The 144,179-nt window shown below is 46.1% G+C and overlaps 6 protein-coding genes and 4 long non-coding RNA genes across 18 annotated transcripts; 3 read left to right on the top strand and 7 right to left on the bottom strand.

Moving 5' to 3' along the window:
- Window positions 1–3,839: 3,839 nt before the first annotated feature.
- cnbpb (CCHC-type zinc finger, nucleic acid binding protein b) lies at window positions 3,840–45,672 on the bottom strand. Its single transcript, XM_052501349.1, has 8 exons — window positions 42,937–45,672; window positions 42,792–42,899; window positions 42,358–42,720; window positions 21,965–22,030; window positions 21,814–21,884; window positions 8,577–8,704; window positions 6,172–8,181; window positions 3,840–6,051 (listed from the first exon to the last, which is right to left on the bottom strand). Exons 3-7 carry the CDS (start codon window positions 42,482–42,484, stop codon window positions 8,064–8,066), a joined length of 510 nt encoding a protein of 169 aa, XP_052357309.1. The 5' UTR covers window positions 42,485–42,720; window positions 42,792–42,899; window positions 42,937–45,672; the 3' UTR covers window positions 3,840–6,051; window positions 6,172–8,063.
- On the bottom strand, window positions 12,132–16,896 carry LOC127918102 (uncharacterized). Of its 3 annotated transcripts, XR_008098791.1 has the most exons (5): window positions 16,718–16,896; window positions 15,938–16,342; window positions 13,020–13,270; window positions 12,916–12,981; window positions 12,132–12,613 (listed from the first exon to the last, which is right to left on the bottom strand). It is a non-coding gene; the product is annotated as an uncharacterized LOC127918102 (long non-coding RNA). The 3 variants fall into 3 exon arrangements; XR_008098789.1 differs by having other exon boundaries at window positions 12,132–12,981; XR_008098790.1 differs by lacking the exon at window positions 12,916–12,981 and having other exon boundaries at window positions 12,132–12,915; window positions 13,147–13,270.
- Window positions 27,367–42,286, bottom strand: LOC127918103 (uncharacterized). Its single transcript, XR_008098792.1, has 8 exons — window positions 42,195–42,286; window positions 42,061–42,103; window positions 41,879–41,926; window positions 41,224–41,787; window positions 38,472–38,969; window positions 35,992–36,039; window positions 29,924–29,966; window positions 27,367–27,544 (listed from the first exon to the last, which is right to left on the bottom strand). It is a non-coding gene; the product is annotated as an uncharacterized LOC127918103 (long non-coding RNA).
- On the bottom strand, window positions 39,709–40,866 carry LOC127918104 (uncharacterized). The gene is made up of 3 exons (XR_008098793.1): window positions 40,809–40,866; window positions 39,992–40,168; window positions 39,709–39,718 (listed from the first exon to the last, which is right to left on the bottom strand). It is a non-coding gene; the product is annotated as an uncharacterized LOC127918104 (long non-coding RNA).
- Window positions 45,673–62,033: 16,361 nt separating the features above from the next.
- Window positions 62,034–85,611, bottom strand: mkrn2 (makorin, ring finger protein, 2). Its single transcript, XM_035764089.2, has 8 exons — window positions 85,462–85,611; window positions 84,645–84,773; window positions 83,958–84,151; window positions 79,574–79,911; window positions 79,083–79,297; window positions 77,996–78,106; window positions 63,122–63,266; window positions 62,034–63,035 (listed from the first exon to the last, which is right to left on the bottom strand). The coding sequence occupies exons 1-8, from the start codon at window positions 85,485–85,487 to the stop codon at window positions 62,880–62,882; spliced, it is 1,314 nt and encodes a 437-aa protein (XP_035619982.1). The 5' UTR covers window positions 85,488–85,611; the 3' UTR covers window positions 62,034–62,879.
- mkrn2os.1 (MKRN2 opposite strand, tandem duplicate 1) lies at window positions 85,539–88,097 on the top strand. The gene is made up of 5 exons (XM_035764090.2): window positions 85,539–85,653; window positions 85,793–86,047; window positions 86,192–86,238; window positions 86,336–86,507; window positions 87,609–88,097. The coding sequence occupies exons 2-5, from the start codon at window positions 85,821–85,823 to the stop codon at window positions 87,814–87,816; spliced, it is 654 nt and encodes a 217-aa protein (XP_035619983.1). The 5' UTR covers window positions 85,539–85,653; window positions 85,793–85,820; the 3' UTR covers window positions 87,817–88,097.
- A 139-nt stretch (window positions 88,098–88,236) lies between these two features.
- Window positions 88,237–94,241, top strand: mkrn2os.2 (MKRN2 opposite strand, tandem duplicate 2). The gene is made up of 4 exons (XM_035764091.2): window positions 88,237–89,557; window positions 89,704–89,753; window positions 89,909–90,077; window positions 90,682–94,241. The coding sequence occupies exons 1-4, from the start codon at window positions 89,352–89,354 to the stop codon at window positions 90,920–90,922; spliced, it is 666 nt and encodes a 221-aa protein (XP_035619984.1). The 5' UTR covers window positions 88,237–89,351; the 3' UTR covers window positions 90,923–94,241.
- A 2,629-nt stretch (window positions 94,242–96,870) lies between these two features.
- tsen2 (TSEN2 tRNA splicing endonuclease subunit) lies at window positions 96,871–141,389 on the bottom strand. 4 transcript variants are annotated; one of them, XM_052501282.1, is made up of 11 exons: window positions 141,024–141,383; window positions 140,730–140,796; window positions 140,585–140,624; window positions 136,924–137,491; window positions 136,018–136,110; window positions 115,248–115,298; window positions 115,000–115,138; window positions 109,732–109,768; window positions 109,522–109,633; window positions 98,527–98,616; window positions 96,871–98,423 (listed from the first exon to the last, which is right to left on the bottom strand). In XM_052501282.1, the coding sequence occupies exons 1-11, from the start codon at window positions 141,210–141,212 to the stop codon at window positions 98,364–98,366; spliced, it is 1,446 nt and encodes a 481-aa protein (XP_052357242.1). In that variant the 5' UTR covers window positions 141,213–141,383; the 3' UTR covers window positions 96,871–98,363. The 4 variants fall into 4 exon arrangements, with proteins under 4 accessions (XP_052357242.1, XP_052357243.1, XP_052357244.1 ...); XM_052501283.1 differs by having other exon boundaries at window positions 136,018–136,107; window positions 141,024–141,382; XM_052501284.1 differs by lacking the exons at window positions 96,871–98,423; window positions 98,527–98,616; window positions 109,522–109,633; ... (1 more) ...; window positions 115,000–115,138; window positions 115,248–115,298 and adding an exon at window positions 116,515–116,971 and having other exon boundaries at window positions 141,024–141,389.
- On the top strand, window positions 99,624–104,758 carry LOC127918100 (uncharacterized). Of its 4 annotated transcripts, none has more exons than XM_052501287.1 (2): window positions 99,624–102,095; window positions 102,162–104,758. In XM_052501287.1, the coding sequence occupies exon 2, from the start codon at window positions 102,557–102,559 to the stop codon at window positions 103,613–103,615; it is 1,059 nt and encodes a 352-aa protein (XP_052357247.1). In that variant the 5' UTR covers window positions 99,624–102,095; window positions 102,162–102,556; the 3' UTR covers window positions 103,616–104,758. The 4 variants fall into 4 exon arrangements, with proteins under 4 accessions (XP_052357247.1, XP_052357250.1, XP_052357248.1 ...); XM_052501290.1 differs by having other exon boundaries at window positions 99,624–102,293; window positions 102,566–104,758; XM_052501288.1 differs by having other exon boundaries at window positions 99,624–102,326; window positions 102,566–104,758.
- On the bottom strand, window positions 127,336–129,452 carry LOC127918101 (uncharacterized). The gene is made up of 3 exons (XR_008098788.1): window positions 129,304–129,452; window positions 128,233–128,308; window positions 127,336–127,383 (listed from the first exon to the last, which is right to left on the bottom strand). It is a non-coding gene; the product is annotated as an uncharacterized LOC127918101 (long non-coding RNA).
- Window positions 141,390–144,179: the final 2,790 nt, after the last annotated feature.

Genomic DNA, 144,179 nt, shown 5'->3' with positions numbered 1-144,179 from the left:
TTGAAGAAGTTCCCGCATACGCTAAGCATTTGTTGGCTGCTTTTCCTTAAATTTGATATCTTCACTGTTATTCTACAATGTAGAAAATAGTCAAAATAAAGAAAAACCCTGGAATGAGTAGGTGTGTCCAAACTGGAATGAGGAGGTGTGTCCAAACTGGAATGAGGAGGTGTGTCCAAACTGGAATGAGTAGGTGTGTCCAAACTGGAATGAGTAGGTGTGTCCAAACTGAAATGAGGAGGTGTGTCCAAACTGGAATGAGTAGGTGTGTCCAAACTTTTATTTTTTACTTTATTTTCTTAAAACTGCATTGTTGGTTAAAGGCTTGTAAGTAAGCATTTCACGGTAAGGTCTACACCTGTATTTGGCGCATTTGATTTGAAGACGTGTATTTTCCATTGAAGATCTCCTTGGGGGAACACACTAATGTAGTACGTAGAAACAACAACACTTTGTTTCTGATCTGCTGTTTTTGAAGTTGACTCGTTTCTGCATCACAGCTTGGATGTACTCAATCAACCACCAATCTGTGATGGGCCTTGCTGGTCATCTCCTAAACACATACGACACGTCCCTCTGTTACATAATATCCAGAAAGACTTCGTCCAGTAGAATCTGGCAGCCCCCTTTGGCCACGTTGTTCAGAGTATAATATGGCAGCACCATTCTGAGAGGGCTCTGTGGATTTAGAGAACCTTCCTTTTTAGACTGTTGATAGACTCCCTATGAGTGGATGTGTGTTTATACATCTGCCACATTTGGTTAGAGAATGTATGAGTTAACATATTAATATTTACAGTGAATATACCAGTGGGACTCCAATTGAAAGTCTGGCAGTCATGTACTGGACATAGCACTGAGGGAGCTACCCGGGCTCTCGTGGTTTTCCTTTTAGGTGATCGGCTCTTCTCTGTACTTTAACATCCCACATTTTACAGTTCTAGATGAGAGGTACAGTACATAGAATTCCCTGAGATACTTTTACTACCCTCAGTGGTCCTGTAGCTCAGTTGGTAGAGCATGGCGCTTGTAACGCCAGGGTAGTGGGTTCGATTCCCGGGACCACCCATACATAGAATGTATGCACACATGACTGTAAGTCGCTTTGGATAAAAGCGTCTGCTAAATGGCATATATTATTATTTATTTATTATTAGGACCAAAAACATTACACAATTATTAGCACCAACTTTTCTAAGCGTTCTTACTTGATGAGGAATGAGTTAATCTGTTCTAAACAGAGATTCAGGATCTGGGCACCCACAAAGGATCTGGGCACCCACAAACATCTGATGTGAGGAGAGAGGGGAAAAAATGTCAGGTGATCACTGCTGACAATATTAACAATGGATGTATAGTACAAACTAGAGCCCTTGCTGTGCTATTTATTTAGACAATTGGTTATGAGGTCTCGTCAAATAGACATGTACGGTAAAGTAACCAGGGAAACCTGGAGTGGGGACAGACAATTGTAAAGGGTTTAGATAGGGTCTTACATGAATCAAAGGGCACTACAGATTCACAGAATGCACCCAGTGTAAAAACGAAACAAATAATTTTCTACCTTCGGTCATGTTTCTGCTAAAACTTCAGATCTAACTGGGTGATCAACAAATCATGAGATTTATATCAGTGGTTTTAGTAGGTGAATTATTCGTTTTCTAATGAGTAGCTAATGTTAGCTAACTAGAGTATAAAAACAGATTGGAAAATATCTTTAATCGATTTCGGGAGATAGCATCAGACTACAACGTTAGTTACTCATGTAGAAAACTCTTAATAGCTCCCAAAAACGTATTACAAATAAGAGAAAAGCTTGTTACCTAGTCAGACAATACGTTTTTACTTCTTCTGTATAATGGTGTTCGCAACAATTTGATTTGCATTCCGCCACCTACTGTGCAGGTAGATAAAAATGTGGGTAAAAATAAAAATATCATACGAAATATCAAAAAATAAATTAACTAAACAAAATCAACCTGCTTTTCTGTAAAAAAAAATTGAATTCTAATCAGACACGGAAGACTCCTGTGAGAGCGGGACATTTCCTTGCAGTGCTTCTGCCGTGATGTCTTGTGCTGTACAATTATTCACTGTGGCTTTAAATGCCATAAAATCCACCTTCACAATGAGTGTATCCAGATCACTCGAATGACTTAAAACACTATCAACTGGTTGCAATGCATCCACTGCCATACTTTCAACACTGTTGTCTCTTCACTACATTCCCGAAGCAAATAACGTACTTTCTACATTTTCCCTGACACCCAAAGGTACTAGTTACATTTTAAATTCTTAGGACAGGAAAATGGTCCCATTCACACACCTATCAGGAGAACATCCCTGGTCATCCCTACTGCCTCTGATATGGCAGACTAACTGAATAATGTGCCCCTGGCTATCTGAAAACTATATCTAAGTGTTGGAGTGTGCCCCTGGCTATCTGTAAATGACGTCAGTGTAGAAGTGTGTCCCTGGCTATAAGTAAATGAGTGTTGGAGTGTGTCCCTGGCTATAAGTAAATGAGTGTAGAAGTGTGTCCCTGGCTATAAGTAAATGAGTGTAGAAGTGTGTCCCTGGCTATAAGAAAATGAGTGTAGAAGTGTGTCCCTGGCTATAAGAAAATGAGTGTAGAAGTGTGTCCCTGGCTATAAGTAAATGAGTGTAGAAGTGTGTCCCTGGCTATAAGTAAATGAGTGTAGAAGTGTGTCCCTGGCTATAAGTAAATGAGTGTAGAAGTGTGTCCCTGGCTATAAGAAAATGAGTGTAGAAGTGTGTCCCTGGCTATAAGTAAATGAGTGTAGAAGTGTGTCCCTGGCTATAAGTAAATGAGTGTAGAAGTGTGTCCCTGGCTATCACTGTTGTGTCGTCGGCAAACTTAATGATGGCGTTGGAGTCGTGCTTGGCCACACAGTCGTGGGTGAACAGGGAGTGCAGGAGGAGACTGAGCACGCACCCCTGAAGCAGGTGACTGATGTAATGATCAGCGTAGCAGATGTGTTGTTGCCTACCCTCACCACCTGGGGGCAGCCCATCAGGAAGTCCAGGATCCAGTTACAGAGGGAGGTGTTGTTACCTACCCTTACCACCTGGGGGCAGCCCATCAGGAAGTCCAGGATCCAGTTACAGAGGGAGGTGTTGTTACCTACCCTCACCACCTGGGAGCAGCCCATCAGGAAGTCCAGGATCCAGTTGCAGAGGGAGGTGTTTACTCCTGGGGTCCTTAGCTTAGTGATGAGCTTTAAGGACACTATGGTGTTGAACGCTGGCTGAGCTGTAGTCAATGAACAGCATTCTCACATAGGTGTTCCTTTTGTCCAGGTGGGAAAGGACAGTGTGGAGTGCAATAGAGATTGCATCATCTGTGGATCTGTTGGGGCAATATGCGGTTTGGAGTGGGTCTAGGGTTTCTGGGATGATGTCCAATAAGAAACGCACTATTGGACCGGTCCTTGTCTTCTACTACAACTTTTGCTCATTTTGTTCCATTCTTTGATTTCACTATTTTCCATTCATTATCACACACTTCCCTTGCCGTACTCAAGCAGTCGATATTTCCTTAGTGTCCAACTGCACAACGTTTTAACTTAACCGCCACATTGACAGATGAGCTTTTCTGTTGGACGTGCGCAATCAGGACATCCGCAAGGAGATTGCGCACATCGTGTTTCGCTTAACAGGTTGTGCCAGGAAAGTCGGCCGGTTATACCTCATATTACCACGGGACAGTAGAGGGTGATGAGCTGGTAATAGCCATCTACGGCCAAACAAGAACGTGACGACACACCGAAACAAGGAAGACGTGGGAGAATATAAGTGTACACAGTGAGAAACTGGTCTGAGTTCAAGTATTTATTGTGCTTCACTTTTTCCACATTTTGCTACATTACATTTAAAATGGATTAAATCGTTTCTCATCAATCTACACACAATGCCAAAAACAGGTTTTTTAGATTTTTTGCTAAAAATAAAATATCACATTTACATAAGTATTCAGACCCTTTACTTAGTACTTTGTCGAAGCACCTTTGAGACTTGTGCAGAAACCATTCCTGCATGCTTAGGGTCATTGCCCTGTTTGAAAGTGAACCTTCACCCCAGTCTGAGATCCTGAACACCCTGGAGCATGTTTTCATCAAGGATCTCCCTGTACTTTGCTCAGTTTATCTTTCCCTCGATCTTGACTAGTCTCCCAGTCCCTGCCGCTGAAAAACATCCCCACAGCATGATGCTGTCACCAACATGCTTCGCCTGGTTAGGGGAGGGTTTGGCCCAGCGTCGTCCGGGTTAGGGGAGGGATTGGCCCAGCGTCGTCCGGGTTAGGGGAGGGATTGGCCCAGCGTCGTCCGGGTTTAGGGGAGGGTTTGGCGGCAGGGATGTTCTTGTCGCTAGTGACTCCTGTGATGCCGGGTGCAACGCACGCTGACAAGGTCGCCAGGTGTTTCCTCCGACACAATGGTGCGGCTGGCTTCCAGGTTAAGCGGGCTTTGTGTCAAGCAGCAGTACGGCTTGGCTGGGTTGTGTTTCGGAAGACTCACAGCCCTCGAACTTCGTCTCTCCCGAGTCCATACGGGAGTTGCGGCGATGGGACAAGACTAACTACCAATTGGAAACCACGAAATTGGGGAGAAAAAGAGTTGTAAAAAAATACAAATAAATACCCTGCACTTAAAAGGACTCTGACCACGAGAAACAAGATAATCTGGTCTGATGAAACCAAGATTGAACTCTTTGGCTTGAATGCCAAGTGTCACGTCTGGAGGAAACAAGGCACTGCTCATCACCTGGCCAATACCAGCCCTACAGTGAAGAATGGTGGTTGCAGCATCATGCTGTGGGGATGTTTTTCAGCGGCAGGGACTGAGACTAGTCAAGATTTACATTTACATTTAAGTCATTTAGCAGACGCTCTTATCCAGAGCGACTTACAAATTGGATCAAGGGAAAGATGAACGGAGCAAAATACAGAGATCCTTGACAATCTGCTCAGGATCTCATACTGGGGCGAAGGTTCATCTTCCAACAGGACAAAGACCCTAAGCAAACTGCCAAGACACAGGATTGGATTTCGGGAGAAGTTTTTGAATGTCCTTGGGTGGCCCAGCCAGAGCCCAGACTTGAACCCAATCAAACATTTCTGACCTGAAAATAGCTTTACGGTGACGCTCCACATCCAACCTGACAGAGCTTGAGAGGATCTACAAAGAATAGGAGAAACTCCCAAAATACAGGTGTGCCAAGTTTGTAGCATCATAGCCTCGCGTCCCATGGGTATCATTGCAGCCAAAGGCACTTTAACAAAGTACTGAGTAAAGGGTTTGAATACTTATGTAAATGTGTTTTCCATTTTTTTTTTTATACATTTGCAAAGAATTCAATTTTTTTTCTTCCTTTGTCATTATGGGATACTGTGTACATAGATGAGAATAAGGCTGTGACGTAACAACATTTGGAAAAAGTTGTGGGTTCTGAATACTTTCCGAATGCACTGTGTATTTACACTAACGTCACCTAGAGGTACTCTCTCTGGTGCTGCTGAAACTGATATAACTGGCTTTACACTAACGTCACCGAGAGGTACTCTCTCTGGTGCTGCTGAAACTGATATAGCTGGCTTTACACTAACGTCACCTAGAGGTACTCTCTCTGGTGCTGCTGAAACTGATATAACTGGCTTTACACTAACGTCACCGAGAGGTACTCTCTCTGGTGCTGCTGAAACTGATATAGCTGGCTTTACACTAACGTCACCTAGAGGTACTCTCTCTGGTGCTGCTGAAACTGATATAGCTGGCTTTACACTAACGTCACCTAGAGGTACTCTCTCTGGTGCTGCTGAAACTGATATAGCTGGCTTTACACTAACGTCACCTAGAGGTACTCTCTCTGGTGCTGCTGAAACTGATATAACTGGCTTTACACTAACGTCACCTAGAGGTACTCTCTCTGGTGCTGCTGAAACTGATATAACTGGCTTTACACTAACGTCACCGAGAGGTACTCTCTCTGGTGCTGCTGAAACTGATATAACTGGCTTTACACTAACGTCACCTAGAGGTACTCTCTCTGGTGCTGCTGAAACTGATACAGCTGGCTTTACACTAACGTCACCTAGAGGTACTCTCTCTGGTGCTGCTGAAACTGATATAGCTGGCTTTACACTAACGTCACCGAGAGGTACTCTCTCTGGTGCTGCTGAAACTGATATAGCTGGCTTTACACTAACGTCACCTAGAGGTACTCTCTCTGGTGCTGCTGAAACTGATATAGCTGGCTTTACACTAACGTCACCGAGAGGTACTCTCTCTGGTGCTGCTGAAACTGATATAGCTGGCTTTACACTAACGTCACCTAGAGGTACTCTCTCTGGTGCTGCTGAAACTGATATAGCTAGGCTTTACACTAACGTCACCGAGAGGTACATGTTGAATACTGGATACGCTTGTAGTTTGTCAATGTGAATAAAAACAATACATTACAATGATGGAATCTGATCAATTCAACTCAGAAAAGATTTCAGTCTAACTTCCCTTCTTGCGCTTTATTGTGATTAAAATTACATTATGTTGGAGGATTTCAGTTGAATTACCTTTCCACTTAAACTGAGTACAAGCAAATTATATATTTTTACAGTTGTCCAAGTCAGTGGTTCCTAAACTGTCGGGTGTGCGAGGGTCGGCGTGGAGCGTCCCACCACCCCCAAAATAATTATGGAAGGGGGCCCGATTGAAAAAGGTTGTTCTAAGTTGTTCTAAGTGTTATTTTGTAGAAAAATAACATTTAGATTTGTGAAAACATTCTCTTAGCCTTTTTTTTTCTGATCCGTTTCCATGGTTATATAACACACATTAACTTACTACTGGATCAAGACTGATTCTGACACTCAGCAGCTAACTGTACAAAAACAAATATTTTTATTTTCTTGTGAATTAGCTAAGACCGTCTGTATTCATACACCATGTTGTGACGGGTTTGGTCCTGGTCTGTCTGCATGCTGCTGTCGGACGGACCGAACCCATACCGACCACTGGGTGGTGCTGCTGTCGAACGGACCGAACCCATAACGACCACTGGGTGGCGCTGCTGTCGGACGGACCGAACCCATAACGACCACCGGGTGGCGCTGCTGTCGGACGGACCGAACCCATAACGACCACCGGGTGGCGCTGCTGTCGGACGGACCGAACCCATAACGACCACTGGGTGGCGCTGCTGTCGGACGGACCGAACCCATAACGACCACTGGGTGGCGCTGCTGTCGGACGGACCGAACCCATAACGACCACTGGGTGGCGCTGCTGTCGGACGGACCGAACCCATAACGACCACTGGGTGGCGCTGCTGTCGGACGGACCGAACCCATAACGACCACTGGGTGGCGCTGCTGTCGGACGGACCGAACCCATAACGACCACTGGGTGGCGCTGCTGTCGGACGGACCGAACCCATAACGACCACTGGGTGGCGCTGCTGTCGGACGGACCGAACCCATAACGACCACTGGGTGGCGCTGCTGTCGGACGGACCGAACCCATAACGACCACTGGGTGGCGCTGCTGTCGGACGGACCGAACCCATAACGACCACTGGGTGGTGCTGCTGTCGGACGGACCGAACCCATAACGACCACTGGGTGGCGCTGCTGTCGGACGGACCGAACCCATAACGACCACTGGATGGCGCTGCTGTCGGACGGACCGAACCCATAACGACCACTGGGTGGTGCTGCTGTCTCAGGTCAAGTCCGTTATGTTCTAAAAAACTAAAAAGTTCCGACAAACTTTCATTCTGACTCGAGGGCTGGTTTCCCCGGACCTGGTAGGGAGGATCCACTCAGAACTCATCCCTTGTCACCAGTGGCATGGAAAATGGCTTCTTTAGCAAACCATTGTACATTAACCTCTACCAAAGTAAACATTTTGGATTAAATACAGAAAGTGTATTATTCCGCACTTTACAGCAGACTGGTCTGGGAGCAACCTCCGTAGCCAGAGGGCAGGTTTCAGACAAAATAATACAATCATCCATGTGAAAAAGGAGGGGCGTAGGAAGGCAGCAGAGTGCTAGGCCGTGGCCTCGATGGTGCATTCTTTAGCCAGGTGACCAGACTTTCCGCAGTTGTAGCAGTTGACTTCGCTGGCCTTGCTGCACTGGACGGCAACATGGCCGATCTCACCACACCTGATGGGAGACGGAGGAGAGAGACGAGGTTGAGCTAAGACAAGGGAGTGTTTTCAAGATGGAAGCACAGTAATGAGTCTGTGTCAGTCTTCAGAAAGCACAGTCCTGCATCTGTGCATGTTTAACATGTGGCTTTTAACAAGTCTAGGAGAAAATGACAGGTCAGAGATAGCACATCCAGGACTCACCAGTAACACTTCACTACCTTGTTTTGTTCTGAAAAATGTTCTTTTTACTTGCATATTTTCCTTTGTAGGGGATAGAGACCGTGAGAAAGAGGATAGATTGGAGAGAATTTTGTACCAGAATGGGAGTGGGCCGGTCCTGAACCCACACAGTACCTGTGTGTTAACTCACCTAACAGTCCTTCTGGATGTGTATATGCGATAACTCACCTGTAACATTTGACCTTCTCACAGCCCTTCTGGATGTGTCCAAAACCTCTACAGGAGTAGCACTTCTGCTCGTTGGCATGGTCACAGTCTCGGGCCACGTGGCCAGCCTTGCCACAGTTATAACAGACCTGCATTATAACAAAAGTCTCCAGTCACATGGCCAACCCAGCCATAGTTATAATTAGGTTATAACACACAGGCCTCGCCCTAGTTCTAACACAACACCACACAGACCTCATCCTAGTTCTAACACTACAACACACAGACCTAGCCCTAGTTCTAACACTACAACACACAGACCTAGCCCTAGTTCTAACACTACAACACACAGACCTAGCCCTAGTTCTAACACTACAACACACAGACCTAGCCCTAGTTCTAACACTACAACACACCGGCCTTGCCCTAGTTCTGACACTACAACACACAGACCTAGCCCTAGTTCTAACACTACAACACACAGACCTAGCCCTAGTTCTAACACTACAACACACCGGCCTTGCCCTAGTTCTGACACTACAACACACAGACCTAGCCCTAGTTCTAACACTACAACACACAGACCTAGCCCTAGTTCTAACACTACAACACACCGGCCTTGCCCTAGTTCTGACACTACAACACACAGACCTCATCCTAGTTCTAACACTACAACACACAGACCTAGCCCTAGTTCTAACACGACAACACACAGACCTAGCCCTAGTTCTAACACTACAACACACCGGCCTTGCCCTAGTTCTGACACTACAACACACAGACCTAGCCCTAGTTCTAACACTACAACACACAGACCTCGCCCTAGTTCTAACACTACAACACACAGACCTCGCCCTAGTTCTAACACTACAACACACAGACCTCGCCCTAGTTCTAACACTACAACACACCGGCCTAGCCCTAGTTCTAACACGACAACACACAGACCTAGCCCTAGTTCTAACACTACAACACACCGGCCTTGCCCTAGTTCTGACACTACAACACACAGACCTAGCCCTAGTTCTAACACTACAACACACAGACCTAGCCCTAGTTCTAACACTACAACACACAGACCTAGCCCTAGTTCTAACACTACAACACACATACCTCGCCCTAGTTCTAACACTACAACACACAGACCTCGCCCTAGTTCTAACACGACAACACACAGACCTAGCCCTAGTTCTAACACAACAACACACAGACCTAGCCCTAGTTCTAACACTACAACACACAGACCTAGCCCTAGTTCTAACACTACAACACACAGACCTAGCCCTAGTTCTAACACTACAACACACAGACCTCGCCCTAGTTCTAACACGACAACACACAGACCTAGCCCTAGTTCTAACACTACAACACACAGACCTAGCCCTAGTTCTAACACTACAACACACAGACCTAGCCCTAGTTCCAACACACCGGCCTCGCCCTAGTTCTAACACTACAACACACCGGCCTCGCCCTAGTTCTAACACTACAACACACCGGCCTAGCCCTAGTTCTAACACTACAACACACCGGCCTAGCCCTACTTCTAACACTACAACACACCGGCCTAGCCCTAGTTCTAACACTACACCGGCCTCGCCCTAGTTCTAATACTACACTACAAGGGCATCGGCCGAGTTCAAACACAACAACACACAGCCCTAGTTCTAATACTACAACACACTGGCCTCGCCCTAGTTCTAACACTATAACACACTGGCCTCGCCCTAGTTCTAACACTACAACACACCTGCCTCGCCCTAGTTCTAACACTACAACACACTGGCCTAGCCCTAGTTCTAACACTACAACACACTGGCCTCGCCCTAGTTCTAACACTACAACACACCTGCCTCGCCCTAGTTCTAATACTACACTACAACACACTGGCCTCGCCCTAGTTCTAACACTACAACACACCTGCCTCGCCCTAGTTCTAATACTACACTACAACACACTGGCCTCGCCCTAGTTCTAACACTACACTACACCAGCCTCGCCCTAGTTCTAATACTACACTACAACGGCCTCGGCCGAGTTCAAACACTACAACACACTGGCTTCGCCCTAGTTCAAACACTACAACACACCGGCCTCGCCCGAGTTCTAACGCTACAACACACCGGCCTCGCCCTAGTTCTAACACACCGGCCTCGCCCTAGTTCTAACACTACACTACAAACACACTGGCCTCGCCCTAGTTCTAACACTACAACACACCGGCCTCTCCCTAGTTCTAACACTACAACACACTGGTCTCGCCCTAGTTCTAACACTACAACACACCGGCCTCTCCCTAGTTCTAACACTACAACACACTGGCCTCGCCCTAGTTCTAACACTACACTACACCAGCCTCGCCCTAGTTCTAATACTACACTACAACGGCCTCGGCCGAGTTCAAACACTACAACACACTGGCTTCGCCCTAGTTCAAACACTACAACACACCGGCCTCGCCCGAGTTCTAACGCTACAACACATTGGCCTCGTTCTAAGACTACAACACACTGGCCTCGCCCTAGTTCTAACACTACAACACACCTGCCTCGCCCTAGTTCTAATACTACAACACACCGGCCTCGCCCTAGTTCTAACACTACAACACACTGGCCTCGCCCTAGTTCTAACACTACAACACACCGGCCTCGCCCTAGTTCTAACACTACAACACACCGGTCTCGCCCTAGTTCTAACACTACAACACACAGACCTAGCCCTAGTTCTAACACTACAACACACAGACCTCGCCCTAGTTCTAACACGACAACACACAGACCTAGCCCTAGTTCTAACACTACAACACACAGACCTAGCCCTAGTTCTAACACTACAACACACAGACCTAGCCCTAGTTCTAACACTACAACACACAGACCTAGCCCTAGTTCCAACACACCGGCCTCGCCCTAGTTCTAACACTACAACACACCGGCCTAGCCCTAGTTCTAACACTACAACACACCGGCCTAGCCCTAGTTCTAACACTACAACACACCAGCCTCGCCCTAGTTCTAACACTACACACTGGCCTCGCCCTAGTTCTAACACTACAACACACCTGCCTCGCCCTAGTTCTAATACTACACTACAACACACTGGCCTCGCCCTAGTTCTAACACTACAACACACCTGCCTCGCCCTAGTTCTAATACTACACTACAACACACTGGCCTCGCCCTAGTTCTAACACTACACTACACCAGCCTCGCCCTAGTTCTAATACTACACTACAACGGCCTCGGCCGAGTTCAAACACTACAACACACTCGCTTCGCCCTAGTTCAAACACTACAACACACCGGCCTCGCCCGAGTTCTAACACACCGGCCTCGCCCTAGTTCTAACACACCGGCCTCGCCCTAGTTCTAACACTACACTACAAACACACTGGCCTCGCCCTAGTTCTAACACTACAACACACCGGCCTCTCCCTAGTTCTAACACTACAACACACTGGTCTCGCCCTAGTTCTAACACTACAACACATTGGCCTCGCCCTCGTTCTAAGACTACAACACACCGGCCTCGCCCTAGTTCTAACACTAAAACACAATGGCCTCGCCCTAGTTCTAACACTACAAACACACTGGCCTCGCCCTAGTTCCAACACACCGGCCTCGCCCTAGTTCCAACACACCGGCCTCGCCCTAGTTCCAACACACCGGCCTCGCCCTAGTTCCAACACACCGGCCTCGCCCTAGTTCCAACACACCGGCCTCGCCCTAGTTCCAACACACCGGCCTCGCCCTAGTTCCAACACTACAACACACCGGCCTCGCCCTAGTTCTAATACTACAACACACCGGCCTAGCCCTAGTTCTAACACTACAACACACCGGCCTAGCCCTAGTTCTAACACTACAACACACCGGCCTAGCCCTAGTTCTAACACTACAACACACCGGCCTAGCCCCAGTTCTAACACTACAACACACCGGCCTAGCCCTAGTTCTAACACTACAACACACCGGCCTCGCCCTAGTTCTAACACTACACTGGCCTTGCCCTACACTACAACACACTGGCCTCGCCCTAGTTCTAACACTACAACACACCTGCCTCGCCCTAGTTCTAATACTACACTACAACACACCGGCCTCGCCCTAGTTCTAACACTACAACACACCGGCCTCGCCCTAGTTCTAACACTACAACACACTGGCCTCGCCCTAGTTCTAACACTACACTACACCGGCCTCGCCCTAGTTCTAACACTACACCGGCCTCGCCCTAGTTCTAATACTACACTACAACGGCCTCGGCCGAGTTCAAACACTACAACACACCGGCCTCGCCCTAGTTCTAACACTACAACACACCTGCCTCGCCCTAGTTCTAATACTACACTACAACACACCTGCCTCGCCCTAGTTCTAACACTACAACACACTGGCCTCGCCCTAGTTCTAACACTACAACACACCTGCCTCGCCCTAGTTCTAATACTACACTACAACACACCGGCCTCGCCCTAGTTCTAACACTACAACACACCGGCCTCGCCCTAGTTCTAACACTACAACACACCGGCCTCGCCCTAGTTCTAACACTACACTACACCGGCCTCGCCCTAGTTCTAACACTACACCGGCCTCGCCCTAGTTCTAATACTACACTACAACGGCCTCGGCCGAGTTCAAACACTACAACACACCGGCCTCGCCCTAGTTCTAACACACTGGCCTCGCCCTAGTTCTAACACTACAACACACCTGCCTCGCCTAGTTCTAATACTACACTACAACACACCGGCCTCGCCCTAGTTCTAACACTACAACACACCGGCCTCGCCCTAGTTCTAACACTACAACACACCGGCCTCGCCCTAGTTCTAACACTACAACACACCGGTCTCGCCCTAGTTCTAACACTACAACACACAGACCTCGCCCTAGTTCTAACACTACAACACACAGACCTCGCCCTAGTTCTAACACGACAACACACAGACCTAGCCCTAGTTCTAACACAACAACACACAGACCTAGCCCTAGTTCTAACACTACAACACACAGACCTAGCCCTAGTTCTAACACTACAACACACAGACCTAGCCCTAGTTCTAACACTACAACACACAGACCTCGCCCTAGTTCTAACACTACAACACACAGACCTAGCCCTAGTTCCAACACACCGGCCTCGCCCTAGTTCTAACACTACAACACACCGGCCTAGCCCTAGTTCTAACACTACAACACACCGGCCTAGCCCTAGTTCTAACACTACAACACACCAGCCTCGCCCTAGTTCTAACACTACACTACACCGGCCTCGCCCTAGTTCTAACACTACACCGGCCTCGCCCTAGTTCTAATACTACACTACAACGGCCTCGCCGAGTTCAAACACTACAACACACCGGCCTCGCCCTAGTTCTAACACACTGGCCTCGCCCTAGTTCTAACACTACAACACACCGGCCTCGCCCTAGTTCTAACACTACAACACACCGGCCTCGCCCTAGTTCTAACACTACAACACACAGACCTCGCCCTAGTTCTAACACTACAACACACAGACCTAGCCCTAGTTCTAACACGACAACACACAGACCTCGCCCTAGTTCTAACACTACAACACACAGACCTCGCCCTAGTTCTAACACGACAACACACAGACCTCGCCCTAGTTCTAACACTACAACACACCGGCCTCGCCCTAGTTCTAACACTACAACACACAGACCTCGCCCTAGTTCTAACACTACAACACACAGACCTAGCCCTAGTTCTAACACGACAACACACAGACCTCGCCCTAGTTCTAACACTACAACACACAGACCTCGCCCTAGTTCTAACACGACAACACACAGACCTCGCCCTAGTTCTAACACGACAACACACAGACCTCGCCCTAGTTCTAACACTACAACACACCGGCCTCGCCCTAGTTCCAACACACCGGCCTCGCCCTGGTTCCAACACACCGGCCTCGCCCTAGTTCCAACACACCGGCCTCGCCCTAGTTCCAACACACCGGCCTCGCCCTGTTCCAACACACCGGCCTCGCCCTAGTTCCAACACACCGGCCTCGCCCTAGTTCCAACACACCCGGCCTCGCCCTGGTTCAACACACCGGCCTCGCCCTGGTTCCAACACACCGGCCTCGCCCTGGTTCCAACACACCGGCCTCGCCCTAGTTCCAACACACCGGCCTCGCCCTAGTTCCAACACACCGGCCTCGCCCTAGTTCCAACACACCGGCCTCGCCCTAGTTCCAACACACCGGCCTCGCCCTAGTTCCAACACACCGGCCTCGCCCTAGTTCCAACACACCGGCCTCGCCCTAGTTCCAACACACCGGCCTCGCCCTAGTTCCAACACACCGGCCTCGCCCTAGTTCCAACACACCGGCCTCGCCCTAGTTCCAACACACCGGCCTCGCCCTAGTTCCAACACACCGGCCTCGCCCTAGTTCCAACACTACAACACACTGGCCTCGCCCTAGTTCTAACACTACAACACACCGGCCTCGCCCTAGTTCTAACACTACAACACACCGGCCTAGCCCTAGTTCTAACACTACAACACACCGGCCTAGCCCTAGTTCTAACACTACAACACACCGGCCTAGCCCCAGTTCTAACACTACAACACACCGGCCTAGCCCTAGTTCTAACACTACAACACACCGGCCTCGCCCTAGTTCTAACACTACACTGGCCTTGCCCTACACTACAACACACTGGCCTCGCCCTAGTTCTAACACTACAACACACCTGCCTCGCCCTAGTTCTAATACTACACTACAACACACCGGCCTCGCCCTAGTTCTAACACTACAACACACCGGCCTCGCCCTAGTTCTAACACTACAACACACTGGCCTCGCCCTAGTTCTAACACTACACTACACCGGCCTCGCCCTAGTTCTAACACTACACCGGCCTCGCCTAGTTCTAATACTACACTACAACGGCCTCGGCCGAGTTCAAACACTACAACACACCGGCCTCGCCCTAGTTCTAACACTACAACACACCTGCCTCGCCCTAGTTCTAATACTACACTACAACACACCTGCCTCGCCCTAGTTCTAACACTACAACACACTGGCCTCGCCCTAGTTCTAACACTACAACACACCTGCCTCGCCCTAGTTCTAATACTACACTACAACACACCGGCCTCGCCCTAGTTCTAACACTACAACACACCGGCCTCGCCCTAGTTCTAACACTACAACACACTGGCCTCGCCCTAGTTCTAACACTACACTACACCGGCCTCGCCCTAGTTCTAACACTACACCGGCCTCGCCTAGTTCTAATACTACACTACAACGGCCTCGGCCGAGTTCAAACACTACAACACACCGGCCTCGCCCTAGTTCTAACACACTGGCCTCGCCCTAGTTCTAATACTACAACACACCTGCCTCGCCCTAGTTCTAATACTACACTACAACACACCGGCCTCGCCCTAGTTCTAACACTACAACACACCGGCCTCGCCCTAGTTCTAACACTACAACACACCGGCCTCGCCCTAGTTCTAACACTACAACACACCGGTCTCGCCCTAGTTCTAACACTACAACACACAGACCTCGCCCTAGTTCTAACACTACAACACACAGACCTCGCCCTAGTTCTAACACGACAACACACAGACCTAGCCCTAGTTCTAACACAACAACACACAGACCTAGCCCTAGTTCTAACACTACAACACACAGACCTAGCCCTAGTTCTAACACTACAACACACAGACCTAGCCCTAGTTCTAACACTACAACACACAGACCTCGCCCTAGTTCTAACACTACAACACACAGACCTAGCCCTAGTTCCAACACACCGGCCTCGCCCTAGTTCTAACACTACAACACACCGGCCTAGCCCTAGTTCTAACACTACAACACACCGGCCTAGCCCTAGTTCTAACACTACAACACACCAGCCTCGCCCTAGTTCTAACACTACACTACACCGGCCTCGCCCTAGTTCTAACACTACACCGGCCTCGCCCTAGTTCTAATACTACACTACAACGGCCTCGGCCGAGTTCAAACACTACAACACACCGGCCTCGCCCTAGTTCTAACACACTGGCCTCGCCCTAGTTCTAACACTACAACACACCGGCCTCGCCCTAGTTCTAACACTACAACACACCGGCCTCGCCCTAGTTCTAACACTACAACACACAGACCTCGCCCTAGTTCTAACACTACAACACACAGACCTAGCCCTAGTTCTAACACGACAACACACAGACCTCGCCCTAGTTCTAACACTACAACACACAGACCTCGCCCTAGTTCTAACACGACAACACACAGACCTCGCCCTAGTTCTAACACTACAACACACCGGCCTCGCCCTAGTTCTAACACTACAACACACAGACCTCGCCCTAGTTCTAACACGACAACACACAGACCTCGCCCTAGTTCTAACACTACAACACACATGCCTCGCCCTAGTTCTAACACTACAACACACCTGCCTCGCCCTAGTTCTAATACTACACTACAACACACCTGCCTCGCCCTAGTTCTAATACTACACTACAACACACCGGCCTCGCCCTAGTTCCAACACACCGGCCTCGCCCTAGTTCCAACACACCGGCCTCGCCCTAGTTCCAACACACCGGCCTCGCCCTAGTTCCAACACACCGGCCTCGCCCTAGTTCCAACACACCGGCCTCGCCCTAGTTCCAACACACCGGCCTCGCCCTAGTTCCAACACACCGGCCTCGCCCTGGTTCCAGCCTTCGCCCTAGTTCAACACCGGCCTCGCCCTAGTTCCAACACACCGGCCTCGCCCTAGTTCCAACACACCGGCCTCGCCCTAGTTCCAACACACCGGCCTCGCCCTGGTTCCAACACACCGGCCTCGCCCTGGTTCCAACACACCGGCCTCGCCCTAGTTCCAACACACCGGCCTCGCCCTAGTTCCAACACACCGGCCTCGCCCTAGTTCAACACACCGGCCTCGCCCTGGTTCCAACACACCGGCCTCGCCCTAGTTCCAACACACCGGCCTCGCCCTAGTTCCAACACACCGGCCTCGCCCTAGTTCCAACACACCTCGCCCTCCAACCACCGGCCTCGCCCTAGTTCCAGCACACCGGCCTCGCCCTAGTTCCAACACACCGGCCTCGCCCTAGTTCCAACACACCGGCCTCGCCCTGGTTCCAACACACCGGCCTCGCCCTAGTTCCAACACACCGGCCTCGCCCTAGTTCCAACACACCGGCCTCGCCCTGGTTCCAACACACCGGCCTCGCCCTAGTTCCAACACACCGGCCTCGCCCTAGTTCCAACACTACAACACACCGGCCTCGCCCTAGTTCTAATACTACAACACACCGGCCTAGCCCTAGTTCTAATACTACAACACACCGGCCTAGCCCTAGTTCTAACACTACAACACACCGGCCTAGCCCTAGTTCTAACACTACAACACACCGGCCTAGCCCCAGTTCTAACACTACAACACACCGGCCTAGCCCTAGTTCTAACACTACAACACACCGGCCTCGCCCTAGTTCTAACACTACACTGGCCTTGCCCTACACTACAACACACTGGCCTCGCCCTAGTTCTAACACTACAACACACCTGCCTCGCCCTAGTTCTAATACTACACTACAACACACCGGCCTCGCCCTAGTTCTAACACTACAACACACCTGCCTCGCCCTAGTTCTAATACTACACTACAACACACTGGCCTCGCCCTAGTTCTAACACTACACTACACCGGCCTCGCCCTAGTTCTAACACTACACCGGCCTCGCCCTAGTTCTAATACTACACTACAACGGCCTCGGCCGAGTTCAAACACTACAACACACCGGCCTCGCCCTAGTTCTAACACTACAACACACCTGCCTCGCCCTAGTTCTAATACTACACTACAACACACCTGCCTCGCCCCTAGTTCTAACACTACAACACACTGGCCTCGCCCTAGTTCTAACACTACAACACACCTGCCTCGCCCTAGTTCTAATACTACACTACAACACACCGGCCTCGCCCTAGTTCTAACACTACAACACACCGGCCTCGCCCTAGTTCTAACACTACAACACACTGGCCTCGCCCTAGTTCTAACACTACACTACACCGGCCTCGCCCTAGTTCTAACACTACACCGGCCTCGCCCTAGTTCTAATACTACACTACAACGGCCTCGGCCGGTTCAAACACTACAACACACCGGCCTCGCCCTAGTTCTAACACACTGGCCTCGCCCTAGTTCTAACACTACAACACACCTGCCTCGCCCTAGTTCTAATACTACACTACAACACACCGGCCTCGCCCTAGTTCTAACACTACAACACACCGGCCTCGCCCTAGTTCTAACACTACAACACACCGGCCTCGCCTAGTTCTAACACTACAACACACCGGTCTCGCCCTAGTTCTAACACTACAACACACAGACCTCGCCCTAGTTCTAACACTACAACACACAGACCTCGCCCTAGTTCTAACACTACAACACACAGACCTAGCCCTAGTTCTAACACGACAACACACAGACCTAGCCCTAGTTCTAACACTACAACACACAGACCTAGCCCTAGTTCTAACACTACAACACACAGACCTAGCCCTAGTTCTAACACTACAACACACAGACCTAGCCCTAGTTCTAACACTACAACACACAGACCTAGCCCTAGTTCCAACACACCGGCCTCGCCCTAGTTCTAACACTACAACACACCGGCCTAGCCCTAGTTCTAACACTACAACACACCAGCCTCGCCCTAGTTCTAACACTACACTACACCGGCCTCGCCCTAGTTCTAACACTACACCGGCCTCGCCCTAGTTCTAATACTACACTACAACGGCCTCGGCCGAGTTCAAACACTACAACACACAGACCTCGCCCTAGTTCTAACACTACAACACACCGGCCTCGCCCTAGTTCCAACACACACCACAGACCTCGCCCTAGTTCCAACACTACAACACACCGGCCTCGCCCTAGTTCTAACACTACAACACACAGACCTCGCCCTAGTTCTAACAACACACACAGACCTCGCCCTAGTTCTAACGCAACACACAGACCTCGCCCTAGTTCTAACACTACAACACACGGCCTCGCCCTAGTTCCAACACACCGGCCTCGCCTAGTTCCAACACACCGGCCTCGCCCTAGTTCAACACACCGGCCTCGCCCTAGTTCCAACACACCGGCCTCGCCCTAGTTCCAACACACCGGCCTCGCCCTAGTTCCAACACACCGGCCTCGCCCCCTAGTTCCAACACACCGGCCTCGCCCTAGTTCCAACACACCGGCCTCGCCCTGGTTCAACACACCGGCCTCGCCCTAGTTCCAACACACCGGTTCCTCGCCCTAGTTCCAACACACCGGCCTCGCCCTAGTTCCAACACACCGGCCTCGCCCTAGTTCCAACACACCGGCCTCGCCCTAGTTCCAACACACCGGCCTCGCCCTAGTTCCAACACACCGGCCTCGCCCTAGTTCCAACACACCGGCCTCGCCCTAGTTCCAACACACCGGCCTCGCCCTAGTTCCAACACACCGGCCTCGCCCTGTTCCAACACACCGGCCTCGCCCTAGTTCCAACACCGGCCTCGCCCTAGCCTCACACCGGCCTCGCCCTAGTTCCAACACACCGGCCTCGCCCTAGTTCCAGTTCACCGGCCTCGCCCCTGGTTCCAACACACCGGCCTCGCCCTAGTTCCAACACACCGGCCTCGCCCTGGTTCCAACACACCGGCCTCGCCCTAGTTCCAACACACCGGCCTCGCCCTGGTTCCAACACACCGGCCTCGCCCTGGTTCCAACACACCGGCCTCGCCCTAGTTCCAACACACCCGGCCTCGCCCTAGTTCCAACACACCGGCCTCGCCCTAGTTCCAACACACCGGCCTCGCCCCTAGTTCCAACACACCGGCCTCGCCCTAGTTCCAACACACCGGCCTCGCCCTAGTTCCAACACACCGGCCTCGCCCTGGTTCCAACACACCGGCCTCGCCCTAGTTTCCAACACACCGGCCTCGCCCCTAGTTCCAACACACCGGCCTCGCCCTAGTTCCAACACACCGGCCTCGCCCTAGTTCCAACACACCGGCCTCGCCTAGTTCCAACCACCGGCCTCGCCCTAGTTCCAACACACCGGCCTCGCCCTGGTTCCAACACACCACCGGGCCTCGCCTGGTTCCAACACACCGGCCTCGCCCTAGTTCCAACACACCGGCCTCGCCCCAACACACCGGCCTCGCCCTGTTCAACACACCGGCCTCGCCCTGGTTCCAACACACCGGCCTCGCCCTAGTTCCAACACACCGGCCTCGCCCTCGCCCTTTCCAACACACCGGCCTCGCCCTAGTTCCAACACACCGGCCTCGCCCTAGTTCCAACACACCGGCCTCGCCCTGTTCCAACACACCGGCCTCGCCCTAGTTCCAACACACCGGCCTCGCCCTGGTTCCAACACACCGGCCTCGCCCTAGTTCCAACAACCTCGCCCCCTGGTTCACCGGCCTCGCCCTGGTTCCAACACACCGGCCTCGCCCTAGTTCCAACACACCGGCCTCGCCCTAGTTCCAACACACCCTCGCCCTAGCCTCGCCCTAGTTCCAACACACCGGCCTCGCCCTAGTTCCAACACACCGGCCTCGCCCTAGTTCCAACACACCGGCCTCGCCCTAGTTCCAACACACCGGCCTCGCCCTAGTTCCAACACACCGGCCTCGCCCTAGTTCCAACACACCGGCCTCGCCCTAGTTCCAACACACCGGCCTCGCCCTAGTTCCAACACACCGGCCTCGCCCTAGTTCCAACACACCGGCCTCGCCCTAGTTCCAACACACCGGCCTCGCCCTGGTTCCAACACACCGGCCTCGCCCTAGTTCCAACACACCCGGCCTCGCCCTAGTTCCAACACACCGGCCTCGCCCTAGTTCCAACACACCGGCCTCGCCCTAGTTCCAACACACCGGCCTCGCCCTAGTTCCAACACACCGGCCTCGCCCTAGTTCCAACACACCGGCCTCGCCCTAGTTCCAACACACCGGCCTCGCCCTAGTTCCAACACTACAACACACTGGCCTCGCCCTAGTTCTAACACTACAACACACTGGCCTCGCCCTAGTTCTAACACTACAACACACTGGCCTCGCCCTAGTTCTAACACTACAACACACTGGCCTCGCCCAAGTTCTAACATAATAACATTATATAATATATAATATATATATATATATAATATAATATTACACTGGCCTTGCCATAGTTCTAACACACCTGTTCCCTCTCCTTCTTGGGCTCCTTACAGTCTCTGGAAATGTGTCCTCCACGACCACAGTTGTAGCACGCTGGGATGGAAGAATCACCAGAGGAACATGTTACTTATGACAAAGCAATAGACCAGTAAAGCAGGTGTTGAAATGCTTACCATCCTCAGTCCTCTCACAGTCCCTGGCGACATGCCCAGGCTCTCCACAGCGATAGCAGAACAGATCTGAGGAAAAGGAATAAAATTATTAAATCAACATTGCTTTGCCAGGAATCGATTTAGAAGTCAGCACACGACCACAGTTGTGAGCACACTCAGAGCTAGCCAGGGCCATGCTGAGGAAGACCAAACAGGAGAGAAAGCTTGAAACTGAGTTATATGGGAAGGTAGAAAACTACAAGACATCACGTTCAGTTTCAAAGTGAGCCGTAATGAACACAGCGCGGGTATGTAATGTAGTCAGTACCTTTCCCCATCTATTGATCACTACCCTGTAATGTAGTCAGTACCTTTCCCCGTCTATTGATCACTACCCTGTAATGTAGTCAGTACCTTTCCCCGTCTATTGATCACTAACCTGTAATGTAGTCAGTACCTTTCCCCATCTATTGATCACTACCCTGTAATGTAGTCAGTACCTTTCCCCATCTATTGATCACTACCCTGTAATGTAGTCAGTACCTTTCCCCATCTATTGATCACTACCCTGTAATGTAGTCAGTACCTTTCCCCATCTATTGATCACTACCCTGTAATGTAGTCAGTACCTTACCTTTCCCCGTCTATTGATCACTACCCTGTAATGTAGTCAGTACCTTTCCCCGTCTATTGATCACTACCCTGTAATGTAGTCAGTACCTTACCTTTCCCCGTCTATTGATCACTACCCTGTAATGTAGTCAGTACCTTTCCCCATCTATTGATCACTACCCTGTAATGTAGTCAGTACCTTACCTCTCCCCGTCTATTGATCACTACCCTGTAATGTAGTCAGCACCTTACCTTTCCCCATCTATTGATCACTACCCTGTAATGTAGTCAGTACATTTCCCCGTCTACTGATCACTACCCTGTAATGTAGTCAGTACTTTTCCCCATCTATTGATCACTACCCTGTAATGTAGTCAGTACCTTTCCCCATCTATTGATAATCACTACCCTGTAATGTAGTCAGTACCTTACCTTTCCCCATCTATTGATCACCACCCTGTAATGTAGTCAGTGCCTTTCCCTGTCTATTGATCACTACCCTGTAATGTAGTCAGTACCTTTCCCCATCTATTGATCACTACCCTGTAATGTAGTCAGTACCATACCTTTCCCCATCTATTGATCACTACCCTGTAATGTAGTCAGTACCTTTCCCCATCTATTGATCACTACCCTGTAATGTAGTCAGTACCTTTCCCCATCTATTGATCACCACCCTGTAATGTAGTCAGTGCCTTTCCCTGTCTATTGATCACTACCCTGTAATGTAGTCAGTACCTTTCCCCATCTATTGACCACTACCCTGTAATGTAGTCAGTACCTTACCTTTCCCCATCTACTGATCACTACCCTGTAATGTAGTCAGTACCTTTCCCTGTCTATTGATCACTACCCTGTAATGTTGTCAGTACCTTTCCCCATCTATTGACCACTACCCTGTAATGTAGTCAGTACCATACCTTTCCCCATCTATTGACCACTACCCTGTAATGTAGTCAGTGCCTTTCCCCATCTATTGATCACTACCCTGTAATGTAGTCAGTACCATACCTTTCCCCATCTATTGATCACTACCCTGTAATGTAGTCAGTACCATACCTTTCCCCATCTATTGATCACTACCCTGTAATGTAGTCAGTACCTTTCCCCATCTCTTGATCACTACCCTGTAATGTTGTCAGTACCTTTCCCCATCTATTGACCACTACCCTGTAATGTAGTCAGTACCATACCTTTCCCCATCTATTGATCACTACCCTGTAATGTAGTCAGTACCTTACCTTTCCCCGTCTATTGATCACTACCCTGTAATGTAGTCAGTACCTTTCCCCATCTATTGATCACTACCCTGTAATGTAGTCAGTACCTTTCCCCATCTCTTGATCACTACCCTGTAATGTAGTCAGTACCTTTCCCCATCTATTGATCACTACCCTGTAATGTAGTCAGTGCCTTTCCCCATCTATTGATCACTACCCTGTAATGTAGTCAGTACCTTACCTTTCCCCATCTATTGATCACTACCCTGTAATGTAGTCAGTACCTTTCCCCATCTATTGATCACTACCCTGTAATGTAGTCAGTACCTTTCCCCATCTATTGATCACTACCCTGTAATGTAGTCAGTACCATACCTTTCCCCGTCTATTGATCACTACCCTGTAATGTAGTCAGTACCTTACCTTTCCCCGTCTATTGATCACTACCCTGTAATGTAGTCAGTACCTTTCCCCATCTATTGATCACTACCCTGTAATGTAGTCAGTACCTTACCTCTCCCCGTCTATTGATCACTACCCTGTAATGTAGTCAGCACCTTACCTTTCCCCATCTATTGATCACTACCCTGTAATGTAGTCAGTGCCTTTCCCTGTCTACTGATCACTACCCTGTAATGTAGTCAGTACCTTTCCCCGTCTACTGATCACTACCCTGTAATGTAGTCAGTACCTTACCTTTCCCCATCTACTGATCACTACCCTGTAATGTAGTCAGTACCTTTCCTGTCTATTGATCACTACCCTGTAATGTTGTCAGTACCTTTCCCCATCTATTGACCACTACCCTGTAATGTAGTCAGTACCATACCTTTCCCCATCTATTGACCACTACCCTGTAATGTAGTCAGTGCCTTTCCCCATCTATTGATCACTACCCTGTAATGTAGTCAGTACCATACCTTTCCCCCATCTATTGATCACTACCCTGTAATGTAGTCAGTACCATACCTTTCCCCATCTATTGATCACTACCCTGTAATGTAGTCAGTACCTTTCCCCATCTATTGATCACTACCCTGTAATGTAGTCAGTACCTTTCCCCATCTATTGACCACTACCCTGTAATGTAGTCAGTACCATACCTTTCCCCATCTATTGATCACTACCCTGTAATGTAGTCAGTACCTTACCTTTCCCCGTCTATTGATCACTACCCTGTAATGTAGTCAGTACCTTTCCCCATCTATTGATCACTACCCTGTAATGTAGTCAGTACCTTTCCCCATCTCTTGATCACTACCCTGTAATGTAGTCAGTACCTTACCTTTCCCCATCTATTGATCACTACCCTGTAATGTAGTCAGTACCTTTCCCCATCTATTGATCACTACCCTGTAATGTAGTCAGTACCTTACCTTTCCCCATCTATTGATCACTACCCTGTAATGTAGTCAGTACCTTTCCCCATCTATTGATCACTACCCTGTAATGTAGTCAGTACCTTTCCCCATCTATTGATCACTACCCTGTAATGTAGTCAGTACCATACCTTTCCCCATCTATTGATCACTACCCTGTAATGTAGTCAGTACCTTTCCCTGTCTATTGATCACTACCCTGTAATGTTGTCAGTACCTTTCCCCATCTATTGACCACTACCCTGTAATGTAGTCAGTACCTTTCCCTGTCTACTGATCACTACCCTGTAATGTAGTCAGTACCTTACCTTTCCCCATCTATTGATCACCACCCTGTAATGTAGTCAGTGCCTTTCCCTGTCTACTGATCACTACCCTGTAATGTAGTCAGTACCTTTCCCTGTCTATTGATCACTACCCTGTAATGTTGTCAGTACCTTTCCCCATCTATTGACCACTACCCTGTAATGTAGTCAGTACCATACCTTTCCCCATCTATTGACCACTACCCTGTAATGTAGTCAGTGCCTTTCCCCATCTATTGATCACTACCCTGTAATGTAGTCAGTACCATACCTTTCCCCATCTATTGATCACTACCCTGTAATGTAGTCAGTACCTTTCCCTGTCTATTGATCACTACCCTGTAATGTTGTCAGTACCTTTCCCCATCTATTGACCACTACCCTGTAATGTAGTCAGTACCATACCTTTCCCCATCTATTGATCACTACCCTGTAATGTAGTCAGTGCCTTTCCCCATCTATTGACCACTACCCTGTAATGTAGTCAGTACCATACCTTTCCCCATCTATTGACCACTACCCTGTAATGTAGTCAGTGCCTTTCCCCATCTATTGATCACTACCCTGTAATGTAGTCAGTACCATACCTTTCCCCATCTATTGATCACTACCCTGTAATGTAGTCAGTACCATACCTTTCCCCATCTATTGATCACTACCCTGTAATGTAGTCAGTACCATACCTTTCCCCATCTATTGATCACTACCCTGTAATGTTGTCAGTACCTTTCCCATCTATTGACCACTACCCTGTAATGTAGTCAGTACCATACCTTTCCCCATCTATTGATCACTACCCTGTAATGTAGTCAGTACCTTACCTTTCCCCGTCTATTGATCACTACCCTGTAATGTAGTCAGTACCTTTCCCCATCTATTGATCACTACCCTGTAATGTAGTCAGTACCTTTCCCCATCTATTGATCACTACCCTGTAATGTAGTCAGTACCTTACCTTTCCCCATCTATTGATCACCACCCTGTAATGTAGTCAGTGCCTTTCCCCATCTATTGATCACTACCCTGTAATGTAGTCAGTACCTTTCCCCATCTATTGATCACTACCCTGTAATGTAGTCAGTACCTTTCCCCATCTATTGATCACTACCCTGTAATGTAGTCAGTACCATACCTTTCCCCATCTATTGATCACTACCCTGTAATGTAGTCAGTACCTTACCTTTCCCCGTCTATTGATCACTACCCTGTAATGTAGTCAGTACCTTTCCCCATCTATTGATCACTACCCTGTAATGTAGTCAGTACCTTACCTCTCCCCGTCTATTGATCACTACCCTGTAATGTAGTCAGCACCTTACCTTTCCCCATCTATTGATCACTACCCTGTAATGTAGTCAGTGCCTTTCCCTGTCTACTGATCACTACCCTGTAATGTAGTCAGTACCTTTCCCCGTCTACTGATCACTACCCTGTAATGTAGTCAGTACTTTTCCCCATCTATTGATCACTACCCTGTAATGTAGTCAGTACCTTTCCCCATCTATTGATCACTACCCTGTAATGTAGTCAGTACCATACCTTTCCCCATCTATTGATCACTACCCTGTAATGTAGTCAGTACCATACCTTTCCCCATCTATTGATCACTACCCTGTAATGTAGTCAGTACCTTTCCCCATCTATTGATCACTACCCTGTAATGTAGTCAGTACCATACCTTTCCCCATCTATTGATCACTACCCTGTAATGTAGTCAGTACCTTACCTTTCCCCATCTATTGATCACCACCCTGTAATGTAGTCAGTGCCTTTCCCCATCTATTGATCACTACCCTGTAATGTAGTCAGTACCTTTCCCCATCTATTGATCACTACCCTGTAATGTAGTCAGTACCATACCTTTCCCCATCTATTGATCACTACCCTGTAATGTAGTCAGTACCTTACCTTTCCCCATCTATTGATCACCACCCTGTAATGTAGTCAGTGCCTTTCCCCATCTATTGATCACTACCCTGTAATGTAGTCAGTACCTTTCCCCATCTATTGATCACTACCCTGTAATGTAGTCAGTACCTTACCTTTCCCCATCTATTGATCACTACCCTGTAATGTAGTCAGTACCTTTCACTGTCTATTGATCACTACCCTGTAATGTAGTCAGTACCTTTCCCCGTCTACTGATCACTACCCTGTAATGTAGTCAGTACTTTTCCCCATCTATTGACCACTACCCTGTAATGTAGTCAGCACCTTACCTTTCCCCATCTATTGATCACCACCCTGTAATGTAGTCAGTGCCTTTCCCCATCTATTGATCACTACCCTGTAATGTAGTCAGTACCTTTCCCCATCTATTGATCACTACCCTGTAATGTAGTCAGTACCTTTCCCCATCTATTGATCACTACCCTGTAATGTAGTCAGTACCTTTCCCCATCTATTGATCACTACCCTGTAATGTAGTCAGTACCTTTCCCCATCTATTGATCACCACCCTGTAATGTAGTCAGTGCCTTTCCCTGTCTATTGATCACTACCCTGTAATGTAGTCAGTACCTTTCCCCATCTATTGATCACTACCCTGTAATGTAGTCAGTACCATACCTTTCCCCATCTATTGATCACTACCCTGTAATGTAGTCAGTACCATACCTTTCCCCATCTATTGATCACTACCCTGTAATGTAGTCAGTACCATACCTTTCCCCATCTATTGATCACTACCCTGTAATGTAGTCAGTACCTTACCTTTCCCCATCTATTGATCACTACCCTGTAATGTAGTCAGTACCTTTCCCTGTCTATTGATCACCACCCTGTAATGTAGTCAGTACCTTACCTTTCCCCGTCTATTGATCACTACCCTGTAATGTAGTCAGTACCTTTCCCCGTCTATTGATCACTACCCTGTAATGTAGTCAGTACCTTTCCCCGTCTATTGATCACTACCCTGTAATGTAGTCAGTACCTTTCCCCGTCTATTGATCACTACCCTGTAATGTAGTCAGCACCTTACCTTTCCCCATCTATTGATCACTACCCTGTAATGTAGTCAGTACCATACCTTTCCCCATCTATTGATCACCACCCTGTAATGTAGTCAGTACCTTACCTTTCCCCGTCTATTGATCACTACCCTGTAATGTAGTCAGTACCTTTCCCCATCTATTGATCACTACCCTGTAATGTAGTCAGTACCTTACCTTTCCCCGTCTATTGATCACCACCCTGTAATGTAGTCAGTACCTTTCCCCGTCTATTGATCACCACCCTGTAATGTAGTCAGTACCTTTCCCCATCTATTGATCACTACCCTGTAATGTAGTCAGTACCTTACCTTTCCCCATCTATTGATCACTACCCTGTAATGTAGTCAGTACCTTACCTTTCCCCATCTATTGATCACCACCCTGTAATGTAGTCAGTGCCTTTCCCTGTCTACTGATCACTACCCTGTAATGTAGTCAGCACCTTACCTTTCCCTGTCTATTGATCACCACCCTGTAATGTAGTCAGTACCTTTCCCCGTCTATTGATCACTACCCTGTAATGTAGTCAGTACCTTACCTTTCCCCATCTATTGATCACTACCCTGTAATGTAGTCAGTACCTTACCTTTCCCCATCTATTGATCACTACCCTGTAATGTAGTCAGTACCTTTCCCTGTCTATTGATCACTACCCTGTAATGTAGTCAGTACCTTTCCCCATCTATTGATCACTACCCTGTAATGTAGTCAGTACCTTACCTTTCCCCATCTATTGATCACCACCCTGTAATGTAGTCAGTACCTTTCCCTGTCTATTGATCACTACCCTGTAATGTAGTCAGTACCTTTCCCCATCTATTGATCACCACCCTGTAATGTAGTCAGTGCCTTTCCCTGTCTACTGATCACTACCCTGTAATGTAGTCAGTACCTTTCCCCATCTATTGATCACTACCCTGTAATGTAGTCAGTACCTTTCCCTGTCTATTGATCACTACCCTGTAATGTTGTCAGTACCTTTCCCCATCTATTGATCACTACCCTGTAATGTAGTCAGTACCTTACCTTTCCCCATCTATTGATCACTACCCTGTAATGTAGTCAGTACCTTTCCCCATCTATTGATCACTACCCTGTAATGTAGTCAGTACCTTACCTTTCCCCATCTATTGATCACTACCCTGTAATGTAGTCAGTACCTTTCCCTGTCTATTGATCACTACCCTGTAATGTAGTCAGTACCTTTCCCCATCTATTGATCACTACCCTGTAATGTAGTCAGTACCTTTCCCTGTCTATTGATCACTACCCTGTAATGTAGTCAGTACCTTTCCCCATCTATTGATCACTACCCTGTAATGTAGTCAGTACCTTTCCCCATCTATTGATCACCACCCTGTAATGTAGTCAGTACCTTTCCCCATCTATTGATCACTACCCTGTAATGTAGTCAGTACCTTACCTTTCCCCGTCTATTGATCACTACCCTGTAATGTAGTCAGTACCTTACCTTTCACCGTCTATTGATCACTACCCTGTAATGTAGTCAGTACCTTTCCTTTCCCCATCTATTGATCACTACACTGTAATGTAGTCAGTACCATACCTTTCCCCATCTATTGATCACTACCCTGTAATGTAGTCAGTACCTTTCCCTGTCTATTGATCACTACCCTGTAATGTAGTCAGCACCTTACCTTTCCCCATCTATTGATCACTACCCTGTAATGTAGTCAGTACTTTTCCCGATCTATTGATCACTACCCTGTAATGTAGTCAGTACCTTTCCCCATCTATTGATCACTACCCTGTAATGTAGTCAGTACCTTTCCCCATCTATTGATCACCACCCTGTAATGTAGTCAGTACCTTTCCTTTCCCCGTCTATTGATCACTACCCTGTAATGTAGTCAGTACCTTTCCCCGTCTATTGATCACTACCCTGTAATGTAGTCAGCACCTTACCTTTCCCCATCTATTGATCACTACCCTGTAATGTAGTCAGTACCTTTCCCCGTCTACTGATCACTACCCTGTAATGTAGTCAGTACTTTTCCCCATCTATTGATCACTACCCTGTAATGTAGTCAGTACCTTTCCCCATCTATTGATCACTACCCTGTAATGTAGTCAGTACCATACCTTTCCCCATCTATTGATCACTACCCTGTAATGTAGTCAGTACCATACCTTTCCCCATCTATTGATCACTACCCTGTAATGTAGTCAGTACCATACCTTTCCCCATCTATTGATCACTACCCTGTAATGTAGTCAGTACCATACCTTTCCCCATCTATTGATCACTACCCTGTAATGTAGTCAGTACCTTTCCCCATCTATTGATCACTACCCTGTAATGTAGTCAGTACCTTTCCCCATCTATTGATCACTACCCTGTAATGTAGTCAGTACCTTTCCCCATCTATTGATCACTACCCTGTAATGTAGTCAGTACCTTACCTCTCCCCGTCTATTGATCACTACCCTGTAATGTAGTCAGCACCTTACCTTTCCCCATCTATTGATCACTACCCTGTAATGTAGTCAGTACCTTTCCCCGTCTACTGATCACTACCCTGTAATGTAGTCAGTACTTTTCCCCATCTATTGATCACTACCCTGTAATGTAGTCAGTACCTTTCCCCATCTATTGATCACTACCCTGTAATGTAGTCAGTACCTTACCTTTCCCCATCTATTGATCACCACCCTGTAATGTAGTCAGTACCATACCTTTCCCCATCTATTGATCACTACCCTGTAATGTCGTCAGTACCTTTCCCCATCTATTGATCACTACCCTGTAATGTAGTCAGTACCATACCTTTCCCCATCTATTGATCACTACCCTGTAATGTAGTCAGTACCTTTCCCCGTCTATTGATCACCACCCTGTAATGTAGTCAGTACCTTTCCCCATCTATTGATCACTACCCTGTAATGTAGTCAGTACCTTTCCCCATCTATTGATCACTACCCTGTAATGTAGTCAGTACCTTACCTTCCCCATCTATTGATCACTACCCTGTAATGTAGTCAGCACCTTACCTTTCCCCATCTATTGATCACTACCCTGTAATGTAGTCAGTACCTTTCCCCCGTCTACTGATCACTACCCTGTAATGTAGTCAGTACTTTTCCCCATCTATTGATCACTACCCTGTAATGTAGTCAGTACCTTTCCCCATCTATTGATAATCACTACCCTGTAATGTAGTCAGTACCTTACCTTTCCCCATCTATTGATCACCACCCTGTAATGTAGTCAGTACCTTACCTTTCCCCATCTATTGATAATCACTACCCTGTAATGTAGTCAGTACCTTTCCCCATCTATTGATAATCACTACCCTGTAATGTAGTCAGTACCATACCTTTCCCCATCTATTGATCACTACCCTGTAATGTAGTCAGTACCTTTCCCCATCTATTGATCACTACCCTGTAATGTAGTCAGTACCTTACCTTTCCCCATCTATTGATCACTACCCTGTAATGTAGTCAGTACCATACCTTTCCCCATCTATTGATCACTACCCTGTAATGTAGTCAGTACCTTTCCCCATCTATTGATCACTACCCTGTAATGTAGTCAGTACCTTACCTTTCCCCATCTATTGATCACTACCCTGTAATGTAGTCAGTACCTTTCCCCATCTATTGATCACTACCCTGTAATGTAGTCAGTACCTTACCTTTCCCCGTCTATTGATCACTACCCTGTAATGTAGTCAGTACCTTTCCCCATCTATTGATCACTACCCTGTAATGTAGTCAGTACCTTTCCCCATCTATTGATCACTACCCTGTAATGTAGTCAGTACCTTTCCCCGTCTATTGATCACTACCCTGTAATGTAGTCAGTACCTTTCCCCATCTATTGATCACTACCCTGTAATGTAGTCAGTACCTTTCCCCATCTATTGATCACTACCCTGTAATGTAGTCAGTACCTTTCCCCATCTATTGATCACTACCCTGTAATGTAGTCAGTACCTTTCCCCGTCTACCTTCACTACCCTGTAATGTAGTCAGTACTTTTGCCCGGCTATTGATCACTACCCTGTAATGTAGTCAGTACCATACCTTTCCCCATCTATTGATCACTACCCTGTAATGTAGTCAGTACCTTTCCCCATCTATTGATCACTACCCTGTAATGTAGTCAGTACCTTACCTTTCCCCATCTATTGATCACCACCCTGTAATGTAGTCAGTACCTTTCCCTGTCTATTGATCACTACCCTGTAATGTAGTCAGTACCTTTCCCCATCTATTGATCACTACCCTGTAATGTAGTCAGTACCATACCTTTCCCCATCTATTGATCACTACCCTGTAATGTAGTCAGTACCTTACCTTTCCCCATCTATTGATCACCACCCTGTAATGTAGTCAGTGCCTTTCCCCATCTATTGATCACTACCCTGTAATGTAGTCAGTACCTTTCCCCATCTATTGATCACTACCCTGTAATGTAGTCAGTACCTTACCTTTCCCCATCTATTGATCACTACCCTGTAATGTAGTCAGTACCTTTCACTGTCTATTGATCACTACCCTGTAATGTAGTCAGTACCTTTCCCCGATGATCACTACCCTGTAATGTAGTCAGTACCTTTCCCCATCTATTGATCACTACCCTGTAATGTAGTCAGTACCTTACCTTTCCCCATCTATTGATCACCACCCTGTAATGTAGTCAGTGCCTTTCCCCATCTTTTGATCACTACCCTGTAATGTAGTCAGTACCATACCTTTCCCCATCTATTGATCACCACCCTGTAATGTAGTCAGTACCTTTCCCCATCTATTGATCACTACCCTGTAATGTAGTCAGTACCTTTCCCCATCTTTGATCACTACCCTGTAATGTAGTCAGTACCATACCTTTCCCCATCTATTGATCACCACCCTGTAATGTAGTCAGTGCCTTTCCCTGTCTATTGATCACTACCCTGTAATGTAGTCAGTACCTTTCCCCATCTATTGATCACTACCCTGTAATGTAGTCAGTACCATACCTTTCCCCATCTATTGATCACTACCCTGTAATGTAGTCAGTACCATACCTTTCCCCATCTATTGATCACTACCCTGTAATGTAGTCAGTACCTTACCTTTCCCCATCTATTGATCACTACCCTGTAATGTAGTCAGTACCTTACCTTTCCCCATCTATTGATCACTACCCTGTAATGTAGTCAGTACCTTTCCCCGTCTATTGATCACTACCCTGTAATGTAGTCAGTACCTTTCCCCATCTATTGATCACCACCCTGTAATGTAGTCAGTACCATACCTTTCCCCGTCTATTGATCACTACCCTGTAATGTAGTCAGTACTATTCCCCATCTATTGATCACTACCCTGTAATGTAGTCAGTACCTTTCCCCATCTATTGATCACTACCCTGTAATGTAGTCAGCACCTTTCCTTTCCCCATCTATTGATCACTACCCTGTAATGTAGTCAGTACCATACCTTTCCCCATCTATTGATCACCACCCTGTAATGTAGTCAGTACCTTTCCTTTCCCCATCTATTGATCACTACACTGTAATGTAGTCAGTACCATACCTTTCCCCATCTATTGATCACTACCCTGTAATGTAGTCAGTACCTTTCCCTGTCTATTGATCACTACCCTGTAATGTAGTCAGCACCTTACCTTTCCCCATCTATTGATCACTACCCTGTAATGTAGTCAGTACCTTTCCCCGTCTACTGATCACTACCCTGTAATGTAGTCAGTACTTTTCCCCATCTATTGATCACTACCCTGTAATGTAGTCAGTACCTTTCCCCATCTATTGATCACTACCCTGTAATGTAGTCAGTACCATACCTTTCCCCATCTATTGATCACTACCCTGTAATGTAGTCAGTACCTTTCCTGTCTATTGATCACTACCCTGTAATGTAGTCAGTACCTTTCCCCATCTATTGATCACCACCCTGTAATGTAGTCAGTGCCTTTCCCCATCTATTGATCACTACCCTGTAATGTAGTCAGTACATTTCCCCATCTATTGATCACTACCCTGTAATGTAGTCAGTACCTTTCCCCATCTTTTGATCACTACCCTGTAATGTAGTCAGTACCATACCTTTCCCCATCTATTGATCACTACCCTGTAATGTAGTCAGTACCATACCTTTCCCCATCTATTGATCACTACCCTGTAATGTAGTCAGTACCATACCTTTCCCCATCTATTGATCACTACCCTGTAATGTAGTCAGTACCTTACCTTTCCCCATCTATTGATCACTACCCTGTAATGTAGTCAGTACCTTTCCCCGTCTACTGATCACTACCCTGTAATGTAGTCAGTACTTTTCCCCATCTATTGATCACTACCCTGTAATGTAGTCAGTGCCTTTCCCCATCTATTGATCACTACCCTGTAATGTAGTCAGTACCTTACCTCTCCCCGTCTATTGATCACTACCCTGTAATGTAGTCAGCACCTTACCTTTCCCCATCTATTGATCACTACCCTGTAATGTAGTCAGTACCTTTCCCCGTCTACTGATCACTACCCTGTAATGTAGTCAGTACTTTTCCCCATCTATTGATCACTACCCTGTAATGTAGTCAGTACCTTTCCCCATCTATTGATCACTACCCTGTAATGTAGTCAGTACCTTACCTCTCCCCATCTATTGATCACTACCCTGTAATGTAGTCAGTACCATACCTTTCCCCATCTATTGATCACTACCCTGTAATGTAGTCAGTACCTTACCTTTCCCCATCTATTGATCACTACCCTGTAATGTAGTCAGTACCTTACCTTTCCCCATCTATTGATCACTACCCTGTAATGTAGTCAGTACCTTTCCCCATCTATTGATCACCACCCTGTAATGTAGTCAGTACCTTTCCCCATCTATTGATCACTACCCTGTAATGTAGTCAGTACCTTTCCCCATCTATTGATCACTACCCTGTAATGTAGTCAGTACCTTACCTTTCCCCATCTATTGATCACTACCCTGTAATGTAGTCAGCACCTTACCTTTCCCCATCTATTGATCACTACCCTGTAATGTAGTCAGTACCTTTCCCCGTCTACTGATCACTACCCTGTAATGTAGCCAGTACTTTTCCCCATCTATTGATCACTACCCTGTAATGTAGTCAGTACCTTTCCCCATCTATTGATAATCACTACCCTGTAATGTAGTCAGTACCTTACCTTTCCCCATCTATTGATCACCACCCTGTAATGTAGTCAGTACCTTACCTTTCCCCATCTATTGATAATCACTACCCTGTAATGTAGTCAGTACCTTTCCCCATCTATTGATAATCACTACCCTGTAATGTAGTCAGTACCATACCTTTCCCCGTCTATTGATCACTACCCTGTAATGTAGTCAGTACCTTTCCCCATCTATTGATCACTACCCTGTAATGTAGTCAGTACCTTACCTTTCCCCATCTATTGATCACTACCCTGTAATGTAGTCAGTACCATACCTTTCCCCATCTATTGCTCACTACCCTGTAATGTAGTCAGTACCTTTCCCCATCTATTGATCACTACCCTGTAATGTAGTCAGTACCTTACCTTTCCCCATCTATTGATCACTACCCTGTAATGTAGTCAGTACCTTTCCCCATCTATTGATCACTACCCTGTAATGTCGTCAGTACCTTACCTTTCCCCGTCTATTGATCACTACCCTGTAATGTAGTCAGTACCTTTCCCCATCTATTGATCACTACCCTGTAATGTAGTCAGTACCTTTCCCCATCTATTGATCACTACCCTGTAATGTAGTCAGTACCTTTCCCCGTCTATTGATCACTACCCTGTAATGTAGTCAGTACCTTTCCCCATCTATTGATCACTACCCTGTAATGTAGTCAGTACCTTTCCCCATCTATTGATCACTACCCTGTAATGTAGTCAGTACCTTTCCCCATCTATTGATCACTACCCTGTAATGTAGTCAGTACCTTTCCCTGTCTATTGATCACTACCCTGTAATGTAGTCAGTACCTTTCCCCATCTATTGATCACTACCCTGTAATGTAGTCAGTACCATACCTTTCCCCATCTATTGATCACTACCCTGTAATGTAGTCAGTACCTTTCCCCATCTATTGATCACTACCCTGTAATGTAGTCAGTACCTTTCCCCATCTATTGATCACCACCCTGTAATGTAGTCAGTGCCTTTCCCTGTCTATTGATCACTACCCTGTAATGTAGTCAGTACCTTTCCCCATCTATTGATCACTACCCTGTAATGTAGTCAGTACCTTACCTTTCCCCATCTATTGATCACCACCCTGTAATGTAGTCAGTACCATACCTTTCCCCATCTATTGATCACCACCCTGTAATGTAGTCAGTGCCTTTCCCCATCTATTGATCACTACCCTGTAATGTAGTCAGTACCTTTCCCCATCTATTGATCACTACCCTGTAATGTAGTCAGTACCTTACCTTTCCCCATCTATTGATCACTACCCTGTAATGTAGTCAGTACCTTTCACTGTCTATTGATCACTACCCTGTAATGTAGTCAGTACCTTTCCCCGTCTACTGATCACTACCCTGTAATGTAGTCAGTACTTTTCCCCATCTATTGATCACTACCCTGTAATGTAGTCAGTACCTTACCTTTCCCCATCTATTGATCACCACCCTGTAATGTAGTCAGTGCCTTTCCCCATCTATTGATCACTACCCTGTAATGTAGTCAGTACCTTTCCCCATCTATTGATCACTACCCTGTAATGTAGTCAGTACCTTTCCCCATCTATTGATCACTACCCTGTAATGTAGTCAGTACCTTTCCCCATCTTTTGATCACTACCCTGTAATGTAGTCAGTACCATACCTTTCCCCATCTATTGATCACCACCCTGTAATGTAGTCAGTGCCTTTCCCTGTCTATTGATCACTACCCTGTAATGTAGTCAGTACCTTTCCCCATCTTTTGATCACTACCCTGTAATGTAGTCAGTACCATACCTTTCCCCATCTATTGATCACTACCCTGTAATGTAGTCAGTACCATACCTTTCCCCATCTATTGATCACTACCCTGTAATGTAGTCAGTACCATACCTTTCCCCATCTATTGATCACTACCCTGTAATGTAGTCAGTACCTTACCTTTCCCCATCTATTGATCACTACCCTGTAATGTAGTCAGTACCTTTCCCCGTCTATTGATCACTACCCTGTAATGTAGTCAGTACCTTACCTTTCCCCGTCTATTGATCACTACCCTGTAATGTAGTCAGTACCATACCTTTCCCCGTCTATTGATCACTACCCTGTAATGTAGTCAGTACCTTTCCCCGTCTATTGATCACTACCCTGTAATGTAGTCAGTACCTTTCCCCGTCTATTGATCACTACCCTGTAATGTAGTCAGCACCTTACCTTTCCCCATCTATTGATCACTACCCTGTAATGTAGTCAGTACCTTACCTTTCCCCATCTATTGATCACCACCCTGTAATGTAGTCAGTACCTTACCTTTCCCCGTCTATTGATCACTACCCTGTAATGTAGTCAGTACCTTTCCCCATCTATTGATCACTACCCTGTAATGTAGTCAGTACCTTACCTTTCCCCGTCTATTGATCACTACCCTGTAATGTAGTCAGTACCTTTCCCCATCTATTGATCACTACCCTGTAATGTAGTCAGTACCTTTCCCCATCTATTGATCACTACCCTGTAATGTAGTCAGTACCTTACCTTTCCCCATCTATTGATCACTACCCTGTAATGTAGTCAGTACCTTACCTTTCCCCATCTATTGATCACCACCCTGTAATGTAGTCAGTGCCTTTCCCTGTCTACTGATCACTACCCTGTAATGTAGTCAGCACCTTACCTTTCCCTGTCTATTGATCACCACCCTGTAATGTAGTCAGTACCTTTCCCCGTCTATTGATCACTACCCTGTAATGTAGTCAGTACCTTACCTTTCCCCATCTATTGATCACTACCCTGTAATGTAGTCAGTACCTTACCTTTCCCCATCTATTGATCACCACCCTGTAATGTAGTCAGTACCTTTCCCCGTCTATTGATCACTACCCTGTAATGTAGTCAGTACCTTTCCCCGTCTATTGATCACTACCCTGTAATGTAGTCAGTACCTTACCTTTCCCCGTCTATTGATCACTACCCTGTAATGTAGTCAGTACCTTTCCCCATCTATTGATCACTACCCTGTAATGTAGTCAGTACCTTACCTCTCCCCATCTATTGATCACCACCCTGTAATGTAGTCAGTGCCTTTCCCTGTCTACTGATCACTACCCTGTAATGTAGTCAGTACCTTTCCCCATCTATTGATCACTACCCTGTAATGTAGTCAGTACCTTTCCCCATCTATTGATCACTACCCTGTAATGTAGTCAGTACCTTACCTTTCCCCATCTATTGATCACTACCCTGTAATGTAGTCAGTACCTTACCTTTCCCCATCTATTGATCACCACCCTGTAATGTAGTCAGTACCTTTCCCCATCTATTGATCACTACCCTGTAATGTAGTCAGTACCTTACCTTTCCCCATCTATTGATCACTACCCTGTAATGTAGTCAGTACCTTTCCCCATCTATTGATCACTACCCTGTAATGTAGTCAGTACCTTTCCCCATCTATTGATCACTACCCTGTAATGTAGTCAGTACCTTTCCCTGTCTATTGATCACTACCCTGTAATGTAGTCAGTACCTTTCCCCATCTATTGATCACTACCCTGTAATGTAGTCAGTACCTTTCCCCATCTATTGATCACCACCCTGTAATGTAGTCAGTACCTTTCCCCATCTATTGATCACTACCCTGTAATGTAGTCAGTACCTTTCCTTTCCCCGTCTATTGATCACTACCCTGTAATGTAGTCAGTACCTTTCCCCATCTATTGATCACTACCCTGTAATGTAGTCAGTACCTTTCCTTTCCCCATCTATTGATCACTACCCTGTAATGTAGTCAGTACCTTACCTTTCCCCATCTATTGATCACCACCCTGTAATGTAGTCAGTACCTTTCCCCGTCTACTGATCACTACCCTGTAATGTAGTCAGTACCTTTCCCCATCTATTGATCACTACCCTGTAATGTAGTCAGTACCTTTCCCAGTCTACTGATCACTACCCTGTAATGTAGTCAGTACTTTTCCCCATCTATTGATCACTACCCTGTAATGTAGTCAGTACCTTTCCCCATCTATTGATAATCACTACCCTGTAATGTAGTCAGTACCTTTCCCTGTCTATTGATCACTACCCTGTAATGTAGTCAGTACCTTTCCCCATCTATTGACCACTACCCTGTAATGTAGTCAGTACCTTACCTTTCCCCATCTATTGATCACTACCCTGTAATGTAGTCAGTACCTTACCTTTCCCCATCTATTGATCACTACCCTGTAATGTAGTCAGTACCTTACCCCATCTATTGATCACTACCCTGTAATGTAGTCAGTACCTTTCCCCATCTATTGATCACTACCCTGTAATGTAGTCAGTACCTTTCCCCATCTATTGATCACTACCCTGTAATGTAGTCAGTACCTTACCTTTCCCCGTCTATTGATCACTACCCTGTAATGTAGTCAGCACCTTACCTTTCCCCATCTATTGATCACTACCCTGTAATGTAGTCAGTACCTTTCCCCGTCTACTGATCACTACCCTGTAATGTAGTCAGTACTTTTCCCCATCTATTGATCACTACCCTGTAATGTAGTCAGTACCTTTCCCCATCTATTGATCACTACCCTGTAATGTAGTCAGTACCATACCTTTCCCCATCTATTGATCACTACCCTGTAATGTAGTCAGTACCATACCTTTCCCCATCTATTGATCACTACCCTGTAATGTAGTCAGTACCATACCTTTCCCCATCTATTGATCACTACCCTGTAATGTAGTCAGTACCATACCTTTCCCCATCTATTGATCACTACCCTGTAATGTAGTCAGTACCTTTCCCCATCTATTGATCACCACCCTGTAATGTAGTCAGTACCTTTCCCCATCTATTGATCACTACCCTGTAATGTAGTCAGTACCTTTCCCCATCTATTGATCACTACCCTGTAATGTAGTCAGTACCTTACCTCTCCCCGTCTATTGATCACTACCCTGTAATGTAGTCAGCACCTTACCTTTCCCCATCTATTGATCACTACCCTGTAATGTAGTCAGTACCTTTCCCCGTCTACTGATCACTACCCTGTAATGTAGTCAGTACTTTTCCCCATCTATTGATCACTACCCTGTAATGTAGTCAGTACCTTTCCCCATCTATTGATAATCACTACCCTGTAATGTAGTCAGTACCTTACCTTTCCCCATCTATTGATCACCACCCTGTAATGTAGTCAGTACCTTTCCCCATCTATTGATAATCACTACCCTGTAATGTAGTCAGTACCTTACCTTTCCCCATCTATTGATCACCACCCTGTAATGTAGTCAGTACCTTTCCCCGTCTACTGATCACTACCCTGTAATGTAGTCAGTACCTTTCCCCATCTATTGATCACTACCCTGTAATGTAGTCAGTACCTTACCTTTCCCCATCTATTGATCACTACCCTGTAATGTAGTCAGTACCATACCTTTCCCCATCTATTGCTCACTACCCTGTAATGTAGTCAGTACCTTTCCCCATCTATTGATCACTACCCTGTAATGTAGTCAGTACCTTACCTTTCCCCATCTATTGATCACTACCCTGTAATGTAGTCAGTACCTTTCCCCATCTATTGATCACTACCCTGTAATGTCGTCAGTACCTTACCTTTCCCCGTCTATTGATCACTACCCTGTAATGTAGTCAGTACCTTTCCCCATCTATTGATCACTACCCTGTAATGTAGTCAGTACCTTTCCCCATCTATTGATCACTACCCTGTAATGTAGTCAGTACCTTTCCCCGTCTATTGATCACTACCCTGTAATGTAGTCAGTACCTTTCCCCATCTATTGATCACTACCCTGTAATGTAGTCAGTACCTTTCCCCATCTATTGATCACTACCCTGTAATGTAGTCAGTACCTTTCCCCATCTATTGATCACTACCCTGTAATGTAGTCAGTACCTTTCCCCGTCTACTGATCACTACCCTGTAATGTAGTCAGTACTTTTGCCCGTCTATTGATCACTACCCTGTAATGTAGTCAGTACCTTTCCCCGTCTACTGATCACTACCCTGTAATGTAGTCAGTACTTTTCCCCATCTATTGATCACTACCCTGTAATGTAGTCAGTACCTTTCCCCGTCTATTGATCACTACCCTGTAATGTAGTCAGTACCTTACCTTTCCCCGTCTATTGATCACTACCCTGTAATGTAGTCAGTACCTTACCTTTCCCCATCTATTGATCACTACCCTGTAATGTAGTCAGTACCTATCCCAGTCTATTGATCACTACCCTGTAATGTAGTCAGTACCTTTCCCCGTCTATTGATCACTACACTGTAATGTAGTCAGTACCTTACCTTTCCCCGTCTATTAATCACTACCCTGTAATGTAGTCAGTACCTTTCCCCATCTATTGATCACTACCCTGTAATGTAGTCAGTACCTTTCCCCGTCTATTGATCACCACCCTGTAATGTAGTCAGTACCTTACCTTTCCCCGTCTATTGATCACTACCCTGTAATGTAGTCAGTACCTTACCTTTCCCCATCTATTGATCACTACCCTGTAATGTAGTCAGTACCTATCCCAGTCTATTGATCACTACCCTGTAATGTAGTCAGTACCTTTCCCCGTCTATTGATCACTACACTGTAATGTAGTCAGTACCTTACCTTTCCCCGTCTATTAATCACTACCCTGTAATGTAGTCAGTACCTTTCCCCATCTATTGATCACTACCCTGTAATGTAGTCAGTACCTTACCTTTCCCCATCTATTGATCACCACCCTGTAATGTAGTCAGTACCATACCTTTCCCCCTCCCGCGGCCCTTGCCTCGTCCCCGCCCGGCATTCGGACAGTTCTTGATCCAGTGGCCGTTACGTCCGCATCCAAAACAGTCATTACTACTCATCTCCACTAGTTCCTACAACCTGGGGAGAGAGACAGACAGATCACTAACCCTACAACCTGAGAGAGAGACAGTCAGATCACTAACGCAACAACCTGAGAGAGAGACAGACAGATCACTAACCCTACAACCTGAGAGAGAGACAGTCAGATCACTAACCCTACAACCTGAGAGAGAGACAGTCAGATCACTAACCCTACAACCTGAGAGAGAGACAGTCAGATCACTAACCCTACAACCTGGGGAGAGACAGTCAGATCACTAACCCTACAACCTGAGAGACAGACAGTCAGATCACTAACCCTACAACCTGAGAGAGAGACAGTCAGATCACTAACCCTACAACCTGAGAGAGAGACAGTCAGATCACTAACCCTACAACCTGAGAGAGAGACAGTCAGATCACTAACCCTACAACCTGGGGAGAGAGACAGTCAGATCACTAACCCTACAACCTGAGAGAGAGACAGTCAGATCACTAACCCTACAACCTGAGAGAGAGACAGTCAGATCACTAACCCTACAACCTGAGAGAGAGACAGTCAGATCACTAACGCAACAACCTGAGAGAGAGACAGTCAGATCACTAACCCAACCCTGAGAGAGACACAGATAGCCCTAGAGTATGTGAGCGGGGCTGGAGCAGAGCGAGGAGCAGGATTCCCAAAGGATGGAGCATCGGCTTTCTCACCTGCTCCAATTTCGCTCCAGTAGCACTCACTTCAGGACCTCACGACATGCCCGGCCCAGCATGCATCGGTAGTCTATTTGTGTGCTGCTATAGCCCCTTGCTTTAGCTACTGTCATGGAGTTCACTAAATATTTTCCTAACGAGAAACACGTGCTAAATCAAGATGATTAACAAAGATGAGGACCATGAGCAAGAGGGAGTACGGTGATGTAGTATTCATGACTAAAGAATTATTGTGGAATCTGAAAAGACACGTATCCCAAAAGAAAGGAATGAGGTGGGTAGATAAGTGTCATTGTAGCAAAGTATTTAAACAAAAAATCTGATCACTAAAAACATTTCATTTTCATTCTATACAATAGGACACAATTGATTTTGGTGCAATATGCCTGGCATATTCCCGCGTTCAATGAGATTTCCGTTTTGATTGGATTATTTTTCCTAAAAACCTTTAGGCCTACATATAGAATACATTTTTTTTTTTAAAACAACTCTGCATCTTTGCTCTGAAGGGTGTTGAGCATCCACCCAGTGGCTCTGAAGGGTGTTGAGCATCCACCCAGTGGCTCTGAAGGGTGTTGAGCATCCACCCAGTGGCTCTGAAGGGTGTTGAGCATCCACCCAGTGGATCTGAAGGGTGTTGAGCATCCCCCCAGTGGGTCTGAAGGATGTTGAGCATCCAACCAGTGGATCTGAAGGGTGTTGAGCATCCCCCCAGTGGGTCTGAAGGGTGTTGAGCATCCCCCCAGTGGGTCTGAAGGGTGTTGAGCATCCCCCCAGTGGGTCTGAAGGGTGTTGAGCATCCAACCAGTGGCTCTGAAGGGTGTTGAGCATCCCACCAGTGGATCTGAAGGGTGTTGAGCATCCCCCCAGTGGGTCTGAAGGGTGTTGAGCATCCCCCCAGTGGGTCTGAAGGGTGTTGAGCATCCCCCCAGTGGGTCTGAAGGGTGTTGAGCATCCAACCAGTGGCTCTGAAGGGTGTTGAGCATCCAACCAGTGGATCTGAAGGGTGTTGAGCATCCACCCAGTGGCTCTGAAGGGTGTTGAGCATCCCCCCAGTGGGTCTGAAGGGTGTTGAGCATCCCCCCAGTGGGTCTGAAGGGTGTTGAGCATCCCCCTAATGGGTCTGAAGGGTGTTGAGCATCCCCCCAGTGGGTCTGAAGGGTGTTGAGCATCCCCCCTTGCACCACCCACTACTGCGACCTGTATGCTCTAGTTGGCTGGCCCTCGCTACATATTCGTCGCAAGACCCACTGGCTCCAGGTCATCTACAAGTCTATGCTAGGTAAAGCTCCACCTTATCTCAGTTCACTGGTCACGATGGCAACACCCACCAGTAGCACGCACTCCAGCAGGTGTCTCACTGATCAACCCTAAAGCCAACACCTCATTTGGCCGCCTTTCCTTCCAGTTCCCTGCTGCCTGTGACTGGAACGAATTGCAAAAATCATTGAAGTTGGAGACTTTTATCTCCCTCACAAACTTTAAACATCTGCTATCTGAGCAGCTAACCGATCGCTGCAGCTGTAAATAGCCCACCCAATTTACCTACCGCATCCCCATACTGTTTATATTTATTTACTTTTCTGCTCTTTTGCACACCAATATCTCTACCTGCACATGACCATCTGATCATTTATCACTCCAGTGTTAATCTATTAAATTGTAATTATTCACCTACCTCCTCATGCCTTTTGCACACAATGTATATAGACTCTATTTGTTTATTTCTACTGTGTTATTGACTTGTTTATTGTTTACTCCATGTGTAACTGTGTTGCTGTCTGTTCACACTGCTATGCTTAATCTTGGCCAGGTCGCAGTTGTAAATGAGAGCTTGTTCAACTAGCCTACCTGGTTAAATAAAGGTGAAATAAAAAAATCTATAAAAAAAAAAAAAATAGGCTTGAAAGAATATAGCTTAAATAATTCCTTTAGTTCCTTCTCAGGCTCCCTTGTCTGAATGAAATTGTTATTCTCTTACATTCTCCTTTATGTTTATTAAAATACTTTTCATTCAAATCCATATGGTTTTGTTTCAATACTTGATTAAAAAACATGAGCTGGCGCACAGAATAAACTATACAAATACTCCAAAATATACACACTCCATGTATAAACTCCCTGCAATTTAATTTACCAATATTTTGGCATCACTGCCTTCCTAATTAATTAATTAACTGAACTGCCTGTTCAGGGGCAGAACGACATATTTGTACCTTGTCAGCTCGGGGATTCGATCTTGCAACCTTTCGCTCTAACCTTGAAGGCTACGCTGCCACCCCATGAGAAAGTCCTGAGGGTGTTTTACGGTCATCAGACATCCTTTAACTGAAATAAGGTCAAAAGTTTTCCTCTGTTTCTGTCACTGATGTTTTCAGATGCTAGGTTTCCATCCAATTAGCGACAGATATTCATGTGAATATGCCAAAATCTACACGAAAAAAAAAAAAACATTAATGCCCACGATTTTGAAATGAGATGTTCGACGAGCAGGCGTTCACATACTTTTGGTCATGTGATTATATATATTATAAAATGTGTGTGTGTGAAGACCCCTTCAAGTTAGTGGATTATTCTATTTCAGCCACACCCGTTGCTGACAGGTGTATAAAATCAAGAACACAGACATGCAATCTCCATAAACAAACATTGGCAGTAGAATGGCCCGCACTCAAGAGCTCAGTGACAACGTTTCTGCCCTGCTAGAGCTGCCCCGGTACACTGTATTGTGAAGTTGAAACGTCTAGGAGCAAGAAGTAGTAGGCCACACAAGCTCACAGACCGCCAAGTGCTGAAGCGGGTAGCACGTAAAAATAGTCAGTCCTCAGCTGCAACACTCACTACCGAGTTCCAAACTACCTCTGGAAGCAACATCAGCACAAGAACAAGGGGCGGCAGGTAGCCTAGTGGTTAGAGCATTGGACTAGTAACCAAAAGGTTTCAAGATCGAATCCCCGAGCTGACAACGTAAAAATCTGTTATGCCCGTGAACAAGGCAGTTAACCCACTGTTCCTTGGCCCTCATTGAAAATAAGAATTTCTTAACCGACTTGCCTAGTTAAATACAGATTTTTTTTTTTTAATTAAATGGGTTTCCATGGCCCGAGCAGCTGCACACAAGCCTAAGATCGCAAAAACACTGAAACGATTCTTCAAAGTAGCAACCCTTTGCCTTGATGACAGCTTTGCTGTCACTCTTGGCATTCTCTCAACCAGCTTCAGTCGGAATGCTTTTGCAACAGTCTTGAATTCATGAACACTTGTTGGCTGCTTTTCCTTCACTGAGCGGTCCAACTCATACCAAACCATCTCAAATTGGGTTGATGTCAGGTGACTGGAGGCCAGGTCACCTATTTCTGAGGCTGGTAACTAATGAACTTATCCTCTGCAGCAGAGGTAACTCTGGGTCTTCCTTTCCTGTGGTGGTCCTCATGAGACCCCGTTTCATCATAGCGCTTGATGGTTTTTGCGACTGCACTTAAAGAAAGTTTCAAAGTTCTTGAAATGTTCCAGATTGACTGACCATGTTTTAAATTACTGATGATGTCATTTGTCTTTGCTTATTTGAGCTGTTCTTGCCATAATATATTCTGTGTACCACACCTACCTTGTCACAGCACAACTGATTGGCTCAAACGCAATAAGGAAAGAAAGAAATGTACTTTTAACAAGGCACACCTGTTAATTCAAATGTATTCCAGGTGACTACCTCATGAAGCTGGTTGAGAGAATGCCAAGAGTGTGCAAAGCTGTCAAGGCAAAGGGTGGCTACTTTGAAGAATCTCAAATATAAAATATATTTTGATTTGTTTAACACTTTTTTAGGTTACTACATGATTCCATGTGTGTTATTTCATAGTGTTGATGTCTTCACTATTATTCTACAATTTAGAAAATAAACGAAAACCCCAATTCCATTATTTTACTTATAGATGTGTATATTGTTTCCTAGTTAAATAAAAGGTCATATCTAACAATTCACCGTTTTATTTAACCTACACTGCTGGAGCTAGGAACAACCATTTTGGCTACACCCGCAATAACAACTGCTAAATATGTGTATGCGACCAATAAAATGATATGACAATGTTTTAGCAATTCATTATCTTTCACAGCCAACTTCCAACATAAAGTGTGTTTACAAAACAAGCTAATGTAGCTTGCTGCTAACTCGCAATGGTAAACAAACAAACACACACAACCAAACCCCCTCAGCAGATGTGCAGGATGTCGTGAATTGGGAAGCTATTTCCCACATGGTCCCGGACCACGTCGCCCAGGTGCCCGCGGTGTTGCGCATTACATTAGGAACGTTTAAACAGGACCGCGCACCACGCCGTGGACTCGACCATAACATACCACTGAATATAGATAACTAACAGGCTAATTGGGAAGCTACACCAAAACAAAGAGGAGATCAATTTTACAACATCACCTAAAAATGTGCGGGCAATATATTTCCAGATTTCTTTCGAGACTAAGTCTGGACTGGCAAATCAATAATTAAATCCTGTGTCTTTCCCGCGTGCAGCCTGACGCATTAGGCCAAAGTGCGCTGTCAGACAATATGTTTAGTTAGTTAGTCACGGAACCACAAAAAACAGCTCGCCTTGCATTTACATTGTGTTCGTACTTCAGACAGACTGCGACTCTGTACGACACATGTTACGTTTTTTTAAACATATCTTCCACCGTGTAATTGTTGAGATTTCTGTCCTTTAATGCAGCCACTCACCTCAGCAACGTGACTGTTCCTGTTTGTTATCGGTCCCTCCCTCCTTTCTGCGTCACACGCGGTTTGCACACGGCCCTTCTTCTTCGATGAGGTTGAACGGCGGTTGGCATCCAATAAATGTTGCATTACCGCCACCTACTAGACTGGACTATAACTCCCTTAGCCGTAGCTTTTTTTTCTTCGTCAAAGAATAAAATAAATTACAACAAATACCCTACCATCTTATAATAAATACCCTACCATCTTATAATAAATACCCTACCATCTTATAATAAATACCCTACTCCGCTATTTACATTTATTTACATCCACTCAGGCTCCCGAATGGCGCAGCGGTCTAAGGAACTGCATCTCAGTGCAAGAGCCATTGCCACAGTCCCTGGTTTGAATCGAGGCTGTATCACAACCTGCCGGGATTGGGAGTCCCACATGACAGCCACATTTGGCCCAGCGTCGTCCGGGTTTGGCCAGGGTAGGCAGTCACTGTAATTGAGAATTTGTTCTTAACTGACTTGCCCAGTTAAATAAAGGTTAAAAAGTTTGTTTTTTTTAATCATCAAGCTTCACATGGTTTTCATTTGTGACACTATCCTTGATATGATCCTTCTGTTGTCAAGTGCTACACATTCTCATGTGTGTGCACATGCATATATCTATCCAATGTTATCATGATTTGTTATAAGAGATATTATACTTTAGTAATCCACAATGACCTGGTAATGTAAAAGTCTAATAAAGACATTATCTTCCATATTCCTACAGATACCTTGTAACTGGATATTCCTTCAAAATGATTCCCTACAGTTACCATGTAGGGCACTGCACAGTTCGGTGACCAGGGCCACCTGGGACTGCCTCCTGGAGGAATTCAGGTTGTGAAGGCTATCTGTGTCCTACAGAACTTCATGAGGCTGGACAGGAGGAGACCTGCAGCTCGCTGCCGTGTGCCAGAGGAGAGGTCTGCTGTTCTGCAGGATGTTGTACAGATGGGGGCCAACAACGGACCAGGTCAAAGACCACTGGGTGAAAGGTTTTAATCCAACGCCACAGTCCACATTTGAAGAGCACAACAGTATAGTATTTGTATGATTTTGCCTAGTTGACATACAATATTTTTTCATAAACGTGTAATATTACGTATGCTTTGAACCTCATCTTTACTTGCCAAGGTAGAGTACATGATCCAGTGGAGGCTGCTGAGTGGAGGATGGCTCATAATAATGGAGAGGCTAGCACTGGAGTAATATGAGCAAATTTTTTGGTTCTAGTCAGGATTCTAGCAGCCGTATTTAGCACCAACTGAAGTTTATTTAGTGCTTTATCCGGGTAGCCGGAAAGTAGAGCATTGCAGTAGTCTAACCTAGAAGTGACAAAAGCATGGATTAATTTTTCTGCATCATTTTTGGACAGAAAGTTTCTGATTTTTGCAATGTTACGTAAATGGAAAAAAGCTGTCCTTGAAATGGTCTTGATATGTTCTTCAAAAGAGAGATCAGGGTCCAGAGTAACGCCGAGGTCCTTCACAGTTTTATTTGAGACAACTGTACAACCATTAAGATTAATTGTCAGATTCAACAGAAGATCTCTTTGTTTCTTGGGACCTAGAACAAGCATCTCTGTTTTGTCTGAGTTTAAAAGTAGAAAGTTTGCAGCCATCCACTTCCTTATGTCTGAAACACATGCTTCTAGCGAGGGCAATTTTGGGGCTTCACCATGTTTCATTGAAATGTACAGCTGTGTGTCATCCGCATAGCAGTGAAAGTTAACATTATGTTTTTGAATAACATCCCCAAGAGGTAAAATATATATAGTGAAAACAATAGTGGTCCTAAAACGGAACCTTGAGGAACACCGAAATTTACAGTTGATTTGTCAGAGGACAAACCATTCACAGAGACAAACTGATATCTTTCCGACAGATAAGATCTAAACCAGACTACTCACTTTTGTGGTCAGCGGTTTAGACATTAAGTGTGTTGAGTTATTTTGAGGGGACAGCAAATGTACACTGTTATACAAGCTGTACACTCACTACTTTACATTGTAGCAAAGTGTCATTTCTTCAGTGTTGTCACATGAAAAGATATACTCAAATATTTACAAAAATGTGAGGGGGTGTACTCACTTTTGTGATATACTGTATATACCGTATTCTATTCTACTGTAGTCAATATTACTCCAACATTGCTCGTCCTAATATTTATATGTTTCTTAATTCCATTATTTGACTTTTAGATTTGTGTGTATTGTGCATATTGTTGTGAAGTGTTAGATATTACGGCACTGTTGAAGTTATAAACTGTCACACCCTGATCTGTTTCACCGGTCTTTGTTCTTAGCTCCACCCCCCTCCAGGTGTCGCCCATCTTCCACATTATCCCCAGTGTATTTATACCTGTGTTCTCTGTTTGTCTGCTGCCAGTTAGTTTTGTCAAGCCTACCAATGTTTTTCCCCTGCTCCTGTCTTTCTCTAGTTCCTGTTTTCTAGTTTTCCTGGTTTTGACCATTCTGCCTGCCCTGAGCCTGCCTGCCATTCTCTACCTTGTAACACCACCCTGCATTACTGACCTCTGCCTGCCCTGACCCTGAGCCTGCCTGCCGTTCTGTACCTTTCGGACTCTACTCTGGATTACTGACCTCTGCCTGACCTTGACCTGTCATTTGCCTGCCCCCCTGTTTTTGTCATACACTTTTGTTACTTTGAAACTGTATGCATCTGGGTCTTCTCCTGAGTCTTGACAGTACGAACTGGCCATGACAGACCCAGTAGACTCGGACCAGCTATGCAACGCAGTCTCCTCTCAAGGAGCCACCATTGGAAGGCACGAAGAGTTGCTTCATGGTCTTATGGAAAGGTTCCAGACCTTGGCCGAACACCATGACCGCACTGCTGGAGCAATTCTATGTGTTGTCTGTCAGAAAGCCTACTACGATGGTAACCTCCCAGCCCCTCAGTAACCCAGTTGTTAACAGCGCGGCCTCCCTGCCACCCTGGTTTCCCAAGAACCACCCTTACCTCCCCCGGAATGCTTCACTGGAGAGTCGGGAACCTGTCGGGCATTTCTCATGCAGAGTTCTCTCACCTTCGAGCTGCAGCTCTCCTCCTTCCCCTCGGTCCGCTCAAAGATAGCGTACCTCATCACGCTGGGCTACTGCCATATGCTTCAGTTTGGAGGAGTTTGTGGCAGAGGTGAAGAAGGTTTTTCGATTTTCCATTGTCTGTGAGAGAGGCTGCACAGAAGTTAATCCAGTTTTGGCAAGACTCCCGCAGTGTGGCAGACAATGCAGTGGATTTCCCCACGTTGGCAGCTGAGAGTGCCTGGAACTCGGAATCGCTGTTCAACATGTTCCTGCACGGATTATCGGAGGAAGTAAAGGATGAGCTAGCAGCCTGGGAACTACCGACGGATCTCGTCTTGCTCATTGCCTTGATCATCTGGATCGATGTGTGGTTACAAGAACGTAGGAAGGAGAGGAGATCCAATTCCACCTTGCCTCCCGGAAGTCCCTGATGTCTCAGTGGCCAAGAGGACCTGAGGCTACCCGAGTTCCCCCGAGTCTCCGAAGTCTTCTGATTCACCTCTACACGACCCGATGCAACTAGGCAGAGCCAGGCTGTCCACAGCCGAATATCTACACCAGCTTCACAAGAAGAGTTGTCTGTATTGCGGGACTACTGGTCATTTCCTGTCCTCCTGTCGACTAAAAGACCAGGCTCACCGGTAGGGGCGAGTGCTCTGGCGGAACATATGGAGAACTTTTCCTCTTCCCTTACTCACACCCCTTTCCATACCATCCTGCTGTGAGGGAACCAGTCAAAATCTCTCCAGGTACTCATCGACTCTGGGGCTGATGACAGTTTTATGGATGCTACCCTGGCGTCCAAGCTGGGCATCCCCACTCAGCCCCTCTCCATTCCCATGGATATTAGAGCATTCTATATTCCGGGTCATCCACAATACCACTCCCATCAACCTTACGAGTGTCAGGGAACCACAGCGAGGCAACCGAATTCATGCTAAATAAGTCTCCTCAGGTTCCTGTGGTATTGGTATTCTCTTGGCTCCAGCTACACAGTTCCCTCATAGACTGGACTGCTGTTGCCATCATGGGCTGGAGCCCGTTCTGCCATGCCCATTGCCTGAAGTCAGCACAGACTGCCCCGGGACGTCTTCCTGTGGGCAAGTTGCCCCAGACCTCTCCGCCATTTCCGTGGAGTACCAGGACCTCCGGGAGGTTTTCAGTAAGGCCTGGACCACTTCACTTCCTCCGCACCAACCCTATGACTAAGGGATCGACCTTCTCCCAGGCAGCACGCTGCCCCGGGGACAACTGTACTCTCTGTCAGGTCTGGAGACCAAGGCTATGGAGATCTACATCAAGGACTCCCTAGCTGCAGGGTGTATCCGTCCTTCTGCCTCCCCCTCCGGTGCAAGGTTATTCTTTGTGGAGAAGAAGGACAAGACCTGTGCATCGACTACCGGGGCCTCAATGACATCACAGTGAAGTACCGCTACTCGCTACCACTCAATGCCTCGGCCTTTGAGACACCGTTTTCTCCCAGTTGGACTTGAGGAACGCCTACCACCTGGTACAGATATGGGAAGGGGATGAATGGAAGACTGCTTTCTATTATGGGCAGAACCGAAAAAGCGTATGCGAGCTTGGAGGCCTACAAACCTGACTCAGTTACTTTTATTTTATTTTATTTTTATTTCACCTTTATTTAACCAGGTAGGCTAGTTGAGAACAAGTTCTCATTTGCAACTGCGACCTGGCCAATATAAAGCATAGCAGTGTGAACAGACAACACAGAGTTACACATGGGGTAAACAATTAACAAGTCAATAACACAGTCGGAAAAAAAGGGGAGTCTATATACATTGTGTGCAAAAGGCATGAGGAGGTAGACAAATAATTACAATTTTGCAGATTAACACTGGAGTGATAAATGATCAGATGGTCATGTACAGGTAGAGATATTGGTGTGCAAAAGAGCAGAAAAGTAAATAAATAAAAACAGTTTGGGGATGAGGTAGGTAAAAAATGGGTGGGCTATTTACCGATAGACTATGTACAGCTGCAGCGATCGGTTAGCTGCTCAGATAGCAGATGTTTGAAGTTGGTGAGGGAGATAAAAGAGGTGGATCAGGGAATCGCCCGCAGCAAGAGCAACATCATTGATATATACAGAGAAAAGAGTCGGCCCGAGAATTGAACCCTGTGGCACCCCCATAGAGACTGCCAGAGGACCGGACAGCATGCCCTCCGATTTGACACACTGAACTCTGTCTGCAAAGTAATTGGTGAACCAGGCAAGGCAGTCATCCGAAAACCGAGGCTACTGAGTCTGCCGATAAGAATATGGTGATTGACAGAGTCGAAAGCCTTGGCAAGGTCGATGAAGACGGCTGCACAGAACTGTCTTTTATCGATGGCGGTTATGATATCGTTTAGTACCTTGAGCGTGGCTGAGGTGCACCCGTGACCGGCTCGGAAACCAGATTGCACAGCGGAGAAGGTACGGTGGGATTCGAGACGGTCAGTGACCTGTTTGTTGACTTGGCTTTCGAAGACCTTAGATAGGCAGGGCAGGATGGATATAGGTCTGTAACAGTTTGGGTCCAGGGTGTCTCCCCCTTTGAAGAGAGGGATGACTGCGGCAGCTTTCCAATCCTTAGGGATCTCAGACGATATGAAAGAGAGGTTGAACAGGCTGGTAATAGGGGTTGCGACAATGGCGGCGGATAGTTTCAGAAATAGAGGGTCCAGATTGTCAAGCCCAGCTGATTTGTACGGGTCCAGGTTTTGCAGCTCTTTCAGAACATCTGCTATCTGGATTTGGGTAAAGGAGAACCTGGAGAGGCTTGGGCGAGTAGCTGCGCGGGGGGCGGAGCTGTTGGCCGAGGTTGGAGTAGCCAGGCGGAAGGCATGGCCAGCCGTTGAGAAATGCTTGTTGAAGTTTTCGATAATCATGGATTTATCGGTGGTGACCGTGTTACCTAGCCTCAGTGCAGTGGGCAGCTGGGAGGAGGTGCTCTTGATCTCCATGGACTTCACAGTGTCCCAGAACTTTTTGGAGTTGGAGCTACAGGATGCAAACTTCTGCCTGAAGAAGCTGGCCTTAGCTTTCCTGACTGACTGCGTGTACTGGTTCCTGACTTCCCTGAACAGTTGCATATCGCGGGGACTATTCTATGCTATTGCAGTCCGCCACAGGATGTTTTTGTGCTGGTCGAGGGCAGTCAGGTCTGGAGTGAACCATGGGCTATATCTGTTCTTAGTTCTGCATTTTTTGAACGGAGCATGCTTATCTAAAATGGTGAGGAAGTTACTTTTAAAGAATGACCAGGCATCCTCAACTGACGGGATGAGGTCAATGTCCTTCCAGGATACCCGGGCTAGGTCGATTAGAAAGGCCTGCTCACAGAAGTGTTTTAGGGAGCGTTTGACAGTGATGAGGGGTGGTCGTTTGACTGCGGCTCCGTAGCGGATACAGGCAATGAGGCAGTGATCGCTGAGATCCTGGTTGAAGACAGCGGAGGTGTATTTGGAGGGCCAGTTGGTCAGGATGACGTCTATGAGGGTGCCCTTGTTTACAGATTTAGGATTGTACCTGGTGGGTTCCTTGATGATTTGTGTGAGATTGAGGGCATCTAGCTTAGATTGTAGGACTGCCGGGGTGTTAAGCATATCCCAGTTTAGGTCACCTAACAGAACAAACCCTGAAGCTAGATTGGGGGCGATCAATTCACAAATGGTGTCCAGGGCACAGCTGGGAGCTGAGGGGGGTCGGTAAGCAGGCGACAATAGTGAGAGACTTATTTCTGGAGAGAGTAATTTTCAAAATTAGTAGTTCGAACAGTTTGGGTATGGACCTGGAAAGTATGACATTACTTTGCAGGCTGTCTCTGCAGTAGACTGCAACTCCTCCCCCTTTGGCAGTTCTATCTTGACGGAAGATGTTATAGTTGGGTATGGAAATCTCAGAATTTTTGGTGTCCTTCCTGAGCCAGGATTCAGACACGGTTTACACCAGCTCTATCAGGAGGAATGGGCCAAAATTCACCCAACTTATTGTGGGAAGCTTGTGAAAGGCTACCTGAAACGTGTGGTCCTTCTGTAGCTCAGTTGGTAGAGCATGGCGCTTGTAACGCCAGGGTAGTGGGTTCGATCCCCGGGACCACCCATACGTAGAATGTATGCACACATGACTGTAAGTCGCTTTGGATAAAAGCGTCTGCTAAATGGCATATATTATTATATTGTTATTATATTAAACGTTTGACCCAAGTGAAACAATTTAAAGGCAATGTTACCAAATACTAATTGAGTGCATGTAAACTTCGGACCCACTGGGAATGTGATGAAATAAATAAAAGCTGAAATAAATAATTCTCTATTATTCTGACATTTCATATTCTTAAAATAAAGTGGTGATCCTAACTGACCTAAGACAGGGAATTTTTACTAGGATTAAATGTCAGGAATTGTGAAAAACAGAGTTGAAATGTATTTGGCTAAGGTGTATGTAGACTTCAACTGTATGACATGCCTCCTAAAACTGTCTATGGCACCAGTTCTGTTGATGACATTAAGATTCTAAAAAGGAGAGTGGTGCTGGGACTGAGGCGTGGGGCATTACTTTATAAATGGCACAGTAGGGCCTCCCGAGTGGTGCAGCATCGTTGTGCTTGAGGCGTCACTACGGCCCTGGGTTAGATCCCAGGCTGTGTTACAGCCGGCTGTGACCGGGAGACCCATGAGGCGGCCCAGCGTCGCCCGGGTTAGGGGAGGGTTTGGCTGGCCGGGATTTCCTTGACCCATTGTGCTCTACCGACTCCTTGTGGCGGCCCGGGCACCTGCAGGCTGACTTTGGTCGCCAGTTAGACGGCATTTCCTCTGACACATTGGTGTGGCTAGCTTTCAGGTTAAGCAAGCAGTGCGGCTTGGCAGGGTCTTGTTTGAGGACGCATAGCTCTCGACCTTCGCCGCTATCGACCTTCGCCTCTCCCGAGTCCATAGGGGAGTTGCAGTGATGGGACCAGACTGTAACTACCAATTTGGATATCACAAAAATGTAGGAAATGGGTAAAAAAATTAATAAAAATGGCAGAGTAATTTTAATTAATTGAGCCATCCAAATGACTGATTTAGCGGTTCTATAGTGGGTTTTATAGTAACATGTATTTTAACTCAAAATGAATTAGCCTAACTTTTGAATGTGACAGGAACACAACCAGTCATGATGTTTTCATCTTATTGTAAAATAAATACATTCAAAAACTTATTAGCATCCAATCGACTGAAACAGAATGTAGCCCAGGTATCTGATGGGGTCTGGCAAGAAAGAGAATGTCGTCGGTTGCTGTACTACACATACATGGGAATGTTGTTGTAGTCAGTCAGTTGAATGAATGTGTCGTAGTCAGTGACCAGACTGTTGAATGAATGTTGTCGTAGTCAGTGACCAGAGACTGTTGAATGAATGCATGTTGTCGTAGTCAGTGACCAGACTGTTGAATGAATGTTGTCGTAGTCAGTGACCAGACTGTTGAATGAATGTTGTCGTAGTCAGTGACCAGAGACTGTTGAATGAATGAATGTTGTCGTAGTCAGTGACCAGACTGTTGAATGAATGTTGTCGTAGTCAGTGACCAGAGACTGTTGAATTAATGAATGTTGTCGTAGTCAGTGACCAGAGACTGTTGAATGAATGAATGTTGTCGTAGTCAGTGACCAGAGACTGTTGAATGAATGAATGTTGTCGTAGTCAGTGACCAGAGACTGTTGAATGAATGTTGTCGTAGTCAGTGACCAGAGACTGTTGAATGAATGAATGTTGTCATAGTCAGTGACCAGAGACTGTTGAATGAATGAATGTTGTCGTAGTCAGTGACCAGAGACTGTTGAATGAATGTTGTCGTAGTCAGTGACCAGAGACTGTTGAATGAATGAATGTTGTCGTAGTCAGTGACCAGAGACTGTTGAATGAATGAATGTGTCGTAGTCAGTGACCAGACTGTTGAATGAATGTTGTCGTAGTCAGTGACCAGAGACTGTTGAATGAATGAATGTTGTCGTAGTCAGTGACCAGAGACTGTTGAATGAATGTTGTCGTAGTCAGTGACCAGAGACTGTTGAATGAATGAATGTTGTCATAGTCAGTGACCAGAGACTGTTGAATGAATGAATGTTGTCGTAGTCAGTGACCAGAGACTGTTGAATGAATGAATGTTGTCGTAGTCAGTGACCAGAGACTGTTGAATGAATGTTGTCGTAGTCAGTGACCAGAGACTGTTGAATGAATGAATGTTGTCGTAGTCAGTGACCAGAGACTGTTGAATGAATGAATGTTGTCGTAGTCAGTGACCAGAGACTGTTGAATGAATGTTGTCGTAGTCAGTGACCAGACTGTTGAATGAATGAATGTTGTCGTAGTCAGTGACCAGAGACTGTTGAATGAATGTTGTCGTAGTCAGTGACCAGAGACTGTTGAATGAATGAATGTTGTCGTAGTCAGTGACCAGAGACTGTTGAATGAATGTTGTCGTAGTCAGTGACCAGAGACTGTTGAATGAATGTTGTCGTAGTCAGTGACCAGAGACTGTTGAATGAATGAATGTTGTCGTAGTCAGTGACCAGAGACTGTTGAATGAATGAATGTTGTCGTAGTCAGTGACCAGAGACTGTTGAATGAATGTTGTCGTAGTCAGTGACCAGAGACTGTTGAATGAATGAATGTTGTCGTAGTCAGTGACCAGAGACTGTTGAATGAATGTTGTCGTAGTCAGTGACCAGAGACTGTTGAATGAATGTTGTCGTAGTCAGTGACCAGAGACTGTTGAATGAATGAATGTTGTTGTAGTCAGTGACCAGAGACTGTTGAATGAATGTTGTCGTAGTCAGTGACCAGAGACTGTTGAATGAATGAATGTTGTCGTAGTCAGTGACCAGAGACTGTTGAATGAATGTTGTCGTAGTCAGTGACCAGACTGTTGAATGAATGAATGTTGTCGTAGTCAGTGACCAGAGACTGTTGAATGAATGTTGTCGTAGTCAGTGACCAGAGACTGTTGAATGAATGAATGTTGTCGTAGTCAGTGACCAGAGACTGTTGAATGAATGAATGTTGTCGTAGTCAGTGACCAGAGACTGTTGAATGAATGAATGTTGTCGTAGTCAGTGACCAGAGACTGTTGAATGAATGAATGTTGTCGTAGTCAGTGACCAGAGACTGTTGAATGAATGTTGTCGTAGTCAGTGACCAGAGACTGTTGAATGAATGTTGTCGTAGTCAGTGACCAGAGACTGTTGAATGAATGTTGTCATAGTCAGTGACCAGAGACTGTTGAATGAATGAATGTTGTCGTAGTCAGTGACCAGAGACTGTTGAATGAATGTTGTCGTAGTCAGTGACCAGAGACTGTTGAATGAATGAATGTTGTCGTAGTCAGTGACCAGAGACTGTTGAATGAATGTTGTCGTAGTCAGTGACCAGAGACTGTTGAATGAATGTTGTCGTAGTCAGTGACCAGAGACTGTTGAATGAATGTTGTCGTAGTCAGTGACCAGAGACTGTTGAATGAATGAATGTTGTCGTAGTCAGTGACCAGAGACTGTTGAATGAATGTTGTCGTAGTCAGTGACCAGAGACTGTTGAATGAATGTTGTCGTAGTCAGTGACCAGAGACTGTTGAATGAATGTTGTCGTAGTCAGTGACCAGAGACTGTTGAATGAATGTTGTCGTAGTCAGTAACCAGACTGTTGAATGAATGAATGTTGTCATAGTCAGTGACCAGAGACTGTTGAATGAATGAATGTTGTCGTAGTCAGTGACCAGAGACTGTTGAATGAATGTTGTCGTAGTCAGTGACCAGAGACTGTTGAATGAATGAATGTTGTCGTAGTCAGTAACCAGACTGTTGAATGAATGAATGTTGTCATAGTCAGTGACCAGAGACTGTTGAATGAATGAATGTTGTCGTAGTCAGTGACCAGAGACTGTTGAATGAATGTTGTCGTAGTCAGTGACCAGAGACTGTTGAATGAATGTTGTCGTAGTCAGTGACCAGAGACTGTTGAATTAATGTTGTCGTAGTCAGTGACCAGAGACTGTTGAATGAATGTTGTCGTAGTCAGTGACCAGAGACTGTTGAATGAATGTTGTCGTAGTCAGTGACCAGAGACTGTTGAATGAATGTTGTCGTAGTCAGTGATCAGAGACTGTTGAATGAATGTTGTCGTAGTCAGTGACCAGAGACTGTTGAATGAATGTTGTCGTAGTCAGTGACCAGAGACTGTTGAATGAATGAATGTTGTCGTAGTCAGTCAGTGACCAGAGACTGTTGAATGAATGTTGTCGTAGTCAGTGACCAGAGACTGTTGAATTAATGAATGTTGTCGTAGTCAGTGACCAGAGACTGTTGAATTAATGAATGTTGTCGTAGTCAGTGACCAGAGACTGTTGAATGAATGTTGTCGTAGTCAGTGACCAGAGACTGTTGAATGAATGTTGTCGTAGTCAGTGACCAGAGACTGTTGAATGAATGAATGTTGTCGTAGTCAGTGACCAGAGACTGTTGAATTAATGTTGTCGTAGTCAGTGACCAGAGACTGTTGAATGAATGAATGTTGTCGTAGTCAGTGACCAGACTGTTGAATGAATGAATGTTGTCGTAGTCAGTGACCAGAGACTGTTGAATGAATGTTGTCGTAGTCAGTGACCAGAGACTGTTGAATGAATGAATGTTGTCGTAGTCAGTGACCAGACTGTTGAATGAATGAATGTTGTCGTAGTCAGTGACCAGAGACTGTTGAATGAATGAATGTTGTCGTAGTCAGTGACCAGACTGTTGAATGAATGTTGTCGTAGTCAGTGACCAGACTGTTGAATGAATGTTGTCGTAGTCAGTGACCAGACAGTTGAATGAATGAATGTTGTCGTAGTCAGTGACCAGACTGTTGAATGAATGTTGTCGTAGTCAGTGACCAGACTGTTGAATGAATGTTGTCGTAGTCAGTGACCAGACTGTTGAATGAATGTTGTCGTAGTCAGTGACCAGACTGTTGAATGAATGTTGTCGTAGTCAGTGACCAGACTGTTGAATGAATGTTGTCGTAGTCAGTGACCAGACTGTTGAATGAATGTTGTCGTAGTCAGTGACCAGAGACGGTTGAATGAATGAATGTTGTCGTAGTCAGTGACCAGACTGTTGAATGAATGAATGTTGTCATAGTCAGTGACCAGAGACTGTTGAATTAATGAATGTTGTCATAGTCAGTGACCAGAGACTGTTGAATTAATGAATGTTGTCGTAGTCAGTGACCAGAGACTGTTGAATGAATGAATGTTGTCGTAGTCAGTGACCAGAGACTGTTGAATTTATGAATGTTGTCGTAGTCAGTCAGTGACCAGAGACGGTTGAATGAATGAATGTTGTCGTAGTCAGTCAGTGACCAGAGACTGTTGAATGAATGTTGTCGTAGTCAGTGACCAGAGACGGTTGAATGAATGTTGTCGTAGTCAGTGACCAGAGACTGTTGAATGAATGTTGTCGTAGTCAGTGATCAGAGACTGTCGAATGAATGTTGTCGTAGTCAGTGATCAGAGACTGTTGAATGAATGTTGTCATAGTCAGTGACCAGAGACGGTTGAATGAATGTTGTCGTAGTCAGTGATCAGAGACTGTTGAATGAATGTTGTCGTAGTCAGTGATCAGAGACTGTTGAATTAATGTTGTCGTAGTCAGTGACCAGAGACTGTTGAATGAATGTTGTCGTAGTCAGTGACCAGACTGTTGAATGAATGTTGTCGTAGTCAATGACCAGAGACTGTTGAATTAATGTTGTCGTAGTCAGTGACCAGAGACGGTTGAATGAATGTTGTTGTAGTCAGTGACCAGAGACGGTTGAATGAATGAATGTTGTCGTAGTCAGTGATCAGAGACTGTTGAATGAATGTTGTCGTAGTCAGTGACCAGACTGTTGAATGAATGTTGTCGTAGTCAGTGACCAGAGACGGTTGAATGAATGAATGTTGTCGTAGTCAGTGACCAGAGACTGTTGAATGAATGTTGTCGTAGTCAGTGACCAGAGACTGTTGAATGAATGTTGTCGTAGTCAGTGACCAGAGACTGTTGAATGAATGTTGTCGTAGTCAGTGACCAGAGACTGTTGAATTAATGATTGTTGTGATCAGAGACTGTTGAATGAATGCTGACAATAATGGCACCTCCGAGCCATCGCTACACAGAGCAACACACACTGAGGACATTAACATCTGCCCTTTGACCTACACACGCCAACCTGCTCCCGTCTTCAACAAATTTTACATGCCAACCTACTGCTGTCTACTAGACCCACACCAACCTGCCTTTGGCTTCATCACAAATGGCACTGTTTTCTACATTTTGCACTACACTTTCACCAGTCTCAGTGCTGTCTTGTAGGGCTCTGGACAATAGAAGTGCACAAGGTGCCATTTTAGACTGTCTGTAAGGTCGTCTCCCACCCTGCCTCTAGCACTGGGGGGGGGGGTTTCTAGCCTCAACCCAGCCTGCCTCCAGCACTGGAGGGGTCTCAGTCCAGACTGAACATGCTACCAGGCATGCTTAGGGAGCAGAGTAGCTATACTTTTCCTGAGATAATTTATACTAATTTATTGAACAGGAAAAGTGTCCCCACTTCCCAATCAGTTACATGTTAAAGCACATTCTGTCCCAGTGCTGAGTGTTCTACAACAATCTACTCACAAGATCAGCATAATTGAATCAAAGTGTAAAGAAATGTTTTATTGCAATTGATGCTATTTCTCTCACTGACGTGAGGGTGTTTCTGAACATAATGTCCGCTAATATGGCAAATCATTTTGCCAGCGTCAACATGGCTGTCTGCGTGGACATGCAGAGCTGATGTGTTTTAACTGTTTCCTACACACATCCATGACAACCGTCGGACTGTCCTACAGGGTATATAGATGAAGAGCTGCTATCGTAACTGTCAATCAAAGGCTCTTCAATCATGAAAGGATTATGAAGTTGTTTTAAAATTAAAGGATTTTCATATGATCTGGTTATCTATTAGTTTGCCTTCTAGGATAAATATTGTACTTGAACAAGCATTATAAACCTGAAAGATTATTTTATTAAAATACAATGAATAAACAAAGCCAAATATATAGACTGAATGAACTGAAACAGAACACACACCATGGTTGTGAAGTTCTATGTCAGGCCTTATCCAAGTTATTCCATCATTAACCCATTGGTTATAAAACACTACAGCGCTGTCAAACATTTGATTTATTCAATGAATGGACTCCTATTGGATAAATACATTAGAAGCCAACATAGTAATGAATGATTTACCATAGAATATACATGAAGCACTGTAGCATAATATCTAGACACCAGACAGACTCCCTGCTATAGGTTCGTCACCCCAGGCAGTTTCAACAGTAGATGTCTGCTTTATTGTCTTACTACAGATGTGGGATAAAGTCACCATTATTATTTTATACCGATAAAGTTGCTAAACCTCTGTGAGAATCCATCAACACTAAACAGTTCTTCTAGGAGGAACTAGCTACCTGGACAACAGAAATGTAACGGTCTAAATTAACACGCCAAAATTTCATGAAATTGAGTCAAACAGACTTGTGTGCATTAATTAGATGTTTCTCATGTAACCTCCCTGTAACACCACTATCATGTCGCCTGGCTGAAAGGCTGATCTATATGACCATCTAAAGCATATCAGAACCATTACAGCTCTATGTACAGATTTACTACTTAACACACACATGTACCATGATTAAAAAATATAATTTAAAAAAAGCCTCAAACCATCAACATGAAAGGCTTACTAGTGAGTACACGTTATTCTCCAGTGTTGAATGTTTGCAGTTTGAGCCGTTGGTCAGAGTGCTAGACTGGGTAACGGGTAGTTTGGGCCCCATGTTGAGCGCTCAGGGCTGGGCAGACACCCCGCTGCTCTCCTCCCTTCCTGGACCAGACATCTGCATGAAGAGTTCTCTCAGTTCGCTGACCTCGTCTTGCGGTTGGGCAACGCTGCGCTGCTCGCGTTCCTCAATGAAGTCCCACAGACGCACAGAGTTCAGGAACTACAACCCAACAACACACAGAAGATCTGTTACCATGATGCTAGTTAAGTATTATATTGTAGCAGGTATTGGCAGTAGCACCGTACCCTCACGTTCCCCTCAGAGCCCAGCTGCTTGCGGGGTTTGTCCGGCTCGGCCCGCGTTCCGTCAGGGTAAGCATGCATGTAGAAACACTTTCCTCCAAATGGACAGGTTCCCCGGCCCTGGTCAAAGTATTTACACGGCTTCTTACTGCAAGAGAAAACAGAACAGGTGTTGGAACTAGGACACTTGGCAGGGTTAGGGACATGGGGCCTAATTTATAAAACTTTAGACCATGCATACACACAGTTTCTTGTGGTTGAAATATTGCATTGCAAGGTTGAAGGCAAAAGTAGTAGCCAGTAGTAGCAGTAGACTGTAGTAGTTAGTATCCTAGAGTAGTAGTAGCAGCCTGCAGTAGTAGCCAGTAGTAGCAGTAGCAGCCTGCAGTAGTAGCCAGTGGTAGCAGTAGCAGCCTGCAGTAGTAGCCAGTAGTAGCAGTAGACTGTAGTAGTTAGTATCCTAGAGTAGTAGTAGCCTGCAGTAGCAGCCTGGAGATGCCTGTAGTAGTAATATAATGTAGTAAGTGTCCTAGAGTAGTAGTATCCTGTAGTAGTAGTAGACTGTAGTAGTTAGTATCCTATAATAGTAGTAGACTGTAGTAGTTAGTATCCTAGAGTAGTAGTATCCTGTAGTAGTAGTAGACTGTAGTATTTAGTATCCTGTAGTAATAGCCTGTACTAGTAGCAGCCTAGAGAAGTAGTAGTATGCTCAGCCTGTAGCAGCCAAGAGTAGTAGTAGCCTGTAGTAGCAGCAGCAGCCTGTAGTAGTAGTAGTAGCAGCCTAGAGAAGTAGTAGTAGCCTGTACTCGTAGCAGCCTAGAGTAGTAGTTGCCTGTAGTAGCATTAGCAGCCTGAAGTAGTAGCCTGTACTAGTAGCAGCCTAGAGTAGTAGTAGCCTGTAGTAGCATTAGCAGCCTGTAGTAGTAGCCTGTACTAGTAGCAGCCTAGAGTAGTAGTAGCCTGTAGTAGCATTAGCAGCCTGAAGTAGTAGCCTGTACTAGTAGCAGCCTAGAGTAGTAGTTGCCAGTAGTAGCATTAGCAGCCTGTAGTAGTAGCCTGTAGCATTAGCAGCCTGTAGTAGTAGCCTGTACTAGTAGCAGCCTAGAGTAGTAGTTGCCAGTAGTAGCCTGTAGCAGCAGCCTGTACTAGTAGCAGCAGCAGCCTGTAGTAGTAGCCTGTAGTAGCAGCAGCAGCCTGTAGTAGTAGCAGCCTAGAGTAGTAGTTGCCAGTAGTAGCCTGTAGCAGCAGCAGCCTGTAGTAGTAGCCTGTACTAGTAGCAGCCTAGAGTAGTAGTAGCCTGTAGTAGCATTAGCAGCCTGTAGTAGTAGCCTGTACTAGTAGCAGCCTAGAGTAGTAGTAGCCTGTAGTAGCATTAGCAGCCTGTAGTAGTAGCCTGTACTAGTAGCAGCCTAGAGTAGTAGTAGCCTGTAGTAGCATTAGCAGCCTGTAGTAGTAGCCTGTACTAGTAGCAGCCTAGAGTAGTAGTAGCCTGTAGTAGCATTAGCAGCCTGTAGTAGTAGCCTGTAGCATTAGCAGCCTGTAGTAGTAGCCTGTAGCAGCCTGTAGTAGAAGTAGCCTGTAGTAGCAGCAGCAGCCTGTAGTAGTAGCAGCAGCAGCCTGTAGTAGTAGCCTGTAGTAGCAGCAGCAGCCTGTAGTAGTAGCAGCAGCAGCCTGTAGTAGTAGCCTGTAGTAGCAGCAGCAGCCTGTAGTAGTAGCCTGTAGTAGCAGCAGCAGCCTGTAGTAGTAGCCTGTAGTAGCAGCAGCAGCCTGTAGTAGTAGCCTGTAGCAGCAGCAGCCTGTAGTAGTAGCCTGTAGCAGCAGCAGCCTGTAGTAGTAGCCTGTAGCAGCAGCCTGTAGTAGTAGCCTGTAGTAGCAGCAGCAGCCTGTAGTAGTAGCAGCAGCAGCCTGTAGTAGTAGCCTGTAGCAGCAGCCTGTAGTAGTAGCCTGTACTAGTAGCAGCCTGTAGTAGTAGCCTGTAGCAGCAGCAGCCTGTAGTAGTAGCAGCCTGTAGTAGTAGCCTGTACTAGTAGCAGCCTGTAGTAGCAGCCTGTAGTAGCAGCCTGTAGCAGCAGCAGCCTGTAGTAGTAGCCTGTACTAGTAGCAGCCTGTAGTAGTAGTAGTACACAACTTGCAGACATGTTTACGTGTTGCTGTGCGTTTTGTTGCCAACCTATTTTGCTACCTGACAACTTTACGGTTTTTACTTTTTAATTACCGTTTATATTTTTGATTTTTCCCTCAACCTTTTCACTCCGGACGCTTTATCTGGACACCGTTCGTCAGGACCTCCAACAGCCGAAGCTAAGCAGTAACATTAACATGATGCTTTATCTGGACACCGTTCGTCAGGACCTCCAACACCCAAGCTAAGTAGTAACATTAACATGATGCTTTATCTGGACATGGTTCTACAGGACCTCCACCGCCAACCAGTAGTAACATTAACATGATGCTTTATCTGGACATGGTTCGTCAGGACCTCCAACAGCCGAAGCTAAGCAGTAACATTAACATGATGCTTTATCTGGACACCGTTCGTCAGGACCTCCAACACCCAAGCTAAGTAGTAACATTAACATGATGCCTTCTAATTGCAGTCGCTGTACTCATAATATACAGGAGAACGATCGCCTTACGGCGAGGATAGCTGTGCTACCATCTGAAGATGGTGCTGAAGATGGTCTGAAGCTAAAACTGCTGAGTGTAGAGAGTATAGAGATATTGTTATCCACGTCGGCACCAACGATGTTAGGATGAAACAGTCAGAGATCACCAAGCGTAACATAGCTTCTGCGTGTAAATCAGCTAGAAAGATGTCGGCATTGAGTAATTGTCTCTGGCCCCCTTAGGGGGAGTGATGAGCTCTACAGCAGTCTCACAACTCAATCGCTGGTTGAAAACTGTTTTCTGCCCCTCCCAAAAGATAGAATTTGTAGATAATTGGCCCTCTTTCTGGGACTCACCCACAAACAGGACCAAGCCTGACCTGCTGAGGAGTGACGGACTCCATCCTAGCTGGAGGGGTGCTCTCATCTTATCTACCAACATAGACAGGGCTCTAACTCCTCTAGCTCCACAATGAAATAGGGTGCAGGCCAGGCAGCAGGCTGTTAGCCAGCCTGCCAGCATAGTGGAGTCTGCCACTAGCACAGTCAGTGTAGTCAGCTCAGCTATCACCATTGAGACCGTGTCTGTGCCTCGACCTAGGTTGGGCAAAACTTAAACATGGTGGTGTTCGCCTTAGCAATCTCACTAGGATAAAGACCTCCTCCATTCCTGTCATTATTGAAAGAGATCATGATACCTCACATCTCAAAATAGGGCTACTTAATGTTCGATCCCTTACTTCAAAGGCAATTATAGTCAATGAACTAATCACTGATCATAATCTTGATGTGATTGGCCTGACTGAAACATGGCTTAAGCCTGATGAATTCACTGTGTTAAATGAGGCCTCACCTCCTGGCTACACTAGTGACCATATCCCCCGTGCATCCCGCAAAGGCAGAGATGTTGCTAACATTTACGATAGCAAAATTCAATTTACAAAAAAAAAAAAGATGTTTTTGTCTTTTGAGCTTCTACTCATGAAATCTATGCAGCCTACTCAATCACTTTTTATAGCTACTGTTTACAGGCCTCCTGGGCCATATACAGCGTTCCTCATTGAGTTCCCTGAATTCCTATCGGACCTTGTAGTCATATCAGATAATATTCTAATCTTTGGTGACTTTAATATTCACATGGAAAAGTCCACAGACCCACTCCAAAAGGCTTTCGGAGCCATCATCGACTCAGTGGGTTTTGTCCAACATGTCTCTGGACCCACTCACTGTCATACTCTGGACCTAGTTTTGTCCCATGGAATAAATGTTGTGGATCTTAATGTTTTTCCTCATAATCCTGCACTTTCGGACCACCATTTTATTACGTTTGCAATAGCAACAAATAAACTGCTCAGACCCCAACCAAGGAACATCAAAAGTCATGCTATAAATTCACAGACAACACAAAGATTCCTTGATGTCCTTCCAGATTCCCTCTGTCTACCCAAGGACGCCAGAGGACAAAAATCAGTTAACCACCTAACTGAGGAACTCAATTTAACCTTGCGCAATACCCTAGATGCAGTTGCACCCTAAAAACTAAAAACATTTCTCATAAGAATCTGGATCCCTGGTACACAGAAAATACCTGAGCTCTGAAGCAAGCTTCCAGAAAATTGGAACGGAAATGGTGCCACACCAAACTGGAAGTCTTCCGACTAGCTTGGAAAGACAGTACCGAAGAGCCCTTACTGCTGCTCGATCATCCTATTTTTCTAACTTAATTGAGGAAAATAAGAACAATCCGAAATTCCTTTTTGATACTGTCGCAAAGCTAACTAAAAAGCAGTATTCCCCAAGAGAGGATGGCTTTCACTTTAGCAGTGATAAATTCATGAACTTCTTTGAGGAAAAGATTATGATTATTAGAAAGCAAATGATGGACTTCTTTAAATCTGCGTATTCCTTCAAAGCTCAGTTGTCCCGAGTCTGCACAACTCTGCTAGGACCTAGGATCAAGAGAGACGCTCAAGTATTTTAGTACTATATCTCTTGACACAATGATGAAAATAATCATGACCTCTAAACCTTCAAGCTGCATACTGGACCCTATTCCAACTAAACTACAGAAAGAGCTGCTTCCTGTGCTTGGCCCTCCTATGTTGAACATAATAAACGTCTCTCTATCCACCGGATGTGTACCAAACTCACTAAAAGTGGCAGTAATAAAGCCTCTCTTGAAAAAGCCAAACCTTGACCCAGAAAATATAAAAAACTAATCGGCCTATATCAAATCTTCCATTCCTCTCAAAAATGTTAGAAAAGGCTGTTGCGCAGCAACTCACTGCCTTCCTGAAGACAAACAATGTATACGAAATTCTTCAGTCTGGTTTTAGACCCCATCATAGCACTGAGACTGCACTTGTGAAGGTGGAAAATTACCTTTTAATGGCATCAGACCGAGGCTCTGCATCTGTCCTCGTGCTCCTAGACCTTAGTGCTGCTTTTGATACCATCGATCACCACATTCTTTTGGAGAGATTGGAAACCCAAATTGGTCTACACGGACAAGTTCTGGCCTGGTTTTCTGTCGGAAAGATATCAATTTGTCTCTGTGAATGGTTTGTCATCTGACAAATCAACTGTACATTTCGGTGTTCCTCAAGGTTCCGTTTTAGGACCACTATTGTTTTCACTATATATTTTACCTCTTGGGGATGTCATTCGAAAACATAATGTTAACTTTCACTGCTATGCGGATGACACCCAGCTGTACATTTCAATGAAACATGGTGAAGCCCCAAAATTGCCCTCGCTAGAAGCATGTGTTTCAGACATAAGGAAGTGGATGGCTGCAAACGTTCTACTATTAAACTCGGACAAAACAGAGATGCTTGTTCTAGGTCCCAAGAAACAAGGAGATCATCGGTTGAATCTGACAATTAATCTTAATGGTTGTACAGTCGTCTCAAATAAAACTGTGAAGGACCTCGGCGTTACTCTGGACCCTGATCTCTCTTTTGAAGAACATATCAAGACCATTTCAAGGACAGCTTTTTTTCCCATCTACGTAACATTGCAAAAATCAGAAACTTTCTGTCCAAAAATGATGCAGAAAAATTAATCCATGCTTTTGTCACTTCTAGGTTAGACTACTGCAATGCTCTACTTTCCGGCTACCCGGATAAAGCACTAAATAAACTTCAGTTAGTGCTAAATACGGCTGCTAGAATCCTGACTAGAACCCAAAAATTTGATCATATTACTGCAGTGCTAGCCTCCCTACACTGGCTTCCTGTCAAAGCAAGGGTTGATTTAAAGGTTTTACTGCTAACCTACAAAGCATTACATGGGCTTGCTCCTACCTATCTCTCTGATTTGGTCCTGCCGTACATACCTACACGTACGCTACGGTCACAAGACACAGGCCTCCTAAATGTCCCTAGAATTTCTAAGCAAACAGCTGGAGGCAGGGCTTTCTCCTATAGAGCTCCATTTTTATGGAACGGTCTGCCTACCCATGTCAGAGACGCAAACTCGGTCTCAACCTTTAAGTCCTTACTGAAGACTCATCTCTTCAGTGGGTCATATGATTGAGTGTAGGAGTGGGAAGGTGAACGGAAAGGCTCTGGAGCAACGAACCGCCCTTGCTGTCTCTGCCTGGCCGGTTCCCCTCTTTCCACTGGGATTCTCTTATTTTCCTGACACCACACTCCGAGGGCCCTCACCTCCTCCCTGTAGGCCGTCTCGTCGTTGTTGGTAATCAAGCCTACCACTGTTGTGTCGTCCGCAAACTTGATGATTGAGTTGGAGGCGTGCGTGGCCACGCAGTCGTGGGTGAACAGGGAGTACAGGAGAGGGCTCAGAACGCACCCTTGTGGGGCCCCAGTGTTGAGGATCAGCGGGGAGGAGATGTTGTTGCCTACCCTCACCACCTGGGGGCGGCCCGTCAGGAAGTCCAGTACCCAGTTGCACAGGGCGGGGTCGAGACCCAGGGTCTCGAGCTTGATGACGAGCTTGAGGGTACTATGGTGTTGAATGCCGAGCTGTAGTCAATGAACAGCATTCACACATAGGTATTCCTCTTGTCCAGATGGGTTAGGGCAGTGTGCAGTGTGGTTGAGATTGCATCGTCTGTGGACCTATTTGGGCGGTAAGCAAATTGGAGTGGGTCTAGGGTGTCAGGTAGGGTGGAGGTGATATGGTCCTTGACTAGTCTCTCAAAGCACTTCATGATGACGGAAGTGAGTGCTACGGGGCGGTAGTCGTTTAGCTCAGTTACCTTAGCTTTCTTGGGAACAGGAACAATGGTGGCCCTCTTGAAGCATGTGGGAACAGCAGACTGGTATAGGGATTGATTGAATATGTCCGTAAACACACCGGCCAGCTGGTCTGCGCATGCTCTGAGGGCGCGGCTGGGGATGCCGTCTGGGCCTGCAGCCTTGCGAGGGTTAACACGTTTAAATGTCTGATTGTGGACTTCAGGAAACAGCAGAGGGAGCAGGAAGCTTGGCCCCAGTGATGTACTGGGCCGTACGCACTACCCTCTGTAGTGCCTTACCGTAAGATGCCGAGCAGTTGCCATACCAGGCGGTGATGCAACCGGTCAGGATGCTCTCGATGGTGCAGCTGTAGAACTTTTGAGGATCTGGGGACCTGAGTGGGAATGGGTTTTGTCGTGCCCTCTTTAAGACGGTCTTGGTGTTTGGACCATGATAGATCATTGGAGATGTGGACACCAAGGAACTTAACTCTCAACCCGCTCCACTATCGCCCCGTTGATGTTATTGGGCCTGTTCGGTCCACCTTTTCCTGTAATCCACGATCAGCTCCTTTGTCTTGGTCAGGTTGAGGGAGAGGTTGTTGTCCTGGCACCATGCTGCCAGTTCTCTGACCACCTCCCTATAGGCTGTTTCATTGTTGTCGGTGAACAGGCCTACCACTTGTTGTACCACTGTTGTCGTCAGCAAACTTGATGGTGTTGGAGTCCTGAGGGGCCCCAGTGTTGAGGATGAGCGTGGCAGGCGTGTTGTGTTGTTGCCTACCCTTACCACCTGGGGGCAGCCAGTCAGGATAGTCCAGGATCCAGTTCTAGAGCGAGGTGTTTAGTCCCAGGGTCCTTAGCTTAGTGATGAGCTTTGTGGGCACTATGGTGTTGAACGCTGAGCTGTAGTCAATGAACAGCATCCTCACATAGGGGTTGCTTTTGTCCAGGTGGGAATGGGCAGTGTGGAGTTTGATTGGATCTGTTGGGGCGGTATGCGAATTGGAGTGGGTGTAGGGTATCAGGGTTTATACTGTTGATGTGAGACATGACCAGCCTTTCAAACCACTTCATTACCGATGTGAATGCTACGGGGTGGTAATTATTTAGGCAGGTTACCTTTGCTTCCTTGGGCACAGGGACTATAGTGGTCTGCTTGAAACACATAGGTATTACAGACTCGGTCAGGAAGAGGTTGAAAATGTCAGTGAAGACACTTGCCAGTTGGTCTGCACATGCTTTGAGTACACATCCTGGTAATCAGTCTTCCCCCGCGGATTTGTGAATGTTGCCCTGTTTAAAGATATTGCTCACATCGGCTACCAATAGTGTTATCACACACTCGTCCGGAACTAGCTGGTGCTCTCATGCATGCTTTAGTGTTGCTTGCTTAGAAGCGAGCATAAAAGGCATTTAGCTCGTCTGGTAGGCTTGCGTCACTGTGCAGCTGGCGGCTGTGTTTCCCTTTGTAGTCTGATAGTTTTCAAGCCCTGCCACATCCGACGACCGTCAGAGTAGGATTCAATCTTGGTCCTGTATTGACGCTTTGCCTGTTTGATGGTTCGTCTGAGGGCATAGCATGATCTCTTATTAGCGTCCGAATTAGTGTCCCGCTCCTTGAAAGTGGCAGCTCTAGCTTTTAGCTTGATGCAGATGTTGCCTGTAATCCATAGCTTCTGGTTAGGATATGTACGTATGGTCACTTTGGGGACGACGTCATTGATGCACTTGATGAAGCCGATGACTGATGTGGTATTCTCCTCAATGCCATTGGATGAATCCCGGAACATATTCCAGTCTGTGCTAGCAAAACAGTCCTGTAGCTTAGCATCCGCTTCATCTGACCACTTCTGTATTGAGCGAGTCACTGGTACTTCCTGCTTTAGGTTTTTGCTTGTAAGCAGGAATCAGAATTATGGTCAAATTTGCCAAATGGAGAGCTTTGTATGTATCTCTGTGTGTGGAGTAAAGGTGGTCTAGAGTTGTTTCCCTCTGGTTGCACATGTGACATGCTGGTAGAAATGTGGTAAAACGGATTTAAGTTGTCAAGTTGGCTGGATGTCCTTTGGGTGGTGGACTATTGTTGAGTGTGAAAAACACAGCAGCGTTGCAGTTCTTGGCCAATTACATGGCCAAGAGTATATGGACACCTGCTCATCAAACATCTCATTCCAAAATCATGGGCATTAATATGGAGTTGTTTTCCCCCTTTGCTGCTATAACAACCTCCACTCCTCTGGGAAGGCTTTCCAATAGATGTTGGAACATTGCTGCTATAACAGCCTCCACTCTTCTGGGAAGGCTTTCCACTAGATGTTGGAACATTGCTGCAGGGACTTGCTTCCATTCAGCCACAAGAGCATTAGTGAGGTCAGGCACTGATGTTTGGCGATTAGGCCTGGCTCGCAGTCAGGGTTCCAATTCATCCCTAGGTGTTCGATGGAGTTGAGGTCAGGGCTCTGTGCAGGCCAGTCAAGTTCTTCCACACTGATCGATAAACCATTTCCGTATGGATCATGCTTTGTGCACGAGGGCATTATCATGCTGAAACAGGAAAGAGCTTCCCCAAAGTTGGTAGTGAGTCTTGTCTCATTGCTGCAACTCCAGTATGGGCTTGGGAGAGGCGAAGGTCGAGAACCATGCGGAACACGACCCATACCAAGCTGCACAGCTTCTTGACACGATGCCTCTCAGCGTTGCCGCTTGCTATAAACCACCCTCTGCTCCCAGCTGTGCCCTGGACACCATATGTGAACTGATCGCCCCCCATCTATCTTCAAAGCTCGTGCTGCTAGGTGACCTAAACTGGACCATGCTTAACACCCCGGCCATCCTACAATCTAAGCTTGATGCTCTCAATCTCACACAAATTATCAATGAACCCACCAAATCTGTAAACATGGGCACACTCATAGATATCTTAATCAACTGGCCCTCCAAATACACCTCTGCTGTCTTCAACCAAGATATCAGCGATCATTGCCTGCATCCATAATGGGTCCGCTGTCAAACGACCACCCCTCATCACTGTCAAACGCTCCCTAAAACACTTCAGCGAGCAGGCCTTTCTAATAGACCTGGCCCGGGTATCCTGGAAGGATATGACCTGGTCATTCTTTAAAAATGCCTTCCTCACCATCTTAAATAAACATGCCCTTTTCAAAAAATGTAGATCCAGGAACAGATATAGCCCTTGGTTCTCTCCAGACCTGCCTGCCATTGACGAGCACAAAAATATCCTGTGGCATTCTGCATTAGCATCGAATAGCCCCTGTGACATGCAACTTTTCAGGGAAGTTAGGAAAGCTAAGACTAGCTTTCTAGTCTGCAGAAATTTGCATCCTGTAGCACAATCTCAAAAAAGTTCTGGGACACTAAAGTCCATGGAGAATAAGAGCACCTCCTCCCAGAGGATAGGAAACACTGTCACCACCGAGAAATTCAATAAGCATTTTTCTACGGCTGGCCATGCTTTTCATCTGGCTACCCCAGTCAACAACCCTGCACTCCCCACAGCAACTTGCCCAAGCCTTCCCCATTTCTCCTTCACCCAAATCTAGATAGATGTTCTGAAAGAGCTGCAAATTCTGGACCACTACAAATCAGCCGGGCGAGACAATCTGGACCCTCTCTTCTAGAATTATCTGCTGAAATTGTTGCAACCCCTATCACTAGCCTGTTCAACCTCTCTTTCGTATCGTCTGAGATTCCCAAAGATTGGAAAGCTGCTGCGGTCATCCCCATCTTCAAAGGGGGAGACGTTTCTCGACCTATATCTATCCTACCTGCCTTTCTAAGGTCTTCGAAAGCCAAGTTAAACAGATTACCGACAGTTTCGAATCCCACAGTACCATCTCCGCGATGCAGTCTGGTTTGAGAGCTGGTCATGGGTGCACCTCAGCCACGCTCAAGGTCCTAAATGATATCCTAACCGCCATCGATAAGAGACATTACTTTACTGTGCACCCATATTAAATCGACCTGGCCAAGGCTTTCGACTCTGTCAATCACCAGATTCTTATTGGCAAACTCAACAGCATTGGTTTCTCAAATGATTGCCTTGCCTGGTTCACCAACTTTATTTTTATTTATTTATCTGTTACTTTACCAGGTCAGTTGACTGAGAACGCATTCTCATTTGCAGCAACGGCCTGTTTACAGGGGAGAAGAGGGGGATGTATGAGCCAATTGTAAAACTACCTGGTAACGACTTCTCTGATAGAGTTCAGTGTGTCGAATCGAAGGGCCTGTTTGACCGGACCTCTGGCAGTCTCTATGGGGGTGTCACAGGGTTCAATTCTCAGGCTGACTCTCTTCTCTGTATACATCAATGATGTCGCTCTTGCTGCTGGTGATTCTCTGATCCACCTCTACGCAGACAACACCATTCTGTGTACTTCTGGCCCTTCTTTGGACACTGTGTTAACTAACCTCCAGACGAGCTTCAATGCCATACAACTCTCCTTCCATGGCCTCCAACTGCTCTTAAATGCAAGTAAAACTAAATGCATGCTCTTCAACCGATCAGTGCCTGCACCTGCCCGCCGGTCCAGCATCACTACTCTGGACGGCCACGACTTAGAATACGTGGATAACTACAAATACCTAGGTGTCTGGTTAGACTGTAGACTCACATTAAGCATCTCCAATCCAAAATTAAATCTAGAATCGGCTTCCTATTTCGCATCCTTCACTCATGCTGCCAAACTTACCCTCGTAAAACTGATCATCTTACCGATCCTCGACTTCGGCGATGTAATTTATAAAACAGCCTCCAACACTCTACTCAACTAATTGGATGCAGTCGATCATAGTGCCATCCGTTTTGTCACCAAAGCCCCATATACTACCTACCACTGCGACCTGTACGCCCTCGTTGGCTGGCCCTCCCTTCATACTCGTCGCCAAACCCACCGGCTCCAGGTCATCTACAAGTCTCTGCAAGGTAAAGCCCCACCTTATCTTAGCTCACTGGTCACCATAGCCGCACCCACTCGTAGCACGCGCCCCAGCAGGTATATCTCACTGGTCACCCCCAAAGCCAATTCCTCCTTTGGCCGCCTCTCATTCCAGTTCTCTGCTGCCAATGACTGGAACGAACTGCAAAAATCACTGAAGCTGGAGACTCATATCTCCCCCACTAGCTTTAAGCATCAGCTGTCAGAGCAGCTCACAGATCACTGCACCCGTACATAGCCCATCTGTAAACAGCCCATCCAACTACCTCATCCCCATATTGTATTTATTTATCTTGCTCCTTTGCACCCCAGTATCTCTACTTGCACATTCACCATTCCAGGGTTTAATTGCAATATTGTAATTACTTCGCCACCATGGCCTATTTATTGCCTTAACACCCTTATCTTACCTCATTTGCACTCACTGTATATAGACACTTTTCTTTTTTCTACTGTATTATTGACTGAATGTTTATTCAAATCAAATGTATTTATATAGCCCTTCTTACATCAGCTGATATATCAAAGTGCTATACAGAAACCAAGCCTAAAACGCCAAACAGCAAGCAATTCAGGTGTAACTCTGTTGTTTTTGTCGCACTGCTTTGCTTTATCTTCTGTAGCTCAGTTGGTAGAGCATGGCGCTTGTAACGCCAGGGTAGTGGGTTCGATTCCCGGGACCACCCATACGTAGAATGTATGCACACATGACTGTAAGTCGCTTTGGATAAAAGCGTCTGCTAAATGGCATATTATTATTATTTTTATTATTATCTTGGCCAGGTCGCAGTTGCAAATGAGAACTTGTTCTCAACTGGCCTTCGTGGTTAAATAAAGGTGTTCTCAACTGGCCTACCTGGTTAAATAAAGGTGTTCTCAACTGGCCTACCTGGTTAAATAAAGGTGTTCTCAACTGGCCTACCTGGTTAAATAAAGGTGTTCTCAACTGGCCTACCTGGTTAAATAAAGGTGTTCTCAACTAGCCTACCTGGTTAAATAAAGGTGTTCTCAACTAGCCTACCTGGTTAAATAAAGGTGTTCTCAACTAGCCTACCTGGTTAAATAAAGGTGTTCTCAACTAGCCTACCTGGTTAAATAAAGGTGTTCTCAACTAGCCTACCTGGTTAAATAAAGGTGTTCTCAACTGGCCTACCTGGTTAAATAAAGGTGTTCTCAACTGGCCTACCTGGTTAAATAAATTATCAAATGTTCCATACGCTCAAGACATTTTTCTCTAACGTGCACAAATGTGTTTATATCCCTGTTAGTGAGCATTTCTCTTTTGCCAATATAATCCATCTACCTGACAGGTGTAGCATATCAAGAAGCTGATTCAGGTGCACCTTGTGCTGGGGACAACAAATGGCCACTAAAATGTGCCGTTTTGTCACAACAATGCCACAGATGTTTTGAGGGAGCGTGCAATTGGCATGCTGACTGCAGGAATGTCCAACAGAGCATTGAATGTTAATTTCTCTACCATAAGCTACCTCCAACGTTGTTTTAGAGAATTTGTCAGTACGCCTCGCTTCTTCACATGCGGGATGGTTTGAGGAGAGCCACCCAGACAGCTGATGAAACTGTTAGAAACCGTCTCAAGGAAGCTCATCTGAGTGCTCGTCGTCCTCACCAGGGTCTTGACCTGACTGCAGTTCGGCGTAGTAACCCGTTCCAGTGGGCAAAAGCTCACCGTTGATGGTGGAGAAGTGTGTTCTTTACAAATGAATCCCGGTTTGTCTGTACCGGGCAGATGGCGTCATGTGGAATTGCGGTTTACTGATGTGAACAGAGTGCCCCATGGTGGGGGGGTTATGGTATGGACAGGAATAAGCTATGGACAACGAACAAAATGGCATTTTATCAATGGCAATTTGAATGCACAGAGATACCGTGAGGAGATTCTGAGGCCGATTGTCTCGCCTCCATCACCTCATGTTTCAGCATAATAATGTACAATCCATGTCGCAAGGATCTGTACACAATTCCTGGAAGATACATTCTTCCACGGCCTGCATACTCACCAGAGATGTCATTGAGGATGGATTGACATGTACGACAGCTTATCCCAGTTTCCACCAATAGCCAGACCCCCCAAAGCTCTACTTCCCAATAGCCAGAAACTATATATACAATAGTAAGACCCCCCAAAGCTCTACTTCCCAATAGCCAGAAACTATATATACAATAGTAAGACCCCCCAAAGCTCTACTTCCCAATAGCCAGAAACTTCGCACAGCCATTGAAGAGGAGTGGGACAACATTCCACAATCAACAGCCAGATCAACTCTGAGAAGATGTCGCGCTGCATGAGGCAAATGGTCCCACCAGATACTGACTGGTTTTCTGATACATGCCCCTACCTTTTTTGTTGATGTAAGGTATCTGACCAACAGATGCATATCTATATTCCCAGTCATGTGAAATACATAGATTAGGGCATAATGAATTCATTACAATTGACCGATTTCCTTATATGAACTGTAACTCAGTAAAGTCTTTGAAATTGTTGCATGTTGTGAATATACATACATACACAGCACCAGTCAAATGTTTTTGAACACCTACTCATTCAAAGGTTTATTTATATTTTCTACATTGTAGAATAATAGTGAAGACATCAAAACACTTATGGATAATGTAATAACCAAAAAAGTGTAAAACAAATATTTGAGATTCTTCAAAGTAGGCACCCTTGATGACAGCTTTGCATTCTCTCAGCGAGTTGCATGACATTTTCCATATTGACGGACTGTCGTTTCTCTTTGCTTATTCGAGCTGTTCTTGCCATAATATGGACTTGGTCTTTTACCAAATAGGGCCATCTTCTGTATACCACCCCTACCTTGTCACAACACAACTGATTGGCCGAAACGCATTAAGGGAAGAAATTCTACAAATTAAGACACACCTGTTAATTGAAATGCATTCCAGGTGACTACCTCATGAAGCTGGTTGAGGCAATGCTGTCATAAAAGCATGAATATTTTGATTTGTTTAACACTTTTTTTGGTTACTACATGATGCCATGTGTTTTACAATATAGTAAAAATAAAACCCTGGAATGAGTAGGTGTGTCCAAACATTTAACTCGTACTGTGTATATACATACCTGACTCCAGACTTGAAGTCCTCTATCAGTCTGTTCTTCTCATCCTGGTCCTCCACCCAGTACACACTGGGGATGACAAACTCAGACACCACTCTGCACTCTGGACATGACCTGGAGAGAGGCACACGGTTAGCCGCATCACTGTATATTATGGCCAGTCATTCTGCTTCACATCACAGTGGCATCATGTTGCTCAACTAGCTGCTACTCCCTCAAGTTGTCAGTATCACCTGATCATCTGAGTTTCTAAACACAGTAATAACAGTGGAGGCTACACATGTGCTTATAGAAGCACCCTGATAGCCATGGTAACAGATGAAACAAGATCAGGGCACATATCCATTTAAAAAATCTCAAGAGTAGGAGTGCTGATCTAAGATCATAATATTACATGGACTTGATCCTAAATCAGAACTACTCAGTACCGCATATGAATTTGGGTCTAGTTACAGAAACGTAGACGATGTACTTTACTTGATGATCTTGTTTTCAAATTGCTTGGCAGAGTATAGTATATTATTGATGATCGTGTTTTCATACTGCTTGGTGTGTATACTATATCAGTTATTTATGGGATGTTTATGAATAATGACTAAATGATGTATACATTTAGCTTAGAATTATAACTAAACAGAATACTACTCTGTTACTGTATGAATCTTATTTGAAATCATAATACTGAATATAAGGTGTGTAGTTTTAGTCAAGAATTAGAACAAGGACTTTCTGTTCCTTGTTAGAAACGAATGGAGCTATCGTCAGACCGGCTGGAATACTGTGTTCCTTACAGAACATTCTGTCTCTACCCAAGGAGGGGAGAGACCTTGGGCTTGTAGTAGATTGTTTAACAGGTGGCAGACAATGTGAGAAGGCTTGAACTATATTGCCGTTGTATCTGAGAGGAGGGACATTTATGATGAAATGTGAGGTATATAAACCAACTGCTTGGTGTGTATAGCTGGTATCAACTCACTAGATGATCTTGTTTTCAAACTGCTTCGGGAGTATAGAATAGTAGATATCAATTTACTAGATGATCTTGTTTTAAAACTGCTTCGGGAGTATAGAATAGTAGATATCAACTCACTTGATGATCTTGTTCTCAAACTGCTTGGCGCAGCGCCACTGGCGGATGCAGGAGAGGCAGTATGTGTGGCAGCAGGAAGAGAGGATCCCGAAGCGTCTCTCTGAGGCAGCAGCTTTCTCATAAACCACCTCCATACAGATAGAACACACCTTGTCCTGGCTGTGCTGCGCTGCAAACGCCTTCTCCATGTCCGCCTCAAACACCAACATACACATCTGAGGGACAGCCATCACATGGAATGAATCCAGACTTGATCCATATCCATGCTATTTCATTTATAAATCACCATCACCACATTGAATTATGTAATCGTATGTTTTCGATCTTCTGTTGATCACTTGATATCCAAAATGACCTATTCTTGTTGTTTGTATGACACAGTTTCACTCCAACCAGTGTAGTTAGTGTTAGTGGGTACAGAGTAAATTGGCTTCCTGAACTCTCCTCTGCTCAGGGTCATGTGGGGGTTAGGGTTAAAGTATGGGTCCTACCTTCTCGTGAGCTCTCCTCTGCTCAGGGTCGTGTGGGTGGAGCACCTGCAGCCTGCAAATGTCACACAGGTCACCATGGAGATAGGGACAGGTGTTTCCATAGTGACACTGTCCTGCAGCAGCAGAGGGACAGAGCTGTTGCTGGGGGCAGGGGACAGAGACAGGGAGTGGGTAGGGGCTGGCCGTGGCAGAACACTCCAGACTGGTCCTGATGGCGTCCAGGTAGGAATGAGGTTTGGCATGGGCGCCGTTTTCCTGGTATTCCGCCCAACACTCCGCCTCGGTTACCTCTGGGCCATCTCCACCATAAGGCATCATTCTGCTGTCACAGCCCTGGGCTGGAACACACACACACAGGATACAGTTGAAGGGAACAGACCTCTGGATTATACTGCTGGCTGCATTACATTGACCTCCTAGTGGCAAACTAAACTACATACCGTAGCTTTATCTCTCAGCACCAGGGTGTTGTATTTATTATGGATCCCCATTAGCTGCTGCCAAGGCATCAGTTAATTTTGCCAGACCCCAGGAAGAGTAAAGCAGTTATGAATGCATTGTAATGTTTTTAAAACTGTATAACAGATTTCACAGCACTAAGTGCGTGCCCTCAGGCCCCTACTCCACTACCACATATCTAAAAAGACAAAATCCATGTGTACATGTGTGTATGCATGTGTCTGTTTGTTGCTTCACAGTTCCATAATCTGTTTTATAATTCTAATTTTACTGATTGCATCAGTTACTTGATGTGGAATAGAGTTTCCATGTAGTCATGGCTCTATGTAGTACTGTGGAATAGAGTTTCCATGTAGTCATGGCTCTATGTAGTACTGTGCACCTCCCATAGTCTGTTCTGGACTTAGGGACTGTGATGACATGTCTTGTGGGGTATGCATGGGTGTCTGAGCTGTGTGCTAGTCATTTAAAACAGACAGCTCGGTGCTTTCAACATTTCAAAACCTTTCATAAATACAAGTAGTGATGACGGTCAATCTCTCCTCCACTTTGAGCCAGGAGAGATTGACATGCATATTATTCATGTTAGCTCTCTGTGTACATCCAAGTGCCAGCCGTGCTGCCCTGTTCTGAGACAATTGCAATTTTCTTAAGATCCTCTTTGTGGCACCTGACCACAAAACTGAACAGTAGTCAAGGTGGGACAAAACTAGTGCCTGTACGACCTGCCTTATTGATAGTGCTGTTAAGGTAGAGCTGGGATTTATTATAGACAGACTTCTCCCCATCTTAGCTACTGTTGTATCAATATGTTTTGACCATGACAGTTTACAATCCAGAGTTACTCCAAGCAGTTTAGTCACCTCAACTTGCTAAATTTCCTCATTATTTACAACAAAATTTAGTTGAGGTTTATGATTTAGTGAAGGATTTGTCCCAAATACAATGCTTTTGGTTTGATGTAGGACTCACTCTGAAACTGCTGCTGTTTTTTAACAGCTTTTTTCCATCTACGTAACATTGCAAAAATCAGAAACTTTCTGTCCAAAAATGATTTATCCATGCTTTTGTCACTTCTAGGTTAGACTACTGCAATGCTCTACTTTCCGGCTACCCGGATAAAGCACTAAATAAACTTCAGTTGGTGCTAAATACGGCTGCTAGAATCCTGACTAGAACCAAAAAATTTGCTCATATTACTCCAGTGCTAGCCTCTCTACACTGGCTTCCTGTCAAAGCGAGGGCTTTGATTTCAAGGTTTTACTGCTAACCTACAAAGCATTACATGGGCTTGCTCCTACCTATCTCTCTGATTTGGTCCTGCCGTACATACCTACACGTACGCTACGGTCACAAGACGCAGGCCTCCTAATTGTCCCTAGAATTTCTAAGCAAACAGCTGGAGTCAGGGCTTTCTCCTATAGAGCTCCATTTTTTATGGAACGGTCTGCCTACCCATGTCAGAGACGCAAACTCGGTCTCAACCTTTAAGTCTTTACTGAAGACTCATCTCTTCAGTGGGTCATATGATTGAGTGTAGTCTGGCCCAGGAGTGGGAAGGTGAACGGAAAGGCTCTGGAGCAACGAACCGCCCTTGCTGTCTCTGCCTGGCCGGTTCCCCTCTTTCCACTTGGATTCTCTGCCTCTAACCCTATTACAGGGGCTGAGTCACTGGCTTACTGGGGCTCTCTCATGCCGTCCCTGGAAGGGGTGCGTCACCTGAGTGGGTTGATTCACTGATGTGGTTATCCTGTATGGGTTGCCGCCCCCCCCTTGGGTTGTGCCATGGCGGAGATCTTTGTGGGCTATACTCAGCCTTGTCTCAGGATGGTAAGTTGGTGGTTGAAGATATCCCTCTAGTGGTGTGGGGGCTGTACTTTGGCAAAGTGGGTGGGGTTATATCCTTCCTGTTTGGCCCTGTCCGGGGGTGTCCTCGGATGGGGCCACAGTGTCTCCTGACCCCTCCTGTCTCAGCCTCCAGTATTTATGCTGCAGTAGTTTATGTGTCGGGGGGCTAGGGTCAGTTTGTTATATCTGGAGTATTTCTCCTGTCCTATTCGGTGTCCTGTGTGAATCTAAGTGTGCGTTCTCTAATTCTCTCTCTTTCTCTCTCTCGGAGGACCTGAGCCCTAGGACCATGCCCCAGGACTACCTGACACGATGACTCCTTGCTGTCCCCAGTCCACTTGGCCGTGCTGCTGCTCCAGTTTCAACTGTTCTGCCTTATTATTATTCGACCATGCTGGTCATTTATGAACATCTTGGCCATGATCTGTTATAATCTCCACCCGGCACAGCCAGAAGAGGACTGGCCACCCCACATAGCCTGGTTCCTCTCTAGGTTTCTTCCTAGGTTTTGGCCTTTCTAGGGAGTTTTTCCTAGCCACTGTGCTTCTACACCTGCATTGCTTGCTGTTTAGGGTTTTAGGCTGGGTTTCTGTACAGCACTTTGAGATATCAGCTGATGTACGAAGGGCTATATAAATACATTTGATTTGATTTAAGTGTTGCAGTCATTTCAGTCGCTGTAGTAGCTGATATGTATAGTGTTGAGTCATCCGCACACAGACACATAGGCCTTAAATCAAAGCCAGTGGCTTGTCATTAGTAAAGACTGAAAAAAGTGGGGGGCCTAGACAGCTGCCTTGGGAGATGTCTGATTCTACCTGGATTATGTTGGAGAGGCTTCCATTCAAAAACACCTGTGGTTTGTTAGACAGGTAACTCTATCCACAATAAAGCCATAACACATACAGTTCCAGTCAAAAGTTGACACACCTACTCATTCAAGGGTTTTTCTTTATTTTTACTATTTTATACATTGTAGAATAATAGTAAAGACCTCTAAACTATGAAATAAAACTTAAGGAATCATGTAGTAAAGTAGCCACCCTTTGCCTTGATGACAGCTTGGCACTGTCCTGGCATTCTCTCAACCAGCTTCATGAGGTAGTCACCTGGAAAGCATTTCAATTAACAGGTGTGCCTTGTTAATTTGTGGAATATCTTTCCTTCTTAATGCGTTTGAGCCAATCAGTTGTGTTGTGACAAGGTAGGGGTGGAATACAGAAGATAGCCCTATTTGGTAAAAGACCAAGTCCATATTATGGCAAGAACAGCTCAAATAAGCAAAGAGAAACGACAGTCCATCATTACTTAAAAACATGAAGGTCTGTCAAGAACTTTGAAAGTTTCTTCAAGTGCAGTGCCTTGCGAGAGGCCGCTGTATTCGGCTTCCACGGCTCGTGACATGCGACCGCCATGTTCCTCTGGCTGTGCTCCTTTGACTCCACTATCAGATGTGGGAACTCCGGGCAACACTTGCTTATTCCTTCCTGATTTCTGGAATCCTCCAAACAGGATTTGGGGAAAACCATGTAATTTATTTTAAGTTCCTGGAATTTTGCAACCCCAGCGGAGACGCATCCAACAAGCGCAAACGCTGTCCAGTCACCGGCATAGAAAAGGTAAACATTTCACTCTGCGTTTTCCCCTGTTTCTTACGTAAGCTGGCGACCTGCGTGATTAAGGAAGCCACCTCAAGCCTATAATTCTCGGCAAGCAAACAATTGTCGTATTGGACCTCTGAGTGAACCAGTTTGTCCCAAACCAGATCGTAGTAAATACAGCTCCTACAGCGCTGGAACCGTTAATTTACTTCTCCAGACCAAAGAGGGCTTCATTGGAAAACTCATCTGGGGATAACTTCGTTAGCTTGATGGCTAACGTTAAGAGCTTAGCGGCTCTTTCAAGCAGAATTTAACTTCAGTTAAGCGGGATTCCGGGACAATATCGGTTCTAGATGTTAAAAGCTAACAGCGTTGCAGAATCCATGCAAAAACAAGTTTGGTATTTGTTTAACAAAGATGTTTTAGTTAAAATAACAAACCCGAGCGTGTCCAGCATAAGGTGTTCAGTACTGTACCTCTATCTCTCAGCACCAGGGGTTTCTTCCCTCCATTGTGCCTGGGTGGGGGTGCAGAGTTGCCTGGATGTCCCGGGACAGCAACACCAGGGGGAATGAAGGCCCCAGCAGTGATGGGGTTTCTGTTAGGGAGGTCCATGGGCACACCTCTCCCCCCTCCACCACCACCACCAGCCGGCTTGATGTGGTCATACCTACACAGAGAGAGTCACACTCCATCATAATATCAGATATTGAACACAATGGTTGGGCTATGTGCATAAAATGCAAACAGTGACTGTAGATTGGGGATTATGTTGTATATTGGTATTGTACTGTTTGTTACTTACTGCACTGTAAGCATCATGAGCATTTCACTGCACTGCACACATATGATCATCTGTGTACACGACCAATGAACACCTACGCTTCTGCTACTGTTTATTATCTAGCTGTTGCCTAGTCATTTTATTCCTAATTATATGTACATATCTACCTCAATTACCTCGTACCCCGTGTATATAGCCACGTTTTCTATGGGAATTTATTACGTGTTATTACTTTTCTATTGGCTTTTTCTGCGTTGTTGGGAAGGGCCTGTAAGTAATAATGTCACAGTTGGCCTATTTTATAAACCATTTGACAATTCAACTGTGATTTGTAGCCTACATTCCAGGCCATCGGTGTGGTCAGTAAGTTGGGTCTCACCTGCAGCGGTCTCCGTAGGCACACACACCTCTCTGGTAGAACTTACAGATGGTTGAAGGTTTACTGGTGGTCAGGTCATGAGAGAACATGCACCTATTCCCCTCTCGGCAGACACCATGGAGAAAATACCTGCATAGCAACACAACAAACCGATACAATTTGCTTTTGGTGAGCTATGATCATGAGGTTAGCTATGATATAATAATAATAATATATGCCATTTAGCAGACGCTTTTATCCAAAGCGACTTACAGTCATGTGTGCATACATTCTACATATGGGTGGTCCCGGGAATCGAACCCACTACCCTGGCGTTACAAGCGCCATGCTCTACCAACTGAGCTACAGAAGGACCAAGCACCAGCTATGATATCTACTGCTAGCTACGTATTGAGGCCTGGTGTTCGGGGATAGATTCTGATTAGGTTCTTACATTGGAGTGATTGGAGGCTACTGGTTAGCAACAGAAACGGTCTGGCATCATCAGCATCTTGCTGGTAGGTGTAATTCATACACGCTAGCCTGGCTAACTAGCAGCTAACATAGCTAACTACCGGTAGCTGCACTTTATAATGCTAACTAGCAAGCAAAAGCACCAATCGCGTGATTCGTGGAAATGTTCACTTTGCACAACACACTGCAGCATGTTTTCACAAATATTTCGTACCAGAATCGTTAGCGGCATCCCAGCTAACTTTAGCTAGCTAAGAAGCTAACATTTGCCAAATCAAAGAACTGAAACAGCTCGAAGCAAGACACACACTCAAGAAACACACTCAAGACACAATAAAAACAGTAAACACGGGACAAGTTCTACCTGCAGGTGACTTGCTTCGTGTTCATTTTTTATGCTCAATAACATTGGTGCAGCGGTATTGATGTTCCCGTTGTCACGTTTGAGCGCAAAGCAAAAAGTCCCGCCGATAAAACCCCCAGATTCACTGAACGAAAGGTTCCGAGGGGAAGGTTCACGACAGGTCAGCAGCCAGGTATGAGTCTCATACGACAGGTATGTTGAAAAACGATTATCTTTAAGAATAAATAAAGGTATTCTTAAAAATTATTTTTTTTAACGCGTTGTAATTGTTTCCTTTTTCTTTTTAGCAACGTTTGTAACGCTTAAAACACCCGTGTTTTTAATCCCCTAGTTCATGCATTTCCCGGTTGAACCTTCCAATGGACTGCACTGTCTTGAAGTTTAACCATTGTGGAAGAAAAATCTATAGTTTTGACAAAAATAGGCTCCAAATAGAGAACACAGGGCGAAAATGCCCAATCTGTCAGGAGCAGATGAGATTCAGCCTCCTCGAGGCACCTGTTATAGTTCCATGTCCATTTAGTAATGGACACAAGGTCCGGTGTGCCTTCCTCATTGGATCCTCACTGGGACCTGCTTTTCTTAGGTAAAACCACATCTTTACTGTATTCCCATTTTGTCAACAAATGTTTTTTTGCAACATTGAATGTTAAAAGGTAAATCATTTTAAATTTGTATTTTCAACTTTCATGTGTCTTCCTGACCGGACCTGTCATGGTGTTTGTCACAGTGAATGGCAGGACTCGGAGCTGCATGTTGGAGTTACGAACTCACAAGGTGCCTTCAGAATAGTTTACTTGCAGTTTGAATATCAAAACAGCCAGTTTGGGTGCTAGACTGGACTAGGTAACTAGAGCTGATGTCTGTGTTCAAGGTGTGGTGTACAGCTACACCTCCTCAGGAGTCCAGAGAGAGGAACAGGGCTGGGAGCAGTGCCTCAGTGTGCCGCTGGTGGCCCCCGGGAATAGCAGGGGCAGCCTAGCTGGGACGCTGTGGGACAGTGAGCTGGAACAGTTCTCCCTCCTCCCCACCTGGTCACGACACAGGTGAATATTACAGATGGAAATAGTTCATTCTTAAAACCTAAAAGATAAGATGGTGCTTCCACTTTATAAACCCCACATAAAGAATACCTTTAATATAAAGGGGTTCTATAGTTTATAATAACAAACTTCAACATGATTATTTTTTTTGACAGACTAATCTCCAAAAGTATTGGTACTGTGACAATTCTTTTGTTTGTTTTGGCTCTGTACTCCAGCACTTTGGATTTGAACCGATACAAATAATTTGAGGGTATTTATCCATATCGGGTGAACTGTTTAGAAATCCCCTCCCCTCCCTGAACCGTTTAGAAATTGCAGGTTTGTGTACATAGTGTACCCCCCCATTTTAGGGAACAAAAAGTATTGGGACACTTGTGTATTAAAGTAGTGAAGGGTTAAGTATTTGGTCCCCTATTCATAGCACAGTGACGACATGAAGCCTGCGACTCTACACATTAGTTGGATGCATTTGCTGTTTGTTTGGGTTGTGTTTCAGATTATTGTGCCCAAAATAAATTAATGCTAAATAATGTATTGTCATTTTGGAGTCACTAATTGTAAATAAGAATTGACTGTTTCTAAACACTTCTACATGTGAATGCTACCATGATTACAGACAATCAATCGTGAATAATGATAAGTTCGACGCACAAATATTATACCCCCAAGACATACTAACCTCTCACCATTACAATCACAGGGGAGGTTAGCATTTTATATCATACCCCCAAGACATGCTAACCTCTCACCATTCCAATAACAGAGGTGGTTAGCATTTTGGGGGGGGTATAATATGTCTAACTTTCTCACTCATTATAATTCACAATTAATTCAGGATTAATCATAATTTAGAACCAAATAGTAAATGTTTTTAATACACAAGTGAATTTGTCCCAATGCATTTTGGCCCCTACAATGGGGGCACTACTGTATGTACAAAAGGGCTGTAATTTTGAAACGGTTCATCCAATACAGATGAAAATACCCTCAAATTAAAGCTGACAGTCTGCCCTTTAACGTCAGTCATTGTATAATTTCAAATCCAAAGTGGAGTACAGAGCCAAAACAACAACACATCACTGGTCACTGTATTTGCTCCAGGTTTGAAGAGGAGAGGGAGTTTGGCTCGTGTTGCTATGGCTTTGCCCTGTCCTTCCTGAACCAGCTGAGGAGAGCAGAGGGCAGAGAGTCAGTCACTAGGGATGACTTCACACAGCAACATGTCCTGCCCCATGTTAAGACTGCCTCCAAATACATCACAGTCTACCAAGAGATCCATCAACATGGTTTCTACGTAGCTGATTTATAAGATGCTTGTATTAGTGTAATTTTCAGAGGGGTTGGGATAAAGCTGAAGGACCTTCTGTTGGATTTTGTATACAATTGGACAATAAAGTTGAACTTCAATGATATTATTAATGCTTAGTTGTTGGTTAGCACAGATAAATCCTGATGCTTTTAATAAAACATTTAAAAAGCTGATGCCATTATGTTAGAAAATTGAGAATATGTGTGTAGCAAATCTGAATAGGTTGATGTGTATGATATAGTGAGTCTGTATAAGAGTAAAATAAATAATAACTGCCAATTTGCATGTTTGAGTGTCTACAGCCTTAATATTCATAAATGTAATCCATATCGTATCACCATCATATTCTTCCACTGCAAATCTACCATTCTACCAGTGTTTTACTTGCTAGGATTTAGTACAGCCACAGTGTTATGGAGCTGTCTCGGAATAGCTGTCCATCTATAAATCAAATGTTTTTATATAGCCCTTCTTACATCAGCTGATATCTCAAAGTGCTGTACAGAAACCCAGCCTAAAACCCCAAACAGCAAGCAATGCAGGTGTAGAAGCACGGTGGCTAGGAAAAACTCCCTAGAAAGGCCGAAACCTAGGAAGAAACCAGGCTATGAGGGGTGGCCAGTCCTCTTCTGCCTGTGCCGGGTGGAGATTATAACAGAACATGGCCAAGATGTTCATAAATGACCACCATGGACAAATAATAATCACAGTAGTTGTCAAGGTTAGCAGGTTAGCACCTAGGGAGGAAATGTCAGTTTGCTTTTCATAGCCGATCATTCCTAGACAGTATAGGACTGACCCTTTACAGTGAGCTACCTAGACAGTATAGGACTGACCTTTTACAGTGAGCTACCTAGACAGTATAGGACTGACCCTTTACAGTGAACTACCTAGACAGTATAGGACTGACCCTAACCCTTTACAGTGAACTACCCCTAACCCTTTACAGTGAACTACCTAGACAGTATAGGACTGACCCTTTACAGTGAACTACCTAGACAGTATAGGACTGACCCTTTACAGTGAACTACCTAGACAGTATAGGACTGACCCTAACCCTTTACAGTGAACTACCTAGACAGCATAGGACTGACCCTTTACAGTGAACTACCTAGACAGTATAGGACTGATCCTTTACAGTGAACTACCTAGACAGTATAGGACTGACTATAAGCCTTTACAGTGAACTACCTAGACAGTATAGGACTGACCCTTTACAGTGAACTACCTAGACAGTATAGGACTGACCCTTTACAGTGAACTACCTAGACAGTATAGGACTGACTATAAGCCTTTACAGTGAACTAAGGAATGAGCAAAAAACAGGACTGCTGAACAGAAGAGCATGGGGACAGTATAGTTGCAACCTGATAGGCCCCAGACAGTTAGTGACAAATGAGAAGGTTGTGTGAGCGTCACAGACCAGATAGGTTAAATTACCCTGCTGTCCTGCTAGGGTGTTAGTGTGTAGCCTTATGACTGGGTAGGGAACTTAGTTAGCAAACTGGTAGGGAAGTTCTATTCCATCTGTTTCCATGGAGGAAAAGAGTGTGATTAAGTTCAGCCACTGTCAGAAGGACATCTTCTGTTTCTTCATTCCAGAGAAATGTCCAGAGTGTGGAGTGAGCTTCAGCAGTGGCAGGCTGGAGGAGGCTCCTATCCGTATCCCCAACCCTTTTTCTAATGGACACAAGACCCCATGCTGCTTCCTGGTCGCACCTGCTGAGGAAAACAACCTCAGGTAACCAATGACTACTGTGTTGGTGTAAAAGGCAACAAGCTGTTCTTAGCAGATGTTCTGTTCGCCACACATTGAATGAACACAAACTCAATGCACGGACAGCTGTTACACACATAGATTGATTGAATGTAGATTGCTGTGTTTAGGGAGTTTGATGGCGGCTCAGACCTACACACTGGGATCACAGACACTAATGGTAGGTTCCATTTTTTCACCCATACTGTAACGGTACATGCTTCAACTTCACTTCACAATTTACTCAATGGAAAGTTAACATTACTGACATCAAAATGTCATTAGGACTAAAACTGGATAAGCCTAATACTGACAGTCAATGTGTTTGTTCTATAGGAGTGGTGTTCAACTACACTAAGCCAGGGGTCCGGCAGGACCAACGAGGCTGGGAGATGTGTATCAGTATCCCCCTGATCCAACCAGACATGTTTAACCTTCTCAACCAGTGGGACCAATACCTCAACAAGTTCTCAGATGCCAAGATGTGGGACCCAGCATACAAAAGGTGCACCTTAGTATTGAACTTTAAGAACCTATTACTGTATTACTGACAGAGGAACAGTTGTTAAAGTCTCTATTACTGTATTACTGACAGAGGAACAGTTGTTAAAGTCTCTATTACTCTATTACTGACAGAGGAACAGTTGTTAAAGTATATTACTTTATTACTGACAGAGGAACAGTTGTTAAAGTCTATATTACTGTATTGCTGACAGAGGAACAGTTGTTAAAGTCTATATTACTGTATTGCTGACAGAGGAACAGTTGTTAAAGTCTCTATTACTGTATTACTGACAGGGGAACAGTTGTTAAAGTCTCTATTACTGACAGAGGAACAGTTTTTAAAGTCTCTATTACTCTATTACTGACAGAGGAACAGTTGTTAAAGTCTCTATTACTCTATTACTGACAGAGGAACAGTTGTTAAAGTCTCTATTACTCTATTACTGACAGAGGAACAGTTGTTAAAGTCTCTATTACTCTATTACTGACAGAGGAACAGTTGTTAAAGTCTCTATTACTCTATTACTGACAGAGGAACAGTTGTTTTAGCATTGAGATTGAGGTAAAGGTACTGTGATAAACATGTTTATCTTCTGGTCTTGTAGGTTTAATAAAGAGACGCACAACTGCTACAACTACACTCTGATGTTTCTAAACCGTGTGCTAGCAACACAGGGGAAAGGCTCTCTGACCAAAGACCAGTTCACTCAGAGCTTTGTCCTGCCCAAGATCAAGAGAGCCTGTAAATACACCACAATGTGCAGGGAGATATCACAGAACTACTTCTATATAGCGGACAGTCCTGTTAGAGTGATGGGGGAAGAAAGAGGAGGAGAGAAGGCTTGACTGTTTGATACAAGAGGACAGAGACTGAGGCAGCCACAGTGCTACACAGAACATGAGTTAAAATGACCATCATCCCAGAAACCCTGGATCCATAGATGATGCAATCTCTATTGCACTCCAAACTGCCCTTTCCCACATGGACAAAAGGAATGCTCTCCATTATCTCCATGCTAATCACTAAGCTAAAGGCCCTGTGACTGAACACCTCCCTCTGCAACTGGATCCTGGACTTCCTGATGGGCCGCCCCCCAGGTGGTAAGGGTAGGCAACAACACATCCACAACGCTGACCCTCAACCAAGGCCCCTCAGAGTTACAGTTCATATAAGGAGATCAGTCAATTGAAATTCATTACACGCTAACCTATGGTTATCACAACTGGGAATACAGATATGTACAGTAGAAGTCAGAAGTTTACATTCACTTAGGTTGGAGTGATTAAAACTTGTTTTTCAACCACTCCACAAATTTCTTGTTAAGACATCTACTTTGTGCATGACAAGTAATTTTTCCAACAATGTTTACAGACAGATTATATCACTTATAATTCATTGTATCACAATTCCAGTGGGCTAGAAGTGTACATACACTAAGTTGACTGTGCCTTTAAACAGTTTGGAAAATTCCATAAAATTATGTCATGGCTTTAGAAGCTTCTGATAGGCTAATTGACATCTGAGTCAATTGGAGGTGTACCTGTGGATCTATTTCAAAGCTTTCAAATCCAGTGCCTCTTTGCTTGACATCATGGGAAAATCAAAGGAAATCAGCCAAGACCTCCACAAGTCTGGTTCATCCTTTGGAGCAATTCCCAAACATCTGAAGGTACCACGTTCATCTGAACAAACAATAGTATGCAAGTATAAACACCATGGGACCACGCAGCCATCATTCCGCTCAGGAGGGAGACGCGTTCGGTCTCCTAGAGATGAACCTGAAAGGCCGCTCAGCAAGGAAGAAGCCACTGCTCCAAAACCGCCATAAAAAAGCCAGACAACGGTTTGCAACTGCACATAGGGACAAAGATCATACTTTTTGGAGAAATGTCCTCTGGTCTGATGAAACAAAATAGAACTGTTTGGCCATAATGACCATCGTTATGTTTGGAGGAAAATGTGGTAGGCTTGCATGCCGTAGAATACCATCCCAAACGTGAAGCACGGAGGTGGCAGCATCATGTTGGGGGGGTGCTTTGCTGCAGGAGGGACTGGTGCACTTCACAAAATAGATGGCATCAAGAGGTAGGAAAATTATGTGGATATTTTGTAGCAACATCAAGCTTGGTCGCAAATGGGTCTTCCAAATGAACAATGACCCCAAGCATAAGGGTTAGGTATTGGAGTGGCCATCATAAAGCCCTGACCTCAATCCCATAGATAATTTTTAGGCAGAACTGAAAGTGTGTGCGAGCAAAGAGGCCTACAAACCTGATTCAGTTACACCAGCTCTGACAGGAGGAATGGGACAAAATACACCCAACTTATTATGGGAAGCTTGCGGAAGGCTACCTGAAACGTTTGACCCAAGTTAAACAATTTAAAGGCAATGCTACCAAATACTCATTTGGTGTATGTAAACGTCTGACCCACTGGGAATGTGATGAAAGTAATAAAAGCTGAAATAAATCACTCGTTACTATTATTCTGACATTTCACATTCTTAAAATTAAGTGGTGATCCTAACTGACTTAAGACAGGGAATTTTTACGAGGATTAAATGTCAGGAAATGTGAAAAATTGGGTTGAAATGTATTTGGCTAAGGTGTATGTAAACTTCCGATTTCAACTGTATCTGTTGGTCACAGATACCTTAAAAAAAGTAGGGGTGTTGATCAGGAAACCAGTCAGTATCTGGTGTGACCACCATTTGCCTCATGCAGCGCGACATCTCCTTTGTATAGAGTTAATCAGGCTGTTGATTGTGGCCTGTGTAATGTTGTCCCACTCCTCTTCAATGGCTGTGCGACGTTGCTGGATTTTGGTGGGAACTGGAACAAGCTGTAGTACAAGTCAAGCCAGAGTATCCCTCAATGTGGTCTGGTGAATATGCAGGCCATGGAAGAACTGGGACATTTTCAGCTTCCAGGAATTGTGTACAGATCCTTGAGACATGGGTCCATGCATTATCATGCTGAAACATGAGGTGATGGCGGTGGATGAATGGTACAACAATGGGCCTGAGGATCTCATCACGGTATCTCTATGCATTAACATTTCCATTGATAAAATGCAATTGTATTCTTTGTCCATAGCTTATGCCTGCCCATACCCTAACCCCCCCGACACCATGGGGCACTCTGTTGACATCAGTATCCGCTCGCCCACATGAAGCCATACACTCCATCTGCCTGGTACAGTTGAAACTGGGATTCATCCATGAAGAGCACACTACTCCAGCGTGCCAGTGGCCATCGAACATGAGCAGTTACCTGTAGTCAGATCAAGACCCTGGTGAGGATGACGGGCACGCACATACATAGCCCATCTGTAAATAGCCATCCAACTACGAACTTCATCCCCATATTTGCTCTTTTGCACACCAGTATCTCTACTTGTACATCCTCATCTGCACATTTATCACTCCAGTGTTAATTGCTAAATTGTAATTACTTCACCACTATGGCCTATATACTGCCTTACCTCCTTACTTCATTTGCACACTGTATACAGATTTTTCTATTGTGTTATTGACTGTACGTTTGTTTATCCCATGTGTAACTCTGTGTTGTTGTTTTGGTTGCACTGCTTTGCTTTATCTGCCAGGTTGCAGTTGTAAATGAGAACATGTTCTCAACTAGCCTACCTGGTTAAATAAAGGTGTTCTCAACTGGCCTACCTGGTTAAATAAAGGTGTTCTCAACTGGCCTACCTGGTTAAATAAAGGTGATCTCAACTGGCCTACCTGGTTAAATAAAGGTGTTCTCAACTGGCCTACCTGGTTAAATAAAGGTGTTCTCAACTGGCCTACCTGGTTAAATAAAGGTGTTCTCAACTAGCCTACCTGGTTAAATAAAGGTGTTCTCAACTGGCCTAGCTGGTTAAATAAAGGTGTTCTCAACTAGCCTACCTGGTTAAATAAAGGTGTTCTCAACTAGCCTACCTGTTTAAATAAAGGTGTTCTCAACTGGCCTACCTGGTTAAATAAAGTTGTTCTCAACTGGCCTACCTGGTTAAATAAAGGTGTTCTCAACTGGCCTACCTAGTTAAATAAAGGTGTTATCAACTGGCCTACCTGGTTAAATAAAGGTGTTCTCAACTGGCCTACCTAGTTAAATAAAGGTGTTCTCAACTGGCCTACCTAGTTAAATAAAGGTGTTCTCAACTGGCCTACCTAGTTAAATAAAGGTGAAATTAAAATAAATAAAAATGAGCTTCCCTGAGACTGTTTCTGACAGTTTGTGCAGAAATTCTATGGTTGTGCAAACCCACAGTTTCATCAGCTGTCCGGGTGGCTGGTCTCAGACGATCACGCAGGTGAAGAAGCCAGATGTGGAGGTCCTGGGCCGGCGTGGTTACACGTGGTCTGCGGTTGTGATGCCTGTTGAACATACTGACAAATTCTCTAAAATAATGTCAGAGGTGGCTTATGGTAGAGAAATGAACATTCAATTCTCTGGCAACAGCTCTGGTTGACATTCCTGCAGTCAGCATGACAATTGCATGCTTGAGACATCTGTGGCATTGTGTCGTTTGACAAAACTGCACATTTTAGAGTTCCATAAGCTTTTTGTGCTTCTGGGACATTTTTGGGATGTTTTATATCAGCTCATGAAACATGGTACCAGCACCTTACATTTATATTTTTGTTCAGTATAATACACTGCTCAAAAACAAAGGGAACACTAAAATAACACATCCTAGATCTGAATGAATGAAATATTCTTATTAAATACTTTTTTCTTTACATAGTTGAATGTGCTGACAACAAAATCACACAAATTATCAATGGAAATCAAATGTATCAACCCATGGAGGTCTGGATTTGGAGTCACACTCAAAATTAAAGTGAAAAGCCACACTACAGGCTGATCCAGCTGATCCAACTTTGATGTAATGTCCTTTAAACAAGTCAAAATGAGGCTCAGTAGTGTGTGTGGCCTCCACGTGCCTGTATGACCTCCATACAACGCCTGGGCATGCTCCTGATGAGGTGGCGGATGGTCTCCTGAGGGATCTCCTCCCAGACCTGGACTACAGCATCCGCCAACTCCTGGACAGTCTGTGGTGCAACGTGGCGTTGGTGGATGGAGCGAGACATGATGTCCCAGATGTGCTCAATTGGATTCAGGTCTGGGGAACGGGCGGGCCAGTCCATAGCATCAATGCCTTCCTCTTGCAGGAACTGCTGACACACTCCAGCCACATGAGGTCTAGCATTGTCTTGCAGTAGGAGGAACCCAGGGCCAACCGCACCAGCATATGGTCTCACAAGGGGTCTGAGGATCTCATCTCGGTATCAAATGGCAGTCAGGCTACCTCTGGTGAGCACGGAGGGCTGTGCGGCCCCCCAAAGAAATGCCACCCCACCCCACCCCACACCATGACTGACCCACCGCCAAACCGGTCATGCTGGAGGATGTTGAAGGCAGCAAAACGTTCTCCACAGCGTCTGTCACATGCTCAGTGTGAACCTGCTTTCATCTGTGAAGAGCACATAAGCCATAAGCTGCTGGTACGGTTTCCTATCTGTCACTTTATTCCTAGTTAGATGTACACATCTACCTCAATTACCTCATACCCCTGCACATCAATACTGGTACCCCATGTATATAGCCAGCGTCTCAACGCAGTTAAGCCAAAACCACGCCCCGTTATTCAGAGGGGCGTTCTACTACGCTCCCATTGGCTAGTTAGCGTTGTCTCACTCTCAGGCGATCACGCAGAGACAGTGACCTTCCAAGGTAAGGATGGAAAGTGTAATTTAATAGCTGCCTACTGTAATACTATTATCATCATGTTTGGTAACATTTGCCCATGTATTTATTTTCAGCGTTTCAATGAGTTGTAAAAATGTCTCTGAGAACTCTGCTGAATTCACTCAATTGAAGGTCAGCTAAGTTAACCTAGGATACTTAACGTTACTAGATCGGTATTTGAAGTTATATTATCAATTGTAGTCTATTATCAGGTTAATGCATATGCTTATTATTCATAATCTCTTAAATATTTATTAGCTAATCATTCAGTCAAATACGCTATGCTACAGCCATTGAATCTGTCTGAGCGTTAAGGGACGTTAATGGCTAGCTCGGTCCGCGTCATTATGTTATTATATTTTTTAATCTTGAAATACAAGGGCAAATGTTATTAATCAGTGACTGAAATTTCACGCTACGTGATATTCACTTCCGGACTTGGAGAGCGTCTCTCTGTATAACGGGGCGTGGTTTCGGCTTAACTGCATTGGGGAAAAGATTCATATAGCCAAGTTATCGTTACTCATTGTTTATTTATTCCTCATGTTATCTTTCTACAATGTTTTTCTCTGCATTGTTGGAAAGGGCCCATAAGTAAACATTTCACTGTTAGTCTACACCTGTTGGTTACGAAGAATGTGACAAATACAAGTTGATTTAACTGTGAGGTCATGTTGTATTTCTACACTGGAACACTGGGATACTGACACTGGGAATTACTCCTGTCTCCTCTAGAAACCATCACTTTACACACAGAGCAACTTTTAAAAAACCTTTATTTAACTAGGCAAGTCAGTTAAGAACAAATTCTTCTTTTCAATGACGGCCTAGGAACAGTGGGTTAACTGCCTGTTCAGGGGCAGAACGACAGATTTGTACCTTGTCAGCACGGGGGTTTGAACTTGCAACCTTCCGGTTACTAGTCCAAAACTCTAACCACTAGGCTACGACTAGACAAATTATACCATATTCGTAAATAATAATCTGGATTTTTACTTTCACTTCAATCAAACAGAAAAAAACATGTTAAAAAGCATGTTCAAAAACAAATATTTATTGAGACTTTCACATGTTAAGTAACACTAAATTCCACTGAAAACCAATCATTGAAATGGATGGAATGCCTTCAGAAAGTATTCATACCCCTCGATTTATTCCATTTGTTATTGTGTTCGCCTGAATTCAATAATTATTTTCTCACCCATCTACACACAGAATCACCATTGGCAGCAATTACAGCTGTGAGTCTTTCTGGGTAAGTCTAAGAGCTTTGCACACCTGGATAGTTACGATATTTGCACAATATTCTTCTTAGAATTCTTCAAGCTGTGTCAAGTTTGTTGTTGATCATTGCCATAGATTGTCAAGCCGATTTAAGTCAAAACTGTAACTAGGCCACTCAAGAACATTCAAATGTTGTCTTGGTAAGCAACTCCAGTGTATATTTGTCCTTTTTAGGTTATTGTCCTGCTGAAAGGTGAATTTGTCTCTCAGTATCTGTTAGAAAGCAGACTGAACCAGGTTTTCCTCTAGGATGTTGCCTGTACTTAGCTCTATTGTTTATTTTTTCCTTAGAAAACTCCCTGGTCCTTGCCGATGGCAAGCATACCCATAACATGATGCAGCCATTACCATGCTTGAACATATGAAGAGTAGTACTCAGTGATGTGTTGTGTTGGACTTGCCCCAAACAACCATTAAACAGTTTTAAATTCCCCATTGGCCTCATGGTGAAATCCCTGAGCGGTTTCTTTCTTCTCCGGCAACTGACTTAGGAAGGACGCCTGTATCTTTGTAGTGACTGGGTGTATTTAATAACTTCACCATGCTCAAAGGGATATTCAATGTCTGTTTTTTATTTTATTTTTTATTACACATCTACCAATAAGCGCCCTTCTTTGCGAGGCATTGAAAAACCTCCCTGGTCTTTGTGGTTGAACCTTTGTTTGAAATTCACTGCTCGACTGAGGGACCTTACAGATAATTTTGTGTGTGGTACAGAGATGAGGGACCTTACAGATAATTTTGTGTGTGTGGTACAGAGATGACGTAGTCATTCAAACATCATGTTAAACACTATTATTGCACACAGATTGAGTCCATGCAACTTATGTGACTTGTTAAGCAAAATGTGTACTTCTGAAACGATTTAGGATTGCCATAACAAAGGGGCTTCTACACCTGCATTGCTTGCTGTTTGGGGTTTTAGGCTGGGTTTCTGTACAGCACTTTGAGATATCAGCTGATGTACGAAGGGCTATATAAATAAAATTTGATTTGATTTGGGTTAAATACTTACCGACTCAAGACATTTCAGTTTAAATTTTTATAAAAATATATATACACATTTCTAAATACATAATATAACTTTGGCATTATGGGGCATTGTGTTAAGGCCAGGGACACAACATCGAAATGTTATCCATTTTAAGTTCAGGCTGTAACAACAAAATGTGGAAAAAGTCAAAGGGTGTGAATACTTTCTGAAGGAGCTGTATATTTACACAGCAGACAAAAAAAAGAGAAGTCATATGTCGTCCGTCTCTGTCCGCTCTCGTGATGATATCCATCTGCTTAAAATAATCTCCTAAAGAACAACAGATTAGAGAGAAAGAGGTTAGAGAAATGACAGGTAGAGGAGAAAGAACAGAGAAAGGGTTAACAGAGAAAGGCTTAGGCAGAACTCGTACCTGAACTGTGACCATGCAGAGACAGTCTGGAGAGGAAAGATGTTCCTCTGTCAGGTGAGATGGGTAGATGACGTAGCACAGCATCAAGTCCTAGAATACAACACACAGACAGGAATCATCCACAATGTATTGATCACATATTTACTAATACTGCAGAAATCAGCACTAAAGCAGTATCCAAATCCATTGGATGTAGTGCTCAATGTTCCTTCAAATTATTTTCTGGGACTGAGCAAATTTCAGATCTGCTGAGCACAAACTTGAACGTTGTGAAAATTCTGTGCAACTTCCAGCGTGCGTTTACTGTAAACACTGAGGCAGTACCCACTTCAAGTTACAGTTTTAACAGAGGCAAAATAGGCTACTGTGGCTATTGATCATAATGTAGGCCAACCAGAGTGGTCTACCATAACAAAACAATAGAGAAAATGCACCCCATAACATCTCCCATTGATCTCAAACAAGGGCATTCTCTCATGACCGCTCATGCTGTAAACACAGTCCAGTTCAAAGTAAATGGCAGAGATCCATATATGCCAATGGTTTATTTGCATATAGGCCTCCTGCAACTCTGACAGGGTGGTGCGGCAGGTGCCGCTTCTCATTCGAATGCTGTAATTTTATCTAAACCATCAGGTGTACGCCGATCCCAGTTAAGTAACTCATGCAAAGAGTTAAAGCGCAATAATGCGTTTTATCTCCAGTACTCTGCCATGACTGTCAGTTATGTAGCTGCTCTACTGATAATCTCAGTGCGTCCTTGCTGGGATGACACTATCAGTCTACTACCGGAGAATATCAACACCAAACACATTGGTTCACTGTTCCACGGGAGCGGACAGTACACAGCATACCATAATGTTCTGAATAATGGCCAAGTCTACCTCGCTCCCTATTCCACTGAACCGCTTAGATGTAACAAACGCAAGTCCAACATTTATCGGAAACTGTTAAACTACCTGTTCACTACCCTCCTGATCTCCAGGGATGTACAACTCAATCCTGGGCCCAATATCACCGAGCCAGTGATACGCACCGGAGTGGAGAGCGGTGGAAGGCCTCGTCCACTGGTCGTCGCCGCTGTGGAGGTGGGTGAGTGCTATGGTCCTATGGTTTCTCTCGACTCACCCGGTTCCAGGATAGATTTTTACTCTTCAAACATACCAGAGTCGCTATATGCGATCCCTGACTCTGCTTCTGGTACGCAAGCTGTTTTAATTAGTTCCCCGCATCCAGTGTAGGCGGGAGGGATTGTTAATTGTGCTACCGAACTGCCCCTAATCAAAACGAAACAAAACGGCCTAAACCCAGCCGTCAGAAAACACAGAAAATTGAACTTTTTTCAATGTGTCAATCACTCTCGAGTCATCTGGGATCCACGAGGTAAGCCCAAGGGACTACTAGGGGGGCACTTGAACATTTGTAGTGTCGTTCCAAAAAGTAATCAAATTCAACATCTACTCACAGACTCCAACCTTGACTTTCTCTGCCTCTCAGAGACATGGCTCCATAAACACTCTCCATATGCTGCTGTGATTGGCTACAATGTTTTCAGGAGAGACAGGATTGAACGGAAGGAGGGGGTGTGATGATTTACATTAAAGAACATATCCGATGTAAACAAATTGAGTGGTCATGTGATAATGAACGAGAATGTATCGGCCTGAACGTTACACTGTCTCCCCAAATGTCTTTTACCCTCATTGGAATGTATAGGCCACCTTCCACCAAAAGTGTGTTTTTTGATCAGTTTAATACCATGCTTAGGGAATGTGATTTTGGGAAAGAGGTCATCTTAATGGGAGATTTTAACATTAATTATGAAGACAAGTCTTGTAGGAAAACCCTCAAACGGATCACTAATACCTTTGACCTTACACAGCTAGTTAAAGGGCCAACCAGGGTGACTTGTTGCTCTAAAACACAGATTGATTTGGTGTTCAGTAATAAACCAGAGAGAGTGAGTACATCATTCAATATGGTTACTGGGGTATCTGATCATAATCTGACACTTATAGCCAGAAAGCTGTCTAAGAGCAGGTTTAACCTCTCTACTGTTAGAAAGCCAGATCAACTCAGAATACCTAAGAGTGAATTAAACTATTTTGAAAAAGCAATTAAGGGAATAAACTGGAATGATCTCTTGTCCTATACAGACGTGGAAGCTGATAGTCAGGTTTTTCTATCCACAATACAGACTACAATAAATGGCTTCCTAAAGAAAATCAAATCCAAACCTGGCCAAAAGAGCACTCTTCCTTGGCTAAATGGAGAAATCTGGAAATTGATGAAAGAACGAGATTATGCTCTAAAAATAGCCCTAAAATCTAAATTAGAGCATGACAGACGTAGGTTTACCATGTTGAGAAATAAGGTGATGAAAGAAATCAGACAGGTCAAGGCAAACTTTTTTATTAACATAATTGGTGAAGCAAAGGGAAATTCTAAATTGATATGGGAGAATCTACATTACATTTAAGTCATTTAGCAGACGCTCTTATCCAGAGCGACTTACAAATTGGTGCATTCACCTTATGACATCAACAAAAGTTAACAGGGAAAGACCATAGTAACACTGCAAAAAGACTAGAAATCATGGTGAATAACAATCTAACACAGGATGCAGTTGAAATAGCAACAGCCTTCAATTCCTACTTTATTGACTCTGTCAGGTTACTGACACAGAACCCCTCCACTGGTTTCTTGGGCTCAGTGCTAATGAATGACGCTCAACCTGTCTTCATCATAAGGGAGGTTTCTGAGTCAAAGGTGAACAAGGTGATTAAGCTCACTAAAGAACTCTAAAGCCAAAGATGTGTTTGGGATGGACTCTACCTTTCTTAAAAACTACAAAGAGTCACTCATTGGCCCCATTACTAAGGTCACCAACACATCTATTGGTCTCGGTGTGTTTCCAAGGGTATGGAAGTCGGCCATAATAACGGCCATCTTTAAATCAGGCGACCCTGCTGACGTGAGTAACTACATGCCCATTAGTATACTACCTGTGGTGTCAAAGGTTGTTGAAAAGTGTGTAGCAGAACAACTGATTAACCACCTCAACAACAGCCCTTTCACATTACACTCCATGCAGTTTGGCTTCAGAGCGAAACACTCCACAGAAACGGCCAACTGCTTTCTTCTGGAAAATGTGAAGTCCAAGATGGACAAAGGGGTGCTGTTGGGGCTGTGTTTCTGCACCTAAGGAAGGCTTTTGATACTGTTAACCATGAGATTCTCATCACAAAATTGTCCAAGTTCAACTTTTCCCCTGATGCCTTGAGATGGATGAAATCATACCTTGAAGGCAGAACTCAGTGTGTCAGAGTGAGCAATGAACTGTCGCCCACTCGTAGCTATGATGTGGGCGTGCCCCAAGGGTCAATACTGGGCCCCCTCCTGTTCAGCCTGTACATTAATGATCTGCCTTCTGTCTGTACTGGGTCTGAAGTTCAAATGTATGCAGATGATAAAGTGATATATGTGCAAAGAGCAAACTACAAGCTGCACAAGAACTCACTACTGTAATGGTCCAGGTTACATAGTGACTCACTACTGTAATGGTCCAGGTTACATAGTGAATCACTACTGTAATGGTCCAGGTTACATAGTGACTCACTACTGTAATGCTCCAGGTTACATAGTGACTCACTACTGTAATGGTCCAGGTTACATAGTGACTCACTACTGTAATGGTCCAGGTTACATAGTGACTCACTACTGTAATGGTCCAGGTTACATAGTGACTCACTACTGTAATGGTCCAGGTTACATAGTGACTCACTACTGTAATGGTCCAGGTTACAAAGTGACTCACTACTGTAATGGTCCAGGTTACATAGTGAATCACTACTGTAATGCTCCAGGTTACATAGTGAATCACTACTGTAATGGTCCAGGTTACAAAGTGACTCACTACTGTAATGGTCCAGGTTACATAGTGACTCACTACTGTAATGGTCCAGGTTACTTAGTGACTCACTACTGTAATGGTCCAGGTTACACAGTGACTCAGTGACTCACTACTGTAATGGTCCAGGTTACAAAGTGGCTCAGTGACTCGTGTTTGCATCTCAATGTGAAAAAAACTGTTTGCATGTTCTTCACAAAGAGGGCAACAGATGCTACTGAGCCAGATGTCTATGTGTCAGGGGAGAAGCTCCAGGTGGTATCTGATGCTACTGAGCCAGATGTCTGTGTGTCAGGGGAGAAGCTCCAGGTGGTATCTGATGCTACTGAGCCAGATGTCTATGTGTCAGGGGAGAAGCTCCAGCTGGTATCTGATGCTACTGAGCCAGATGTCTATGTGTCAGGGGAGAAGCTCCAGCTGGTATCTGATGCTACTGAGCCAGATGTCTATGTGTCAGGGGAGAAGCTCCACCTGGTATCTGATGCTACTGAGCCAGATGTCTATGTGTCAGGGGAGAAGCTCCAGGTGGTATCTGATGCTACTGAGCCAGATGTCTATGTGTCAGGGGAGAAGCTCCAGGTGGTATCTGATGCTACTGAGCCAGATGTCAATGTGTCAGGGGAGAAGCTCCAGGTGGTATCTGATGCTACTGAGCCAGATGTCTATGTGTCAGGGGAGAAGCTCCAGGTGGTATCTGATGTTACTGAGCCAGATGTCTATGTGTCAGGGGAGAAGCTCCAGGTGGTATCTGATGCTACTGAGCCAGATGTCTATGTTTCAGGGGAGAAGCTCCAGCTGGTATCTGATGCTACTGAGCCAGATGTCTATGTGTCAGGGGAGAAGCTCCAGGTGGTATCCGATTTTAAGTACCTTGGCATCATACTTGATTCCAACCTCTCTTTTAAAAAGCATGTGAAAAAGGTCATTCAAATAACTAAATTCAATCTAGCTAATTTCCGATTTATACGAAATTGTTTGACTACAGAGGTAGCAAAACTGTACTTCAAATCTATGATACTCCCCCACTTAACATACTGCTTGACTAGTTGGGCCCAAGCTTGCTGTACAACATTAAAACCTATTCAGTCTGTCTACAAACAGGCTCTCAAAGTGTTTGATAGGAAGCCTAATAGCCATCATCATTGTCACATCCTTAGAAAACATGAGCTCCTGAGTTAGGAAAATCTTGTGCAATACACCGACGCATGTCTTGTATTCAAGATCCTTAATGGCCTGGCTCCCCCTCCACTCAATATTTTTGTTAAACAGAAAACCCAGACATATGGCAGCAGATCCACAAGGTCTGCCATGAGAGGTGACTGTATAGTTCCCCTAAGGTAAAGCACCTTTAGTAAATCTGCATTCTCTGTGAGAGCTTCCCATGTCTGGAATACACTGCCATCAGACACACATAACTGCACCACATATCACACTTTCACAAAATGCTTGAAGACATGGCTAAAGGTCAATCAGATTTGTGAACATGGTCCCTAGCTGTGTATTGCCACTTTCCATGTTGTCTGTTGTCTGTAGCTTGTGAGGTGTGGAAACACTTTGTTGCTTTTATGAATTTTGTCTTGCTGCTTTTTGTCCTATGTTGCTCTGTCTGTATGCTATGTTTTGCTTGTCCTATGTTGCTATGTCTATGGTGCTATTGTCTATATTGTAATTGTTTTTAATAACCTGCCCAGGGACTGCGGTTGAAAATTAGCCGGCTGGCTAAAACCGGCACTTTTACTGAAACGTTGATTAATGTGCACTGTCCCTGTAAAAATAAAATAAACTAAACTGATTGGTTATGCCGCACTGGTCTGTGTAGAGGCTGAGTAGTGCATGTCAATGCAATAGAATCCTACACCTATACGTTCTGCCTACAACAAGATCTCTTGCATAGTTTGTTTTGTTTCGGTGGTTAATATTGTGTTCATTCTATTACAATTGACAAAGTAAAAGACAACATTGATAGTGTTAACATGGAAAACTCTCGAAAAGTGGTCACCTTTTGAGTCTAAGATCATGACTTAAATAACGTACGCCTATGCAACATTAACCTATCAATGAGGTTTGTACAGTCTCCTCCCAGACCAGGACTAAAGCATCCGCCATCTCCTGGACAGTCTGTGGTGCAACGTGGCATTGGTGGATGGAGCGAGACATGATGTCCCAGATGTGCTCAATTGGATTCAGGTCTGGGGAACGGGCGGGCCAGTCCATAGCATCAATGCCTTCCTTTTGCAGGGAACTGCTGACACACTCCAGCCACATGAGGTCTAGCATTGTCTTGCAGTAGGAGGAACCCAGGACCAACCACACCAGCATATGGTCTCACAAGGGGTCTGAGGATCTCATCTCGATACCTAATGGCAGTCAGGCTACCTCTGACGAGCACATGGAGGGCTGTGCGGCCCCCCAAAGAAATGCCACCCCACACCATGACTGACCCACCGCCAAAAACCGGTCATGCTGGAGGATGTTGCAGGCAGCCGAACGTTCTCCACGGCGTCTCCAGACTGTGTCACGTCTGTCACATGTGCTCAGTGTGAACCTGCTTTCATCTGTGAAGAGCACAGGGCACCAGTGGCGAATTTGCCAATCTTGGTGTTCTCTGGCAAATGCCAAACGTCCTGCACGGTGTTGGGCTGTAAAGCACAACCCCCACCTGTGGACGTCGGGCCCTCATACCACCCTCATGGAGTCTGACGGTTTCTGACCGTTTGAGCAGACACATGCACATCTGACCACTTTTTTTTATAGATCGAGTTACTGGTGCTTCCCGCTTTAATTTTTGCTTGTAAGCAGGAATCAGGAGGATAGAGTTGTGGTCGGGTTTACCAAATGGAGGGCGAGGGAGAGCTTTGTATGCATCTCTGTGTGTGGAGTACAGCTGATCTCGAATGTTTTTCACTCTGGTTGCACGTTTAACATGTTGATAGAAATTTGGTAGAACTGATTTAAGTTTTGAGGCATTAAAGTCTCTGGCCACTAGGAGCGCCGCCTCTGGGTGAGTGGTTTCCTGTTTGCTTATTTCCTCATATAGCTGACTGAGTGAGGTCTTAGTGCATCTGTCTATGGTGGTAAATAAACAGCCATGGAAAGTATAGCTGAAAACTCTCTAGGCAAGTAATGTGGCCTGCAATTTATCACAATATACTCTACTTCAGGCGAGCAAAATCTAGAGACTTCCTTAGATTTCCCGCACCAGCTGTTGTTTACAAATATGCACATACCCCCCCCGTCTTACCGGAGTGTGCTGTTCTATCTTGCCGGTTTATACTTGTGTACTATTGTTTGTACAGATGAACGTGGTTCCTTCAGGCGTTAGGAAATGACTCCAAGGATGAACCAGACTTGTGGAGGTCTACAATGTTTTTTCTGAGGTCTTGGCTGATTTAATTTGAGGCACTGAGTTTGAAGGTAGGCCTTGAAATACATCCACAGGTACACCTCCAATTGACTCAAATGTTGTCAATTAGCCTATCAGAAGCTTCTAAAGCCATGATAGCACAGTCAACTTAGTGTATGTAAACTTCTGACTTCCAACTATACATGTCAATCTCTCATGGCTCAAAGTAAGGGGGAGATTGACTTCATAACTACTTGTTTCTGTGAGAATAATTGACATGCTGCATGCACCGAGCTGTCTGTTTAAACGACTAGCACACAGCTCAAACACCCATCCATACCCCACAAGACATGCCACCAGAGGTCTGTTTAAACTACTAACACACAGCTCAAACACCCATGCATACCCCACAAGACATGCCACCAGAGGTCTGTTTAAACTACTAACACACAGCTCAAACACCCATGCATACCCCACAAGACATGCCACCAGAGGTCTGTTTAAACTACTAACACACAGCTCAAACACCCATGCATACCCCACAAGACATGCCACCAGAGGTCTGTTTAAACTACTAACACACAGCTCAGACACCCATACATACCCCACAAGACATGCCACCAGAGGTCTGTTTAAAACTACTAACACACAGCTCGGACACCCATACATACCCCACAAGACATGCCACCAGAGGTCTGTTTAAACTACTAACACACAGCTCAAACACCCATGCATACCCCACAAGACATGCCACCAGAGGTCTGTTTAAACTACTAACACACAGCTCAAACACCCATGCATACCCCACAAGACATGCCACCAGAGGTCTGTTTAAACTACTAACACACAGCTCCAGAACAGACTATGGGACGAGCACAGGACTACATGGAACTCTATTCCACATCAAGTAACTGACGCAAGATTTAAAAAACATAAATAAGGATAATATAATAATAATAATAATATATGCCATTTAGCTGACGCTTTTATCCAAAGCGACTTACAGTCATGTGTGCATACATTCTACGTATGGGTGGTCCCGGGATAAGAGACGCACTCTACACACGTACACATGGATGTTGTATTGTAGATATGTGATAGTGGCTTGAAGGAACACAATGTGTGGTGAAAAGTGTTATGTAATGTGATATTTAAACTGTATACAACTGCCTTAAATGTTGCTGGACCTCAGGAAGAGTAGCTGCTTCCTTGGCAGGAACTAATGGGGATCCATAATAAACCCCAGGAAGAGTAGCTGCTGCCTTGGCAGGAACTAATGGGGATCCATAATAAACCCCAGGAAGAGTAGCTGCTGCCTTGGCAGGAACTAATGGGGATCCATAATAAACCCCAGGAAGAGTAGCTGCTGCCTTGGGAGGAACTAATGGGGATCCATAATAAACTCCAGGAAGAGTAGCTGCTGCCTTGGGAGGAACTAATGGGGATCCATAATAAACCCCAGGAAGAGTAGCTGCTGCCTTGGCAGGAACTAATGGGGATCCATAATAAACCCCAGGAAGAGTAGCTGCTGCCTTGGCAGGAACTAATGGGGATCCATAATAAACCCCAGGAAGAGTAGCTGCTGCCTTGGCAGGAACTAATGGGGATCCATAATAAACCCCAGGAAGAGTAGCTGCTGCCTTGGGAGGAACTAATGGGGATCCATAATAAACTCCAGGAAGAGTAGCTGCTGCCTTGGGAGGAACTAATTGGGATCCTTAATAAAAACAAATAGATACAGTGTACAAAACATTAAGAACACCTTAATGCTTAGGGTTAGGGTTCCATGACATTGACTGACCAGGTGAATCCAGGTGAAAGCTATGATCCCTTATTGATGTCACTGAATCCACTGCAATCAGTGTAGATGAAGGAGAGGAGACAGGTTAAAGACGGATTTTTAAGCCTTGAGACATGGATTGTGTATGTGTGCCCTTTAGAGGGTGAACGAGCAAAACAAAATATTTAAGTGCCTTATAATGGGGTATGGTAGTAGGCGCCAGGTGCACCGGTTTGTGTCAAGAACTGCAACCCTGCTGAGTTTTTCACACTGTGGTAATCAAGAATGGCCCACCTCCCAAAGGACATCTAGCCAACTTGACAACTGTGGAAAGCATTGGAGTCAACATGGGCCAGCAACCCTGTGGAACGCTTGCCATCTTGTAGAGTCCATGCACCGACGAATTGAGGCTGTTCTGAAGGAAAAAGGGGGGGTGCAACTCAATATTATAAAAGTGTTCTTAATGTTTAGTACACTCAGCATCTTACTATACCACATACACTAACGATACTAAACTCAGCAAAAAAATAAATGTCCCTTTTTCAGGACCCTGTCTTTCGTTATTCGTAAAAATCCAAATATCTTCACAGATATTCATTGTAAAGGGTTTAAACACTGTTTCCCCATGCGTGTTCAATGAACCATAAACAATTAATGAACATGCACCTGTGGAACGGTTGTTAAGACACTAACACCTTACAGACGGTATGCAAATAAGTTCACAGTTTGGAAAACTTCTACGGACTGAAAAACACCAAAGGATCCCTGCTCATCTGCGTGAACATGCCTTAAAGGAGGCAGCGATGGTGGATGTGTGTCTCCATACTGCAGATGTGACCAGGGAAATAAATTCACAAAGTCACAAAGTGCTGTACAGAAACCCAGCCTCAAACCCCAAACAGCAAGCAATGCAGGTGTAGAAGCACGGTGGCTTGGAAAAACTCCCTAGAAAGGCCAGAACCTAGGAAGACACCTAGAGAGGAACCAGGCTATGAGGGGTGGCCAGTCCTCTTCTGGCTGTGCCGGGTGGAGATTATAACAGAACATGGCCAAGATGTTCATAGATGACCAGCAGGGTCAAATAATAATAATCACAGTGGTTTTCGAGGGTGCAACAGGTCAGCACCTCAGGAGGTAACATCCTACACACTCCATATACTCTATATACCATAATATATACACACTACACACAGCATATACTAACTACTACATAGACTATATACTCCATATACTCTATATACCATAATATATACACACTACACACAGCATATACTAACTACTACATAGACTACATACTCCATATACTCTATATACCATAATATATACACACTACACACAGCATATACTAACTACTACTACATAGACTATATACTACACATTACATATACATACCATATACACTACATATACTAACTACTACATAGACTACATACTCCATATACTCTATATACCATAATATATACACACTACACACCGCATATACTAACTACTACATAGACTATATACTACACATTACATATACATACCATATACACTACATATACTAACTACTACATAGACTACATACTCCATATACTTACCATAATATACGTATACTACACACTGCATATACTAACTATAATACAACTCAATATTAGAAAGGTTTTCTTAATGTTTTGTCCACTTGGTGTATTTCTACATCTTATTTATATGCACAACAATGTCATCGGTATCTGTCAGGTGAAATGGGTAGATGAGGGAGCACAGTATCAACTCCTGGAATACAATACAGTTGATTTATAGTTACTTAGTTATGGGAATGTATATGTTATTGTGGAGAACATTAAGGGAAGGTATTAAGGGAAGATACCGCCATGAATATGCCCCAAGGCTAGGTAGGGGTGTATACAAATAATCAAATTAGAAATAACATTGTAATTCTATGGTGGACTGGACCCAGGTAGTAAGGTGAAGGTGTGTTACCTTGGAAACGTTGCCGGTAATCCTGCTGAGAGCAGCCAGAGACCTCCAGCTGAACGGACGGAGAGCCCCTCCCCTACCCGGCTGGTCTACCTTTTCCACCACCACAGAGTAACTGAGGGAGTGGGATGGACATACATATTTCACATAAACACTATTTAAACAATTAGTGGATCTCAATGGAAATGTTAACGTACTGTAATTCATACAAACCTTGCATGGTAGAAAGGTGGTCCTTTTCGGTAAAGCACTGCATGGAAGAGAAAATACAGTACAAGGCAATAAGACTAAGAATTATAAGACTAAGAATTATCATAGCATCAAGAATCAACACATCTGAGTGTCGAGTGTTTTATGGTTGGAGGATCACAGTCAACCCATTAAACTAACAGGGAAACAAGGTCTTTCCTGCAAACATTCTCAGTCAACCCATTAAACTAACAGGGAAACAAGGTCTTTACTGCAAACATTCTCAGTCAACCCATTAAACTAACAGGGAAACAAGGTCTTTACTGCAAACATTCTCAGTCAACCCATTAAACTAACAGGGAAACTGTACCGCATTCACAGTCATCCCATAAAAAAGAGAGATCATGATGAGCCACTTAATTTTTCAGCATGTTTTTACAAAAAGATTGATTTAGAGTTGGATAAACTTGGATAAAATCAAATTTTATTTGTCACATACACATGTTGAGCAGATGTTATTTCAGGTGTAGCGAAATGCATGTAGGACATATACAGGATTCTTATTGCCAAGGACTATACAGCAAATGCTCTGGCAAACCAACAACCAGCAAAAGAAACAGAAACCTGAAAATACCATCCAACCTGGAACTGAGTGAGTAATGTTTAGTCTGAAGCTACTTTTAAAGCCAAGAAGAAAAAGACATCACAATGATCTATTTTAAGGACGGGATACCAAATTAAGGCTACCAAGCTTACTAGGACATAACAGATCCAGATACAACTTCAATTAGCACGGTGGTGTGAAGTGAGAGGTGTCAAAGTCCTTGAGCCCAACAATTGCAGGAGAGTTGCAGGAAGCTCCATGGCTTCCCCCTGTGCAGAGGTCATCACAATATAGTACCCCTTGGATGAGGCACAGACACACTTTTTTAAATATATATATATTTTTTTAGAGCTGGCCACCTAGCCAAACTGAACAATCAGGGGAGAAGGGCCTTGGTCAGGGAGGTGGCCAATAACCCGATGGTCACTCTGACAGAGCTCCAGAGTTTCTCTGTGGAGATAGGAGAACCTTTCATAAGGACAACCATCTCTGCAGCACTCCACCAATCAGGACTTTATGGTAGAGTGGACAGTCAGAAGCCACTCCTCAGTAAAAGGCACGACAGCCTGCTTGGAGTCTGTCAAAAGGCACCTAAAGGACTCTCAAACCTTGAGAAACAAGATTCTCTGGTCTGAAGAAACCAAGATTGAACTCTTTGGCCTGAATGACAAGTGTCACGTCTAGACAAAAGCTGGCACCATCCCTACGGTGAAGCATGATGGTGGCAGCATCATGCTGTGGTGATATATTCAGTGGCAGGGAATGGGAGAATAATCAGGATCGAGGGAAAGATGAACGGAGCAAATTACAGAGAGATCCTTGATGAAAACCTGCTCCAGAGTGCTCAGGACCTCAGACAGGGGCAAAGATGGTAACATACTTTGTTTCCTGGAAACATGGCTCACTTGGGATACGTTATCAGAGTCGGTACAGCCACCTGTTTTTCTCACGCATCGCACCGACAGAAACAAACATCTCTCTGGAAATAAGAAGGGCGGGGGGGGGGTATGCCTTATGATTAACGAGTCGTGGTGTGATCATAACAACCTACAGGAACTCAAATCCTTTTGTTCACCTGACTTAGAATTCCTTACAATCAAATGCAGACCGCATTATCTACCAAGAGAATTCTCTTCGATTATAATCATATTAGTGTACATCCTCCCCCAAGCAGACACCTCGACGGCCCTGAAAGAACTTCATTGGACTCTATGTAAACTGGATACCACATCCTGAGGCTGCATTTATTATAGCTGGGGATTTTAACAAGACTAATCTGAAAACAAGGCTCCCTAAATTTTATTAGCATATCGAATGTGCGACCCGGGCTGGAAAAATTCTGGATCATTGCTACTCTAACTTCCCCGACACATACAAAGCCCTCCCTCGCCCTTCTTTCGGCAAATCTGACCACGACTCCATTTTGTTGCTCCCAGCCTATAGAAACACCCGTGCTCAGGTCTGTTCAAAGCCGACCAATCTGACTCCATGTTTCAAGATTGCTTCAATCACGTGGACTGGGGTATGTTCCGGATAGCATCGGACAACAACATTGATGTATACGCTGACTCGGTGAACGAGTTTATTAGCAAATGCATCAGTGATGTTGTACCCACGGCGACAATTAAAACCTTCCCCAACTAGCATGACTGTATGAGATAATGACGGGTGGTAGACAGGGTAGTGCGGCAGGTGACGCTTCTCATTCGAATGCTGTAATTTTATCTAAACCATCAGGTGTACGCCGATCCCAGTTAAGTAACTCATGCAAAGAGTTAAAGCACAATTATGGGTTTTATCTCCAGTACTCTGCCATGACTGTCAGTTATGTAGCTGCTCTACTGATAATCTCAGTGTGTCCTTGCTGGGATGACACAAATCTACTGCAGGAGAATATCAACACCAAACACATTGGTTCACTGTTCCACGGGAGCGGACAGTACACAGCATACCATAATGTTCTGAATAATGGCCAAGTCTACCTCGCTCCTTATTCTACTGAACCGCTTAGGCGTAAAACACAAGTCCAACATTTATCGGAAACTGTTAAACTACCTGTTCACTACCCTCCTGATCTCCAGGGATGTGCAACTCAATCCTGGGCCTAACATCACCGAGCCAGCCTCAACCCTGGGCCTATCATCACCGAGCCAGCCTCAACCCTGGGCCTAACATCACCGAGCCAGCCTCAACCCTGGGCCTAACATCACCGAGCCAGCCTCAACCCTGGGCCTAACATCACTGAGCCAGCCTCAACCCTGGGCCTATCATCACCGAGCCAGCCTCAACCCTGGGCCTAACATCACCGAGCCAGCCTCGACCCTGGGCCTAACATCACCGAGCCAGCCTCAACCCTGGGCCTAACATCACCGAGCCAGCCTCAACCCTGGGCCTAACATCACCGAGCCAGCCTCAACCCTGGGCCTAACATCACCGAGCCAGCCTCGACCCTGGGCCTAACATCACCGAGCCAGCCTCGACCCTGGGCCTAACATCACCGAGCCAGCCTCAACCCTGGGCCTATCATCACCGAGCCAGCCTCAACCCTGGGTCTAACATCACCAAGCCAGCCTCAACCCTGGGCCTAACATCACCGAGCCAGCCTTGACCCTGGGCCTAACATCACCGAGCCAGCCTCAACCCTGGGCCTAACATCACTCAACCCTGGGCCTAACATCACCAAGCCAGCCTCAACCCTGGGCCTAACATCACCAAGCCAGCCTCAACCCTGGGCCTAACATCACCAAGCCAGCCTCAACCCTGGGCCTAACATCACCAAGCCAGCCTCAACCCTGGGCCTAACATCACCAAGCCAGCCTCAACCCTGGGCCTAACATCACCAAGCCAGCCTCAACCCTGGGTCTAACATCACCAAGCCAGCCTCAACCCTGGGCCTAACATCACTGAGCCAGTGATACTCACCGGAGTGGAAAGCAGTGGATGCCCTCGTCCACTGATCGTCGCCACTGTGGAAGTGGATGAGTGCCATGGTCCCATGGTTTCTCTCGACTCACCTGGCTCCAGGATAGATTTAGACTCTTCAAACATACCCAAATCGCTAAATGCGATCCCTGACTCTGCTTCTGGTACGCAAGCTGTTGTAATTAGTTCCCCGCATCCAGTGTAGGTGGGAGGGATTGTTAATTGTGCTACCGAACTGCCCCTAATCAAAACTAAACAAAATAGCCTAAACCCAGCCGTCAGAAAACACAGAAAATTCAACATCTACTCACAGACTCCAACCTTGACTTCTTTTGCCTCTCAGAGACACGGCTCCATAAAACCTCTCCATATGCTGCTGTGATTGGCTACAATGTCTTCAGGAGAGACAGGATTGAAGGAAGAGGAGGGGGTGTGATGATTTACATTAAAGAACATATCCGATGTAAACAAACTGAGTGGTCATGTGATAATGAACTGGAATGTATCGGCCTGAACGTTACACTGTCTCCCCAAATGTCTTTTACCCTCATTGGAATGTATAGGCCACCTTCCACCAAAAGTGTGTTTTTTGATCAGTTTAATAACATGCTGAGGGAATGTGATTTTGGGAAAGAGGTCATCTTAATGGGAGATTTTAACATTAATTATGAAGACAAGTCTTGTAGGAAAACCCTCAAATGGATCTCTAATACCTTTGACCTTACACAGCTAGTTAAAGTGCCAACCAGGGTGACTTGTTGCTCTAAAACACAGATTGATTTAGTCTGCAAACTTGATTGAGTTGGAGGTGTGCATGGCCACGCAGTCATGGGTGAACAGGGAGTACAGGAAGGGGCTGAGCACGCACCCTTGTGGGATCCCAGTGTTGAGGATCAGCGAAGTGGAGCTGTTGTTTCCTACCTTCACCACTTGGGGGCGGCCCGTCAGGAAATCCAGGACCCAATTGTACAGGGCGGGATTGAGCTTAATGAGCTTGGAGGGTACTATGGTGTTGAATGCTGTGTTATAGTCAATGAAAAGCATTCTTACATAGGTATTGCTCGTCCAGAAGGGATAGGGCAATGTGCAGGCAATTGCATCGTCTCTGGACCCATCAAAGTGGGTCTAGGGTGATAGGTAAGGTGGAGGTGATATGAAGGTGATATGATTCTTGACTAGTCTCTCAAAGCACTTCATGATGACAGAAGTGAGTGCTACTTTTACATTCTTGGGAACAGGCACAATAGTGGCCATCTTGAAGCAGGTGGGGACAGCAGACTGGGATAAGGAGAGATTGAAAATGTCTGTAAACACACCAGCCAGCTGGCCTGGGCATGTTTTGAGGACGCGGCTAGAGATTCCGTCTGGGCTGGCAGCCTTGTGAGGGTTAACACGTTTAAATGTCTTACGTCGGCCACAGAGAAGGAGAGCCCACAGTTCTTGGTAGCTGGCCGCGTCGGTGGCGCAGTTAAAAGAAAAATCAGCAGTTTCCAGCTACAACAGTCATTTACAAGATTAACAATGTCTACACTGTATTTCTCATCAATTTGATGGACAAAACATTTGCTTTTCTTTCCAAAGCAAGGACATTTCTAAGTGACCCCAAACTTTTGAAAGGTATTGTGAATATTACATACATACATACATACATACATACATACATACATACATACATACATACATACATACATACATACATACATACATACATACATGAATTGGCAAGGGCACTAGAGCAGTCTACAATTAATGAATTATTAACTCACTGAGGTCAGTCCCGTACTTCACCCCAGGCTTGGGCACCCACCCCCTGCTGCGGAAGTAATGGTAGGCCATGTATGACGTCTCAAAGTGGGGCTGAACCGACCGGAACATCTCCCACAGCTGGAGCACCGACAATGGCTCCTGAAGAGTAAGTCAGAATAAGCAAGACTCGCACTAAACAAACATGCACCATAACAGCAAAGGCTTTAGTTAATAAGACATATATGTTTATAAGACTGTAGCTTCTTACCTCATTGTAGTAAACTGAAAGGCATCCTAATGCATAGACCAAGAAGAAAGCCTGAAAGAAGAAAATAATGTTCAAAAGATCAGAAAAATACAGGGCAGTCTTAGAGGGATGAGCCTACTCCGAATGTCTAAAATGGTATCTATCCCATAGATCAGTGGTCACCAACCAGTCAATCGTGATCGACTGGTCTATCTCCAAGCCTTTCCTAGTAGATCGCCAAACATTTCTGCAAAAAGCCCAATGATAAAGCCTTGCATTCCTATTTTGTTTAGCTCTGTCTGGTAGCGGTAGATGCACTTGATTCAGCTGGCCTGCGCACAGGGTAGTCAAAGTGTTCCAATTTTGAACCATTTCATGTGTCTGAAGGTACAAACTCCGCCTACCGGGCCTGGAGAGCAAATCCAGTGCACTTATAGGCCTATCGCTAGCCTATCAAATAGCTCAGATCACCTGCAGCTTCCACGATCCCACAGCGAAGTTGATAGTCAACTACAGCTCCTGATGTAATGGAGGTAATTGGTAACTTAAAGATATCAGCAACAGGTCATGATGAGATTGGTGACTGGTGAAATCAGTGTTTTCCTCGATTACTGAGCCTCTAACCTACAATGCATTGGAAAGTATTCAGACCCCTTCCTTTTCTCCACATTTTGTTATGTTGCAGCCTTATCCTAAAATGGATTACATTTACATTTAAGTCATTTAGCAGACGCTCTTATCCAGAGCGACTTACAGATTGGATTAAATATATATTACACTACACACAATACCCCATAATGACAAAGCAAAAACAGGTTTTTAGAAATGTTTGCAAATGTATTAACAAAAAACATAAATATCTTATTTATATAAGTATATGGACCCTTTACTATGAGCCTCGAAATTCCGCTCAGGTGCATCCTGTTTCCATGGACCATCCTTGAGATGTTTCTACAACTTGATTGGAGTCTAGCTGTGGTAAATTCAACTTATTGGACATGATTTGGAAAGGCACACACACACACACACCTGTCTATATAAGGTCCCACAGTTGACCGTGCATGTCAGAGAAAAACCAAGTCATGAAGTCAAAGGAATTGTCCGTACAGCTCCGAGATAGAATTGTGTCGAGACTCATACAAAATACATTTGCAAAACTAGTCACCTCCTCTAATTACCTGGCTCCACCTGAGTCTTGTTTAAGAAACCCAATATCTTGTCTATTTATGACAATGTACGCCAATTATGTATTTTCACCTACAGTACCAGTCAAAAGATTGGACACCTACTCATTCAAGGGTTTTTCTTTATTTTTACTATTTTCTACATTGTTGAATTATTGTGAATACATGAAATAACGCATATGGAATCATGTAGAAACCAAAAAAGTGTTAAATCTAAAATTAATTTGAGATTCTTCAAAGTAGCCACCCATGGCCTTGATAACAGCTTTGCCCACTCTTGACATTCTCTCCACCAGCTTCATGAGGTAGTCACCTGGAATACATTTAAATTAACAGGTGTACCGTGTTAAAAGTTAATCTGTGATGGCCTCCCGAGTGGTGCAGTGGTCTAAGGCACTGCATGGCAGTGCTAGCTGTGCCACTACAGATTCTGAGTTCGAGTCCAGGCTCTGTCGCAGCCGGCCGCGTCCGGGAGACACATGGGGCAGTGCACAATTGGCCCAGCGTCGTCCGTGTTAGGGGAGGGTTTGGCCAGCAGGGATATCCTTGTCCCACAACGCACTAGAAAGACCAATTCAGAATTAGTGTAAGGTGTCAGGAGAGCGATTAGGGCAGGTAGGGTACAGGCCGGTGCTGATGGTGGACGATAACATCCAGCAACAGTCAACAAAGCTATTTGAAAGTTTAATGCTTAAAACCAGCAAATCAAATGGTTTGGGGACAGACTTCGTGGAGACATCTGAGCACTGAAGGTGATCCTTGGTAAATATTGCCACTCCACCACCTTTGGAAGATCTGTCTTGCCGAAAAAGGTTACAACCAGAAAGGTTAACATCAGTATTCACAGCACTCTTCCTTAACTAAGTCTCAGTAATGACCAACATATCTGTGAACCCACACTTTCAATTGTTCCATTTTAGGTAATAAGCTTCTAGTGTAAATGTGAAGAAAACCCAATTGATTGGACATGATTTGGAAAGGCACACCTGTCTATATAAGTTCCCACAGTTGTTTGCTGCTCTGGCCCCCCAATGGTGGAACAAACTCCCTCACGACGCCAGGACAGCGGAGTCAATCACCACCTTCCGGAGACACCCGAAACCCCACCTCTTTAAGGAATACCTAGGATAGGATAAAGTAATCCTTCTCACCCCCCTTAAAAGATTTAGATGCACTATTGTAAAGTGGCTGTTCCACTGGATGTCATAAGGTGAATGCACCAATTTGTAAGTCGCTCTGGATAAGAGCGTCTGCTAAATGACTTAAATGTAATGTAAATGTTGACAAAGCATATCAGAGCAAAAACCGAGCCATAAGGTCAAAGGAATTGTCCGTAGAGCTCCAAGATGGATTTGCGTCGATGCACAGATCTGGGTAAGGGTACCAAAAAATGTCTGCAGCATTGAAGGTCCCCAAGAACACAATGGCCTCCATCATTCTTAAATGGAAGAAGTTTTGAACCACCAAGACTCTTCCTAGAGCTGGCTGCCCAGCCAAACTGAGCAACCGGGGGAGAAGGGCCTTGGTCAGGGAGGTGACCAAGAACCCGATGGTCACTCTGACAGAGCTCCAGAGTTCCTCTGTGGAGATGGGAGAACCTTCCAGAAGGACAATCATCTCTGCAGCACTCCACCAATCAGGCCTTTATGGTAAAGTGGCTAGACGGAAGCCACTCCTCGGTAAAAAGGCACACCCGAATCGGGCACACCCGATTGAACATCTCTGGAAAGACCCGAAAATAGCTGTGCAGCAACGCTCCCCATACAATCTTATAGAGCTTGAGAGGATCTGCAGAGAAGAATTGGAGAAACTCCCCAAATACAGGTGTCCAGTTTGTAGCGTCATACCCAAGAAGACTCGATGCTGTAATCACTGCCAAAGGTGCATCAACAAAGTACTGAGTAAAGGGTAGAGGTCGACCGATTATGATTTTCAAATACCGATTATACCGACTATTGGAGGACCAGAAAAAAGCCGATACCAATTAATCGGACGATTCTTTAAATGTATTTATTTGTAATAATGACAATTACAACAATACTGAATGAACACTTATTTTAACTTAATATAATACATCAATAAAATCAATTTAGCCTCAAATAAATAATGAAACATGTTAAATTTGGTTTAAATCATGCAAAAACAAAGTGTTGGAGAAGAAAGTAAAAGTGCAATATGTGCCATGTAAGAAAGCTAACGTTTAAGTTCCTTGCTCAGAACATGAGAACATATGAAAGCTGGTGGTTCCTTTTAACATGAGTCTTCAATATTCCCAGGTAAGAAGTTTTAAGTTGTAGTTATTATAGAAATTATAGGACTATTTCTCTCTATATGATTTGTATTTCATATACCTTTAATAACTATTGGATGTTCTTATAGGCACTTTACTATTGCCAGTGTAACAGTAAAGCTTCCGTCCCTCACCTCACCCCTACCTGGGCTCGAACCAGAAACACATCGACAACAGCCACCCTTGAAGCAGCGTTACCCATTGCTCCACAAAATCCACGAGGAAGGGGAACAACTACTCCAAGTCTCAGAGCGAGTGACGTTTGAAACGCGCACCTCGCGAACTAGTTAGCCATTTGACATCGGTTACACAGACGACACATAATTATGCAGACGACACACAATTAATCTTCTCCTTTCCCCCTTCTGATGACCAGGTGGCGAATCGCATCTCTGCATGTCTGGCAGACATATCAGTGTGGATGACGGATCACCACCTCAAGCTGAACCTCAGCAAGACGGAGCTCCTCTTCCTCCCGGGGAAGGACTGCCCGTTCCATGATCTCGCCATCACGGTTGACAACTCCATTGTGTCCTCCTCCCAGAGCGCTAAGAACCTTGGCGTGATCCTGGACAACACCCTGACGTTCTCAACTAACATCAAGGCGGTGTCCCGTTCCTGTAGGTTCATGCTCTACAACATCCGCAGAGTACGACCCTGCCTCACACAGGAAGCGGCGCAGGTCCTAATCCAGGCACTTGTCATCTCCCGTCTTGATTACTGCAACTCGCCGTTGGCTGGGCTCCCTGCCTGTGCCATTAAACCCCTACAACTCATCCAGAACGCCGCAGCCCGTCTGGTGTTCAACCTTCCCAAGTTCTCTCACGTCACCCCGCTCCTCCGCTCTCTCCACTGGCTTCCAGTTGAAGCTCGCATCCGCTACAAGACCATGGTGCTTGCCTACGGAGCTGTGAGGGGAACGGCACCTCAGTACCTCCAGGCTCTGATCAGGCCCTACACCCAAACAAGGGCACTGCGTTCATCCACCTCTGGCCTGCTCGCCTCCCTACCACTGAGGAAGTACAGTTCCCGCTCAGCCCAGTCAAAACTGTTCGCTGCTCTGGCCCCCAATGGTGGAACAAACTCCCTCACGACGCCAGGACAGCGGAGTCAATCACCACCTTCCGGAGGCACCTGAAACCCCACCTCTTCAAGGAATACCTAGGATAGGGTAAGTAAGGGTAAGTAATCCTTCTCACCCCCCCCCCCAAAAAAGATTTAGATGCAAGTGGCTGTTCCACTGGATGTCATAAGGTGTATGCACCAATTTGTAAGTCGCTCTGGATAAGAGCGTCTGCTAAATGACTTAAATGTAAATGTAAATGTTACACCAGCCTAATCTTGGGACTTGATAGGCTTGAAGTCATAAACGGCGTAATACTTGAAGCACAGCGAAGAGCTGCTGTCAAACACATGAAAGTGCTGTTCGAATAAATCCTTACGAGCTGGTGCCTACCACCGCTCAGTCAGACTGCTCTATCAAATCACAGACTTAGTTATAACATAACCCCCTGAAATACGAGCCTTAGGCCATTAATATGATAAAATCCGGAAACTATCATTTCAAAAACAAAAAGTTAATTATTTCAGTGAAATACGGAATCGTTCTGTATTTTAGCTAACGGGTGGCATCCACAAGTCTAAATATTCCTGTTACATTGCACAACCTTCAATGTTAATAATAATAATAATAATTTATTAAGTAAAATTCTGGCAAATTAGGCGGCCCAAACTGTTGCATATACACTGACTCTGCGTGCAATTAGCGCAAGAGAAGTGACAATTTCACCTGGTTAATATTGCCTGCTAACTGGATTTCCTTTTAGGTTTAAAAATATATACTTCTGTGTATTGATTTTAAGAAAGGCATTGATGTTTATGGTTAGGTACAGTCGTGCAATGATTGTGCTTTTTTCGCAAATGCGCTTTTGTTAAATCATCCCCCGTTTGGCGAAGTTGGCTGTCTTTGTTAGGAAGAAATAGTCTTCACACAGTTCGCAACGAGCCAGGTCACACAGTTCGCAACGAGCCAGGTTAGCAAATCAAATCAAATCAAATGTTATTTGTCACATACACATGGTTAGCAGATGTTAATGCGAGTGTAGCGAAATGCTGTGCTTCTAGTTCCGACAATGCAGTGATAACCAACAAGTAATCTAACTAACAATTCCAAAACTACTGTCTTATACACAGTGTAAGGGGATAAAGAATATGTACATAAGGATATATGAATGAGTGATGGTACAGAGCAGCATACAGTAGATGGTATCGAGTACAGTATATACATATGAGATGAGTATGTAGACAAAGTAAACAAAGTGGCATAGTTAAAGTGGCTAGTGATACATGTATTACATAAGGATGCAGTCGATGATGTAGTGTACAGTATATACGTATGCATATGAGATGAATAATGTTGGGTAAGTAACATTATATAAGGTAGCATTGTTTAAAGTGGCTAGTGATATATTTACATCATTTCCCATCAATTCCCATTATTAAAGTGGCTGGAGTTGGGTCAGTGTCAATGACAGTGTGTTGGCAGCAGCCACTCAATGTTAGTGGTGGCTGTTTAACAGTCTGATGGCCTTGGGATAGAAGCTGTTTTTCAGTCTCTCGGTCCCAGCTTTGATGCACCTGTACTGACCTCGCCTTCTGGATGATAGCGGGGTGAACAGGCAGTGGTTCGGGTGGTTGATGTCCTTGATGATCTTTATGGTCTTTATGGCCTTCCTGTAACATCGGGTAGTAGTTTGCCCCCGGTGATGCGTTGTGCAGACCTCACTACCCTCTGGAGAGCCTTACGGTTGAGGGCGGAGCAGTTGCCGTACCAGGCGGTGATACAGCCCGCCAGGATGCTCTCGATTGTGCATCTGTAGAAGTTTGTGAGTGCTTTTGGTGACAAGCCAAATTTCTTCAGCCTCCTGAGGTTGAAGAGGCGCTGCTGCGCCTTATTCACGACGCTGTCAGTGTGAGTGGACCAATTCAGTTTGTCTGTGATGTGTATGCCGAGGAACTTAAAACTTGCTACCCTCTCCACTACTGTTCCATCGATGTGGATAGGGGGGTGTTCCCTCTGCTGTTTCCTGAAGTCCACAATCATCTCCTTAGTTTTGTTGACGTTGAGTGTGAGGTTATTTTCCTGACACCACACTCCGAGGGCCCTCACCTCCTCCCTGTAGGCCGTCTCGTCGTTGTTGGTAATCAAGCCTACCACTGTTGTCGTCCGTAAACTTGATGATTGAGTTGGAGGCGTGCGTGGCCACGCAGTCGTGGGTGAACAGGGAGTACAGGAGAGGGCTCAGAACGCACCCTTGTGGGGCCCCCGTGTTGAGGATCAGCGGGGAGGAGATGTTGTTGCCTACCCTCACCACCTGGGGGCGGCCCGTCAGGAAGTCCAGTACCCAGTTTCACAGGGCGGGGTCGAGACCCAGGGTCTCGAGCTTGATGACGAGCTTGGAGGGTACTATGGTGTTGAATGCCGAGCTGTAGTCGATGAACAGCATTCTCACATAGGCATTCCTCTTGTCCAGGTGGGTTAGGGCAGTGTGCAGTGTGGTTGAGATTGCATCGTCTGTGGACCTATTTGGGCGGTAAGCAAATTGGAGTGGGTCTAGGGTGTCAGGTAGGGTGGAGGTGATATGGTCCTTGACTAGTCTCTCAAAGCACTTCATGATGACGGAAGTGAGTGCTACGTGGCGGTAGTCGTTCAGTTACCTTAACTTTCTTGGGAACAGGAACAATGGTGGCCCTCTTGAAGCATGTGGGAATAGCAGACTGGTATAGGGATTGATTGAATATGTCCGTAAACACACCGGCCAGCTGGTCTGCGCATGCTCTGAGGGCGCGGCTGGGGATGCCGTCTGGGCCTGCAGCCTTGCGAGGGTTAACACGTTTAAATGTCTTACTCACCTCGGCTGCAGTGAAGGAGAGACCGCATGTTTTCGTTGCAGGCCGTGTCAGTGGCACTGTATTGTCCTCAAAGCGGGCAAAAAAGTTATTTAGTCTGCCTGGGAGCAAGACATCCTGGTCCGTGACTGGGCTGGGTTTCTTCTTGTACATTTACATTTAAGTCATTTAGCAGATGCTCTTGTAGTCCGTGATTGACTGTAGACCCTGCCACATGCCTCTTGTGTCTGAGCCATTGAATTGAGATTCCACTTTGTCTCTGTACTGACGCTTAGCTTGTTTAATAGCCTTGCGGAGGGAATAGCTGCACTGTTTGTATTCGGTCATGTTGCCAGACACCTTGCCCTGATTAAAAGCAGTGGTTCGCGCTTTCAGTTTCCCGCGAATGCTGCCATCAATCCACGGTTTCTGGTTAGGGAATGTTTTTATCATTGCTATGGGAACGACATCTTCGACGCACGTTCTAATGAACTCGCACACCGAATCAGCGTATTCGTCAATATTTTTATCTGACGCAATACGAAACATGTCCCAGTCCACGTGATGGAAGCAGTCTTGGAGTGTGGAGTCAGCTTGGTCAGGCAAGCAGGCAATATTAACTAAATATAAAAATATATACTTGTCTATTGATTTTAAGAAAGGCATTGATGTTTATGGTTAGGTACACATTGGAGCAACGACAGTCCTTTTTCGCAAATACGCACCGCATCGATTATATGCAACGCAGGACACGCTAGATAAACTAGTAATATCATCAACCATGTGTAGTTAACTAGTGATTATGATTGATGGATTGTTTTTTATAAGATAAGGTTAATGCTAGCTAGCAACTTAACTTGGCTTACTGCATTCGCGTAACAGGCAGGCTCCTCGTGGAGTGCAATGTAAAGCAGGTGGTTAGAGCGTTGGACTAGTTAACCGTAAGGTTGCAAGATTGAATCCCCGAGCTGACAAGGTAAAAATCTGTCGTTCTGCACCTGAACAAGGCAGTTAACCCACTGTTCCTAAGCAGTCATTGAAAATAAGAATGTGTTCTTAACTGACTTGCCTGGTTAAATAAAAGGTTAAATAAAGGTGTAAAAAAAACGCCCAAATTGGTGTCCAAAAATACCGATTTCCGATTGTTATGACAACTTGAAATCGGCCCTAATTAATCTGCCATTCAGATGAATCGGTCGACCTCTTGTAAAGGGTCTAGATTTATTCTTGGGTAAATGCGATACTTCTGTTTATTTTTTATAAATTTGCTAACATTTCTAATAATCTGTTTTTGCTTTGTCATTATGGTGTATTATGCGTAGATTGATGAGGGGAATAAACAATTGAATACATTTTAGAACAAGGCTGTAACGTAACAAAATGTGGAAAAAGTCAAGGGGCCTGAATACTTTCCGAATGCACTGTATACCTGACTTGCTGAAATATAATTTTAAAATGGTTGGTGAAGAACAACATTGGCAGGGCAATTCAAGCACAGCCAAAATGCATTGATAATGTATTGGGTCTATAGCCTATGGCACAAACCTCATTGCTACAGTACTTTCTAATAGGTTACTGTTGCATAGGCTTACGGTTTTTTAAAGACATTTAAAAAAGTTTGAGCAGTAGATCTCGGCCTGCATTTTGACTCAGAAAGTGATCTTGGCTCAGAAAAGCGATCTCCTCTCTGCACAGACCATACACAGACCATACAAACGCTCCACACCGCGTGGCCGTGGCCACCCTAATCTGGTGGTCCCAGCGCGCACGACCCACGTGGAGTTTCAGGTCTCCGGTAGCCTCTGGAACTGCCGATCTGCGGCCAACAAGGCAGAGTTCATCTCAGCCTATGCCTCCCTCCAGTCCCTCGACTTCTTGGCACTGACGGAAACATGGATCACCACAGATAACACTGCTACTCCTACTGCTCTCTCCTCGTCCGCCCACGTGTTCTCGCACACCCCGAGAGCTTCTGGTCAGCAGGATGGTGGCACCGGGATCCTCATCTCTCCCAAGTGGTCATTCTCTCTTTCTCCCCTTACCCATCTGTCTATCGCCTCCTTTGAATTCCATGCTGTCACAGTTACCAGCCCTTTCAAGCTTAACATCCTTATCATTTATCGCCCTCCAGGTTCCCTCGGAGAGTTCATCAATGAGCTTGATGCCTTGATAAGCTCCTTTCCTGAGGACGGCTCACCTCTCACAGTTCTGGGCGACTTTAACCTCCCCACGTCTACCTTTGACTCATTCCTCTCTGCCTCCTTCTTTCCACTCCTCTCCTCTTTTGACCTCACCCTCTCACCTTCCCCCCCTACTCACAAGGCAGGCAATACGCTCGACCTCATCTTTACTAGATGCTGTTCTTCCACTAACCTCATTGCAACTCCCCTCCAAGTCTCCGACCACTACCTTGTATCCTTTTCCCTCTCGCTCTCATCCAACACTTCCCACACTGCCCCTACCCTATGGTATCGCGCCGTCCCAACCTCAAGACCTCACAACCTCGGTCCTCCCCTCCCGCTCCGTGGCTCGACGACTCATTGCGAGCTCACAGAACAGGGCTCCGGGCAGCCGAGCGGAAATGGAGGAAAACTCGCCTCCCTGCGGACCTGGCATCCTTTCACTCCCTCCTCTCTACATTTTCCTCCTCGGTCTCTGCTGCTAAAGCCACTTTCTACCACTCTAAATTCCAAGCATCTGCCTCTAACCCTAGGAAGCTCTTTGCCACCTTCTCCTCCCTCCTGAATCCTCCCCCCCCCCTCCTCCCTCTCTGCAGATGACTTCGTCAACCATTTTGAAAAGAAGGTCGACGACATCCGATCCTCGTTTGCTAAGTCAAACGACACCGCTGGTTCTGCTCACACTGCCCTACCCTGTGCTCTGACCTCTTTCTCCCCTCTCTCTCCAGATGAAATCTCGCGTCTTGTGACGGCCGGCCGCCCAACAACCTGCCCGCTTGACCCTATCCCCTCCTCTCTTCTCCAGACCATTTCCGGAGACCTTCTCCCTTACCTCACCTCGCTCATCAACTCATCCCTGACCGCTGGCTACGTCCCTTCCGTCTTCAAGAGAGTGAGAGTTGCACCCCTTCTGAAAAAACCTACACTCGATCCCTCCGATGTCAACAACTACAGACGAGTATCCCTTCTTTCTTTTCTCTCCAAAACTCTTGAACGTGCCGTCCTTGGCCAGCTCTCCCGCTATCTCTCTCAGAATGACCTTCTTGATCCAAATCAGTCAGGTTTCAAGACTAGTCATTCAACTGAGACGGCTCTTCTCTGTATAACGGAGGCGCTCCGCACTGCTAAAGCTAACTCTCTCTCCTCTGCTCTCATCCTTCTAGACCTATCGGCTGCCTTCGATACTGTGAACCATCAGATCCTCCTCTCCACCCTCTCCGAGTTGGGCATCTCCGGCGCGGCCCACGCTTGGATTGCGTCCTACCTGACAGGTCGCTCCTACCAGGTGGCGTGGCGAGAATCTGTCTCCTCACCACGCGCTCTCACCACTGGTGTCCCCCAGGGCTCTGTTCTAGGCCCTCTCCTATTCTCGCTATACACCAAGTCACTTGGCTCTGTCATAACCTCACATGGTCTCTCCTATCATTGCTATGCAGATGACACACAATTAATCTTCTCCTTTCCCCCTTCTGATGACCAGGTGGCGAATCGCATCTCTGCATGTCTGGCAGACATATCAGTGTGGATGACGGATCACCACCTCAAGCTGAACCTCGGCAAGACGGAGCTGCTCTTCCTCCCGGGAAGGACTGCCCGTTCCATGATCTCGCCATCACGGTTGACAACTCCATTGTGTCCTCCTCCCAGAGCGCTAAGAACCTTGGCGTGATCCTGGACAACACCCTGTCGTTCTCAACTAACATCAAGGCGGTGGCCCGTTCCTGTAGGTTCATGCTCTACAACATCCGCAGAGTACGACCCTGCCTCACACAGGAAGCGGCGCAGGTCCTAATCCAGGCACTTGTCATCTCCCGTCTGGATTACTGCAACTCGCTGTTGGCTGGGCTCCCTGCCTGTGCCATTAAACCCCTACAACTCATCCAGAACGCCGCAGCCCGTCTGGTGTTCAACCTTCCCAAGTTCTCTCACGTCACCCCGCTCCTCCGCTCTCTCCACTGGCTTCCAGTTGAAGCTCGCATCCGCTACAAGACCATGGTGCTTGCCTACGGAGCTGTGAGGGGAACGGCACCTCAGTACCTCCAGGCTCTGATCAGGCCCTACACCCAAACAAGGGCACTGCGTTCATCCACCTCTGGCCTGCTCGCCTCCCTACCACTGAGGAAGTACAGTTCCCGCTCAGCCCAGTCAAAACTGTTCGCTGCTCTGGCCCCCCAATGGTGGAACAAACTCCCTCACGACGCCAGGACAGCGGAGTCAATCACCACCTTCCGGAGACACCTGAAACCCCACCTCTTTAAGGAATACCTAGGATAGGATAAGTAATCCTTCTCACCCCCCCCTAAAAGATTTAGATGCACTATTGTAAAGTGTCTGTTCCACTGGATGTCATAAGGTGAATGCACCAATTTGTAAGTCGCTCTGGATAAGAGCGTCTGCTAAATGACTTAAATGTAAATGTAAATGTAAAAGGTTGCTTTACAACACCCTAGATAATGGCACTCTAGTGCACTAGGGGCACAGTATTGGTGGTGGTAGTGGAGGTGTCATCAGGACAGGGGGGGTGGTGGTGGGGACAAGGGAGGGTGGTGGGGACAAGGGAGGGTTGTGAGGACAAGGGACAGGGAGGGTTGTGGGGACGGCGGTGAGTTGAGTACCTGACATGATGACTCCTTGCTGTCCCCAGTCCACCTGCCCATGCTGCTGCTCCAGTTTCAACTGTTCTGCCTTACTATTATTCAACCATGCTGGTCATTTATGAACATTTGAACATTTACATTTTACATTTAAGTCATTTAGCAGACGCTCTTATCCAGAGCGACTTACAAATTGGTGCATTCACCTTATGACATCCAGTGGAACAGACACTTTACAATAGTGCATCTAAATCTTTTAGGGGGGGGTGAGAAGGATTACTTATCCTATCCTAGGTATTCCTTAAAGAGGTGGGGTTTCAGGTGTCTCCGGAAGGTGGTGATTGACTCCGCTGAACATCTTGGCCACGTTCTGTTATAATCTCCACCCGGCACAGCCAGAAGAGGACTGGCCACCCCACATATGCTCTCTCTAATTCTCTCTTTCTTTCTCTCTCTCTCGGAGGACCTGAGCCCTAGGACCGTGCCCCAGGACTACCTGACATGATGGCTCCTTGCTGTCCCCAGTCCACCTGACTGTGCTGCTGCTCCAGTTTCAACTGTTCTGCCTTATTATTATTCGACCATGCTGGTCATTTATGAACATTTGAACATCTTGGTCATGTTCTGTTATAATCTCTACCCGGCACAGCCAGAAGAGGACTGGCCACCCCACATAGCCCGGTTCCTCTCTAGGTTTCTTCCTAGGTTTTGGCCTTTCTAGGGAGTTTTTCCTAGCCACCGTGCTTTTACACCTGCATTGTTTGCTGTTTGGGGTTTTAGGCTGGGTTTCTGTACAGCACTTTGAGATATCAGCTGATGTACGAAGGGCTATATAAATACATTTGATTTGATTTGATTTGCTTGGAGTACCTCAGCCTCACTTCAGAATACTAACAGCTCTGTGAGGTCAAACAATCAACTCCAATACCTCTCTACCTCAGCAGACCTCACACCAGCAGACCTGATCAGACCTCACACCAGCAGACCTGATCATGGCATATATTATCAGACCTCACACCAGTAGACCTGATCAGACCTCACACCAGCAGATCTCCCACCAGCAGACCTGATCAGATCTCACACCAGCAGACCTGATCAGATCTCACACCGGCAGACCTGATCAGTCCTCACACCAGCAGATCTCACACCAGCAGACCTGATCAGACCTCACACCAGCAGACCTGATCAGACCTCACACCAGCAGACCTGATCAGATCTCACACCAGCAGACCTCACACCAGCAGACCTGATCAGATCTCACAACGGCAGACCTGATCAGACCTCACACCAGCAGATCTCCCACCAGCAGACCTGATCAGATCTCACACCAGCAGACCTGATCAGATCTCACACCAGCAGACCTGATCAGATCTCACACCAGCAGACCTCACACCAGCAGACCTGATCAGATCTCACACCAGCAGACCTGATCAGACCTCACACCAGCAGACCTGATCAGACCTCACACCAGCAGACCTGGTCAGATCTCACACCAGCAGACCTGATCAGACCTCACACCAGCAGACCTGGTCAGACCTCACACCAGCAGACCTGGTCAGATCTCACACCAGCAGACCTGATCAGACCTCACACCGGCAGACCTGGTCAGACCTCACACCAGCAGATCTCACACCAGCAGACCTGATCAGACCTCACACCAGCAGACCTGGTCAGATCTCACAACGGCAGACCTGATCAGATCTCACACCGGCAGACCTGATCAGATCTCACAACGGCAGACCTGATCAGACCTCACACCAGCAGACCTGGTCAGATCTCACAACGGCAGACCTGATCAGATCTCACACCAGCAGATCTCCCACCAGCAGACCTGATCAGATCTCACACCAGCAGACCTGATCAGATCTCACACCAGCAGACCTGATCAGATCTCACACCAGCAGACCTGATCAGACCTCACACCAGCAGACCTGGTCAGACCTCACACCGGCAGACCTGATCAGACCTCACACCAGCAGACCTGGTCAGACCTCACACCAGCAGACCTGGTCAGACCTCACACCCGCAGATCTCACACCAGCAGACCTGATCAGATCTCACACCAGCAGACCTCACACCAGCAGACCTGATCAGATCTCACACCAGCAGACCTCACACCAGCAGACCTGGTCAGACCTCACACCGGCAGACCTGATCAGATCTCACACCGGCAGACCTGATCAGATCTCACACCGGCAGACCTCACACCGGCAGACCTCACACCGGCAGACCTCACACCCGCAGACCTGATCAGATCTCACACCGGCAGACCTGATCAGATCTCACACCGGCAGACCTCACACCGGCAGACCTCACACCGGCAGACCTCACACCCGCAGACCTGGTCAGACCTCACACCGGCAGACCTGATCAGATCTCACACCGGCAGACCTGGTCAGACCTCACACCGGCAGACCTGATCAGATCTCACACCGGCAGACCTGGTCAGACCTCACACCGGCAGACCTGATCAGACCTCACACCGGCAGACCTGGTCAGTCCTCACACCAGCAGACCTGGTCAGACCTCACACCAGCAGACCTGGTCAGACCTCACACCAGCAGACCTGGTCAGACCTCACACCAGCAGACCTGATCAGATCTCACAACGGCAGACCTGATCAGACCTCACACCAGCAGATCTCCCACCAGCAGACCTGATCAGACCTCACACCAGCAGACCTGATCAGACCTCACACCAGCAGACCTGATCAGACCTCACACCGGCAGACCTCACACCGGCAGACCTCACACCGGCAGACCTCACACCGGCAGACCTCACACCGGCAGACCTCACACCGGCAGACCTCACACCGGCAGACCTCACACCAGCAGACCTCACACCAGCAGACCTCACACCAGCAGACCTGATCAGACCTCACACCGGCAGACCTCACACCGGCAGACCTCACACCGGCAGACCTCACACCGGCAGACCTCACACCGGCAGACCTCACACCGGCAGACCTCACACCGGCAGACCTCACACCAGCAGACCTCACACCAGCAGACCTCACACCAGCAGACCTCACACCGGCAGACCTGATCAGACCTCACACCGGCAGACCTGGTCAGACCTCACACCGGCAGACCTGGTCAGACCTCACACCAGCAGACCTCACACCAGCAGACCTCACACCGGCAGACCTCACACCGGCAGACCTGGTCAGACCTCACACCAGCAGACCTCACACCAGCAGACCTCACACCGGCAGACCTGGTCAGACCTCACACCGGCAGACCTGGTCAGACCTCACACCAGCAGACCTCACACCAGCAGACCTCACACCAGCAGACCTGGTCAGACCTCACACCAGCAGACCTCACACCAGCAGTCCTCACACCAGCAGACCTCACACCGGCAGACCTGATCAGACCTCACACCGGCAGACCTGGTCAGACCTCACACCGGCAGACCTGGTCAGACCTCACACCAGCAGACCTCACACCAGCAGACCTCACACCGGCAGACCTCACACCGGCAGACCTGGTCAGACCTCACACCAGCAGACCTCACACCAGCAGACCTCACACCGGCAGACCTGGTCAGACCTCACACCGGCAGACCTGGTCAGACCTCACACCGGCAGACCTGGTCAGACCTCACACCAGCAGACCTCACACCAGCAGACCTCACACCAGCAGACCTCACACCAGCAGACCTCACACCAGCAGACCTCACACCCGCAGACCTCACACCAGCAGACCTCACACCCGCAGACCTCACACCAGCAGACCTCACACCAGCAGACCTCACACCAGCAGACCTCACACCAGCAGACCTCACACCGGCAGACCTCACACCGGCAGACCTCACACCAGCAGACCTGGTCAGACCTCACACCGGCAGACCTGGTCAGACCTCACACCGGCAGACCTCACACCAGCAGACCTCACACCGGCAGACCTCACACCGGCAGACCTCACACCAGCAGACCTGGTCAGACCTCACACCGGCAGACCTGGTCAGACCTCACACCGGCAGACCTGGTCAGACCTCACACCCGGCAGACCTGGTCAGACCTCACACCGGCAGACCTGGTCAGACCTCACACCGGCAGACCTGGTCAGACCTCACACCGGCAGACCTGGTCAGACCTCACACCGGCAGACCTGGTCAGACCTCACACCAGCAGACCTCACACCAGCAGACCTCACACCAGCAGACCTCACACCAGCAGACCTCACACCAGCAGACCTCACACCAGCAGACCTCACACCCGCAGACCTCACACCAGCAGACCTCACACCCGCAGACCTCACACCAGCAGACCTCACACCAGCAGACCTCACACCAGCAGACCTCACACCAGCAGACCTCACACCAGCAGACCTCACACCAGCAGACAGACCTCCACACCAGCAGACCTGGTCAGACCTCACACCAGACCTGGTCAGACCTCACACCAGCAGACCTCACACCCGCAGACCTCACACCAGCAGACCTCACACCCGCAGACCTCACACCAGCAGACCTCACACCAGCAGACCTCACACCGGCAGACCTCACACCAGCAGACCTCACACCGGCAGACCTCACACCGGCAGACCTCACACCGAGACCTCACACCAGCAGACCTGGTCAGACCTCACACCGGCAGACCTGGTCAGACCTCACACCGGCAGACCTCACACCGGCAGACCTCACACCAGCAGACCTCACACCGGCAGACCTCACACCGGCAGACCTCACACCGGCAGACCTCACACCAGCAGACCTGGTCAGACCTCACACCGGCAGACCTGGTCAGACCTCACACCAGCAGACCTGGTCAGACCTCACACCGGCAGACCTGGTCAGACCTCACACCGGCAGACCTGGTCAGACCTCACACCGGCAGACCTGGTCAGACCTCACACCGGCAGACCTGGTCAGACCTCACACCGGCAGACCTGGTCAGACCTCACACCGGCAGACCTGGTCAGACCTCACACCAGCAGACCTCACACCAGCAGACCTCACACCAGCAGACCTCACACCAGCAGACCTCACACCAGCAGACCTCACACCAGCAGACCTCACACCAGCAGACCTCACACCAGCAGACCTCACACCCGCAGACCTCACACCAGCAGACCTCACACCCGCAGACCTCACACCAGCAGACCTCACACCAGCAGACCTCACACCAGCAGACCTCACACCGGCAGACCTCACACCAGCAGACCTCACACCGGCAGACCTGGTCAGACCTCACACCAGCAGACCTCACCAGCAGACCTCACACCCGCAGACCTCACACCAGCAGACCTCACACCCGCAGACCTCACACCAGCAGACCTCACACCAGCAGACCTCACACCAGCAGACCTCACACCAGCAGACCTCACACCGGCAGACCTCACACCGGCAGACCTCACACCAGCAGACCTGGTCAGACCTCACACCGGCAGACCTGGTCAGACCTCACACCGGCAGACCTCACACCGGCAGACCTCACACCAGCAGACCTCACACCAGCAGACCTCACACCGGCAGACCTCACACCGGCAGACCTCACACCAGCAGACCTGGTCAGACCTCACACCGGCAGACCTGGTCAGACCTCACACCGGCAGACCTGGTCAGACCTCACACCGGCAGACCTGGTCAGACCTCACACCGGCAGACCTGGTCAGACCTCACACCGGCAGACCTGGTCAGACCTCACACCGGCAGACCTGGTCAGACCTCACACCGGCAGACCTGGTCAGACCTCACACCAGCAGACCTGGTCAGAGACCTCACACCAGCAGACCTCACACCAGCAGACCTCACACCAGCAGACCTCACACCAGCAGACCTCACACCAGCAGACCTCACACCAGCAGACCTCACACCAGCAGACCTCACACCAGCAGACCTCACACCAGCAGACCTCACACCAGCAGACCTCACACCAGCAGACCTCACACCAGCAGACCTCACACCAGCAGACCTCACACCAGCAGACCTCACACCAGCAGACCTGGCAGACCTCACACCCGGCAGACCTGGTCAGACCTCACACCAGCAGACCTCACACCAGCAGACCTCACACCAGACCTGGTCAGACCTCACCCCAGCAGACCTCACACCAGCAGACCTCACACCAGCAGACCTCACACCGGCAGACCTCACACCCGCAGACCTCACACCAGCAGACCTCACACCCGCAGACCTCACACCAGCAGACCTCACACCAGCAGACCTCACACCAGCAGACCTCACACCAGCAGACCTCACACCAGCAGACCTCACACCGGCAGACCTGGTCAGACCTCACACCAGCAGACCTCACACCAGCAGACCTCACACCAGCAGACCTCACACCGGCAGACCTGGTCAGACCTCACACCGGCAGACCTGGTCAGACCTCACACCGGCAGACCTGGTCAGACCTCACACCGGCAGACCTGGTCAGACCTCACACCAGCAGACCTCACACCAGCAGACCTCACACCAGCAGACCTCACACCAGCAGACCTCACACCAGCAGACCTCACACCAGCAGACCTCACACCCGCAGACCTCACACCAGCAGACCTCACACCAGCAGACCTCACACCAGCAGACCTCACACCAGCAGACCTCACACCAGCAGACCTCACACCGGCAGACCTCACACCAGCAGACCTCACACCGGCAGACCTGGTCAGACCTCACACCAGCAGACCTCACACCAGCAGACCTCACACCCGCAGACCTCACACCAGCAGACCTCACACCCGCAGACCTCACACCAGCAGACCTCACACCAGCAGACCTCACACCGGCAGACCTCACACCGGCAGACCTCACACCGGCAGACCTCACACCGGCAGACCTCACACCAGCAGACCTGGTCAGACCTCACACCGGCAGACCTGGTCAGACCTCACACCGGCAGACCTCACACCAGCAGACCTCACACCAGCAGACCTCACACCAGCAGACCTCACACCGGCAGACCTCACACCGGCAGACCTCACACCGGCAGACCTCACACCGGCAGACCTCACACCGGCAGACCTGGTCAGACCTCACACCGGCAGACCTGGTCAGACCTCACACCGGCAGACCTGGTCAGACCTCACACCAGCAGACCTGGTCAGACCTCACACCGGCAGACCTGGTCAGACCTCACACCGGCAGACCTGGTCAGACCTCACACCGGCAGACCTGGTCAGACCTCACACCGGCAGACCTGGTCAGACCTCACACCAGCAGACCTGGTCAGACCAGCAGACCTCACACCAGCAGACCTCACACCAGCAGACCTCACACCAGCAGACCTCACACCAGCAGACCTCACACCAGCAGACCTCACACCAGCAGACCTCACACCCGCAGACCTCACACCAGCAGACCTCACACCAGCAGACCTCACACCAGCAGACCTCACACCAGCAGACCTCACACCAGCAGACCTCACACCAGCAGACCTCACACCGGCAGACCTCACACCGGCAGACCTCACACCAGCAGACCTCACACCGGCAGACCTGGTCAGACCTCACACCAGCAGACCTCACACCAGCAGACCTCACCACCAGAGACCTCACACCAGCAGACCTCACACCAGCAGACCTCACACCCGCAGACCTCACACCAGCAGACCTCACACCCGCAGACCTCACACCAGCAGACCTCACACCAGCAGACCTCACACCAGCAGACCTCACACCAGCAGACCTCACACCAGCAGACCTCACACCGGCAGACCTGGTCAGACCTCACACCAGCAGACCTCACACCAGCAGACCTGGTCAGACCTCACACCAGCAGACCTGGTCAGACCTCACACCGGCAGACCTGGTCAGACCTCACACCAGCAGACCTCACACCAGCAGACCTCACACCAGCAGACCTCACACCAGCAGACCTCACACCAGCAGACCTCACACCAGCAGACCTCACACCGGCAGACCTGGTCAGACCTCACACCGGCAGACCTCACACCGGCAGACCTCACAGACCTCACACCGGCAGACCTCACACCGGCAGACCTCACACCAGCAGACCTCACACCAGCAGACCTCACACCAGCAGACCTCACACCAGCAGACCTCACACCAGCAGACCTCACACCAGCAGACCTCACACCAGCAGACCTCACACCAGCAGACCTCACACCAGCAGACCTCACACCAGCAGACCTCACACCAGCAGACCTCACACCAGCAGACCTCACACCAGCAGACCAGCAGACCTCAGACCTCACACCAGCAGACCTCACACCAGCAGACCTCACACCGGCAGACCTGGTCAGACCTCACACCAGCAGACAGACCTCACACCAGCAGACCTCACACCAGCAGACCTCACACCAGCAGACCTCACACCAGCAGACCTCACACCAGCAGACCTGGTCAGACCTCACACCAGCAGACCTCACACCAGCAGACCTCACACCGGCAGACCTGGTCAGACCTCACACCAGCAGACCTCACACCAGCAGCTCATCAGAAAAAAGAAAACCATGTATTGTGCTGGAGTTGAGCTTTTGATTATTCCAGAGTCATGAGGACTGAGTGTCCAAGCACTGACACAAACACGTTTCATTAACACAACTCCTCATCATCATCATCATCATCATCAGATCTAGCTGTGACAATACAATCCTCATTAACGTGTTATTGATTGCCTCTATCAAAGCCAAACTATGGTTCAGAACAGAGTAGAATACAGAGAAGAGCAGAGTGGATGGTGTCTTACCTCCTCCAGAGTCAGTTGAAGGTACTCTAGCAGTCTGAAGGGGTTGACTCTACACACTCTCCTCGCTGTCATCCCTGGCCCTGCTCTGCCCTGCTGGAACACACAGAACCACAAAACATCAGTTAGAAACATGATCCCAGGGTGGTCTATGTAAGATCCCAGGGCCTCCGACACGTCGCAGTGTTGAGGCTTCACTACTGCCTGGCGTTTGATCCCAGGCTGTGTCACAGCCCGACCGGACCGGGAGTCCCATTGGACGGCCCACAATTGGCCCAGCATCGCACCAGGTTTGGCCAGGGGGGCTTTCCTTGGCCCCTTGCACTCCAGCGACTCCTTGTTGCGGGCCGGGTGCTTATCAGCTGACCTCAGTCATCATTTGAACAGTGTTTCCTCCGACACCTTGGTGCGACTGGCTTCTGGGTTAAGTGAGCGGGTGTTAAGAAGCGTAGCTTGGCGGGTAACGTTTCAGAGGACGCATGACTTGACCTTCGCCTCTCCGGAGCCCGTTGGAGAGTTGCAGCGATGAGACAGAATTGTAACTACCAATTAGATATCACGAAATTGTGGAGAAAAAGGGGGTAAAAAAAACACGAAACGACGAATAATAATGACATATATCTAAGATCCCAAAACACATCAGTAACATTATTATTATATTACATGTTAATAAGAACACTGTTAGCAAGATCTGACACAGTAGGCCTACACAGAACACAAGGTTCTAGTTTATACAGACCATCACACTGAATAACGAGTCAGACTAGGGTTATTCCTGACCACAAGACCTGACCAGGACAAACTCCTGATTACGACTAGGGCTCAGAGGTTTTCCTGGTTGGGCCACCTGGTCAGGAACAACTTGTGAGAAAATGTGTTAAATGATTTGACCTGATAATCACACTGTACCTTGACAACACTATTCTCCTCTTCCATCACCAGTACATACTCATACCCACGGTCTGCCCCCTGTCGGCCTGCCTCTGTCTGTCTGTCTCTCTGCAGGGTGAGGGTCTCCAGCACGTTGTCCTCCAGGCGACAGCCACAGTCAACCAGCCAGTCATCATGCCTGGGGCACCGGACCGTAGACAGGGCCGCTGGGTCTATCTGCTGTGACTCCTGGGGGTACAGCTCAGACAGTGGGTCGAACCCTCCGTCTACTTGACTCCTAGGCCTCTTAGCCTGGGGACACTGACTGTCCTGCTCCCCCTGATCCTCTGGGCTCCAGGAAGCTGATGACTGGCCCTGCTGTCCCACTGTCCCTGCCTGCTCTGAGGCCATGTCTTGGGGGTTACCTGCCCCTGACCCGGTTTCCTCACTCCTGTGAGGGCTGGCTGGGCAGTCATCATTCCCATTTTCCTCTCTGAGCCCTGGCTCCATTGGCTGACAAAGTCTCTGCAGTATCTGATTGACAACCTCCTCTTCCAATCCTTGAGCTAGGAGTACGTCCTGTGCCCAGCTCAAATGCTTCTGGTACCTGGGAGAGGGGAGACAGGTAGACTCATGCGGTGTAACTCATAGACGGAAATACACTACATTATCAAAAGTAAGTGGACACCTGCTCGTCAAACATCTCATTCCAAAATCATGGGCATTAATATGGAGATGATTCCCCTTTACTGCTGTAACAGCCTCCACTCTTCTGGGAAGGCTTTCTAGATGTTGGAACATTGTTGCAGGGACTTGGTTCCATTCAGCCCCAAGAGCATTAGTGAGGTTGGGCACTGATGTTGAGGCGATTAGGCCTGGCTCGCAGTCGGCGTTCCTATTCATCCCAAAGCTGTTCGATGGGGTTTAGGTCAGGGCTCTGTGCAGGCCAGTCCTCTGTGCAGGCCAGTCAAGTTCTTCCACACAGATCTTGACCAACCATTTCTGTATGGACTTCGCTTTGTGCACGGGGGCATTGTCATGCTGAAACATGAAAGGGCTTCCCAAAAATTGGAAGCACAGGATCGTCTAGCATGTCATTGTATGCTGTAGAGTTAAGATTTCCCTTCACTGGAACTAAGGGGCCTATCCCTAGCCATGAAAAACAGCCCCAGACCATTATTCCTCCTCCACCAAACTTTACAGTTGGCACTATGCATTCGGGCAGGTAGTGTTCTCCTGGCATCCGCCAAACCCAGATTCATCCATTGGACTGCCAGATGGTGAAGCGTGATTCATCACTCCAGAGAACGTGTTGAGTTGGTGAGCTTTACACCACTCCAGCCGACGCTTGGCATTGCGCATGGTGATCTTAGGTTTGTGTGTTGCTGCTCGGCCATGGAAACCCATTTCATGAAGCTCCCAACAAACAGTTCTTGCTTCCAGAAGCAGTTTAGAACTCAGTAGTGAGTGTTGCAACCGAGGACAGGCGATTTTTACGCACTTTAGCACTCCGAGGTGCGCTTCTCGGCTGAGCCGTTGTTACTCCTAGACGTTTCCACTTCACAATAACAGCACTTACAGTTGAAAGGGGCAGTTCTAGCAGGGCAGAAATTTGACAAACTGACTTGTTGGAAAGGTGGCATCCTATGACTGTGCCACGTTGAAAGTCACTGAGCTCTTCAGTACGGACCAGTCATCAACGGATGTGGCTGAAATAGCAGAGTCCACAAATTCGAAGGGGTGTCCACATACTTTTGTATATACAGTTGAAGTAGGAAGTTTACATACACTTAGGTTGGAGTCATTAAAACTAATTTTTCAACCGCTCTACACATTTCTTGTTATCTATAGTTTTGCCAAGTCGGATAGGACATCTCCTTTGTGCATGACAAGTAATCGGTCCAACAATTGTTAACAGACAGATTATTTCACTTACAATTCACTGTATCACAATTCCAGTGGGTCAGAAGTTTACATACACTAAGTTGACTGTGCCTTTAAACAGCTTGGAAAATTCTAGAAAATTATGTCATGGCTTTAGAAGCTTCCGATAGACTTATTGACATCATTTGAGTCAATTGGAGGTGTACATGTGGATGTATTTAAAGGCCTACCTTCAAACTCAGTGCATCTTTGCTTGATATCATGGGAAAATCTAAAGAAATCAGCCAAGAACTCAGAAAAATAATTGTAGACCTCTACAAGTCTGGTTCATCCTTGGGAGCAATTTCCAAATGCCTGAAGGTACCACATTGATCTGTACAAACAATAGTACGCAAGTATAAACACCATGGGACCATGCAGCCATCATACCGCTCAGGAAGGAGTCGCGTTCTGTCTCCTAGAGATGAACGTACTTTGGTGCAAAAAGTGCAAATCAATCCCAGAACAGCAAAGGACATTGTGAAGATGCTGGAGGAAACAGGTACAAAAGTATCTTTATCCACAGTAAAATGAGTACTATATCGACATAACCTGAAAGGCCACTCAGCAAGGAAGAAGCCACTGCTCCAAAACCGCCATGAAAAAGCCAGACTACAGTTTGCAACTGCACATGGGCACAAAGATCGTACTTTTTGGAGAAATGTCCTCTGGTCTGATGAAACAAAAATAGAACAGTTTGGCCATAATGACCATCGTTATGTTTGGAGGAAAAAGGGGGAGGCTTGCAAGCCAAAGAACACCATCCTAACCGTGAAGCACGGGGGTGGCAGCATCATGTTGTGGGGGTGCTTTGCTGCAGGAGGGACTGGTGCAAAATAGATGGCATCATGAGGTAGGAAAATGATGTGGATATTTTGAAGCAACATCTCAAGACATCAGCCAGGAAGTTAAAGCTTGGTCGCAAATGGGTCTTCCAAATGGACAATGACCTCAAGCATTCTTCCAAACTTGTGGCAAAATGGCTTAAGGACAACAAAGTCAAGGTATTGGAGTGGCCATCACAAAGCCCTGACCTCAATCCCATAGATAATTTTTAGGCAGAACTGAAAGTGTGTGCGAGCAAAGAGGCCTACAAACCTGATTCAGTTACACCAGCGGTCAGGAGGAATGGGCCAAAATTCACCCAACTTATTGTGGGAAGCTTGCGGAAGGCTACATGAAATGTTTGACCCAAGTTAAATTTTATTTTTACGAGGATTAAATGTCAGGAATTGTGAAAAACTGAGTTTAAATGTATTTGGCTAAGGTGTATGTAAACTTCCGACTTCAACTGTATAGTGTATCATAAGATCAATCCACTAAGTTGCTGTGTGTGAGTGTCTGCTAAATGACTCAAATGTAGAGCGAGGAGAGGAGTGAGATCTGCAAGGCCATGATGCTGGAACTAAAACACAGATCAGAGGTCAGACTGAGAGTTTAAACTGATAGTTTAGTTTGTTAAATAACATGCTGCTGTTTCCTGCCATGCTTCCTCTGGTCAACTCTTTCAACTCAAAACATTTCACATGTATCAGAATGTGGACTCTCGTTCTATTCTGATCTATTCCATTGTACTGTATATTCATTCCACTGTACTCTGTCATAACATACACCTGTCAGCAACGGGCGTGGCTGAAATAGAAGAATCCACTCATTTGAAGGGGTGTCCACATACTGCTGTATATATAGTGTACCTTCAGAACATTCAGATGAGAGCTACTACTGTTTGTATCGACTGCTGTAAACATCCAGTCCTGCTCTATCAACAGCTACTTACTTGAACAGGGAAATGACGGGTAGAACTCTGTCACCAAACTCTACAGAGACAGAGAGAGGACACGTTAAGATGGGCCAGTTCTACAACACTGTTGACCAATCCAATAATAGACATGCCTGGAGAGAATGAACAGTTGAATACTCACTTTCCCATTGGTGTGAGATACTGTGGTCTGGTCTGCTTCTTGATAAAATGCCTTTACCAAAGTAACCCTTGATAAAAACATGACAAAGTCTAAATGAGCAGCTCCATAATCTTGGAACAGAATAGAACAGAACTATTTTACTATGGCTAGTTACAGAAGTAGTGAGGGACTAGTAACGTTAGCTAGTTTCATCATACTAAAGTTAGTAGGCTCCTCTCAACAGTGAATGTTTATTGAATATTTAGCTAAACAACTGTGTTTATCAACAGAGCCTGCTGGCTGCTACACACACACCTTTCCGTAGAGAGCTTGTATGTGTTCAGGGTCCCTGACAACGACATGCTGGTTGACCATATCTGCTCTGTAGATTAGGGTCTGCTGCAGACTCGCACCCACCGCAGCAAGAGGGACAGGAAACGGGGCATCGTACGCCTCAAAAACTCTTGGCCTCCGTTTGGGTGCCTGGAACACCGCATCCGTCATGGCGTTAAGTATGGACGTATCTGACAACACATATGTTATTTGCTTCTCCTCTTGTATGGATGCGCTACATTACTAGAACAAGCGGCAATGTGAACATACGCTATTCAATGAGTGTTTCACGAATCCCTTCCGTTGGAACGCGCTGGTACATTACACTTAGTTCCTCGCCACACTGAGTGTAATAAATATTTCCAACCAGTAAGGGGGGATGTTTGTCATGTTAATGCCTGTTAGGGTCAGGAAGCTGGTGTACTATCTTTTCTACTACCTTGATCACTCAATTAGTAGGCTTACAATTGCTTAAGGTCAACATCTTCAGACTATGATGTGTGTACTAATGTTTCAGAGTTTATCAGCATCAGATCTGCCGTATTCTCACTTTGAAACATGTTTTTTTTGTCTAATAGGCTAAAACAAACATTATGTTAACATCTAACTCCAGAGTAAACTGTTCTTGCCATTTGTAGTCCATGACATTTCAGATTTACATATGATAATTATAAAGTAACTACAGAAAGTAGTTTGTGTGTAGTGAACCACTTTTTAAAAAAGTAACTTTAGTTAACTAAACTATACTTAAGGGTAGCTTTAGTGTAGATTAATTTCTTCTAGTGTGAAGTATTTGGTATCTTGGTAATCTATCTTTTTAGAGTAGCTTCCCCAACACGGATTAATGTTGATGTTTAGAGTAGCTTCCCCAACACGGATTAATGTTGATGTTTAGAGTAGCTTCCCCAACATGGATTAATGTTGATGTTTAGAGTAGCTTCCCCAACACGGATTAATGTTGATGTTTAGAGTAGCTTCCCCAACACGGATTAATGTTGATATTTAGAGTAGCTTCCCCAACACGGATTAATGTTGATATTTAGAGTAGCTTCCCCAACACTGATTAATGTTGATATTTAGAGTAGCTTCTCCAACACGGATTAATGTTGATATTTAGAGTAGCTTCCCCAACACGGATTAATATTGATATTTAGAGTAGCTTCCCCAACACGGATTAATGTTGATGTTTAGAGTAGCTTCTTCAACACGGATTAATGTTGATGTTTAGAGTAGCTTCTCCAACACGGATTCATCTTGATGTTTAGAGTAGCTTCCCCAACACGGATTAATGTTGATGTTTAGAGTAGCTTCCCCAACACGGATTAATGTTGATGTTTAGAGTAGCTTCCCCAACACGGATTAATGTTGATGTTTAGAGTAGCTTCCCCAACACGGATTAATGTTGATGTTTAGAGTAGCTTCCCCAACACGGATTCATGTTGATGTTTAGAGTAGCTTCCCCAACACGGATTAATGTTGATGTTTAGAGTAGCTTCCCCAACACGGATTAATGTTGATGTTTAGAGTAGCTTCTCCAACACGGATTCATGTTGATGTTTAGAGTAGCTTCCCCAACACGGATTAATGTTGATGTTTAGAGTAGCTTCCCCAACACGGATTAATGTTGATGTTTAGAGTAGCTTCCCCAACACGGATTAATGTTGATGTTTAGAGTAGCTTCCCCAACACGGATTAATGTTGATGTTTAGAGTAGCTTCCCCAACACGGATTAATGTTGATGTTTAGAGTAGCTTCTCCAACACGGATGAATGTTGATGTTTAGAGTAGCTTCTCCAACACTGATTAATGTTGATGTTTAGAGTAGCTTCTCCAACACTGATTAATGTTGATGTTTAGAGTAGCTTCCCCAACACGGATTAATGTTGATGTTTAGAGTAGCTTCTCCAACACTGATTAATGTTGATGTTTAGAGTAGCTTCCCCAACACTGATTAATGTTGATGTTTAGAGTAGCTTCTCCAACACGGATGAATGTTGATGTTTAGAGTAGCTTCCCCAACACGGATTAATGTTGATGTTTAGAGTAGCTTCCCCAACACGGATTAATATTGATATTTAGAGTAGCTTCCCCAACACGGATTAATGTTGATGTTTAGAGTAGCTTCCCCAACACTGATTAATGTTGATGTTTAGAGTAGCTTCCCCAACACGGATTAATGTTGATATTTAGAGTAGCTTCCCCAACACGGATTAATGTTGATGTTTAGAGTAGCTTCCCCAACACGGATTAATATTGATATTTAGAGTAGCTTCCCCAACACGGATTAATGTTGATGTTTAGAGTAGCTTCCCCAACACTGATTTATGTTGATGTTTAGAGTAGCTTCCCCAACACGGATTAATGTTGATATTTAGAGTAGCTTCCCCAACACGGATTAATGTTGATGTTTAGAGTAGCTTCCCCAACACTGATTAATGTTGATGTTTAGAGTAGCTTCTCCAACACGGATTAATGTTGATGTTTAGAGTAGCTTCCCCAACACGGATTAATTTTGATGTTTAGAGTAGTGTAGGTTAGTATGATGATTAGTAAATACTCCAGTGGTCCAGTCATCATCCTGAAGGAAACATTTCAGACATGGACGGAGCAAAGGTTGGAACTGACCCTGAATCCCTTCTTTCAAAACCAGCATCAGCACCAGTGACCTGATCCTAACCCTAACTTGACCCTAACCAGCACCAGTGATCTAACCCTAACCTGACCCTAACCTACCCATCAGCATTTGATGCATCATAATATTACTGAAGACTGCATCATGGTCATGTGCCAGTGGAGTCAACAGAAAGGAAGGCATGCCCTCATTGCTCAGGCTACAGAGCAAAGATTACTGGGACAAAAGTCAAGATTCTCCTCTCCCCTGTCTCCTCATATTGTGTGTCATGTTTAATGTTTAATCACAATACAGTTTATTTACTGACAATAGTTGTATTAGGGTTGGTTGTAACTACTAATCCGACTGGGTGGGAATATGTGAATATATATTGTATATTAGTTTGTATGTATTTATGTGAATACGTCTATTGTTGAAACCAAGCCCAAACACCCGGGCCAATTTCCCAGACACAGATTAAGACTAGTCCTGGATGAAAACACATTCTCCATTGATATTCTCATTGA

This window comes from Oncorhynchus keta, unplaced genomic scaffold (genome assembly GCF_023373465.1).
Source record: "Oncorhynchus keta strain PuntledgeMale-10-30-2019 unplaced genomic scaffold, Oket_V2 Un_contig_1319_pilon_pilon, whole genome shotgun sequence".
NCBI lineage: Eukaryota > Metazoa > Chordata > Actinopteri > Salmoniformes > Salmonidae > Oncorhynchus > Oncorhynchus keta.
This window is presented reverse-complemented; position numbering and strand designations above follow the sequence as displayed.

Excerpts from the sequence above, each read along its gene's own strand:
- mkrn2 (XM_035764089.2), bottom strand. The coding sequence starts at position 85,487 with ATGAACACGAAGCAAGTCACCTGCAG. Across the intron at positions 84,152-84,644 it reads GCCTACGGAGACCGCTGCAG|GTATGACCACATCAAGCCGG; the intron begins GTGAGACCCAAC and ends CTCTCTGTGTAG. Across the intron at positions 63,267-77,995 it reads GACTTCAAGTCTGGAGTCAG|TAAGAAGCCGTGTAAATACT; the intron begins GTATGTATATAC and ends TTTCTCTTGCAG.
- LOC127918100 (XM_052501287.1), top strand. The coding sequence starts at position 102,557 with ATGGTCCAGGTTACAAAGTGGCTCAGTGACTCGTGTTTGCATCTCAAT.
- tsen2 (XM_052501282.1), bottom strand. The coding sequence starts at position 141,212 with ATGACGGATGCGGTGTTCCAGGCACCCAAACGGAGGCCAAGAGTTTTT. Across the intron at positions 140,797-141,023 it reads TACAAGCTCTCTACGGAAAG|GGTTACTTTGGTAAAGGCAT; the intron begins GTGTGTGTGTAG and ends GTTTTTATCAAG. Across the intron at positions 137,492-140,584 it reads CCCGTCATTTCCCTGTTCAA|GTACCAGAAGCATTTGAGCT; the intron begins GTAAGTAGCTGT and ends CCCCTCTCCCAG.
- cnbpb (XM_052501349.1), bottom strand. The coding sequence starts at position 42,484 with ATGAGTAGTAATGACTGTTTTGGATGCGGACGTAACGGCCACTGGATC. Across the intron at positions 21,885-21,964 it reads CTGTGAGAGGACTGAGGATG|CGTGCTACAACTGTGGTCGT; the intron begins GTAAGCATTTCA and ends CTTCCATCCCAG. Across the intron at positions 8,182-8,576 it reads GAGAAGGTCAAATGTTACAG|GTGTGGTGAGATCGGCCATG; the intron begins GTGAGTTATCGC and ends GTCTCCCATCAG.
- mkrn2os.2 (XM_035764091.2), top strand. The coding sequence starts at position 89,352 with ATGGAGGAAAAGAGTGTGATTAAGTTCAGCCACTGTCAGAAGGACATC. Across the intron at positions 89,558-89,703 it reads GCTGAGGAAAACAACCTCAG|GGAGTTTGATGGCGGCTCAG; the intron begins GTAACCAATGAC and ends TGCTGTGTTTAG. Across the intron at positions 89,754-89,908 it reads TGGGATCACAGACACTAATG|GAGTGGTGTTCAACTACACT; the intron begins GTAGGTTCCATT and ends TTTGTTCTATAG.
- mkrn2os.1 (XM_035764090.2), top strand. The coding sequence starts at position 85,821 with ATGGACTGCACTGTCTTGAAGTTTAACCATTGTGGAAGAAAAATCTAT. Across the intron at positions 86,048-86,191 it reads CTGGGACCTGCTTTTCTTAG|TGAATGGCAGGACTCGGAGC; the intron begins GTAAAACCACAT and ends TGTTTGTCACAG. Across the intron at positions 86,508-87,608 it reads CCCACCTGGTCACGACACAG|GTTTGAAGAGGAGAGGGAGT; the intron begins GTGAATATTACA and ends TATTTGCTCCAG.